Source organism: Rhinoraja longicauda, chromosome 3, assembly GCF_053455715.1.
Source record: "Rhinoraja longicauda isolate Sanriku21f chromosome 3, sRhiLon1.1, whole genome shotgun sequence".
In the NCBI taxonomy this organism is placed as follows: Eukaryota; Metazoa; Chordata; class Chondrichthyes; order Rajiformes; family Arhynchobatidae; genus Rhinoraja; species Rhinoraja longicauda.
This window is the reverse complement of record NC_135955.1, coordinates 38473516-38595411: the sequence shown is the minus strand read 5'-3', so window position 1 is coordinate 38595411 and position 121896 is coordinate 38473516. Positions and strand designations below refer to the sequence as shown.

The 121896-nt window shown below is 42.6% G+C and overlaps 2 protein-coding genes across 2 annotated transcripts; one reads left to right on the top strand and one right to left on the bottom strand.

Moving 5' to 3' along the window:
* The first annotated feature begins 2287 nt into the window (after window positions 1-2287).
* On the top strand, window positions 2288-40666 carry rest (RE1-silencing transcription factor). Its single transcript, XM_078395957.1, has 4 exons — window positions 2288-2399; window positions 6771-7633; window positions 24638-24721; window positions 33057-40666. The coding sequence occupies exons 2-4, from the start codon at window positions 6781-6783 to the stop codon at window positions 34880-34882; spliced, it is 2763 nt and encodes a 920-aa protein (XP_078252083.1). The 5' UTR covers window positions 2288-2399; window positions 6771-6780; the 3' UTR covers window positions 34883-40666.
* A 6595-nt stretch (window positions 40667-47261) lies between these two features.
* On the bottom strand, window positions 47262-66237 carry noa1 (nitric oxide associated 1). The gene is made up of 7 exons (XM_078395956.1): window positions 65052-66237; window positions 63242-63406; window positions 58441-58658; window positions 54965-55096; window positions 52089-52205; window positions 50778-50895; window positions 47262-50303 (listed from the first exon to the last, which is right to left on the bottom strand). Exons 1-7 carry the CDS (start codon window positions 66202-66204, stop codon window positions 50074-50076), a joined length of 2133 nt encoding a protein of 710 aa, XP_078252082.1. The 5' UTR covers window positions 66205-66237; the 3' UTR covers window positions 47262-50073.
* Between the last annotated feature and the right edge of the window lie 55659 nt (window positions 66238-121896).

The following is a 121896-nucleotide window of genomic DNA, read 5'->3' as shown; positions in this document are numbered from 1 at the left end:
AACTCCTACAGATGTACAGTAGACAGGATATTGACTGGTTATTGACTTACAGTAGACAGCATATTGACATATAAGGACAATCCTGCCACTGATGCCGCACAAAGCTTTTCACTGTACCTCAGTACACGTGACAATAAACTAAATTAAACATGTGCCAGTCAGATAGATATTGCTGCACCACCTGTTCTTTGTGGAAAAGGTCTTTCAGACCAACACCTTTGACCACGTCCAACGGGAAGTGCAACATCCGAAGATCCAAAGATACCGCAGGACAAGGACTCGAAGGATTCTGTGAGGTAGATCCCTGAGCAGACTGCACAGTTTGGTGAAATGCCTCATCACCATAACTCACTAATAAACACCAAAACCTTGCTTGGCTGGTGGTGAGAGAGCATTCCCCAGTCAGATCTTTCCTATATTGTCAGAATCTTACTACCAAAGTATGCTGCTCTCAAGATGCTGCAATGGAGAAGAGATAGTTGCCCATCTCTTTGCAGAGTGTGTTTGTGAAGATCTGGAGAAGGATGCAAGGGTATTTGTCATGGTTCATTCTGAACAGCTGCGAAACAGAATACTCTCTGATATTTGGGCTTATCCCAGGGATGCATCCAGAGGCAGACATCAAATGCCACTGGAAAATCATCAATTCAGTGAAAGACGCTCTTTGGTCTTCTCAAAATTTGTTGGTCTCCCAGCACAGCGAGATGTCATCAGGGTATATTGCTGACTGACCCAATCCAGGCTGCAGCAGTACATGCTGTGGGACGTACTGAGGCTTGGTGCAGCCAATGCCAAGGCTCCATGGGGGAAGACTACAATCGTGGGCTCTTCTGCTGCTGGATATTGAGGGCATACCCCTCAAACAAGGGAAGATGTATCACCCATGGGGGGCATGTGTGGCAAAGAAAGGTGCGAACACCACTGAGTACGACATTTTTGAATGTATAGACTGAGAATTTATGAAGTTTTTTGTGTTTATTCAGAATAAAGTTTATTTTTGAAATTTAAAAGAATATTCTGTCGCTGCAGATTGGGTGTGCTGCCTGTCCCTGGAATTCTGTAGATTGGGGTTTTCCACATCCCAGAAACCCCTGTTGATTGGGATGCCACCTCTCTCTGGACCCATAGCTGATTGGGGTGCTTCCTCTGTTAGTCCGGCTAATTGTGGTTTTCATCCCTGGAGCTCTTGTTGATTGTCCCTCTCCTCTTCCCGTCTGTGGGAGAAACCCTATTTATTAGAATACTTCTGTTCCTGGAGCGTTGTTGATTGGAGCGCTCCATGTCAGTAGCTCTACTTACTCAGTGGTTTCTCCCGTCTCTGGAGCTATGCTGTCTAGGGTGCTCCTGTCTCAGAATTGTTGAATGGGATGTTTCTGTAGGTTCTGTTGAATGGGACTCTTTCTTCCCTCTCACTGGAGCCTCTGTTGATTTGGATTCCTCATTGTTTCTCTATCAAGCCACCATTGATTGGGAAGCTCCCTTTCTCTCCATGAAACCACTTCAAATTTGGATGCTCTCTCTCCCTCTCCCTGCAGTCTCCGGTGATTGGGGTGCATCTGTGCCTGAACCCCCTGGTGATTGAGGAGCATCCCTGTGCTTGGAGCCCCGGTGATTGAAGTGCAACCTGTGCTGGAGTCCCTGGTGATTGGGAAGCAACCTGTGGCTGGCGTCCTGGTTGTTGGAGGGCACGCTGTGCTGCACCACAGTTGTTGGGCTGCACCCTGTGATGGAGTCCCTGGCAATTGGGGTACAATCTGCTGGGGCACCAGTTATTGGGTACAGCCTGTGCTGGGGCACTGGTTATTGGGGTGCACTCTGTGCTGGTGCACGTTATTGGGGTGCACGTTATTGGGATGCACCTTGTTCTGGAGTCCCTGGTTATTGGGGTGAACCTTGTGCTGGCGTCCCCAGTTGTTGGGGTGCACCCTGTGCTGGTGTACCGGTTACTGGGGTGTACCCTGTGCTGGAGCTCGTAGTGATTGTCGGGGAACCCTGCGCTGGAGCATTGGTTAATGGGGGTACACTTTGTACTGTTGCTGATTCACCCAAAGCTGGAGTCCCTGGTGATTGGGGTACAATCTGCGTTGGAACACCGGTTTTTGGGGTGCACCCTGCGCTTAAGCACCGATTATTGGGGTGCACCTGGTGCTGGGGTCCTGGTAATTGAGGTGCACCCTGTGACTGGGCTCCGGGTTATTGGGGTGCACCCCGTGCAACTCTTGTTTTCTGCGGGCACTGCGCTGACAGCTGTGCCGCGGCGCGCTGACGTCAGTGGCCTGCTCGGGCGGAAGACCTGTTGCTGGAGTTGGGCTGAAACTTTCGCTCGGCTTCTCGGTGTGAAGGAATGCGAGGCGCCCAGAGTCGCGCAGAGAGCACCGCCGAGCCGCAGCGGACCGCAGGTGAGCCGAACCCAATACTGATGCCCAGCCCGAAGAGAGGAAGCCCCTCTCGGTGGCTAGTTCGGAGCGGAGCGGAGCTCCGGAGATCGCGGCGCTGAGGCGCTGTCCAGGGCTGATCGCGGAGCAGGCCCGTCCTCGACCCCCCCCTCCCCCCCACCAGGAGGGGCAATGAAGGGAGTGGGCGAGTGGCTGGGCCCCACTCCCTGGGTGTCTCCGTCTCCTTCTCGAGTGGAGTTTGACGGGGATAGGGTGGAGAGAGCAGCCCCGTCCCGTCCCCTCAAAAAAAACTCGGGTTCCGCCTGGACAGCGAGCGGTTCTGGAATCAACATGTCGGCCCACGGAGCCTGAAGAATTCCAGCACCCAATATCCGAGATCCGTCAAGATCGCCTGCTCCCCGCCACGCTCCACGGTGCCGATGCACCCAACACCACGTTGCGCTGCAGTTCTGCTCCAGCTCCCCGTATCTCCTGCACTCTCAGACCCAGTACCTTCTTCAATCGCCTCTCACCCTCGATTCCCACCCCCCCCCCCCCCCCGCAGTGCCCTCCCCACATCCTGTGTTGCCCATTTACAGATCTCCAGCAACCCTTCCACACATTTTTAACAACAGTTCCAGAAACCCCTTTACATCCCCTCACTTACTTACATGCCTTGCACACCCACTCTACCTTGACCCAGATCTTCTGCAGCACTTCGCCACCATCCCCCAGATCTGAAGTCAGGTCCTAACCTGAAACATCATCTGGCACAAATGTTGGCTGACCCACTAAGTTCCTAATGAACTTTTTGTGTTTTGTCCCAGTTCACCTGCAGTCTATCCATCCATTCCCCAAGTCTCCAGCTTACCCCTGCTTGACAATCCCCAGCCTTCAAACCAATCCCATACATCTATGCTAAACAGCCACATCCTCCTCTCCACCCAGCACTGGATTCTACAGCACCACACTCCCACCTTACTCTGGATTTTCTCCCACCCCTCTCCATTTTAGCAGGACATTTGACACGATCCCACATCATAGGTTAGTCTGGAAGACTAGCTTACATAGAATCCATGAGCTAGCCAATTGAATTCAAAATTGGCTTGGAGAATGGAATCAAAGGGTAATTAGTTGTGCAGGGTATTTCTGATTGGAGCCTATGATAGTGATGAACTGCAGGGGATGGTGCTATGCCCACTGTTTATTAACTGCATTAACGATTTGGATGAAACTGTAATTGACATTGTTCGTAAATTTGCAGGTGACACCACGATTGGTGGTATAATGGACAGTGAAGAATGATATCTAAGTTTAAACAGGATCTCAATCAGTCATGCAGATGGACCAAGAATGGCAAATGGAATTTAACTCTGACAAGTGTGAGGTGTTACAAGCTGGTGCAAGACTTGGGCAGATGTATGTCAAAGAAGGGCAGGACTTGCATAGTAAATAGTAGAGCCCTGGAGAGTGTTACAAAACAGATGTAGGAGGACATATGTATGTTCTCTGAAAGTGGCGATTCAGGTGGGCAGGGTAGTGAAGAAGGTTTATGGCATGTTTGTCTTTGTTGTGACATCAATGGTGAGACCATCCTTGGAATAGTTATGCAGCTCTGGTAACCTAGCTCTGGGAAGAGCAGTATTAGGTTGGAAAGGATACAGAAGACATTATCCAGGATGTTACTGGGACTTGTGGGAGAGGGTGGATGGAATGTGACTTGTTTTCTTTGGTGTTTAGAACGCTGAGGTGTAATCTTATTTTAGTATAGAAAATCATGAGGATATAAAGGGAACACTCACAGTCTTTTCCCCAGGGCAGGGGATTCTAAAACTAGAGGACATAGGCCTAAGGTGAGAGGGAGCTCAGATCAATTCTTTCATTCAGAGGGTAATCTGTATCTAAAATGAGCTGTCGGAGGAAACAAGCAAAGTAGTTACAATTATGACTTTAAAATAATTTAGACAGATGTATTAATAGGAAGGGTTTAGAGGGATATGGCCAAATGCAGGTAAATGGAACTAGCCGAATATATCAGGTTGGTCAGTATGGATGTGTTGGGAGTTGATGTGTTGGGGATTCTGTCAGACTCCTGCTTTCTACCCAGGAACAAGCTCATCTTAGCCTCCTCCTCTCCCAGACCTGTGCGCACCCTTAACCTCTCTGTTTGGAAATCCTGATATAATCTGCCACATATTTGCTCCCTTCTCTGCGGGCCTTGGCAGACCTCCCTAGAATTGCTGCTCTGTCATCCAGTGCCATCTTCCCTCGATCTCTAGCAGATTTCCATGCTCCCCCAATATCCATCTTGCAGACCCCTGCCTTCACCTCACCCACCCACCCCTCTGATTACCATCATCATCTCCTTTGCCTACTTCCATCCAATCCCTTGCATCTGCCAACTATTGAACCCCTTTTTTCCCTTGCCCACAATTCCATCAGGCCCATCTCTCTCCTTTTGATTCTTTTCCAACATCCCAAACATTAAACCCCCCCCCCCCCACCACCAATTACCCCGATTCTGATGCCATTTTGTCTTTAAGGTCAATGTCCATTATCCAGCTCTGTTTCATTCCTTCTCCTCTCAATCTCTTTCAATCCCCCCCCCACCACATTCTATTTTCACTATCCTTCAGGAATCTGGTCCACAAGGCATCCATCTTGCCTTCTCCAGAGCCACTTCTTGCATTATCATGTTCAGTTCTCCATTCAGAACCCAATTTCTCATTCCTGGCAAACATATTCCTTCACTTTCTTTAATTTCACCTCCCACTTAAACTTCAGGCTCTCTGAACCCTTTCGTCACATTCAGGAAACTCTCCATCCATACCTCTGGTGCTTGTAGACTCAATGCCATTAGGAGCTGTCCTCTCATGCCCGATATAATCTGCACACTGTGTTCCCCGATCCATTGGAGTTGCATTCTGTGCTCTCAATCACTGCTTTTCTTTTACCTCTGCCCACACATTGTCTGCCCGACAATCTTCAACCGAGTCCTAATTTGGTTGATCACTCTTTTCCACAAACCTAGATCACTCCATTCTCCCAATCCCAGTTTGTAAGATTCCATGGACTCTGCCCAATCCTTCTTTGTCCATGTTCACTTTCCCCCGACATTGCCATCCCTGTATTTTCTCACTCCTTATGATGCCTTCCTAATCTAATAATACTTTCTCCCTATCATAATGTCAGGATGTTCCTTTCCTATCACCATGGCTGGATAACAGGTATAACAGTATAACAGGTATAACAGAGCTTTATTTGTCGTTCGGTACCGAAGTACCGAACGAAACTACATAGCAGTCATAGAAAAAACAAAGAACACAAGACACATAACCCCAACACAAACGTCCATCACAGTGACTCCAAACACCCCCTCACTGTGATGGAGGCAACAAAACTTCCACTCTCTTCCCCACGCCCACGGACAGACAGCTCGTCCCCGACCGACCCGCACAGTCCCCGCACCGGGCGCTGAAACGTCTCGCGGCCGAACCGGGCGATGAAAGGCCCGCAACCAAGCCTTGCGCAGCTAAGTCCCGTGGTCGAGCCGCACCGGGCGATGTCAGGTCCGCAGCCGAGCCGCACCAGCGATGAAAAGCCCCGCAGCCGAGCTGCACCGGGCGATGTCAAGCCCCGCGGCCGAGCCGCACCGGCGGTGAAAAGTCCAGCGGCCAAGCCGCACCGGGCACTGTTAAGCCCCGCAGCCGAGCTGCACCGGGCACTGTTAAGCCCCGCAGCCGAGCTGCACCGGGCACTGTTAAGTCCAGCGGCCAAGCCGCACCGGGATGTAAAGTCCAGCGGCCAAGCCGCACCGGGATGTAAAGTCCAGCGGCCGAGACGCAGCGGGCGATGTTAGGCCCCGCAGCCGAGCCGCACCCCGCGCCTATTCCAGTTGCCTCTTGGTACCTGGGGAGAAAAGGGGCACAGAAGGAATAACCTTCTGCCCACTTCCATCTTGGATCCAGTTCAATTTGGAGAGTAAATCTACAGTATTTTAGAAAGTGGTTCACACATGCTCAGAACTCCAGTGAATTCTGAGGAGTTTCCAGAGTTGAACCTTTTGAACTTCAGAATTTCAGTAATCACTGCTTGAGTAGTAAACTATCAAAATATCATTTTTTGGCAAGAATAGGTTTCTCAAGTAAAATTTAATCCATGAGATTTTATTAAATAGAATGTCATAATATATTACAAAATTGTGATATTGAGAAAATATTATAGATTTAATTGTGTGCCATGCTATATACATATACTCATAGTGTTCAATTGTTGAAATGGTCCTGAATAATGGTAATGCAACAAAATAATAATTCTCCTGCTTTATGGTAATAACTTTGCAGAAGAGAGTCATTTTGACTATATCTCATATTATGTTGATGTTTTTACACACAGAAAATTAAAGATGGCTGCACAAGTACTTGAGCAATCCAGTGGGACCAGCATGTTTTCTCACTTCAATATCGGGGCTTCTTCCAGTGAGGAAATATGTGACCTTTCTTACCTCTCCAAGAATGATTTGACAGCAGCACCTCAGCTGGTTATGTTAGCAAATGTTGCCTTAACTGGTGACATAAGCTGTTATGATCGCCAAGGAGAGGAGGTACTGATGGCAGAATTGAAAACAGTCGACGATAATTTATCAGACAACGAGGAAGAATTGAGACCTGATGTAAATGACACAGTGCAATCAGAAAATGTAAATGCAGAACATCAAAGTGTACCGAATGTTGCAACAACGGATAGTTCAGAAACTTTGTCTAAGGACCTGAGCGCAGATACAGCAGAAGTAGTGAATCAGGGAAGCTTGGCAGACAAAGGAAAAAAGTCAAAACCATTTCGTTGTCGACCCTGCGACTATGAAGCAGAATCTGAGAAGGACTTTGTGCATCATATCAAAGTACATAGTGCCAAAAAGTTCATTGTTGAAGAAAATGCAGAAAAACAAAGCAAATCCAAAGTTCCAGATCCTCTTCCAGAAGAGGCAGATATTTCAAAAGGTCCAATTCGCTGTGACAGATGTGGCTATAACACAAACCGTTATGATCATTACTTGGCACATCTAAAACATCATGACAAAGTTGGAGAAAATGAGAAAGTTTATAAATGCACCATCTGCACATACACTACTGTCAGTGAATATCATTGGAAGAAGCATTTGCGGAACCATTTTCCCCGAAAGGTTTATACCTGTTCACAGTGTTCATATTTCTCCGACAGAAAGAACAATTATGTGCAGCATATGCGAACGCACACAGGTATGGCCTTGTTTATTCTAGAAAAAAAATCTGAGTTGTGAGAGCTGTTTGCAGTTAATTCATGTAGAATTATTTTATATCCCCTTTAAATCAATGATTTATATTTCTAGTGCAGTCATAATTATTAAATTGAATCTTCCATGTCCACACAAAAAAAAACAGCAAATGATATGGGTATTCATTGAATCCATTTATGGTTGGATAGTTGATAGGAGTGTTCTACAGACACAAGGAATAGTCTGTAGTTTTGATTTGGTTATTAGCATAGGATCTTTTATGGGTCAAAGGGTGGATGAGATTGTGGGTTAACTTGTGCAGAAGGCTCCATGTGGCAGTGGAGCAGTCCCTCAGCATGCACTGAAGTACCACCCAATTGGCTTCTTTCTTCAGCAATTATGCAATTGAATGAGCCAAACCAAGAAACTATGGAATTGACTAAAAGCCTTCTCTGCTCTGTCATTTTCCTATGAATTACAAAAAAAATGGATTTGAACTACAGTGCACATATTTGTTGAAGCAAACAGTAAAAAAAGGAAAATAAATTGTTCATAGCATATTTGGAACTTTTAATTGGAACTTTCAATTGCTGAATTGGAATCAGTAACAATTTGATCTTTTGTGCCTCCTGTTGTAATGTAGTTGTTGCAGCCAGTTTGCATCAACTAAGATTCCATAAATAGCAATGGAACAATTTCCAGATAATCTCAATTAATTATGTTGATTTGCCATATTTATATTAACCAGGACATTGAGGGAATTCCTTTGCTTGTCAAAAAAACTACCAAGGAAAAATTTACCCTTGTGTGGAGCTTCAAAATTTCAAAAGTTTGAAATATTTTAGTTGTTTTTGAGGTAGCTTTTTAAGTTGTGTTCTTGACCACTTAGTTTGTCAAAATCTTGAAATTCCTCGATAAGTCGGGAGGACTGGATCTGATATAAGATTTAAACAGAAGGAAATTAAAATGTCAGATTTTGTCAGACTGATTGCCAAAGTAGTTCAGAGTGCAGCACTTCTCAAATTTCTTTAAACATTCCCCCTCTCACTTTAAACCCTTGCCCTCTAATATGTCACATTTCCACTCTAGGCAAAGGACTCTACACATCCTATGCATGCCTCTCATAATTTTATATACTTCTATCTGGTCGTCCTTCAGCGTCCAATACTTCATAGAAAACAATCCAAGTTTGACCAGTGGGAAGAAGGGTATTGACCCAAAACATCACCTATTCTTTTCCCCCAGAAATGCTGCCTGGCCCACTGAGTTACTCCAGCGTTTTGTGTCTAACTTCAGTTTAAACCAGCATCTGCAGTTCCTTCCTACACACCTAAGTTTGACCAACCTTTGTTTATAATTCATGCATTTCAATCCAGTTTCAGTTAAATTTTAAGAATCCTTCCAAACCTTCTCCTTAGTCCCAATACATCCTAATGGTGTGCCAACCAAAACTGCATACGGTACTTGAAAAGTGGACTAAATAATTGTGCAGCTGGATCATGACATCTCATTTTATTTAGTCAATGCCCCAATCCATGATCACATTATCTACTTAACGCCACTTTGGGGAGCTATGGACTTGCATCCAAAAAACCCTCTTTACACAATATTTCTAAGAACCCTACCATTTATTGTATATTTTCCTATTGCATTTGACCTCTCAAAATCCAATATCTCACCCTTGTCCAGAAAAAACACCACATCTCATTTTTCCGCACAACTTTCCAATTGTACCTTTGTACCTTTGTCCTGTTGTACCGTTGAAAACGTACTTCATATTGATAACTCCACCAATTTTCAAGTTTATTTTCTTTAGTTTAGTCTAACATCATATAGCCTGGCTGTTTTTTATCGTGTTGTTTCTTGACCTGCTGATTTGACTATGGAGACCAGTTAAGCCTTTATAGCTGGAATCCTTAGCTTAGCTGCCATGTTATGCTTGTGTGTTCCTTTCTCCTTGGCTGGCCAGAGCCATCCAGATTCCAGTCCAGCTATCCAGGTGATGTACAAGTGGCCATTGATCATTCTGCAGCTGTCATTCAGCACTACGATGATTTATTTTTGCTCGGTATGCATATGAGTCATTGGAATAATAAAGGGAAAATGCTTACTTTGTAGATAGTAAGATCAGTAATCAGGAACATTCTCAAGTTATGATGTAGAAACTAGCAAGGAATGTAATGATAGAGATCGTGTGAAAAATGAAGTTAGAAGAACACGTTCATGTTTAATCTTAACCTCTAAATTGGATTGAAGCATTTCAATCCCAGTTCCTCATGTAAATTAGGGCGATCACAGTGGTGCAGCGTTAGAGTTGCTGCCTTACAGCGAATGCTGCGCCAGAGACCTAGGTTCAATCCTGACTGTGGGTACTGTCTGTGCGGAGTTTGTATGTTCTCCCTGTGACTTGCGTGGGTTTTCTCCGAGATCTTCGGTTTCTTCCCACACTCCAAAGACGTACAGGTTTGTAGGTTAATTGGCTTGGTAAATGTAAAAATTGGCCCTAGTGGGTGTAGGTTACTGTTAATGTGCGGGGATCGCTGGTTGGTGCGGACCTGGTGGGCCGAAGGGCCTGTTTCCGCGCTGTATCTCCAAATTAAATCCTTAGAACTTCCACTCTCCCAACAGACGAATAGATCAAGAGTTACCCAATAGGCAAAATCTTCTTCTGCTCAGTTTGTTTGAAACCTCTTGGGTCTATAGTTCACCCTAGTATTTGTTAATGCCTTTATGGCACTTGGTGTATTAAGACATCTTTGGTAACTATGTTTAACCTCATCTCCAATGCATTTGCTCCAGGACTTTCTCACTTTATTATGCTCTTAACTTGTTCTGCCTTTTCTGCTGTTCACATGTGAATCCCTGTTCCCTTTGAGATTTAATCAACCAATTTATTTTCCTTATTTATTTGATGTTATTTGAGGCCATGTTTCTTTGGGATGAACTTCCTGGTTTTGATTACATCTTTTAAGGGTAGTCATTTATCTCCTATTAAAATTTATGCTATGTCAATTTTCACCATTTTATTGAATTACAAAATTGTAAAGATCAGTCCTGGTTTCAGGTCTCTCTGGTATCTCTGTCTTATCAAGTTAAATTTCAGCCTCTTATGTTGTAATCCTCATGGTGTATCGATGTAAATTTAATTTTGTCTGCATTTCTGGCAGTTATGAATATCATATCAAAATGTACACTTCCTTTCATAGATTCCTTAAAAAACCTGCTGAAGAATCAGACGTACTGTGTCTGCCAGCTTAATAATTGATTTAATGAATATACATTTATGTGGTTGAATTAGGTTTTCCATTTCCATAACTTTCCATATTTGTCTTTTTTTCACATTTCCTTAATATCAAATTGCCTCATTTTAACATGGTGTGAGTGATTCAGAACAGGCCCCCCTTGTTGATGTGGATTTTCATACCATTAGTAATGTATATTCAGTTTTGCCCATTTTATAGCTTTAAACTCAGAGCATTAACCTTTATCAGAGAGTCATAGACTCACACAGCGTGGAAACAGGCCCTTCGGCCAACTTGCCCACATCGGCCAACATGTCCCAGCTACACTAGTCCTACCTGCTTGCGTTTGGCCCATATCCTTCCAAACCTGTCCTACCCATGTACTCGTCTAACTGTTTCTTAAATGTTGGGATAGTCCCTGCCTTAACTACCTCCTCTGGCAGCTTGTTCCATACACCTACCACCCTTTGTGTGAAAATGTTACACCTCAGATTCCTATTAAATCTTTTCCCCTTCACCTTAAACCATGTCCACTGCTCCTCGATTCCCCTACTCTGGGCAAGAAACTGTTCATCTACCTGATCTATACTTCTCTTGATCTTGTATACATCTATAAGATCACCCCCCATCCTCCTGCCCTCCAAGGAATAAAGTTATCCCTATAGTTCAGACCCACGAGTCCTGGCAACACCCTTGTAAATCTTCCCTGTACCCTTTCCAGCTTGACAACATATTTCCTGAAACATGGTGCCCAGAACTGAGCACAATACTTTAATTGCGGCCTCACCAACGTCTGACATGACTGCAACATGACCTCCCAACTTCAATACTTTGACTGATGAAGGCAAATGTGCCAAAAGCCTTTTTGACAACCCTATCTACCTACGACTCCACCTTCAAGGAAGCATACACTTGCACTCTGCTTTACAACACTCCCCAGAGTCCTACCATTCACTGTATACGTCCTGTCCATTGTTATACTTCCCAAAATGCAGCATTTCACATTTTTCTGTATTAAATTACATAAACTATTCCTCAGCCCACCAGGCCAACTGATCAAGATGCTGCTGCAATTTTTCACAAACATCTTCACTATCTGCAAAACCACCCACTTTTGTAACACCTGCAAACTTGCTAATCTCGCCATGTACCTCATCCAAATCATTGATATAGATGACAAACAGTAACGGGCCCAGCATCGAACCTTGAGACACACTACTAGTCACAAGCCTCCAGTCTGAGAAGCAACCTTCCACCATCACCCTCTGCTTCCTTCCATGAAGCCAATTTTCTATCCATTCAGCTATCTCTCCTTGGATCCCATGCAATCTAACCTTCCAGAGCAGCCTACCATGTGGAAACTTGCCGAATGCTTTGCTGAAGTCCATATATATAAAACATCTACAGCTCTGCCCTCATCAACCTTCAAAAAACTCAATCAGATCTGTGGGACCCGACCTCCCACGTACAAAACCATGCTGACTCTCCCTAATCAGCCCTTGTTCATCTAAATGTATGTATACCCTAACCCTCAGAATACTCTCTAGTAACTTTCCAACTATGGATGTTAAGCTCACTGGCCTACAGTTCCCAACATTATCCCTGCAGCCCTTCTTGAATAGAGACACAATATTTGCCTCCCTCCAGTCTCTTCTGCACCTCTCCTGTTTTTAATGACGACTCGTAAATTTCAACCAGGGCTCCCGCAATTGCCCCTCTAGTTTCCTACAATGTCCTCGGATATATCTGATCAGGCTCCAGAGATTTGTCTGCTTTCATACAAGATAGTACCTTCAGCACCTTTTCGACCGTAACACTGACAGTTCTCAAGACACCTCCATTGAATGCCCCAAGTTACGTCCTCCTGTTTTTCTCCTCGGTAAAAACAGAGAGGAATTTATGTGACAATTGTTCTTGACATACAGAGCTTATATGTTTTTGTCCAATCCCAAACCTTGAGTATGTATTCTTTTCCATTACTTAGATTTCGTTACAATTCCAGAGGATAACTTTTTCTAGTTCTGAATTTTTTTCAATATATATACACTTTACTATGTAACATAACACAGCATAATACAACAGTATAGCATAAAAACAGTCTCTCCTGCTCACAAGGTCTGTGCCAACATGATGCCAAGACCATCTCTTATCAACCTGTGCATTATCCATATCCCTCCATTCCTTGTGTAGGAAAATAACTGCAGATGCTGGTACATATCAAAGGTATCACAAAAGTAACTCAGCAGGTCAGGCAGTATCTCTGGAGAGAAGGAATGGGTGACGTTTCGGGTGGAGACCCTTCTTCAGACTGATGTCAGGGGGGGCGGGACAAAGAAAGGATATAGGGGGGACAGGAAGACAGTGGGAGAACTGGGAATGGGGAGGGAAAGAGAGGGACAGAGGAGCTATCTAAAGTTAGAGAAGTCAATGTTCATACCGCTGGGCTGTAAGCTGCCCAAGCAAAATATGAGGTGCTGTTCCTCCAATTTGCGGTGGGCCTCACTATGACACTGGAGGAGGCCCATGACAGAAAGGTCAGAGTGGGAGGGGGAGTTGAAGTGCTCAGCCACCGGGAGATCAGGTTGGTTAAAGCGGACTGAGCGAAGGTGTTGAGCTAAACGATCGGCGAGCCGAGTTTGGTCTCGCCGATGTAGAGAAGTTGACATCTGGAACAGCGGATACAATAGATGAGGTTGGAGGAGGTGCAGGTGAACCTCTGCCTCACCTGGAAAGACTGTTTGGGTCCTTGGATGGAATCGAGGGGGGAGGTAAAGGGACAGGTGTTTCATCTCCTGCGGTTGCAGGGGAATGTGCCCGGGGAGGGGGTGGTATGGGTAGGAAGGGACGAGTGGGCCAGAGAGTTACGGAGGGAACGGTCTCTGCGGAAAGCAGAAAGGGGAGGAGATGGGAAGATATGGCCAGTAGTGGAGTCCCGTTGGAGGTGAGGGAAATGTTGGAGAATAATTTGTTGTATATGCTGGCTGATGGGGTGGAAGGTGAGGACAAGGGGGACTCAATCCTTGTTACGAATGAGAGGAGGGGGAGCAAGAGCGGAGCTGCGGGATATAGAGGAGGCCCTAGTGAGAGCCTCATCTACAATGGAAGAGGGGAAGCCCCTAAAGAATGAGGACATCTCTGACGCCCTAGTGTGAAACACCTCATCCTGGGCGCAGATGCGGCGTAGACGGAGGAATTGGGAGTAGGGGATAGACTTTTTGCAGGAGACAGGGTGGGAAGAAGTGTAGTCCAGATAGCTGTGGGAGTCAGTGGGTTTGTAGTAGATGTCGGTCACTAGTCTGTCTCCTGTTATGGAGATGGTGAGATCCAGAAACAGTAGGGAGATGTCGGAGATGGTCCAAGTATATTTAAGAGCAGGATGGAAATTAGTGGTGAAATGTATAGTCAGTGAGTTCTGCATAGGTACAAGAGGTAGCACCAATGCAGTCGTCAATGTAGCGGAGGTAGAGTTCGGGGATGGGGCCAGTGTACGTCTGGAACAGGGATTGTTTGACGTACCCGACAGAGGCAGGCATAGCTAGGGCCCATGCGAGTGACCATAGCTACGCCTCGGGTTTGGAGGAAGTGGGAGGAGTCAAAGGAGAAGTTGTTGAGGGTAAGAACCAGCTCTGCTAGGCTAGGTGTTAGTAGATGGAGATTGGCTGGTCCCTCCATTCCTTACTTATCCATGTGCCTATCAAAAAGCCTCTTAAATGGCAGTATTACATCTGCCTCAACCACCAACCTGGCAGCACATTCTAGGCACTCACCATCCTGTGTAAAAACAATTGCCTCACACATCTTTCCCAAACTTTGCCCCTCTCATCTCAAATATATTTGATTTTTCCATTCTGTGACAAAGGTTCTGACTGTCAACCATGTCTGTGTCTCTCACCTCTCAATTTTATACATCTCCGTCAGGTCTCCCTGCAACCTCCAGCGTTCCAGAGAATCCAAGACAAGTCTGTCCAACCTCTCCCTGTACCTAATACCCCTTAATCCAGTCAACTTTCTGGTAACCCCTTCTATACATTTTCCAAACCTTCATATCCTTCCATGTAGCTATTCTCCTTATCTCTGCCCTCATGATTTTATATACCTCTATAAGTTCTTCCCTTATATAACTAAGCTCCATAGAACATAAGGACAGTATAGCACAGGAACGGGCCCTTCATCCCATACTGTTTGTGCCGAACATGATGCCTAGTTAAATTGATCTCATCTACTTCGACATGATTCATATCCCTCTATTCCCTGCACTTCCACGTGCTTATGTTAAAACCTCTTAAATGCTATTATCATATCTGCCTCCACCACCATCCCAAGCAATGCGTTCTAGGCCCCACCACTCTTGGTGTTAAAAGAAAATCCCACATATATCAATTAAACTTTCCCCTTCTCACCTTATATCTATGCCCTCTAGTATAGTACATTACCACCCCAGGAAAAAAGTTCTGACTATATGCCCTATCTGTGCCTCATGAATTTATAGATTTCTATCATCTTTCCTCAATCTCTGACATTCCAGAGAAAACAATCCAAGTCAATCCAACCTCTCCCTGTAGCTGACACCGTCTAATCCAGGCAGAATTCTGATAAAACCTCCTCTGTACCTTCTCCAAATCCTCCACACATTTCCTGTAATGCCGTAACCAGAACTGCATGCAATACCACAAATGTAGCCTAACCAAAGTTCTATAGAGCTGCATCATGACTTCCTGACTCTTATATTCAATGCCCCTAACAATGAAGGGGCCATATGCCTTCTTTACCACCCTATCTACTTGTGCAACCACCTTTAGTGAGTTGTGAACTTTTACTCCCAGATCCCTCTGCATATCAATGCTGTTAAGGGTCTTGCAATTAACTGTATATACCCTCTTCTTACATTCAATCTCCCAAAGTGCAACACCTCACTCTTGCTCGAGTTAAACTCCATCTGTCATTTCCCTGCCCATTTCTACAGCTGATATCCCGCTGTAACTTCTGATAACATTCCTAACTGTTGGCAACTCCTCCAATTCTGATGTCCCTCCAGGTGAAAAGTCTCTGCCTATCTTAGCCTCTCCTTGTAACTCTCTCCATCGAGTCAGGGTTAAAAACCTCATAAATCATGTCTGCACTTTTTCCAGTTTAATGACCTCCTTCTGCAGCGGGGCAACCAGAATTTGCCTATCAAATTGCATCACTAGGTCTCTCTGTTCAGGTGAAGTCCCAGAAGACTGGAGGGTGGTTAATGTTGTATGTTATTTAAGAAGGGCAGCAAGGAAAAACTACTGCCCGGTGAGCCTAACCTGAGCGGTGGAAAAGTTGTTGGATGGGATTCTTAAGGATAGGATCTACCAACATTTGGATGGACATGATTGATTTGGGATAGCCAGCATGGTATTGTGCATGGGAATTTTGTTTCTCATAAATCTGATAAGAGTTTTTTGAAGAGGTTACCAATAAGATTGATGCGGGCAGGGCAATAGATGTTGTCTATCTTATTAGCAAGGCATTTGACAAGGTCCCTCATGGTAGGCTAGTCTGGAAGGTTAGATCACGTGGAATCCAAGATGAGCTAGCCAATTGGATTCAAAATTGGCTTTGCAGAAGGAATCAAAGGATAGTTGCAGAAGGTTGTTTTTCAGATTGGAGATCTGTGACCAGAGCTAAACTGCAGTGGTTGGTGCTGGGTCCACCATTGTTTGTTGTCTACATTAACAATTACAACGGAGTAAACATTGTTAGTAAATTTGCAGCTGAAAAAGCAAAATTGGTACTTTAGTGGACAGTAAGGAAGGATATATGTATAAATATACAACAAGATCTCAGATCAGTTAGGAAGATGGATCAAGGAATGGCAACTAGAATTTAACTCTGACTGTGAGTGGTGTTGCACTTTGGTAAGTCAAAGCAGGGCAGGACTTGCAGATGGGTAGATTAAGAGGTGAAAAGGAGACATAAGGATGTCGGGTAAAGAGAGAAGAAGCGTGAAATGTAAAGTCAGAGTGAGGATATAGGTTGATTGGGGACTGAGGTGAGGGCATGGGGGAAGAAGGGTGTGCATTGGGGTGCGGCACAAGAAAGATGGGGGGGGGTTACCTAAAATTTAAGATTTCAATGTTTATACTGTTGGGTTGTAAGATAAGTGGAATATGAGGTGTTATTCTTCCAGTTTGTGTGTGGCCTCACTCTGGCAATGGAGGAGGCCCACGAGAAAAAGGTCAGTATGGGAATGGGAAGGGATGTTTTAGGTAAACCTACTTTCGCATCCACTCCCTTCGCATCCACTCCCTACACATCAGAGACAATTTACAGAGGCCATTTAACCTAAACACTTGCACATCTCAGGGATGTGGATGGAAACTGAATTTGGTGCTATGCAGCTCTATGACACTCACCAGGACCTTACCATTTATGGTGCAAGTTCTGCCTTATTTGTCCTACCAAAATTAATTTAGTTCATTATTTTCACGTATATTAAGATACAGTGAAAATCTTTGTTTTGCCCAGTCAAATGAAATCATAATATACATGAGTACAATCATACACTCTTATGTGGATCGATGGTAGCAGATAATGGTAGATCCTCTTCTGAGACAGTGTTCAAAGCGTCGCCAGGCTCTGGCACCATCTTTGCAACTTTCATGTCTCTATAATTTCCCAGGAGATATGCAATTTCTGATTTTCTTACTTTAAGATCCAGTGTCTGGGTGGCATTGGTCAATGTAGTGGATGGCCTGGCCCAGCGTGATGTTAGAGTCACAGAGTGATACAACGTGGATACACCATGTCCCAGCTACACTAGTCCCACCTACCTGCATTTGGTCTATATCCCTCCGAACCTATCTGTGTACCTGTCTTAACTGCTTCTTTAAACGTTGGGATAGTCCCTGCCTCAACTACCTCCTCTGGCAGCTTGTTCCATACACCCAGCATCCTTTGTTTGAAAAAGTTACCCCTCAGATCTGTAGGAATTGTTAAGAGTCATCGTGGACATGCCAAATTTCCTTAGACTTCTGAGGAAGTAGAGGTTGGTGTGCTTTCTTGGCTGTAGTGTCAATGTGGTTGGATCAGACACATTATTGGTGATATTTAAGCCCAGGAACTTGAAGGTGTCAACCATCTCTACTTCTGCACCATTGATGCTAACTGGGGCATGTATATCACCCCATTTCCTGAAGATTAGCTTCTTCATCTTGCTGACATTGAGGGAGAGGTTGCTGTCTTTATACCATGATACTAAGCCATCCATCTCTTTCCTGTACTCTGTCTTGTCATTGCCTGGGAGACGAGTTAATGTACCCAGTGACTGGTCTTTTGAACCACAATGGTGTTACACATAGTGTTTGTGTTACTCATACTGCATTTCATGATGGTGTTATATTTAATGTTAAACCTACAGGGAATTTGCACAGAATAAAAAGTGCAAGAGCCACAACCTGATAGATTGGGAGATTGGGAAAATATCCTTGGGAGATTGGGAAAATATAACTGAGAGATTAGTTCAAGAGTCCATTAACAGTAAGGAAGAAGGTATTCTTGTATCTGGTTGCACATGTTTTCAAGTTTTGCACCTTCTGCCCAATGAGACAGAGGGGAAGAGAGAATAACTGGAGTGTGAGTGTTCTTTGATTATGATGGCTGCTTTCCTGAAGCAGGGTGATATTTAAATGGTGTTGATGGAGGGGATGTTGGTTTGCGTGATGGACTGGGCTTTGTCTACAATTCTCCACAATATCTTCTGGTCTTGGACAGAGCAGTTGCTGTGCTAAGCGGTGATGCGTCCCGATAAGACGCTTTCTATGGTGCATCTATAGAAATTGTTGAGTCCTTGGACCTATACCGAATTCCCTCAGAATTCGAAGTAACAGCGTTGTTATACTTTCTTGGCCGTGGCATGAATGTGATTGGACCAGGTCAAATTGTTGGTGATATTTACGGCTGGGAACTTGAATCTCTTGACCAAATCCACTTCAGTGTCTTTGTTGCTGACTGGGGTATATATGCCACCTGCTTCCTGAAATCGATGACTAGCTTCTTTATCTTGCTGACATTAAGGGAAACAGTGGTGTCATCTGCAAACTTGTAAACAGTCAAAACAGAAATTGTTTGCACAATGGCGTGTGTATAGGCAGTATAGTAGAGGGCAGAATGTATCCTAGTGGGGCACTGGTGTTATGAATTATTGTGGAGACTGAGCGAAGGTGTTCAGTGAAACAATCGCCCAGTCTACACCCATTGTTTATTTCACACTGTTTTATCATCATGAGCAAATTATTTTGTCATTGTTGTATTGCTGTTTGTAAAATCTCTCGTATTGCAAATTGGTTCTGCAAAAGGGTCTTGACCTGAAATGTCACCCATTCCTTCTCTTCAGAGATGCTGCCTGTCCCGCTGAGTTACTCCAGCATTTTGTGTCTACCTTTGGATCTGCAAATAGACAATAGGTGGAGGAGTAGGCCATTTGGCCCAGAGAATTCCACAGATTCACAACACTCTTGAGTGAAACAGTTTTTCCTCATCTCTGCTCTAAATGGCCTACCCCTTATTCTTAAACTGTGGCCCCTGGTTCTGGACTCCCCCAACATCGGGAACATGTTTCCTGCCTCTAGCGTGTCCAATCCCTTAATAATCTTGTATGTTTCACTAAGATCCCCCCTCATCCTTCTAAATTCCAGAGTACACAAGCCCAGTTGCTCCATTCTTTCAACATATGACAGTCCTGCCATCCCGGGAATTAACCTCGTGAACCTACGCTACACTCCCTCAATAGCAAGAATATCCTTCCTCAAATTTGGAGACCATGACTGCACACAATATTCCAGGTGTGGTCTCACTAGGGACTGCAGAACTGCAGAAGGACGCCTTTGCTCCTATACTCAACTCCTCAACTCCACTTGTTATGGCCAATATACCATTAACTTTCTTCACTGCCTGCTGTACCTGCATGCTTACTTTCAGTGACTGATGAACAAGGACATCCAGATCTTGTACTTCCCCTTTTCCTAACATGACACCATGTAGATAATAATCTGCCTTCCTGTTCTTGCCACCAAAATGGATAACCTCACATTTATCCACATTAAACTGCATCTTCCCACTCACACAACCTGTCCAAGTCGCCCTGCATCCTCATAGCATCCTCCTCATAGTTCACACTGCCACCCAGCTTTGTCATCTGCAAATTTGCTAATGTTACGTTTGATCCCTTCATCTAAGTCATTAATGTATATTGTAAATAGCTGCAGTCCCAGCACCAAGCCTTGCGGTACCCCACTAGTCACTGCCTGCCATTCTGAAAGGGACCCGTTAATCCCTACTCTTTGTTTCCTGTCTGCCAACCAATTTTCTATCCATGTCATTACCCTACCCCCAATTCCATGTGCTCTAATTTTGCCCACTAATTTCCTATGTAGGACCTTATCAAAGGCTTTCTTAAAGTCCAAGTACACTATATCCACTGGCTCTCCCTTGTCCATTTTCCTAATTACATCCACAAAAAAATCCAGAAGATTAGTCAAGCATGAGTTCCCCTTTGTAAATCCATGCTGACTCGGAACAATCCTGTTACTGCTATCCAAATGTTTCGCTATTTCATCTTTTATAATTGACTCCAGCATCTTCTCCACCACCGATGTCAGGCTAACTGGTCTATAATTCCATGTTTTCTCTCTCCCTCCTTTCTTAAAAAGTGAGATAACATTAGCTACCCTCCAATCCACAGGAACTGATCCTGAATCTATAGAACATTGGAAAATGATCACCAATGCATTCACAATTTCTAGAGCCACTTCCTTAAGTACCCTGGGATGCAGACCATCAGGCCCTGGGGATTTATCGGCCTTCAGTCCCATCAGTCTACCCAACACCATTTCCTGACTAATATGAATTTCTTTCAGTTCCTCCGTCACCCTAGGACCTCTGGCCACTAGAACTTCTGGGAGATTGTTTGTGTCTTCCTTAGTGAAGACAGATCCAAAGTACCTGTTCAACTCTTCTGCCATTTCCTTGTTCCCCATAATAAATTCACTTGCGTCTGTCTTCAAGGGACCACATTTGTCTTAACTATTTTTTTCCTCTTCACATACCTAAAGAAGCTATTACTATCCTACTTTATATTCTTGGCTAGCTTACCTTCATACCTCATCTTTTCTCCCTGTATTGCCTTTTTAGTTATCTTCTGTTGCTCTTTAAAAGTTTCCCAATCCTCTGACGTCCCACTCATCTTTGCAATGTTATACTTCTCTTTTATTTTTACACTGTCCTTGACTTCCCTTGTCAGTCACAGTCGCTTCTTACTCCCTTTAGAATCTTTCTTCCTCTTTGGAATAAACTGATCCTGCACCTTCTGTATTATTCCCCAAAATACCCGCCATTGTTCATGCACGGTTTTCCTTGCTAGGGTCTCTGTCCAGCCAACTTTGGCCAACTCCTCCCTCATGTCTCCTTAGTCCCCTTTGCTCAACTGTAATACTGACTACTGATTTTCCCTTCTCCCTCTCAAATTGTAGATTAATGCATCATATTATGGTCACTACCTCCTAATGGCTCTTTTACCTTGAATTCCCTTATCAAATCCGGTTCTTTACACAACACTAAGTCCAGAATTGCCTTCTCCCTGGTAGGCTCCAGTACAAGCTGCTCTAAGAATCCATCTCGGATGCACTCCACAAACTCTCTTGGGGTCCAGTACCAACCTGATTTTCCCAGTCTACCTACATGTTGAAATCTCCCATAACCACTGTATGATTACCTTTGCTACATGACAATTTTAACTCTTGATTCAACTTGCACCCCATATCCAGGATATTGTTTGGGGGCCTGTAGATAACTCCCATTATGGTCTTTTTAATAATAATAATAATAATAATAATAATGCATTACATTTATATAGCGCTTTTCATATACTCAAAGACGCTTTACAGGGATTTAGAGAACATAGGGAAGTGAATAAATAGATAAATAAGTAAACGAACAGAGAAAGGAGACAGAAGGTGAGGTGACCTTCAGTGGTTGAAGGCAGTACTGAACAGGTGAGACTTCAGTGATGTTTTGAATGTGGTGAGTGTGGAGGAGTCTCTGACGGTTTGGGGTAGTGAGTTCCATAGGGTGGGAGCAGCGATGGAGAAAGCCCTGTCCCCCCAGGATCTGAGTTTGGTCCGGATGTGGGGGGTTAGGAGATTGGCAGCAGCAGAGCGGAGGGTGCAGGTGGGAGTGTGCCTGTGGAGGAGGTCGGTCAGGTAGGATGGGGCCAGGTTATGGAGGGCTTTGTAGGTCATGAGGAGGATTTTGTACTGGATTCTCTGGGGGATGGGGAGCCAGTGGAGTTTGTAAAGGACGGGGGTGATATGGTCACGGATCGGGGTGTGGGTGAGTAGACGGGCAGCGGAGTTTTGAATGTATTGAAGTTTACTGATGATTTTTGAGGGTGCGCCATAGAGGAGGCTGTTGCAGTAGTCCAGACGGGAGGTGATGAAGGCGTGGATGAGGGTTTCTGCAGCTGTGGAGGAGAGGGATGGACGGAGACGGGCAATGTTTTTGAGGTGGAAGAAGGCTGTCTTTGTGATGTGTTTGATGTGTTTGTCGAAGGAGAGGGTTTGATCAAAGATGATTCCAAGATTCCGGATGTGAGGGGAGGTGGATACTGGGAGACCATCAATATTGAGGATGAAGTTTTGGGTGGATTTGGTGAGCGTTTTTGGACCAATGATGATGATTTCAGATTTGTTGCAGTTGAGTTTGAGGAAATTTGATTGAAGCCAAAATTTGATTTTACGCTTACAATTCCTCAGTTCTCTCTATACTAACTCTACATCTCCTGATTCTATGTATTCACAAAATGCTGGAGTAACTCAGCAGGTCAGGCAGCATCTTGGGAGAGAAGGAATGGGTGACGTTTTGGGTCGAGACCCTTCTTCAGACTGATGTCAGGGGCGCGGGACAAAGGAAGGATATAGGTGGAGACAGGAAGATAGAGGGAGATCTGGGAAGGAGGAGGGGAAGGGAGGGACAGAGGAACTATCTAAAGTTAGAGAAGTCGATGTTCATACCACTGGGCTGCACACTGCCCAGGCGAAATATGAGGTGCTGTTCCTCCAATTTCCGGTGGGCCTCACTATGTCACTGGAGGAGGCCCATGACAGAAAGGTCAGACTGGGAATGGGAGGGTGAGTTGAAGTGCTCGGCCACTGGGAGATCAGTTTGGTTAATGCGGACCGATTGGGGCCCGTTGCAGGTGTGGGTTAGTGAGGCCCGGAGCTGTGGGAGAGTCAGAGCGAGGGCCTGCTGGTACCGGCGCATCCCAGCCAGGGTACAATGCAGGGCACGGAAAGAAAACTGTTCAGAGAAGTGGCAGATGGTCTGTTGGAGCCGGTAGTCCGGGTTGGGTCCGAAATGGGAGGTCTGGAAACGGAGCTGGAAACCACGAGGCAGGAGATGGAGGCGCAGACAAGTACCAAGAAAGCAGATGTGGCTGTGGTAGCGAGTCCTGATTCTATGTCACCCCTTGCAAGGGACTGAATATCATTCCTTACCAACAGAGCTACCCCACCCCCTCTGCCCACCTGTCTATCTTTTTGATAGGACGTATACCCCTGAATATTCCGTTTCCAGCCCTGGTCCTATTGCAGCCATGCCCCTGTAATTCCCACAATATCATACTTGGCAATTTCTAAATGAGTCTCAAGCTCATCCACTTTATTTCTTGTACTTCGCACATTCATATACAGCACTTTAACTTCGGTATTCACCTCCCCTCTCACACTATTGGCCTTGACCTTACTCTCTTATTCCTTCTCAAACTTTCCTTCCCATTAATTTGGGAGTCTTTTGTGGCTTTTCCTGTACTCACTTCCCCTTTAACTCCATCTTTATACTCCCAATTTGTCAACCCCCCCCCCCCGTTATTTAGTTTAAACCCACACGTGTAGCACCAACAAACCTGCCTGCCAGAACGTTGGTCCCCCTCCAGTTAAGGTGTAACCCGTTCCTTTTGTACAGGTTACTCCTCTCCAGAAGAGATCCCAGTGGTCTATAAATCTAGATCCCTGCTCCCTGCACCAGCCACACATTCAGATCCCCTATCTCCCTGTTCCTGCCCTCACCAGCACGAAGTACAGGAAGCAATCCAGAGATAACCACCGAGAAGTCCTGCTTTTCAGTCTTCCTAACTCTCTAAACTCTCGTTGCAGAACCTCCTTCCTCTTGCATTACAACAGGTATATACTATTGTCGGAAATCCTGAGGTTTTATGCTCTGAGTTATATGTTATAGTTTGCAGATACATAGCAGTTTCCAAGGCATCCTTTATCTTATGAATTCTAAACACCCAAATTTTGCTCATTTTTTAACATATTGGAAATGATAAGCTGAGCACGTGACGTTGCAATGTGTTACACAAGTGTAATGATGTCACTGGGTTGATGAAACAATGCAGCATATGCTTGAGAAGATTCTGTGTAAACAGGCCTTACAGCGTTTCACTTTTATTGTAGAGGTACATTGGAGAGTGCACTGGATACATTGAATCTTTGTTCCTCTAAATTTGCATATATGCTGAGTTGCAGATAGATTTATTGATAAAAAATGACCGCAGCCAGTAACACCCTTTTCCAACTCCAAGTTACATACAATAAAGTGACAGCTATGGCAGATATCAAGTTGTCTCGAAAAGCTGAATTGGGTGATGCTCCTTGAGCGCAGTTTGGATAGCCCTGTGCAAAGTTTTCAACCTTGAAAGTAGAGTAGCATTCTTTTTTTAAATTTATATGTTTGTTTCACAGGTGAACGGCCTTACAAGTGTCCACAGTGTCCTTACTCAAGTTCTCAGAAAACCCACCTGACCAGGCACATGCGTACACATTCAGGTTAGTATAATGAGTGATGAATGAGCCTAGATGAATTAATTGAAGAATTATGTGTCTTTACAAAGAAATCAACGTTTCAAGGACGTGGGTTCAAATCCTACCATGCAATTTCACAAAAAAAAATTTTAATCACAAAAGATCTTAAAATTAGTTGGTATCAGAAAAGGTGACCATTGAGCAATTGGTTTGCTGTAAAAACCTAACCAATGCACTAATGGCCTTGCTGATTTTGGCCTCTTCTATCACCACAGTTTCACATGAGCATTGCAGAACCCTTGCACTCTTGTCCACAATGGCTATCTCCGCGGAGCCAGGGTGTGGCACCACACAAACTAGAAAATAAAAAAAATAACTTTGTATATTCCACCTGGATGGTCTAAACAATAATAGTAAAAACATAGAATTTTCCAACTTCAGGCGACCCCTCTTTCCTGTTATTCCCCTCTCTTTCTCTCATTCTAATCCACCACTAGTCCTTGAATATTGATGTAGGGTCTTGACCAGAAATGCCGATAATTCCTTTCCCCATACAGATGCCTCTCAACTCGCTACATTTCTCCAGGATTTTGTTTTTCACTTCACAATAGCATGGGTGACACAGGACTGCCATTTGAAGACATCTGTTTATATCATAATTTCTACCAGCAGTCAACATAAGGATGGGCCATCTTCTAGAAATGGTCAACAAATGTAGACTTCTTCAGCAAATCCCTGAGTCTTAAATTTGTTTTTAACCTGAGGTTCATCAACTCTCCGGAAATGATTTTCAATTAATATTTTACTTTGTGTTTCAAATACCCAACTTAAATTCTATCTCTGATGTCCAACCTTGGATCGCGAAAGCTAGTAAGCATTTCAACCTTAGAATAAGCCAGGTCAGGCCTCTTCTGCTATTTGATGGCCACAAATATATGAACGCCATTGGGAACAAAAGCTTAGACTGATTTTCACTAACCCCAAATGAGTGTAGGTCATTTATCAGAAGGTCTTTCAGTTGGAGTGACTCCAGGTCACTGAAGCAAGACGCAGGCCACTCTGCCTACACGTATCTCAGTTTCCAGTTTAAGTACCTGCATGATCACATCTGCCTATTCCTCGCCCTCTCCACTAGTCACTCTGCCTGTTTCTGCTAAAAGTTCTGTCCTTCATAAGTGGGATTGGCTAACTTGTCATTATGGCTTCAACTATGCATTGTCTTTAAACAAGAAATTTCTTGACAATCTTTGAAATTTAATTTGTTGTTCTTACAGTTATTTATGTTGTGTTTGATCATGTATAGCCTATATCAAGCTGTTTTCTTTCTGGAATTAATCTATTTGATTTATCACTGAAAAGGGCGAGTAGAGTAACTTAAGTACTCTGATAACCTCTTCTATATTATTCAATGTATTCTGACTTTCTTTTATCAGGGTTGCAAATGATTACAGATTATTACATTTTACAGATTATTTCTTCCTTTTGAATGTATTTCTGAACTGCTTATTGCTTTTAGCAATAGGCATATCAATTTTTCTCTATAAAAATTCCAACTATGGCAACCTACTGTACTTCCAGAAATGGTGTGTTCAGCTCTTATCCAACTTTAACACAGACGATTTTTCTTCTACATTTCAGGAAATATAAATTTGCATATTAATTATTAGCAAGCTTGTGGATTCAGTTTGATTAACCAATGAGCAGCTGAATCACAGGAAAACAGGTAGATTCAAATGTCAATCCCTATCTCTGCTGTTCGTTGATCTCAGCCAGGCTGACACTAGGGATGGCACAAATAATTTTGATCCTGCAGTGTTAGGAGTGCAAATATCAGCCAGTAACCAGCAGCCTCACAAAGTCGCGAGAAATATTGCTGGCAAGTGTGGAATTCCAAGAAACAAACATATTATTATAATATTAGGAAAACCTTAAATTCATGACTGATAAAACTAACATTCGGCTGTTGCTTGGAAATAGATTGAGGCTGCCATTAAGAGAACCGCTTTTTGGTTTCCTCCAAGCAACAGGCATTCTTTTGTCCTTGGAAGTTCTAGAAAGTTCCAGTACCTGCAATGAATATTGAATTGCTTTGCCTTAGGATTCCAGGGTGATTTTCTTTTATAACCAATAGTCAGAACTTTTATCCCTGAGTGGAAATGTCAAGGATGAGAGGGCACAGGTTTGCGATGAGAGGAGCAAAGTTTAAAAAAGATGTGCGGGGCAAGTATTTTACACGGTGTGTGGTGGGTGCCTTGAACGTGCTGTCAGGAATGGTGTCGGAAGCCGATATGATAATGGTGTATAGGTCATAAGTAATAGGAGCAGAATTAGGGCATTCGACCAATCAATTCCACTCCGCCATTCAAACATAGAAAATAGGTGCAGGAGGCCCTTCGAGCCAGCACTGGCTGATCCTCCACAATCAGTAACCTATGCCTGCCTTCTCCCTATATCCATTGATTCCACTAGCCCATAGAGCTCTATCTAATTATCTTTTAAATTCCTCGTGAATTGGCCTCCACTGCCTTCTGTGGCAGAAAATTCCACAAATTCACAACTCTCTGGGTGAAAAAGTTTCTTCTCACCTCAGTTTTAAATGGCCTCCCCTTTATTCTTAGACTGTGGCCCTAGGTTCTGGACTCCCCCAACATTGGGATTATTTTTCCTGCATCTAGCTTGTCCAGTCCTTTTATAATTTTATATGTTTCTATAAAATTCTCCCTCATCCTTCTAAATTCCAGTGAATATAAGCCCAGTCTTTCCAATCTTTCCTCGTACGACAGTCCCGCCATCCTGGGGATTAACCTCGTGAACCTACGCTGCACTGCCTCAATAGCAAGGGTGTCCTTCCTCAAATTAGGAGACCAAAACTGCATACAATACTCCAGATGTGGTCTCACTTGGGCCCTATACAACTGCAGAAGGACCTCTTTACTTCTATACTCAAATCCTCTCGTTATGGAGGCCAATATGCCATTGGCTTTCTTCACTGCCTGCTGTACCTGCACGCTTATTCGTGAAATAAATGCTAACATTGCGTTTGCAATGCCAAAAGAGGCTTTTAGAAAGGCAAATGGATATACAGGGAAGGAGAAATAAGGGCCGGAGGAGATTAATTATGCATTGTGGGTCGATGAGCCAGTTCCCGCACTGTTTTATGTTCTATATTTAAAATATAGGAAGTATTGTCCAGTTCTGGAAAAAACAAATATTCTAAAATGAGACCGAGTCCAATTGTATCAGTTCATCCTTTACCAGAAATACTCTTCCTATCAGTTATTTGGAGTTTCTGACTTGCTCAGATCACTGGTTACATGGAGGACCTGAAGATGTGAATCTTATTTTGAGAATGAAAGTTTATTTGCACTTATCAGTAATTTGCACTTGGGCTCTGGGGCAAGGGACGTTACAATAGTACCAATGGATCATTCAGAAATAGCTAGTTATATCAAGCTATCCATCTAGATCTTGTATGATGAGAATGTACTGTCTACTTAGGGACATAAAAAATAAAAAGAGGACATGTGGTCACTTTTGCCTGCTTCACCATTCAGTAAGATCATTGCTGATCTTAACCTCTGCTTCACTTTACAGCACCATTCTTGCATCTACTTTTACAAGCCCTGTCAGAATTATCTACTTTAGAATGAGATCACACCTCATTTTCTCTCTACTTGAAACCATTTTGTTGTCTTTTTAAACTCTCCTCATCGACCAACACCAATTTTAGTGTTAACATCAATTCAGATGTATGTATATTTTAAACATCAATTTTGTGAACCTTTGTCATATTCCCCATTGTAAATTTCCACAGTGTGGAACGAATAAAGGAATATATTATTGTGCATGTATATCCTTTCTTAGTCAGGGAAACCATATCTGTACACAATATTCCATATGTATCCTTACCAGGGCCCAGAAGGGTGTGGAAGCCAAGTCAATGGATATTTTATCATTTTTGCTCTTGTATTGTAATACATTTATAGTTAAAGATCAACGTGTTATTTGCATCCTAATTGCTTTCTCATTGAAAAGGACAAAATTCTGACAGGGCTGGATGAGATAGATTGATTGATTGAACATTGCAACATGGAAACAGGCCCTCCGATCCAATGAGTACATGCCACCATTGATCACCTGTTCACACTAGTTCTATGTTATTGCACTTTTACAACCACTCCGTAAACACAAAATCAATTTACAGAGGCCAATTAGCCTACAAACCCACAAACCTTTGTGGTGTGGGAGGTAACTGGAGCATCCAGAGGAAACCTCCAGTCATAGGGAGAACGTGCAAACTCCATGCAGACAGCACCCGTGGTCAAGATCGAACTTGGGACTCCACTGCTGTGAGGTAGCAGCTCTACCAGCTGATACAAGCATGATGCTGTAAGATCATCAATGATTTTATGAATGGTAGAAAAGGAACAAGGAACCAAATGACCTTAACCATTTACTTGTCCATGAAACTTTTCTGCATCTTTTCTGCATCTGCAAAAAAAAAAAAAAAAAAAAGTATTATTATCTTCTACAAAGCCCACACTAACACCAAGCTGTGTTGTGCTCCTGTACAATGACAATAAAGATATATTGTATTGTATTGTGTATCATAACTTTACTTGGATACATTAAAATTGGGGACTTTATCCACACCATCAATAAAGACTGAATAGGTTGTGCCTAGTTAACCATCCAGCAACATAATATTCGTTAACCTACATGTCAACATTGCACTTTATTTCATTTTTGTGATCTGGATGTTACTGGCAATGTCAGCATTTAATGTCCATCCTTAATTACCCTTAAGAAAATGATAGTGGACTGCTACAGTCTTGGTGAGATTACTCTCACAGTTATATTCAGTGATGGTGAAGAACTGGCTAAGTATACAGTGCTTAATTCCATCTGAAAACTGGCTATATGTAAAGTGTGGAGAGGAACCTCCAGGTGCTGGTGTGAACATACATCTGTTGCCCATGTCCCTCTTGGTGGAGAAGGTTGCACCCTGGGAGTTGCTCTCAGTGTAGTCTGAGTAAGTAACGGTGGTGCATTTTGTAGATGAAATGCACTGCAGCAACTGTGCACCAGTGTTGTAGGGAATGAATGTTTTGGGTGCTTGATGCCGTCAAACAGGCTGCTCTGTCCTGGAGAGTATCATTCGTACTTCTTGAGAGTCAATGGAGCCACATTCATCCAGGGAAGTAGAGAATATTCCATTGTGCTTCTGACTTGTGTCTTGCAGAAGATGGAAATACCTTGTAGCATCATGAAAACCAGTCTCCGACCTGCTATTTTAGGCACTATTTATGTGACTGGTCCAATTGAGTTTCTGATTAGTGGTGACCCTCAGTATATTGATGGCAGCGAGCTCAACAATGTTAATGTCAAGGGCAGGTGATTTGTTTGGGGGAGTTATTGCCCAATACTTGTGTGGTGCAACTTGACACTTATCAGCTACAATTTTTCCAGCTCTGTGTTCAGGCATGGGCAGCTTCATTCCTCATGGACAACTTTTAGATGGAATCAAACATTGCACAATCATCAACAAACATCCCCATTTCTGACTTAATGATGAAAGGAATTCATGAAGCAGCTGAAAATAGTTGGGTGTACAATGCTGCCCCGAGGAATTCTTGTGGAGATGCCTTGGGGTTTGGATGTTTAATGTCAACAATCAAGGCCATCTTTCGTTTTGCAAAGTATGATAGCAACTGTACACTTTGACTTCAGTTTTGCTGGTGTTACAGTGACAGTCTGGCTGCATCCCTGGGTCTTGGGAAATTGTGATATCCTGTCCTGTATTATAGAGAAAGTGTTTGAATTGCTGAGTTCTGGCTAAGCTTCTCCAACAGTTTGTGTTTTGCTCTGGATGTCAACATCTGCAATGTCTTGCATATCCATAATTATAACTGACCCAAAGTGTCAGCTATTCCTTTTCTCCAGAGATGGTGCCCGACTCACTGAGTTACTCCAGCATTTTGTGTCTAGTTTCGGTGTAAACCAGCATCTGCAGTTCCTTCCTACACATTATTTCTGTATAACCTGCTTCACAATACATGCCTAGAATTGCCAGCTTTTGCAAAGATTAATTGAGAATTTGGAGCTTTCAGATCTAATGTTTAAACTTGCAAACTTTTCCCTATTATGATAAATAAAAGTAACTATGTGGGCAGCATTCGTTTTGGTCATGGTTAATATTCATAGAGCTATGTGACTATATGGTTGTGAACCCAATTCAGGATAAGACCATACTTTAGTGTACTAATTTACTAGGTAATCAGGCTTTTGTTTATTCTATGTGTTGGTTTGATAGCAGTCTAGCAGTACAATCTTTTTTTTTAATGTTTATTTTTTTAATTTTTAATTTAATTAATTACAGTGCATATAACAACAACAGTAAACCCCATCCCTCCCCTTCCCTACATAATCATGAAAACAAACAAACAAAAACAAACAAATAAATAAATAAATAATTTTTAAAAAAAAACCATAACCACAATGTGACAAAAAAGACAAAAGCACAAAAACATGAGGCAAGGTAATTTTCACAAGTCAAATATTTCAGTATTTTCACTGCTAGATTCAAAGAAGGTACCAAAGCATGTGGCATTGAGGGGATAGTTTTACTTGTCCTTAATATGCTGCAGCACTGGGTTCCATATGTTGAAGAACTTTTGAGGGTTGCCAGACAATTCATATCTCAACCTCTCTACGTGTAAGATACCCATTAATTCTCTTAACCAAGTCTCAAACTGAGGAGCAGAGTCTGATTTCCAATCTTTAATGAAAAGCCTTCAATGACAATTATTATCCTGAATGCATGCACCAGCTTTTATTTTAAGTCAGTCTGTAACTGCATGCTGCTGGCATTTGAAATGGCCATGATGTAGCTGAAATTGATAAGTAGCAGCCTGAATAGTTAATGGATTAACATATTGTAAGGAACTGACTTTGGTTAAAGTATTAATATCACCGGAAATGTAACTTTTTAAGTAAATCAGTGATCTATGCCTCAGCTTGCTGTGGGATGATTATGGCTTAACTGCAGAATACATAATGCACCATTTGTTCCGGGTAACTATGGAGTAACTTTTGACCTAAGTAGAAAAACTAAAGAGATTATTTTCCCATTTAACAGATTTGAAGTCCACTTTTAAGGGGAATTTGAAAAGCGAACATATTAGCTGTGGAAACAAAAAACAAATAAAATGTATTACGTGGTCCATTACATGTCTGCTATAAGATGCAAATGCAGAGATTAAATAAAACATTTTTAATATAAAATATTGTTTGTGTAATGAGAGAATGGCAATACGAAACTACACCAGATACTTCAGTCAACCGGAAGTTCATAACTTTCTTGAACCCAAATATTTGAATCATTCATGTTAAATTACTGTTTATTGCTATATATGAGGTAGATTGTTTTTGCGTGAAAAAGATTCCAAATGGAGTATAAAATGACTGACCGGCTGCACTTGGTAATGTTTCCTGCAGTATTGGGCCAGGTGAAAGGTAATGATTGCTTTTGGTGAGTTTTATCTTTCTTCTGTTGTGATTGTTTCTGAAAAGTGCAGTTCTGCTACCATTTCACCACATGTTAATTTCCATTTTTTCTACAATGCCTTCACTGGACCAGATGGTTTTTGAGCCGTTCTAATCTGGCAAGTATTTTCTTATGGGTTAGTATTGGTAGGTATCAACATTTAGTTTTCAATAATAGTTTCCAGCATGCTATATTTTTGTTTTATAGTTGGATTTTTCGGACATTTTTATAAAATTGATCAAATTATGATACTGAATTAGTTACTTCAATCCATATTGCCTGCCCCTAACCTATATCTTCCTATTCCAATTCAGTTTTTCTGTCTATTTCTAGGGGATACCCATTCATTTAGGGCCAGGACTATGACCTGATTGTCACTATGGGCATTTTGGTGCTAGGATGACCAAGCTCAGTAAAGTACAAGCGGAAATAGTATGTGCATGTTATTATTACGTGTGGTAGTACACTATTTGTACATCTATGTGGATAGCATTTCATTTTTCCCTTCAATTACTTCTTAGTTTTTAGTATTCAAGTTTTTTACCATTGTCCTCAGAGTGTGCATTCTTGGTATTATGGTCTGGTGTTGGGGGAAAAAACATTAAAAAAATGTCCAAGGCACTTCAGGTGAATTGGAAGAAAGGTTTAAAGATAATTTTTACAAGTGTAAAGTTACTTAAAATATAGAGATACATAATACTATGCTTAAATACATAGAGTACTACCAGACCAATTCAGTGAGCATCAGTGAATACTTTTGTATGGTGCACTGTTCAGAACAAACTAAGGGTTTCATTTCATGTATTTCAACAGGTGAGAAGCCATTTAAATGTGATCAGTGCAACTATGTAGCATCAAATCAGCACGAGGTGACAAGACATGCAAGACAAGTTCATAATGGACCCAAGCCATTAACATGTCCTCACTGTGAGTACAGAACAGCTGATCGCAGCAACTTCAAAAAGCACGTTGAACTCCATGTGAATCCACGCCAGTTTCTGTGCCCTGTCTGTAAATATGCAGCTTCCAAGAAATGCAACTTGCAGTATCACATAAAGTCCAAGCATCTAAATTGCAGTGATATTACCATGGATGTGTCAAAGGTGAAGTTGCGTAAGAAACGACTTGAACTGGATATTCCTCCTGCTAAAACTGGCGAGAAAACGTCAGACAAGTTGCAACTGAAAAGAGCTGAGAATCTGGATAAGAAGGGCACTACCAAGGTGGAGAAAACTACAGCTGTATCAAAGGAACATAGTTTGGGCACCATCAACTCAAAAGTGAAGACCCGAGATCATAAGGTTTTCAGCCACAAGCACCTATCAAAAAGGGATACAGAGACAGAAAAAGCAAGAAAAACCAAGAGCACCAAACGGAAGAGATGCTTAACAGTAGAGGGATCTTTGCAACAGGAGCCTGCAGATGAAACCCCTGTAGAAGTAAAAAGAAAGAAAACAAGGGAAAATAAAGAGCTGATTGAACATGAAACCCAACAGAGAAGCAAAATCAAATTGGACAATACCTCGCATAGGAAAAGTCTTAAATGTAAACAAATTAAGAAGAAAAATAAAAAACATAGAAAAGCTTTTGAACACACTACTGATGACGGTGCAGTTAAATGTAAGAAATCTGATCAGTTGGAACAGCAACCAATTGTGCCTAAAAAGAAAAAAGATTGTTCCAAAAATTCTGCATGCAGTAATGTTGAAGATACACACAAGAGCGAATCCCAGAAATTGAAACCATACTGCGATAAAGCAATAAATAAAACTCTACTTGGTACTGTCATTGAACAAAATGAGAATTCTGTGAATGTGCATTCTGCAGAAAATACCAGCAAAATTGTTCAGAAGATTATAAAAGACCCTAAATCTCCTTCAGTCCCAGAGTCAGAGGATTCAGCGGAAACATTTACTGTCAAGGAAACACCCATTGCCTCAGCATGTTCCACGGAAACCTTCGCTGATAGTTCTGGACAAGTAGAAGGCACTGATCAAGAAAGATCTGTTCAGGTGATCAGTATTGAGCTTGCTTTTGAAATTACCAACTCAAACAATTCAACTAAAGACCAAGATGGCATTACATGCCAGGAGAAGGGCCAGGATGGCATGGGTAATCAGATGAATGTTGATGATGACATGAATAAGCAGATGGACGTCCAGGATGGTCAGAGCAAGCTGCAGAATAATGTCAACAAGGTTCCAGGTGCATTGGGTAACCAGAAGAAAGAGCACGATTGTACAATGGAGATACAAAATGGCCAGCTGAACCAGGACCAGCTTCAGGATGACGGTGACAAGGTTGAGAAAAACAAGCAAGAACAGAACAAAAAACAGAATAAGGAAGAAATGATGGAAATAGATGAAGACGAAGGCATTCATAGCCATGAAGGAAGTGAAATCAGTGAAGATTCAGAAGGGAGTGATGACTCTGGTCTGAATGGTGCAAAGCCTACTACGGATGACAAAATGAACAATAGGACACCAGGACATTCAGAAAGTATGAATGATGCTCCTGGGAGCTTTGTTTGCATATTCTGTGATCGTATATTCGGCATGAAAGGAGAATTTACCAAGCATCTTAATCGACACTTGGTAAATGTATACTATCTGGAGGAAGCAGCAAAAAGCCAGGAATAAATGCAGTCCCAAGATGTGGCGTTTACCCTAGAATATCAATCATAACTGTTACAAAATATTCAAATCACTCTAAAGTGACTTTGGATTTTTTTTTAACATTTCCTTTACTGAATTTTTGTTGCTAACTGCATGTATTTTCTGCTTTTTCAAATTTGTTGCTCATAATTCAGAGATAGTACAAAAGCATTCATCTACAATAGCAAAATGTTTTAATTGTGCTTTGTACCAGTTTAATCAACCACTGATTTTGATTTTTCGTTGCACTATTAGTACTGAAATTGTTTCATTTAATCTGATTCATACATTCTGTTTTGTCCCTTTGTAAATACGTGGTAACACTGGACATCAACATTTTGTTCTGTTTTTACATGATTTTGGGTTAAAACTGATCTACAATAATGACTATAGTTCATAATTTGAAAACTCAAGATAGTGGTCAAAGAAATGAGACTGTTAATTATTTGATTTGGATATTTCATCGTAAGTTAAAATAATGCCTTTCACCAGGCAGTCTTGCATTTCAAGGCCATTTGTGTGCAATTTGGATTTAAATCTTGATGCACAATGTGTGGAATTAGTCCATTTCATAATTTTGCATTTTAGGCACTGTTTCATTAAAATTAGCTATTACCTTTATAAATCCTAATTTGCATCTTAAATTGACAGCACAGTTATTTCGGATTATACGTTATTTTCTGCATTTTATTCAAATGACAGGAGAGAGCACTTTGCAAGATGATACCAGATCTCAAGTAACTAATGTCATGATACTTAGGAGGTTGTAGCAAACAGTTCTTGGTAGCCTCACAAAAAAAATCCAATATGGTGCTTATAAAATTGCACGAAATAAGTAATCAACTATGCAATATAATTAATTAGTGATGGTTTATATATAGAAATGTTTTTTTTCTGTATCATGTATTTATATTTGTGTGTTTAACCAACTGTTTGGGACTTGTCTATTAATCAACCCACTGCAGCAAACTGATTGGGAGTGTTGCCGGGTAAATGCTAAATTATTTTCCATTTATATTGGATATTATTACTGCAGTTTTCAAAAGGTAAATGTCAAGCATCCCAAATAAGTGGAGGTGTAAAAATCCCTGCCCGGTATCCTTCTCAGTTGGAACAGTTACTGAAATACCGTCTTGCCAGTATTCTGTGTCTAGCATGCATAATACTTGGCAATATGGAGTTTCCTGTGGGCATGTGTAAATGACTTATAAATGGATCTGATTTGATCCCAATTTGTTTCTGACTAGTGCACCCTGTGTAATGGTGAGAACATTGCAGTCTTGATTCTGCATTCAGATGCTGCACCCCTGAACACAGAGCATTGTTAGTTATTGGAATGCAACACTGAAAGATTTAATCACCTCAGATTAATTTAGATAGTGAGTTGGTATGGCCAAAGAATATAAATAACTGTGACTTCCATTTGTGTTTTTCTCCTGCATTAATATGTTATGTTCAGTATGATGTTTGGAGTAGCCACTTTGATTGAAGAATATGGGAAATAATTTAAGTACTGAATAGCATTTTCTTTGCTTTGACAATCATGTTGAATAAGTCGTGTATATCTGTGATTAAATTAAAACATGTTTATATAGATTTTTAACTGCAATTTGCTTATTTTATGGTTTGCATTATTCATACATAGGGTTTGCAGTCATCTAATTAAATTGTAAACAATTACAGTTAAAAATCTGTAACAATACAGCTTGAATAATGAATGCTGTAAGAGGTCTGGAGATTCGGCTCATGCAAATGTGAAAAATGCTTTGACTTTTTAGATCTAGAATATTTTAATGTATGGTTTCATGTAATCCTCTACTAAAATGCTCAATGACTATATCCATTTTCCTGCATTTCCTGTAATAAGTAGTTGCCACACAATTATGATAAAATACATTGTTTTACTTTAATTTAAAAACTCAGACTTTGCTGAGTGATAGAAGACGTGTCCTGCTTGTTAAGATCTGACCAATCTCCAAAAGGACACAGTTAGTTAGTTAGTTTGTGTTCTGATTTACTTTATATCTACTTTCAACTTTTTTTCTCTGCAAACTAGTATCACATAGCAGAAGGAATAAAGATAATTAAACAGCTGTTTCTATTGGGTTTGGCATGCACTGATAGTGTTTCTTAGTGAGACCAGCACCTGTACTGCAGCTACCAGAAAGGTGAAGAATGCTTGGACCTCTTAGATCTAGAATATTTTAATGCATGGTTTAATGTGTGCATTGGGTTGTCTGGGTGCAGCAAACATTGGAAAATCAAGTTGGGGTGAGGCGCAAGCGAAGTAATGCTTGTTTTTTTCTGATATCTTGCATCCAAATGTAGATTCCAAATAATCACTGAATGTAAATTTTACTTGTCAACTGAATACAAGATGGAGGTGCCAGTGAAAGTCTTCTTGTAACTGTGGATAGATCTTCTTCAGCAATAAAATCTCATCAATAACAGACATTAGTATACCATAACTAATTTTAGTTTTCTGATTGAAATATCAGTCTCCTAATTTATTAATCATATTGCACCTTAATGTTTCTTCATAGATTCCTTTTGAGTTTTAATTTGCAGTTACTTAACAGGCATAGGATTCAAGCAATTTTGCAATGTCATTTGAATTGAAGAACTTTAAAAAAAAACTGCATGTGTAAAATTGATTCTGCATTTTTGAATGGGAAGTTAAAATGTTAATCATAACATACCAATTCTTAATATCTTAAATAACACGATTTGCAAACAAATTATTCTGTTCCATCTACAGTAGGAGCTCCTGCGGGTTTAGCAGCTAGCGTGTAATTGCTTGAACCATTAGAAACATCAAATTTTACAGCACAAACGGTGTTGCATTCCATCATATCACTGCTGGCTCTTGAAAGTTATATAATTTATCACCATCCCACGTAACCTCTCTCCTAAGTCTGCAAATGTTTCCTTTCAAGTAAAGATTTCATTCCCTTTTGAAAGTTGCCATTGAATTTGTTTCCAGTACCCTTTCAGGCAGTGCATTCCCAATCACAACTTGCTGATTTAAAAAAAATTCCCCTGATTCTTTTACTAGTTATTTTATAGCTGTGTCCACTGATGACTAATTCTCCTTTTAATGGAAAGTATTTCTTCCTTTGGATTCCATCAATATTTTTCCACCAAAACACAAGTTTGAGTACACCACCTTTATTTGGGTGGGCTATGGCCATTGGAACCTGATCTAATTTCTAAACTTGTTAGTGACAAAATCTCTGCAAAAGCTTATAAAAATCTGTTATTTCATCCCCTCAAGGGATGACCTGCAGTATTGCAATGTGTTCACATCTTGTAATGATTTTTTTTATACAATGCAAATTCGTTGATGGGCTGGCTGTCACTAAAGTCCCTCGTGAGAGCCTGTAAATTGTATGAGGGAGATCAGCATTGCAGTCTAATTGTTGCGTTCATTTAAAACAATGTATGGTGGAACAAGTGACTACTCTATTTCTTTTGTGATAAATTAGCCAGTAACATAAGGAGAATAGGCTGAGTACTCAAATTAAATTTAATCTGATGGAATAACAATAGCTAATAGTCCTTGAACTCTAACTTCAGGAATAATATTAATGGAGCATGCTTTGCTGCGGTTTCCCTGATAGTTTCCCGATGACTGATTCTCCGTTTAATGGAAAGTATTTTTTCCAATCAGTTTTACTTAAATGAGTGATTCCTACATTTAATTCTCCACATTCGGAGCTTTGAATTCCTTGCTCGATGAAGGGTAATGCATGTTAATCCTCATTATTCTCTAAAGCCAAAAGAATTACATTTATAGAACTATACTGCACAGAAATTGACACTTTGGCCCATCATGTCAAGGCTGACCAGAATGCCCATTATCCGAATCCTATTTGCCTGTACTAGGCTGGTTACCTCTATTCTTTTCCTATCCAAGGACCTGTTCAAAAATAATTTTATATGCCTCTACAATGTTTTCTGGCAGCTTGTCAAGATAGTTGCCATCCTTTGTGTGGGGGAAAATAACTTGTCCCTCAGATCTCTTTTAAAATTTCTGCCATCTAGTTCCAGCCAATCCTGACCTGGAAAAAAAGACAGATGATCTATTCTACCTATCACCATTATTATTTTATAAACTTATACAATGTCACCCCTTAGCCTCATATGTTCCAGTGAGAACAAACCCAGTCTATCTGATCTTTCCTTATAACTAAGGCCTCCATTCCAGGCAACACCCAGATGAATCTGTTCAGCACTCTAAGCTACCACATCCTTCCTGGAGTGTGATGACCAGCACTCTGTGCAAAGTTCCAATTGTGTCCGAACCAACATTTTGTGCAGGTGAAACATGACCTCTCAAGTCTTATGCTCAATGCTTTAGCCTATGAAGGCAAGCATACCAATGCCTTTTTTGGCTATGCATTCTGTATCAGCCTGTTGACTCCCAGTAATTTATGAGAGGGGAAACTTTACTCCAATAAGCTAGTCTCATACCTTCAATACTTCAATACCTGCTGAGTTACTCCAGCATTTTGTGAAATAAATACCTTCAATACTTTTTCTCATTCTAAATTTTGGATTGAAAATGGACTACTTTTTTAGAACTTCTAACCTAAGAATTGTACTTTTTGGTTTCATCCCTTTATAAGTAAATTGTAGCAACATAGGACAAATAGAGATTTTGACTTTTATCAACATTGAATAAGACTTAAGAGTTTCTATTGTTTCGCAGACAGGAGGCATTATTATTCAGTGAAAGCAGAAGGAATGCAATTACATAAGATGTTAAAGGAATAATTAACAAAATGTGAGTCATTAATCTTTTGAAAATGTTATTTTTCATTCTTGGGATTTAGACATTGCTCGCATGGCCAATGTAAGTGCCCCTCCTTCCTTTGAGAAACTGAGTGAACCACCTTGAACCACTGCAATGTGGTGTCGAAGTTAGTCTAGTAAGACAGATTAATTAGGTGTCAGAATGTCTTAAACAGTTTTTCCTCATGATAAATCTGGTTTAGAATGTAGTGCAGCAAAGTTGTAAAGTAAGATAGACACAAAAAGTTGGATTAACTCAGCGGGACAGGCAGCATCTCTGGAGAGAGAATGAGTGACGTTTTGGGTCGAGACCCTTCTTCAGAGTTATAAAGTAGTTGGAAATGAGTTGTGAAGTATGCTGCAGAGCTATCGGAAAGGTTGGTAGACACAAAATGCTGGAGTAACTCAACGGGGCGAGCAGTATTTCTGGAGAGAAGTAATGGGTGACATTTCAGGTTGAGACCTTTCTTCAGACTCGGAAAGGTTGGTTAGCTAATGAAAGCAGACAGGAACACTACATTGGTGTAGTCGGTTAATATTTGGCATTAAACAACTTATTTAGATAATTTCCAAATGACAGGTGTACTAATGCTCTGGCATTTTTACAAATTTTCACTCTAAAGGACCTCTCTCAGCATGATTAACACTTTGCATCTTCCATACAAAAGCACTTCCATTAGTGCTGGCTTAAAATTAAAAATTTAAGTAATTCAGAGTTGTTTTACACCATTTATCTGTGCAATACTTCTGTTTTTTTTTCTGTTGATACCAAAGTTTGGAAAAGTAACCTACTGTACTTTGTTTTCAGATTATTAAATTGAATTTTGATTTCAAGGATAAACATTTATCAAAGAAAATGACTGACAGTTATGTTGGACACAAAACTTCCATTGTTTTAGTACGAGAACTATGTGTATAAAAGGATATTTTTCACATTTTTGCCTTTTTGTTAACTAAAATTTAAAAACTAATCTCTGTAACTTTCTAAAAAGCTTAGTATTTAGCAAAAGTTTTGCTGCATTAAAGATTTGTAAGCTGAACTGTGTGTGCTATTCATTTAGATTGCTGTGTTTTTCACTTTATCTTTTTTTTGGTAGACCAGTGCAGTATTTGACACAAACTTGTGTTCATCAAGATTCAAAAGGCCTTTGCAATACATTGCTTGCAGCCCAAAGAGAATATTGCAGAATCACTGAACATTAACCCAGAGGCAGCACAGTGATGCAGCTGCTGCCTCACAGCTCTAGCAACCGGGGTTCTGTCCTCACCTCCAGTGCTGTATGAATGTTCTGCCTGTAACAGCATGCGATTCCATCAGGTGCCCTGGTTTCCTTCCACATCCCAGAAAATGTGTAGACCACTGGTTGTCACTGAATCAGTGGGCCAAAAAGTTTGTTTCTATGCTGTATCGCTCTATAACTCAGTCCGCTCTTCATACTACACTGTTTTCTCAGTTGAGTAACAGAAGAGAGATAGATCATTCTTTGTAAGGGAATTGATACTTGAAGTGCTAAATATTTAAAAGTAATATTTACTAACATGGTGTTTGGAATCCCTTTGGAAGTAAACTAGCTTTCCCAAAACAATCTTGCCTAACAGGAAAAGCAGATTTATTACATCAAGTTACATCAATCTAAGGCTTGTGGAATTTAATCTATAAAATTCAGATTTTTTTGTGCAACTATTGATTCATTTAGGTTTTTGTTTCAAACAAGAATATTTCACAGCCTCTTGATAATTCATTGTTCTGAAGTGAAATGTAGTCACTGCTGTACTGTGGAAATACCGATGGCCAATTTGTCAACTGCCATGTCCCACAAATAAAATAGACACAATCACTACATAATGCCCTGAATCTTCTGCAAACATACTGGTAGTTTGATGTGAAAATGTACAGTATCTCCTTGTAAATTTGGGAGTCTCGAACTCCAAGAACGTGATCACTAATAATTTCCTCGTGAAGCCAATGACAATATGCATACTCCTGCAGATTTTCCAGCAGTTTTGCAGAGGAAAACTGGCCATTGAATTTTCACTAAATTAGAATTGGTATAAATCCAGCAAGCTCACCGTTGAACATAAACAGTGGTTGCGAGTGGAAAGGTAAGAAGAAAGTTTAAAAAAAAAGTTTGTGCAAATAATCATTGATTTTTTAATAGTATTTTTAATTGTGAAATAATATGCTTAATTCTTAATAGTTTATCTCCACTATGGTAAGACTGAATGCAGATTAGGTGACTGATTTGTGGAACACCACCTTTTCAATCTGTCGGTTTGACTTTGACCTTCTAATTACCCTTATAATTGTTCTCGTGAGCATTGTACCTATCATAATGGTAGTGTATCATGATTGTGTACCTTGAACATGATTTCAGTGCAATTCAAGGTACACTACCATGTCTTCTGATTAGTTGCATTGTTGCCAGTTGAAAATGATCATGTCTGCAATGTATCTGTAACTGTGGTACCAATTTTTTGATTCCATATTTGAAAAAACAAATCAACTTCTGAAACTGCCATGTTGGGATGTGAATTTATATTCGATAGTCAGAGAGCCATTATCTTATCGAACTCTTTAATTTGATGTGCCATTGCAATAATAGTTTTCTCGTGTTAATTAGATAATTGTATAAAATTGACTTTATGAAATTCTCCCACTTTAGATAGTTCCTCTGTCCCTCTCTTCCCCTCCCCTTCCCAGTTCTCCCTCTATCTTCCTGTCTCCACCTATATCCTTCCTTTGTCCCGCCCCCCCTGACATCAGTCTGAAGGGTCTCGACCCGAAATGTCCCATTCTCTCCTGAGATGCTGCCTGACCTGCTGAGTTACTCCAGCATTTTGTGAATAAATACCTTACGAAATTATATGTTCAACTTTAGAGATAAAGCACGGAAACAGGACCTTCGACCCACCGAAACGACCAGCAATCACCCCATACACTAGCATTATCCTGTACAACGTACAATTTTACCAAAGCCAATTAACCTAAATCTTTAGAGTATGAAAGGAAAGCGGAGCACCTGCAGAAAACCCACAGTCACAGGGAGAACATACAAATTCCGTAAAGGCAGTGCCCAAAGTCAGGGTTGAACCGGGGTCTCTGGTGCTGTAAGACAGCAACTCTACCATTGCGCCACTGTACTGCCCCAGTGAGGAACCTCTCTCTCCCCTGTCAGTATTACAGAGCTGCTTTAATGTAAATTTAGACAAGCTATCCTAGAGATGGTGTACAATTTAAATTTTCATTTATCTAGATATGGATTGATGGAAAGACCAAACTTGGTTACCGATCTGGATTTGTCCTTGAGAAGATGCTCTTGGGCCACTCTCCCAAACCACTACAGTCTGTTTAGTGAAGTTAATGCTGTTGGGTCAGAGGTTCCAGGATTTAGAATCAGTGATTATGAAGGAACGTTTGATTTGGAAGAAAATCTGTGCTTGGTGTTCACATCTGCCTGCAACCATCATGAAGGAAGAGGATATAGGTTTGTAAGGTGTGGTTGGAATAGTTCTGGCTAATAACTAGATTTGTGGATTGCCATGTTGCCACAGTAGAGAAGGGAATGAATGTTTAGAATTGTGGATGGGCTGTGAATCAGGCATGCTGCCGTCTTCTGCATGATGTCGGGTTGCTTCCATGTTATTGAACTTGTTCTTATCCAGTTAATTGAATAATTTCCGAGTCCGCGCCAACCAACAATCACCCATACACTAGTTCTATTCTACACGCTAGGGGCAATTTACAGAAGCCAATTAATCTACAAACCTGCATGTTTTGGAATGTGAGAGGAAACCGGAGCAGCAGGAGAAAACCCACGTGCTCACATGCAAGTCAAATGCAAAGACCAAATGCTGAAGTGAGTCCTTCTTTAGCCCTCATGGGCGAACACCAATGACTTGCTCCAACTCCAATTCTTGGGTTCTAAGGTGGCTGAAGAACTGTGGCAGAAGTGGTTGAGTGGTTTGCGAGACGGTGCATTTTCACAAGGGTGCTGTGCAGATGCTGTTGCTTGTATTTACTTGGAATCATCAGATCGTGAATTTTTGGGTGGTAACCATACTGTAATTTGTGAGTAGCTTTTCGGTCATAGGGAGAAGTAATTCAACGAGGCCCCTGTGATGACTCCCCTGCGGCCTACAGTAGGTTGACCCCTCTAGGTATCACAACTGGATTGGTTCCCTTCAAGACAGAGGATTGTTGTACCTAGACATATCATTCTGTTCCAAGTTGCGGAATAAAAGGTTGTGAATTTGAGCCAGAAGTTCCTCTCTGCTAAGCTTTTGAAACAGATTTAGTTTTTTCATTATTGGCGCTTATTGGTCTTGAGATTACAAAGATTGGACTGGGTAAAGTGTTGTGCAATGGAGTCAAGGACAGTTGCAGTTGATGCGTTCTTTGAAAATGCTCCTTCCAGTGAGTGCTAACTGCATCTCTCCTTCAATCTTCTTCGAAGGGCCGAATGGCCTACTCCTGCACCTATTTTCTATGTTTCCATTCTTGGATCTCAGTGGGGTGGGTGCTTGAATATTTAGGCCTTGGAAGACACAATATTTATTTTGGCAATTCTAATAGCTGACAGAAATTGGGACAGGACTATCATGCTGGTGCCAAAGAAAAACAAATTTGTGTTCTTTTAGGAATAGGTTCAGTGGCTCCACCATCATGAAGTGCTTTGAGAGTGTTCATGGCACACTTCAACTCCAGCCTCCAAGACAATCTTGATTCACTGTGATTTACTTACCACTGTAACAGATCTGTGGCAGACACCATCTCGCTGGCCCTACACTCATCACTGCTACATCTGAATAACAAGGACACCTCTATCAGATTCATTGACTACAGCGTGCTCTCAACAAAAATGATCACGACCAAACTAATTTCCAAACTTCTGGACCTTGAACTCAGCATGCCCCTCGACAACTGTATTTCAGCTTCCATACACAAATATCGCATTCAGTTAGGTCAATGATAAAACATCCTCCAAAATAATTCTCAACACCAGTGCCCCACAAAGCTGTGTTCTCAGCCCCTTATGATATTCTCCATACACTTACAACCTTGTGACCAAATTCTGCTTTAACTTTACTAGTTTGCAAATGACATCACCGTAGTAGGCCAGATCTCAAACATCAAACAAGGCGGAACACAGGAAGGAGATAAAGAGCTTGGTGATGTGGTGCCAAGACGACAACCCTTCACGCAATGTCATCAAAATGAAGGAGCTAGTTATCCACTTCAGACAGTAGGGTGGTGTACACTCCCCAGTCTAAAAAAACTACTATTAGTGAAGATGGTGCAGTTTTGGTCTCCTAACCTGAGGAAAGACGTTCTTGCCTTAGAGGGAGTACAGAGAAGGTTCACCAGATTGATCCCTGGGATGGCGGGACTTTCATATGAGGAAAGACTGGATAGACTGGGCTTGTACTCGCTGGAATTTAGAAGACTGAGGGGGGATCTTATCGAAACATATAAAATTCTTAAGGGGTTGGAGAGGCTAGATGCGGGAAGATTGTTCCCGATGTTGGGGGAGTCCAGAACCAGGGGTTACAGCTTAAGGATAAGGGGGAAGTCTTTTAGGACCGAGATGAGAAAACATTTCTTCACACAGAGAGTGGTGAGTCTGGAATTCTCTGCCACAGAAGGTAATTGAGGCCAGTTCATTGGCTATATTTAAGAGGGAGTTAGATGTGGCCCTTTTTGCTAAAGGGATCAGGGGGTATGGAGAGAAGGCTACTGAGCTGGATGATCAGCCATGATCATATTGAATGGCGGTGCAGGCTCGAAGGGCCGAATGGCCTACTCCTGCACCTATTTTCTATGTTTCTAGAACCTCAAGCTCCCAGGCATAAATATCATAAACAATTTGTCCCAGTCCAATTAGCCAAAAAATCAGAATCAGAATAGCCTTTATTGTCATCCAAAAAAACAAGTCTTTTGGACGAAATTCCATTACCCACAGTCCAACAATAAGAGCAATAAAAAAAAGCAATAACACACACACGATCACAAACCAACACAAAACAAAAAAAAGAAACGTCCATCACAGTGAGTCCTCCAGTCACCTCCTCACTGTGATGGAAGGCCAGAATGTCTTTTCTCTTCCCCTGCCCTCAACATCAAAGCATATCAACATCTCTAATTCCTCGGAAGACAAATGAAATTAGTCAATAATATTCAAATGACTATTGCCACATTCTTTTGCTGCACCATCGAAACATTAAACAACCTTGTTTGGCAGATAGACACAAGATGCTGGAGTAACTCAGTCAAGTTTCGGGTTGAGACCCTTCTTCAGACTGAATCGGGGAAAGGGAAACGAGAGATATAGACACTGATAAAGAGAGATATAGAACAAATGAATGAAAGATATGCAACAAAGTGACGATGACCAAGGAAACGGTCTATTGTTGGCTGTATACAGACAATGAAACTCAAGACGACAGTGAAACTAGTACACCAATTAAGGTGGGGGAGGGACAGAGAGGGGATGCAAGAGTTATTTGAAGTTAGGGAAATCAATATTAATACCACTGGGTTGCAAGCTGCCCAAGCGAAATATGAGGTGTTCCTCAAATTTGCATTTGGCCTCACTCTGACAATGGAGGAGGAACCGTACAGAAAGGTCAGTATGAGAATGGGAAGGAGAGTTAAAGTGTTTGGCAACTGGGAGATCACGTAGGCAAGGCGGACTACGCGAAGGAGTTCAGCGAAACGATCGCCCAGTCTACACTTGGTCTCGCTGATGTGCAAGAGTCCACACGTGGAACAATGGATACAGTAGATGAGGTTAGAGGAGGTGCAAGTGAACCTCTGCCTAACATGAAAGGACTGTCAAGGTCCCTGGATAGAGTCGAGGCTGAAGGTATAAGGACAGGTGTTGCATCACCTGTAGTTGTAGGGGAAGGTAGCTGGGGAGGTGGTGGTTTGGGTGGGAAGAGATGAGTTAACCAAGGAATTGCGGAGGGAATGGTCTGCGGAAAACAGAAAGGGATGAAGATGGGAAGATGTGGGATCCCATTGGATGTGGCGAAACTGTCAGAGGATTACGTGTTGTATGTGATTACTGATGAGATGAAAGGTGAAGACTGGGGGGAAGGGAATTAAGAGTGGAGCTGTGGGGTGCCGAGGAGACACTTGTGAGGGCCTCATCTACGATTGAAAAAGGAAACTGTTCCCGAATGAATGAGGTCATCACGGATGTCCTGGTATGTATCTTGGGCACTGATGCGGTGCAGACAGAGGAATTGGGTGTAGGGGATAGTCTTTGCAGGAGGAAGGGTGAGAAGAAGTGTAGTCTAGATAGTTGTGGGAGTCGGTAGGTTTATTATAAACTACACTTCTTCCCACCTTACCACAGAAGGTTGTGGTGGAAGGACAATATTCAGGCCGGAGGTCCAGTAGTTTCACAGGGATCCATGCTGTTTGCAGGACCTCTGCTGTTTGTGATCTATTTAAATGACTTGGACATAAACGTAGATGGGTTGATCAGCATGTTTACAGTTGACACCAAGATACAGGAATACAGAGCTTTATTTGTCATTCGGTACCGAGGTACCGAACGAAATTACGTTACCAGCAGTCACACAAAAAAAAAGAACCCAAGACACATAACCCCAACACAAACATCCATCACAGTGACTCCAAACACCCCCTCACTGTGATGGAGGCAACAAAACTTCCGCTCTCTTCCCCACGCCCACGGACAGACAGCTCGTCCCCGACCGATTGCTGGGAGTGCGGACTGTGAGGAAAGCGGTCAAAGTATACATTGGGATTATAGATCAGTTGCAGAAATGGGTGAGAAATGCAGATGGAATTTAATCTGAGCAAGTGTGTGATGTTGCACTTTGGGAGGTGAAAAGCAAGAGGGAAAATCTACAATTAATGGCATAACCCTCAAAGGCATTGATGAACAGAGGGATCTGGGGGTCCAAGTCCATAACTAAAAGTGGAAACACAAGCAGATGTTCGTCCTTCGGGTTCGAAGATGACCATGACTTCACTTTCAGTTGGAGGATTGGTGACTGTGGGTCCGGAAGTGACTGGTGAGGCCAATCCGGGCCCGGAAGGCACGCCCACACGTAGGACACAAGTGGATGGCTGCTGCAGTGGAAGTGTAGGTAGCCCGGGCCTTGCGCGCAGTGCGTTTCCTCTGGGCCTCTGCAGTGCGTCTGTTCTCTGCTGCACGGGCTCCTGTGGTGAGCTTGCTACGCCAGGTTGGACGGCCCAGAGCAAGAGAGTCCCAAGTGCTGAGGTTGATGTCCAAGTCTTTGAGGGACACTTTGAGGCAGTCCTTAAACCGTTTCTTCTGTCCTCCTACTGAGCGCTTGCCCTGACACAGTTCTCCGTACAGAAGCTGTTTTGGCAGTCGACTCTCGGGCATTCTGACGACATGGCCTGCCCATCTGGCTTGGGCTTTCCGTAGGAGGGTGTGGACGCTGGGGATTCCGGCCCGTTCCAAGACCTCTGTTTTGGGAATTTTGTCCTGCCACCTGATGTGAAGGAGTCTGCGTAGGCAGCTCAAGTGAAAGTGATTGAGCTGTTTGGCATGTCTGCTGCAGACAGTCCAGGTCTCACTGGCATAGAGAAGAGTGGTGAGTACCACTGCATGGTAGACCTTCAGCTTGGTGGTAAGGCTGAGTCCTCTACGCTCCCAAACATTCTCACGGAGTCGCCTAAAGGCAGCGCTGGCCTTGGCAATCCTGTTGATGACCTCAGCGTCAATGTTCACCACTCGCGAGAGTGTACTACCCAGATAGGTAAAGCTGTCGACTGCCTGTCACAAGCAGATAGAGTGGCAAAGCAGATAGAGTGGTAAAGAAGGCATTCATTGGTCAGGGCATTGAGCACAAGAATCGGAGTCATGATGCAGCTTTATAGGATTTTAGTTAGGCCGCATATGGAGTATTGCTTGCAGGTCTGGTCGCCCCTTTACAGAATACATGTGGAGCCTTTGGAAAGGGTGCAGAGGTTTACCAGAATGATACCTGGATTAGGCGATATTAGCTACAGGGAGAGTTTGGACTGACTTGGTTTGTTTTTTCTGGAACGCCAGAGGTTGTGGGGACACCTGATAGAAGTATATAAAATTGTGAGAAGTACTAGGATAGACAGCCAGAACTTTTTTCCAAGGAAGGGAAAATCAAATACCAGCAGACCCAGCTTTAAGGTGAGAGTTGCAGTTTAAAGATGTGTGTGGCAAATATTCTATCGTAGAGGGTGGTGAGTGCCTGGGACACTGCTGGAGTTGGTGGTTGAGGCAGATGCGATATGGCATTTAGGAAACTTGGATAGGCATATGAATATGCAGGGAATGGAAGGGTGTGAAAAATGTGCAGGCAGGTAAGAGTCAGTCTTGGCATCATGCTCAGTAGACATTGTTGGCCAAAAGACCTGTTTATATGCTATACTATATTATTGGAAAAGGGGATAAGGGAAGAATTTCTCAGCTGATTTAATTTTATACAGCTCAATTGAATAAATGTGGTAACTGAATTACCTTTTATGCCCTTGATTTTGGATCCCTCAGCTAGGTTTAAAATAACTGGCAGAATTAGCATTTTTTAAAAATTGTGCACTGGAAGTTCTAGAATCCACTATGTGAAGGATGTTGGAAGCAGAAATAGTTGTCATTTAAAGTGTTTTGATGCAGCCTGCAAATGTTGGAAACACTTAGCTGGGCAAACAGCTGTGGCAAGAGAAACAGTAAGTATTTTTGGTTAAAGGCCCTTGAGAAATTAATGAACTGAAACGACAACTCCATCTCTCAGCTTTACTAAAAGCTTAGTAAAACCTGTCACAAACCTGGCCCTTTAAAAATGGTGTTACATAGATCATTTTATGATCTCATTGATTGTTATGTACTGGAGATATCATATTCTAAGTTGTAATTTCATTCACCCATGTCTCCCATCACTGCATGGTAGTTGTCTTCTGTCTGCAACAGTGCAAATAGAACAAATGTACCATTGAAGTTGGCATGTTGTAGTTAGAACAAACAAATGTCAACGATTATATTCCTCCAGCCCAAGGGATCCAACGGACATCACTGGCATCAGCTTTAAGGTTGAGACCATGCTGGGAGATCAAACTTCCCCACATCTGATGATTGGGCCTTTATATTTAAATATCTGCACAGTTCTGCTCAGGTCCATTCAAATTTTGATTAGCAGGTCAACATGATTCAGTGCAATCATTTATTCTGAATTCTGTCAAAAGTATACAACTCAGTAATGAAATTTCTTACATAAATCAAGTATAGATAGCACAGGCATTGCTGATAAAGTAATCGGCTTTCTTGCAGAATCGCAGCAAAACAATGTAACTCGCACATTGAAAGTTTAGTCTCTGGGTGCAAATTTAATTTTAGATTCTATGATAGTCACTTTAATAAATCTGCTACATTTGCATTTTTCTTGTGGGTTGTAAAGTTCTGAACAAATGGCAATTGCTTTTTAAGTTTATAGGCTGCACTTTTTCTTTTTCGTTCTCCTTTAACACCGACAATGAATGGCAGGAGTGGTGGCTTCTCAACCATTAAGCCAATTCCAGCAGGAATATAAGCACGAAGGTGAATTCTATCGTTTGAATGAGCAGTCACTGCAATCCAGCCTGAGAAATGCAAACAAAAGATTAGACATTTATTCGAATTCTGCAATAAAGTTAGCAGAGTTCTCTGTATTGTAGTGTATAAGGAAATTCAAAATCACAACGTCGATCTAGAAGCATTTGAGCCTCATGTCCCTTGTAGTCTCAAAACATCCAGCCATTTCAGTTCATCTAGTCAGATTTAAAAATCATGGCAGGAGACATGATTACGGACAATTTACTTTTTTTTTAAGGTGATTGCTTTGTCTACATACATATTTATCTGGTTCAACAAAGAAGGTAACTATTCTAAAAGATTTTTATCAAGGGGAGTAGAACTTTATTTTTTTTATTTTGGCTACAGCACTGTGTGCTCCAATGTATAATATTTATTGTATATTAGTAAGTACTTTTTAAATATGCTACTCTGGTGACCTGAAAAGCATACCAATGCAAATTAGCATTATCTGAAATATGTCCAAATACAATTAAGAGTACCTGCTGAAGAAAATTTAATGTCAGCAACAGCCTCGAGAGTTCCAATTCCATCCAATTCAATGTCCTGAGAAACCAGAGGAGGGAATTTTTTCATTCTTTCCTCGTCACCAATAGGAACCTAGTAGAGATTTTGACACATCAGGCAGTTTAGAAACACTTCAACATTTAGACTTGAGAATTAGTAATGTGGAAGTGCGTTTTAGCATCCTTAGGAGTTCTGCAGCTCCATTGAAATCATCTCTTACTAAATGTGTACCATATTGTACAGATTTTATATTACAGCTATATCTACTGAATCTAACCTGATAAATTGACTTCCTTAAGTAGAGCTCGAGGTTCGGTTGCCAAACAATTCATCCCCTAAACTGGGTCTAATTTCTTAAGCAAATTTCTTATTTCCTTTATACCATTTCACACCACATCATACCAATCTTTCTTCAGCATCAACAACTACAATCATCTCAGGCCACTTCCACATCTAAATCATGGTCTTTGCACAAAACATCAATTTGTACCTTCATTTTGCAAAGATTACGTTTTCAAACTGGGATGATGGGTGGGAAAGGCCATACAAAAAAAAAACAATAGCTGGTCAGCTAGACACAAAACCATTGGATTTCTAAATGCTGTAACAGTGAATTATAGGATCTTTGTTATTTTAGTCCCTTATCCCTCAGGTCCCTTAATATTCCAAAAATTACTGATAATTGTCTAGAATACATTGACAACCGAGCATTTAGGTTTAAGTTTGTTGTCTCTACTGAGGTACAGTGAAAAGCTATTTTGCATGCTATCCAAACAGATCAGATAAACCATACACAAATACAATCAAGTCAAATTCAAATATAAAAGAGCAAAAGTGAAAATACTGAGTACAGAATATAGCTCTCAGCATTGTAACGCATCAGTTCCATAGACAAAGTCCTATGTCCTCAGTGGGGTGGAGGTGAATCAAAAAGTACCGTAGCTTATGGACAGTTCAGAAACCTGATAACAGAGGGGAAGAAGCTATTCCCGAGTGTGGTGGTTCATATTGGTTCACAAAATGTACATAACTGAATAGAATTCTGGTGAAACACAACTTAGTCAATATTTATTTCTGCCTGTGTATTTTCATTGGTTCAGTCATTGGTTCAGTACATGGTTACTGTATCTCATTTTCAAGACAACTAGCATTGTGTCCGATGTATGGGTAAATTACACGGGGCATCTTTGCCATATGTACTAGAAATTGGCCAAAAGTAAAATTACTAATTTAAATTTTGACAGCACACCATACAATATTTTCCTTGATAAATAAATATAACCCACCCCAAGTAGTGTCTTTCCAGCATGACTTTCGTAGATTGAATCTGCTTTTTCAAGGCGTGTTATGTGAACTGGAATTTTGTTGGAAGCCACAACTGAAAACCAGGCTGACTCTTCGCCCTGGAAAGAAATGAAAATGTCTTAAAAGAATGTGTTAAAAAAACACAAAATGCAAATCCAAAACAAAAGCAAAATGTTAGAAACATTCAGCAGATCTGACAGTATCTGTTGAGATACAGCCAAATCAAGGTTCAGTGATGAAAGGGACTCATTTTCCCATTTTAAACGCTGCGTTCCTAACTGTAACCAGAGATTAACATTTTTTTTTACTACAACCACTTCCATTTTCTCTCCAGCAGACTATATCTGTGACACATGATATATATTTTGGTGTGGGATTAACACTTGTCTGGGACACCTCCAGAGTATCTTGGTGTCAACTCAGTCCTTTAGCTCCTTCCACCTGTTTTCCATGGCATTCAAGATGATTTATTGTACTTACTACTTCTAATTATCCAAACATTGTGCCGAGTTGATGTCAACAGTGGCTCAGTTGATGATACGTTTGTCTCCATGTGAAAGACTGTGATCAAATTTTCAACTGAGATCTAAGCACATGGACCTGCACTGAAAACCTAGAGAAGTATTTGTTATGGTACTATTGGAGGAATAGTTACACAAGGATTTAATTAAAAATATTGTCTCATAGGAAGGATGCAATAGATACCATAGTATGGTTTTGAAGGCGACCAAATTTATTTCTGATGCTTTGGTCAAAATGTAGTCACCTAGACCAACCTTTTAAAAAGCAATCCATTTGTGGAAGCACAGTGTATACATATTGGCTACCATATTTCCAACTGACTACACTAATCTTTCACTGGCTGTGAATATAGACATGTAGGAAAATTGCAGGAGACTATTCCCTCAAGGCAATTCAGTCACGGAATCTGATTATGGATGATCATAATTCTACTAACTCCACATATCTTCATGCCTTTTGATTTTAGAAACCCATTTCCCCGAAATCTGTCTCCAACTTAAGTTGGAGTATTCACTAAAACTGCCACCATAGTGCAAATCTTTATAAAAACTAAAGAACTCTTAATAAAGGAGCTCACAGTTTACTTGTAACTTCAGACCAGGATGAAACATTTCTGATACTGAGCAGATATTTCACAAACTTTTCATATTGTAATTTTTCCACAGTTAGTGTAACGTGCACAAAACGCATTGTACATTTGTACAACCTTGTTTATGCATTGACCAATGTGCAGGATTAAATAATAACATGGACAGGAAATCAATCACACAAATGAAGTGAAGGTGGAAGAGTTGGCATTAACGTCACAGGAAACAAGTAAAGAGTAGATTGTCATAACAGGTTGAACACCAATTTTCCGGCACCCTCAGTCCCAGAGCCTTTCTGGATTATCCATTTTTCAGGATCAACAGAGGTCACGTGATAATGAAACGACAATACACCACTCCCACCTCTCTAAAGCACAACGGAGTGCCAGAAACTTAAATAAAACAAATATAGAATGTAAACTGAATGTGAATGGAATGACTTGCTGACTAATCCCCGGCTCCCATCATCTCCATGGCCGTTTAGATCCTTGGTTTCCGACTTCATTTGCGGACTCGCAAAGTGCACCAGCAAGACCTTCTTCACTCGCCACGTGTTCCAGTGACGCACCCATTGTTATGGGTCATGTTGCAGCCCCTTTGTATCGCCTCCCCCTCGGAATCGCTGACATACTCCACTTTGGAAACGGCAGCAGGTGAGAGGGGTGGGAGCTCCGCGGTGACCAACCGCGTCTGTTGTTGTCAGTAGCCTGAAGAAAGCACATCCCGTCAGGGTCTACAAGGTGAATCGCAACAATAGCCGCATGAACGGGTGATGAAGGGCTCACTAGTGCAGACTAGTGGCTTCGGCGCTGCGTTTTAAAGTGAAACGACACAAAGTGCTGGAGTAACTCCACCGACTGAACCAGTATGAGGAAGGGTCCCCATCTGTGTTCTTCAGAGATCATGACCCGCTGATTTAGTCCAGCACTTTGTGCCCTTTCAGTGGGTGAAGAAAGGCTCACTGGTGCACCTTGCGAGTCAGGAGTGGGGTCGGAAGCCAGGCTCTAAATGGCCAGAGACAGCGTGAGCTGGGGATGGGTCGACAGGTCCGTCCACTATATCCGACATGTTATAAGGGGATCATTAAAACAAGGGTTTACTGCATTGTCTTCGCGAAACAATTAGGAGAGATTGAGAGCACAGTTGACTCTTGTAAGGCAGAGGGACATGACCGGAAAGAGCGCTCGCCACTCGCAATGCCAGCTGCGGCTGCTCAGAGAATTTCAACTGAACTCTCTTAATTTTGTCTGGATTATCGTGGTGGGTGGACCATCAATTGCAAGAAAAATTGTTCAACCTGTATATTACCAATTCCAACATGGATCAAAGGACAAGATAGCTCAATTGTAAATTGATTATGCTCTTAAAAAAATCCAATTCTCAGGTTTGGAAATTGAATACTACGTTAATTAAAGTATTTCACTTCAATGTGATTTAAAAATAAATCCTTTTAAAAACACGAATTCATATTTGGGGTTGACTAAGAACTTTAGTATTTGGTATAACAGAAGAACAAACCCATACAGACCCTCACATTCATTTTTAATGGCTCCATTAAAGATGTCTGCAAAAGCTTGAAGTGTCTTGTGCAATTATTCCTCTAAAAGGCATTTATAAATGCCAGGTATTTATTCACAAAATGTTGGAGTAAATCAGGAGAGAAGGAATGGGTGACGTTTTGGGTCGAGACCCTTCTTCAGACTATAAATGCCAGCTATTGTTTAATTGAGATTTCCAATTGAGGTTACCTTTAGAAAGTCAATGCGGCCAAGGGCACCTAAAAACAGCACCATTCCTGGCTGCAGTACATACGTTCGAGGGATGATACCAGAACAAGGCATCACAACCTTCAATTCTTGACTTGTAAGTAGATTTAAAATCTGTAAATGAAATGGAGTTAAGTCAGAGCAGTTTAACTTTTGAGGCAGCTGTGCACTAGATGATCCAATTACTTATTTCTACATCTTTAAAGAATTGTATATTGCCTGCAAGATTCTACTGCAAAAACCCAAGCTAATATATATTTTTTCCACAAGTAATTCATTGACTTTAAAGCTCTTTGGGAAATGCTGAAAAGGTTGATAAGTACAATATTTACCCACCATGTAACCATTGTGTTATAACAAGAATTAAAACAGCCTTTACACTCAGTTGATCACAAAGAGCTTTCGTAAATGGACATTAACAAATTCTCTCTTTAACAAGTTAAACCTTTTATATGGGTGTGCTATAAAGTTTACCTTAAGTTGGAGAATTCAATTGTTCATACTGTTGGGTTGTCAGCTACCCAAGTGGAATATGAGCTGCTGTTCCCCCAGTTTGTGTGTGGACTCACTCTGGCAAATGGAGCTGGTCCAGGACAGAAAGGTCAGGATGCGAATGAGAAGGGAAGTTAAAATGGTTAGCAATTCGGAGTTGCCGCAGGCCTTGGAAAAACGGCCATCAAGTCTGTGCATGGTCTTGGCGAAGTATAGCAGGCCACATTTAGGTGCCCAATACATGAGATTGGAGGAGGTGCACATGAACCGCCGTCTCACTTGGAAGTACTGTCGGGATCCAGATGAAGGTGAGGGAGGAGGTATAGGGACAGGTGTTACATCTCCTGCGGTAGCAGGGGAAAGTACCCACGGAGGGTATGGTCTAGATGGGAAGAGATGAGTGATAAAGGAATTGTGAAGGGAGAATACCAGAAAATGCTGGAGATGGGAAGATGTGACGGGTGGTCAGGACACATTGGAAGTAATGGAAATGTTGGAGGGCAATGTGTGGGTTGTTAGTGGAATGAAAGGCGAGGACTAGGGGAACTTTGTTGCGTCTGAGGGGAGGGAGAGCAGAGCTACACGACACAGAGGAGCCGCATGTCTTGCAATCCATCTATGACCTTTATGAAAGAAAGAGGACATCTCATGTCCTTGAATGGAAAATATCTTGGGAGCAGATGCTAGGGAGACGGATGAATTGACAATAGGGGATAGCATCTTTGCAAGAGGCATGGTGGGCAGAAGTGTACATAGAACAGTGCAGCACAGGAACGGGCCCTTCGGTCCACAATGCTTGTGTTGAATATATTGCCAGCTGAACTGTAGTCCAGATAACTGTGGGAATTGGTAGGTTTGTAGTCGATGTCAGTCGATAGTCTGTCCCCTGTCTGGAACAAAGACTGCTCAGCATAACAGACAAAAAAAATAGGCATAGCCGAGGTAATGCAAGTGCTCATGGCTACACCTTCAAGTTCAAGGTGTAGCCATCAGCACTTGCATTGCCTCGGCTATGCCTATTCTTTTGTCTGTTACGCTGAGCAGTCTTTGTTCCAGAGAAAGTGAGAGGAGTTGAAAGAGAAGTTGTTGAGGGTGAGCACAAGTTCTGCCAAGCAGAGGAGTGTTAGTAGAGGAAAATTGATTGGGTCTCTATTTGAGAAAAAAAGAGGGACTTAAGATCTTCCTGGTGGGGGATGGGGGTCCAGAGGGAATGGACATTCATGGTAAATATGATGCAACGGAGTCCTAGAACTTGACAGTTGTTGAAGATTTTAAGGGCATGTGATATATCTCAAATGTAGGTTGGAAGGGACTGGACGGGGCAATAGGATGGTATCAAGGTATGTAGAGATGTATTCCGCCTTTGTTTTTGTTTCATTCATGACAAATCATTTCCGATTTAAAAGGATGATTAGCCAATTTATTTACAAACCATTACCGTGACTGTCTAAGATTTGTTGTTGATCTTCAGAAGTGCTATCTCTTTTGCCCTTTCCCTATTTGATTCATCTCAAAAGAGAGCACAGTTCACCCACACCAGTTTGCCTACAGAGCAAATAGGTCTACAGGGGATGCCATCGACACTGCTCTTCACACTGCACTGACCCACCTTGAACACCAGGGGAGCTATGTGAGGATGCTCTTCCTCGACTTCAGCTCTGCCTTTAACACGGTCATCCCGAGCAGACTGGTCACCAAACTTTCCGACCTTGGATTTTCCCAAACCATCTGCCAATGGATCAAGGACTTCCTGACCAACCGCCCCCAGACCGTCAAAATAGGCCCTCACCTCTCCTCCACCATTACACTGAGCACCGGCTCACCACAGGGCTGTGTGTTGAGCCCCATCCTTTACTCCCTCTACACTCACGACTGCGCCCCCACCCATCCCACCAACACCATCATCAAGTTCGCGGATGACACGACTGTGGTTGGACTCATCTCAGAAGGAGATGAGACAGCCTATAGGGATGAAATCCAAAGGCTGGCAGCATGGTGTTCAGTGAACAATCTGGTCCTGAACTCCTCCAAAACAAAGGAACTTATAATTGACTTTAGAAAAACCAGTGGAGATTACGACCCACTCTACATCAATGGGGTCTGTGTGGAAAGGGTACCAGCTTTCAGGTTCCTGGGTACGCACATCGCAGAGGATCTTACCTGGTCTACCAACACCATCACCACAGTAAAGAAGGCACAGCAGAGACTCCACTTCCTGAGGATCCTCAGGAAAACCAACCTGCAGGAGAAGCTCATGTTGTCCTTCTATCGCTGCTCCATCGAGAGTGTGCTGGCATACTGTATAACCACATGGTATGCCAGCTGCTCAGAAAAGGACAGGAAGGCCCTTCAGAGGGTCATCACGACGGCCCAGAAGATCATCGGCTGCTCACTGCCCTCCCTGGAGCACCTGTTCAGCCTACGCTGCCTCAGTAGAGCAGGCAAAATAATAAAAGATCCATCCCACCCCGGCCACCGTCTGTTTGTTCATCTGCCCTCTGGTCGACGTTTCAGGTCGATCAAATCCCGAACAAACAGACTTAAGAACAGTTTTTACCCCAGGGCCATACGAGAACTGAACACTACCTTTGCACTAGGCAACACCGTTAAAAAATCTTGTACTTAATATAATTGTATTTAATTGTATTTATGTATTTATTTGTTTTTGCATTTATTGCATATATGTTTGTACGCACCGTCAGGATTGGCTATTTTTTTAATTTCGTTGTACTCGTTGCAATGACAATAAATGAATATTATTATTATTATTATTATTATTAAGACTAAGCATCCAAAATATTATCTATAGATGATGTTTCCAATCATTATATTTTGCTTTTTTAAGTGCCTTTCAAGAAATAAAATAGGCTCAACACTTTTGCATAACAATGATGGTAATATGAATATAAAATTATATAATTATAAATTATAGAATTATAGAGTTCTCAATTTATAGTTCTACTTACACAATCTTGTTTCATAATGCCAGGTGTATCATAAAACCAACGAGCATCTTTTATTTCATTGTATGTGAATTCCACTAGGTCTTGGGTGTTCCAGACATTTTCTTGATTAACATCTTCGGGTTCTGGACTGAGGGCAAGTTCATCTGGATCCCATTCAATGATCCCATTGTTGCACTCTTTACCGACTGTAGTATTACGAAATGTTCTGCCAACTCTACCTTTAAAGACATTGAACCAAGGGAACAATTTGATGAAAAAAAAATAGCTACTGGTAGACAGCAAATGAGGCAGCATCTGCAGAGATAACAACAATCTTGTATGGCATGGAAGGCTAAATGAACTGACCACAACCTGCTTAAAAACAGTAGACTGATGTTAGATTGTGATCTTGGTCCCTCAATAGACAGATGGATTAAAAAATTAAAGAGAAAGAAATAAAAAGATGTGAGTGGCTGAGAGCACCAATGGGCAGCAACTCAGCAGATGTCATAGAACGATGAAGATTGCAGATGCATATCTATCGACAAAATAAATAAATCACTACACAAAATGTTAACTCCTCCCACTGAATGCAAACAAAGAGATTATAGGAAAAGGCAATTGAAAAACAGCAATGAAGAACAAATCCTAACATAGGTAAAACAGGCTGAATTATTTCATCTGAAAAATTAACAAATTAAATAATAAAGCTTTGCTTCAGAAATTGCAATTCTTTTCACACAAAAACATTTGAAAAAAAGAATGAAATTAACCGAGGTCTGTGTACCCCAAACCCTTATAGTACAAAGTCCAACAAATCAAGTAAAGAAATCGCCAGAAAAGCAAAACATCTCAAATCAGGGCTATTAATACTGGTAAATATATTGTTCTAATATTGAGATCCAGAAAAGATAGAAATTCATCCAAGTAATCTACGACTGCCAATCTACTCTGCTGTTTAAAATGCTCACTAATTTGAAGACTTTTTATTGTTCCCCTTAACTGTTTAACTTTATAATTAAGTTTGCAGAGTATTGCTAAAGTGAGACTGTTAGAAACTGCTGACTCCTTGAAAAGAACAGTCTGCGAACTGAAGTTATTTGAGCCCAGGGACCCAGACAGTCTATGAACTCAGATTATGCGAGACCAGCTGCCCTGAACTGAAAAAAATTAACCGAGGTCTGTGTACCCCAAACCCTTATTTGGATAAGGTAATGAGATAATACCAAATGCCCCCCTGGGATCAGGACCAATAAAGAAGGGATATAGACAATAGACAATAGGTGCAGGAGTAGGCCATTCAGCCCTTCGAGCCAGCACCGCCATTCAATGCGATCATGGCTGATCACTCTCAATCAGTACCCCGTTCCTGCCTTCTCCCCATACCCCCTCACTCCGCTATCCTTAAGAGCTCTATCCAGCTCTCTCTTGAAAGCATCCAACGAACTGGCTTCCACTGCCTTCTGAGGCAGAGAATTCCACACCTTCACCACTCTCTGACTGAAAAAGTTCTTCCTCATCTCCGTTCTAAATGGCCTACCCCTTATTCTTAAACTGTGGCCCCTTGTTATCATATCATATATCATATACATACAGCTGGAAACAGGCCTTTTCGGCCCTCCAAGTCCGTGCCGCCCAGTGATCCCCGTACATTAACACTATCCTACACCCACTAGGGACAATTTTTACATTTACCCAGCCAATTAACCTACATACCTGTACGTCTTTGGAGTGTGGGAGGAAACCGAAGACCTTGGAGTAAACCCACGCAGGTCATGGGGAGAACGTACAAACTCCTTACAGTGCAGCACCCGTAGTCAGGATCGAACCTGAGTCTCCGGCGCTGCATTCGCTGTAAAGCAGCAACTCTACCGCTGCGCTACCGTGCCGCCCATATGTTCTGGACTCCCCCAACATTGGGAACATGTTTCCTGCCTCTAATGTGTCCAATCCCCTAATTATCTTATATGTTTCAATAAGATCCCCCCTCCTCCTTCTAAATTCCAGTGTATACAAGTCTAATTGCTCCAGCCTTTCAACATACGACAGTCCCGCCATTCCGGGAATCAACCTAGTGAACCTACGCTGCACGCCCTCAATAGCAAGAATATCCTTCCTCAAATTTGGAGACCAAAACTGCACACAGTACTCCAGGTGCGGTCTCACCAGGGCCCGGTACAACTGTAGAAGGACCTCTTTGCTCCTATACTCAACTCCTCTTGTTACGAAGGCCAACATTCCATTGGCTTTCTTCACTGCCTGCTGTACCTGCATGCTTCCTTTCAGTGACTGATGCACTAGGACACCCAGATCTCGTTGAACATCCCCTCTTCCTAACATGACACCATTCAGATAATAATCTGCCTTTCTATTCTTACTTCCAAAATGAATAACCTCACACTTATCTACATTAAACTGCATCTGCCATGTATCCGCCCACTCACACAACCTATCCAAGTCACCCTGCAGCCTTATTGCATCTTCCTCACAATTCACACTACCCCCCAGCTTAGTATCATCTGCAAATTTGCTAATGGTACTTTTAATCCCTTCATCTAAGTCATTAATGTATATCGTAAATAGCTGGGGTCCCAGCACCGAACCTTGCGGTACCCAACTGGTCACTGCCTGCCATTCCGAAAGGGGCCCATTTATCCCCACTCTTTGCTTTCTGTCTGTCAACCAATTTTCTATCCATGTCAGTACCCTACCCCCAATACCATGTGCTCTAATTTTGCCCACTAATCTCCTATGTGGGACCTTGTCGAAGGCTTTCTGAAAGTCGAGGTACACCACATCCACTGACTCTCCCCTGTCAATTTTCCTAGTTACATCCTCAAAAAATTCCAGTAGATTTGTCAAGCATGATTTCCCCCGTAAATCCATGCTGACTCGGAATGATCCTGTTACTGCTATCCAAATGCTCAGCAATTTCGTCTTTTATAATCGACTCCAGCATCTTCCCCACCACTGATGTCAGACTAACTGGTCTATAATTACCCGTTTTCTCTCTCCCTCCTTTCTTAAAAAGTGGGATAACATTTGCTAGCCTCCAATCCACAGGAACTGATCCTGAATCTATAGAACATTGAAAAATGATCTCCAATGCTTCCACTATTTCTAGAGCCACCTCCTTAAGTACCCTGGGATGCAGACCATCAGGCCCTGGGGATTTATCAGCCTTCAGTCCCATCAGTCTACCCAAAACCATTTCCTGCCTAATGTGGATTTCCTTCAGTTCCTCCATCACCCTAGGTTCTCCGGCCCCTAGAACATTTGGGAGATTGTGTGTATCCTCCTCAGTAAACACAGATCCAAAGTAACGGTTTAACTCGTCTGCCATTTCTTTGTTCCCCATAATAAATTCCCCTGCTTCTGTCTTCAAGGGACCCACATTTGCCTTGACTATTTTTTTCCTCTTCACGTACCTAAAAAAACTTTTGCTATCCTCCTTTATATTATTGGCTAGTTTACCCTCGTACCTCATCTTTTCTCCCCGTATTGCCTTTTTAGTTAACTTTTGTTGCTCTTTAAAAGAGTCCCAATCCTCTGTCTTCCCACTCTTCTTTGCTATGTTATACTTCCTCTCCTTAATTTTTATGCTGTCCTTGACTTCCCTCGTCAGCCACAGGTGTCTCTTACTCCCCTTAGAGTCTTTCCGCCTCTTTGGGATAAATTGATCCTGCAACCTCTGCATTATTCCCAGGAATACCTGCCATTGCTGTTCTACCGTCTTCCCTGCTAGGGCCACCTTCCAGTCAATTTTGGCCAGCTCCTGCCTCATGCCTCTGTAATCCCCTTTGCTATACTGTAATACCGACACTTCCGATTTTCCCTTCTGCCTTTCCATTTGCAGAGTAAAACTTATCATGTTGTGATCACTGCCTCCTAATGGCTCTTTTACCTCTAGTCCCCTTATCAGATCAGGATCATTACACAACACTAAATCCAGAATTGCCTTCTCCCTGGTAGGCTCCAGTACAAGCTGTTCTAAGAATCCATCTCGAAGGCATTCTACAAACTGGATATGACCCAGGTGATTGTGTTTAAGCCAATGGGAAATAGACCAGAGTCAAATTATTTGTATAGATAAAGTAAGCTTGCACAGTGGTGCTTTTTGGATTTTTAGTTTGTCTTGGATTGCTCCTTTTGTCTGAAGGTGCAACAACTATGAGCCGTGAATAAAGAAGCTTTGAACCCTACTCTGAAAATCCTTGGAAAAAAAAGGTAAGTTCTAACAATCACTAATTTATTGGAGACCAATAGAATTTTCAACTTAAGTGGATCAATCCAACAATAGAAAAGTACAAGTGATAACTGGTTTTGTATGTTATTCCTCTACCTTTGGAGATTTATTCATGTGGTACTACAACAAACAAAATTTATCATATAAGGCCAGGAAGGTTTAAAATCAAATTTATCTCATGTGGTGCTTTGTAAAAACAAGTACAGGTGCTCCTCAACTTACGATGGGGTTACGTTCCGATAAACCCATTGTAAACCGAAAATATTGTACGTCGAAATGCATTTGATACACCTGATCACGTGGCCGGAAGCGAGCTGTGGCTCGCTGCCATTGCCCAGCGTTTGCACCATTGTAAAGTCAAAATATTGTAAGTCGAAGCATCGTAAGTCGGGGAGCATTTGTACCATATTGTCGGTGTGGGCTAGTTGGGTGTTGGTGTGGGCAAGTTGGGCCCAGAGCCAGTTTCCATACAGTATATATGACTATAATGTATCGGGAAGCAATACATTCTTGAACACCCAGCAGTCCAGAATTATCAAGTTGTCTCAGATATTTGAACAAACAAAAAATTGTTACCAATCAAGTAACCATGTTTCTTCAGTTGCTGAAGGTTTTTCAACTCTTCCTCAATAAGGTCATCTTCAGTCTGCGACTTATCCGCTTTTAGTCTCTCCAATCTTTGAAACATTCTATTTGGTGTGGGATTTATAATTGGAAACTTAAGGAGATTCAACGTAGTTCCTGTTAAACAAATAAAATTGAATAAATCAAAGTCCAATTAAAAAAAACTTTTACCAATTTCTCTGAAAAGTGGCAGATTTCACAAAATATTTCTGACAGATAGTTGAATTTGCAGGGCACTGTGAACACAATGCATTTGTACACTTTTGCTCACATATGAGCATTATATCGCACTAAATAATAAAATGGATAGGGAAAGCAGTAAAGCAAATGAAGTGAGGGTGGATATGTTACAGGGAAAATACTCTTTATAAAGCTTTTCAAAGCAATGTGAATTAGTAAATTAGACGAGCTTAAGGAATACATTATAACAGGGGTACAGCATTGATAGTAGCTGTTTCCAAAGAGCATAAGATGTGTACAATGACATATAGTTCATGAATGTATCCAAGTATGGTTGTGCAACTTGTCAAGTACAAGGAGCCTATGGAGGACAGCAAGGTCAAGAGTTGGGGACATAGGGATTTGTCTCATTCTAGACATAGTAATTTGTAGAGAATGGATCTGAGAAGCTAGTTAAGGAGAACAGGATATGCCAAATGCAATAGTCCCTACCTAGTGGACAAAAGTATTTAATGACTCATAAATCTCAGCCAAGGCACCTGCAATTTCCTCTCTAGCTTCCCAGTGTCCTTGGATATATCCGAGTCCCCATCTCCTCACCTCCCATCCTTCGGGTTCCCTTATCCTCACTGAATGTGAAAGATCAGCCACGATTTTCTTGACAAGCTAAGCAGATTCAAAGGGCCAAATGCTGCATCTAATTTCATGCAATTAGATTTAGTAAACAATATTATTGTTTAATACTAGGGGAACTGAATACAAAATTGGACACATTATGCTTCAAATACAGGCAATATTGTGAATTAGGAATACTATATCATGTGTAAGAAGGAACTGCAGATGCTGGTTTAAATCGAAGATAGACACAAAAAGCTGGAGTAATTCAGGAAGGCAGCATCTCTGGAGAGAAGGAATGGGTGGCGTTTCCGGTCGAAATCCTTCTTCAGACTATATCATGTCTTTTTATCTAAGGAAAAAAATAATATTTTGAAAGTAGTTCATTTTGGTTTAATAGGTTAATACTTGAAATGGGCTCATTTTCCAAGGGACATCATGGTTATCTGAAACGCTATCAGATCAGGTAGTAGAACCAGATACAATTATCAAGACAAGGCATAGAATCCAGTCCTAGTGCAGGAGAATGGGATTAGTGTACATGGGCAAAACGGTCAGCATGGTCATGGTGGGCTGTGTTATACAACTCAATGACTGAACTGTTTATGATTCCTTTGCTTTATTATCGGTTCCAATATTGCTTTCTATTGCCGGACCCTACCGACCCTCTTGATTGTTGTTGTCATACAGGGATTCTCCTTTTCGACCGCGCTTCTTTCATCACCTCTCCGGGCATCAAAAGTTGAATGAGTTCTAAATAAGTCTATTGTGCTTTTGTGTCATTGGCCTGAATCTTTCAGGGTTTCTCGCCATAGAAATGTTGCCAAACCCTCTAAATTACTTCCAGACCGTTCTTTTAATGAAGGGCCTCGTCACCTATTCGTTTTCTCCAGAGATGCTACCTGACCCGCTGAGTTACTCCAACATTTCGTACCGATCTTCTTTAAATTATGGCTGCTCAACTTACCCGGCCAGCGGGACACTGTTGCTCTCTGGATGACATCGGGGGCTTTGGATTTACAGTAATCCGATTGGAGAAGGGTGTTGAAGAGGGTTGACTTGCCCACATTGGTGCCGCCCACCAGGTAGACGTCGCCCTTGTAGCGCCAGGTGCTCTGTAAATGGGAGATGAGTTTCTCTATGCCAAAGCCGGTCTTGGCACTGATGAGGTGCACGTCTCCCCCACTGCAGGGCTCGGTCCACAGGCCTGCTTGGCTGCACAGCTCTAACACCCGGCGCCGGAGTCGCTGCAGGTAGCGGGGGTGGTCTGCAGGGATCAGGTCAATCTTGTTGGCCAACACCAGCACAGTATTGCGCTGTCCCAACAGAGGCACTAAGCTGGGGATCAGTTCACCGCCGCCGCTCAGGTCAATAAGGTCGAGCATGTAAAGCACCAAGGCCTTGTGCCGGGCGATGCTCCCCACAAGCCCCTGGTACTCGGCCAGCGGCACCTGCACCTCCAGAGCCTTCTGGTGGTGGATGAGGAGGAAGCAGCGCTGGCAGATGGCGCGCCGCAGCGCCCCGGGGCCGGCCTTGCTCAGCTGCTTGAACTTCTCGCTGGGCAGAAAGCCGGGCAGCGAGGGCTCGGCGCAGTGCAGCAGCGCGCCGCAGCCTGAACACGGGCAGTCGCTGGCCGGCTCCAGCGGGTCGGCAGTGCCGAACACCCGGTGCTCCCCACGCTCGCCATCTGCCGTCGTCTCCTCGCCTCCGGCCAGGCGCCGCCGCCGCTTCTTCCTGGACGGGAGTTCGGGCGCAGGGAAGCCGGGATCGGTCACCAGCGGCTCGGCTCCCCGCACCGCCCGTGTGGCCTCGGCTCCCCGTGCCGGCCTCAGCGCCTCCATGGCGTGCAGCTGGCGGCGCAGGGCGCCGAGTGCGGCGGAAGCCTGGTCGCAGGCCACCGGGGCCGCCTGGGCGCTGAGCGCCCGCTGCTGGGCCATGATCTCCGCCGCCGCCTCCGCTTCCTCGTCCTCCGGTGCGGCCGCGTACTCCACGAACGCCATCTCCTCGGGCTTGCCCGGCTCCACGGCCGTGTAACTGGTGCCGGCCGCCCCCCGGGCCGGAGGTCGGGTCGGCGCCGCCAGCGCGCGCCACAGCAACCAACGGACAACCGCGCGCGCCATCGCCGCCCGGGAGCCGTTGGCGCACGCGCAGACCCTCCCCAGCGCGCAGCCAAGGCCACTCGGCCCCTCCTCTCCTGCATTAAACCCCGATGCAGATCTAGGCAGCCGCCATCCCTGCTTCGAAAGAGCTGAAGTAACTGCAGCAGGCATCTCAAAGCGCCGGTACATTGATGAGAGATAAGAATTGAAGATGTTGGTGTACACAGAAAAGATACCGAGTGCTGGAGCAACTCAGCAGGTCAGGCAGCATCTTTGGAGAACATGGATAGCTGATGGTTCGGGTCGAGACCCTTTAGAAGGATTGTGTGAAGGGAAGAAGAGCTACTATATTGTTAATTTCTTTGAGATCCTCTTTCCTTTTAGATGTGTTCTTTATTATTTCCAATAATTTCTTCTGCGAAAAGAAAGTTAAAACATGCCTATTTACTTATGTTTGTGACATTAATGCTCAAGCTGGCTACATATCTTCTGCTTCTTGTGTCAATTCTATCTTCTTGATCACCATACTTGCCTCACTCATAGTCATGACAAATTAATAGTATAGGCTTATGGGATGTAATTGTCTCCTGGAATAAGTTACTCAGTAACTTTCATTCTTCCTGAAGTAAATCTCAGACAGCTCTGAAATTCTTCAAGCTGCAGACTCTTGCTGCAGATGTGGTGATAAGGGTCACAATGGTTTCAGTCAGTTTCCACTACAGTTTCAACACATCACCTGACCTGACACGATTGTCATCAAATACTCATGTAACAATTTTCATCTTTTGATTTATTTGATCATTTGTTTATTTATTCATCCAGTTGGCCTTCCAATGCACCATTTCATCTGTCCATCTAATCTATCTATCTGTCCGTATTAAACAAAGTTTAAAAATAAAATAAAATCATATCTTATGCACAAGTTCCACTCCATTGATATTGTACCAGCAGGACCCATGATGGCAACTTTATGTTCAGTGTTAGTATGTGAATCATAGCTTAATTCCTGGTTCAATCCATGCTAAAGAATTAATGCTATAGTTGGTTAATTTGGTGAGTGATAATTATCAAAACATCATTTGTAGTGAATTAAATGTTTAAACCCACAGTCAAATGGGAACATTTGTTCTGACGTTAATAATAAAAAAACATTGAATGCACCCAATCAGCACAAATATGGATGGACATTTGTCTTTAGGCAATAGTGCTTAACGGATAGAATAATATTAATTATCTGAATTTAATTTTTTCAAGAAGTGACCAAAAATGAGGGCAGAGCTCTCTCGATGAGGGCAGAGCTGTCGATGCTGTATACATGGATTTCAGTAAGGCATTCAACAAGGTTCCGCATGGTAGGCTGCTCTGGAAGGTTAGACCACATGGGATCTAAGGAGAGATAGAAAATTGGCTTCATGGAAGGAAGCAGAGAGGTGGTCTTATAAAGGTGTGTAAAATCATGAGAGGATTAGATTGGGTAGATGTATAGAGTCTCTTGCCCAGAGAAGGTGAATCGAGGACCGGAGGACATAGGTTTAAGAAGAAGGGGAAAAGATTTAATAAGGATCTGAGGGGTAAATTTTTCACATAAAGGGTGGTGGGTATATGGAACAAGCTGTCAGAGGAGGTAGTTGAGGCTGGGACTATCCCAGTGTTTAAGAAACAGTTAGGCAGGTTTGGAGGGATATGGGCCAAATGCAGGAAGGTGGGACTAGTGTAGCTAGGACATGTTGGCTGGTGTGGGCAAGTTGAGCCGAAGGGCCTGTTTCCACACTGTATCATTTTGTGATTCCATGACTCTATATCCTTTCCTAATATTGAGTTTCTACCAACTCACTTTAGACAATTGACAATGAACAATTTTTATCCAATCATTCTTTTGAAATTACTTTACACAAGCATACAACATGAGTATATACTTCGAGATTCCATCCCCTGTCCTACCTCCTCTCAAGTTAGCAATCTTTCTCACTGCCCCGAAAAGCTGGCATTGTAATATGAAGTAATTCTTTAAGTCAGCAACTGAATTGACTGGAGGCAGACTGCACTGTTCGTCTAATCTTGCTGAAGGAGACATCACTTAAAGGAATGAACGCTTTTCACTTCAACATTGTATACTTTGGCATTTTTTTCATTTATTGCTTTTAAGTGGCAACTTATCCTTGATAGGAATAGTGATATATTAGCTTTCATAATTTCTACGTTATTATTTGAGTTCAGGTTATGTTTTTTCATTAATTGAAAACAAAAAACTGATGACTGAAAAATCAAGGTGTCCTTTTAAATCAATGCAAACTGTATAAATATCACATCAATATTCTTCCTGTATATAACGTGAAATTTGCCCTTTGTTTTCATATTTTTAATGAAGAGATCTGTGATGAACAGGATTTAAAAAAATCTTCCCTCTTCAAAGTATTTTGTTTTTAACAGTAGCTACAGAGGAGAGAAAAACAACCATTGTTTTGGATTATTATCAAATGTGGGCAGAAAAGGAAGAAGGCATTGGGCAAGGGGTAATTGGACATATAGGATCTATACATATTGGACAGGAGTCAATTGACATATCTTTAGCTTAGTTTTAGTTTAACAGGGTGGAAACAGGCCCTTTGGTCCTCCAAGTCCGTGCCAACCAGCAATCCTCGCACATTAACACTATCCTACGCACATTAAGGACAATTTGCCAATTTTACCAAGCCAATTAGCCTACAAACATGTACATCTTTGGAGTGTGGGAGGAATTCGGAGCTCCGAGGAAAACTCACGCAGGTCACAGGGAGAACGTGCAAACTCCATACAGACGGCACCCATAGTCAGGATCAAATCTGGCTCTCTGGCGCTGTAAGGCAGCAACTCTACTGCTGCACCATCATGCCGCCCGTTTATAAGGAAAAAGATTTGGAAATCATTTTCATTCCATGAACGAAGATATTCAAGACGAGACAACAGAATAAAGGTCCAGTGGAATTCCTCTTGAACCTCTATCAATAAATATCAATTGTCATGGATGAGGCTATATTTTAAACTATCATTTTTTCTCTTCAAATGGATTTAATTTGAGTGAAAGTATTCAATGAAGAGGAATTTGATTCTCAATGTGAAAATTTGTTGACAAAATTAATCATACAATTAATCATACAATTTGACCCTCCAGGGAATTCTACATTATGTTCCCTCGTTGCAGCAAATTATGGTAGTAAATTTACCAATGGAGCGTCTGGATAGGGCCCCGCCTATGATCCTTTGTTTGATGCCATCTGATGAAGACATTTAAGTTCTGGTTGGAGTCAGTGGGCTGATTGAAAGGTCAGAGTAAGACATAAATCTTGTGAGTATCTACCAACTAACCCACACGATGAAGGCTAATGTTACAATATTACACTAATTGATAAATTGTAGTGATGCATTATTGTATTTTCTAAAATATTTTTGTATCAAAATTGTTATCTAAATCTAAGTTGATTTTTATATTTTATTAATCACATTAATTAAATGTACCAGACCTCCAGTTTGATTATCCATAGTGCGAAAAATCCAAAATTTCCAAGTTTGCATTTTCAAGATTCCCACTGAAATAGATCAAGCAATTGAACTTCTTGAAGTGAGTGAATCTTCAATAAATATTTAAGAAGGCTTCAAAGCTTTGCATTTGTCTTGGAATTGTAACTGTTTTAACTCCTTCACCCAGCCTGTGTATAGTATTTTTGTACCTCAATAACAGCTCCTATGAAGACTAGTCTTCCACTTCTTTTTCCTTCTCAACCTCAGCTATGCCTGATTCTGTGTACGAAAAAACTGCAGATGCTGGTTTACACTGAAGATAGACACAAAAAGCTGGAGTAACTCAGCAGGACAGGCAGCATCTCTGGACGTTTCAGGTCTGAAGAAGGGTCTCGACCCAAAACGTCGCCCATTCCTTCTCCCAAGAGATGCTGCCTATCCCGCTGAGTTACTCCAGCTTTTTGTGTCTATCTTCTGTGCCTGATTACATCCTTTGTATTTTGTGTATTCAAATGTTTTAGCCTCAAATATTCAATAGTCAATAGTCAATTTATTTGTCACATACACATACACATAAATGTGCAGTGAAATGAAAGATTACCCACAGTCAAACAATAAGACCAATAAAAATATGCAATAATACATACAATCATAAACCAACACTAAACAAAAGAAACATCCATCACAGTAAGTCTCCTCCATTCACCTCCTCACTGTGATGGAAGGCCAGAATGTCTTTTCTCTTCCCCTGCCGTCTTCTCCCGCGGTCAGGCTGTTGAAGTTGCCACGTCGGGGCGGTCGGGGCTCTCGACATTGAAGCCCCTGCCGGGCGGAGAAAATCCCGCAGCCTGATGGTGAAAGGTCCGCGGCGGGCCGACACAAGCCCCGCGATTCGGGGCGGGCGAAGACGCTGCCGCTGCCGCTGCCGGAGCTCCCGATGTCGGCCCCCACCCAGGGGCCTGTGAGCTTCCGACATCCACGCGGCCCGCGGCCGGATTAGCCTCTGGAGACGAGTCGCAGCTGCTCTCGCAGCCTCCGAAGGCAGCCAGCTCCGCAGATGGTAAGTCCGGTCGGCGGGCTCTGCGAACCAGAGCCCAGGTGGTCCCAGGTGGAGGCCACCAGCTCCAGGTGTTTGGCCGATGGTAGGCCGCAGCGGGAACGGAGACACCACCCAGAAACAAAGGTCGCGTCTACGTTCGGAAGAGACAATTTTACAGTTTTTCTTCAGAACAGGGAACTGTTCTACTGGATGGGTAACAGCTGATATGTTAACTGTTTTTCTCTACCGATGCCGCCTGATTTATTCATTTTGCGTTATATATGAGCTCAATTTCTTCTGAGTACCAACACCTCCCAGTATCTCACCTATTTAAAGAAAAACATAGTTCAGCATTTTTATTTTTACTATAAATATACACCATGTTAATAGTGAAGTGGACGCATCTGCATTTGCTAACAATTGAAGGATTGAAAAGAAAACATTGATCCAGTGGTATTATCTGATTTTAACGTCAGATACTATTCAACACAGAGTTAAGCTCAAGACTACCCTTGAATACCAAAGGGAATTCTAAATCGGGGAGAATCCCAATGCTGCTAGTGGTATGATTATTACCTAACGGATTATTATGTGTTGAAATAAATGAATCTGCTTGCCCATTGAATATCATTATAGACATGGTAATCAAATAACTGAAAATAAGTAAGTACAGTAAATAATCAACCACTTGATGGCACCACAGGATTACAAAGTCTTCTTTGCATTAACTCAGGTGACATTGCTAGAAAAAGTATTTTGATTGTAAGAAATAAAACCATTTGAAATGTTAATACCCCAATGAAAGATAGCAACAGAAAATACTTGACATATTCAGCAGTTCAGAAAGTATATACAGTATGGATTCTAATACTAATACTAATATTTTAGGGTGATGACATCTCATCATGTTGGGATGTGAGACCATCAAACTGAACGTTAAAAATAGGAACACCATTTGTTGGATTATCTCAGCAGGTCAGACAACATCGCTGGAGAACATGGATAGATGTTGTTTTGATTTCAGGTACATTAATTTAGTCCTCACAGATGCTTTCCAGCCTGCTGATGTTTTTTCAAGCATTCACTGTTTTTATTTCAATATTTTAACATCTGCAACATTTTACTTTTGGAATAGTGTAATGATTTCTAGTTTAATTTCTGAGCAACAAATTTTAGTTTAGTTACTAAAGTGCGGAAACATGCAGATTGGCCCACTGAGTCTGTGCCGACCAGCATGCACTAACACTATCCTACACACACTAGGGACAAATTACAATTATACCAAGCCAATTAGCCTACAAGCCTGTACAGCATTGCAGTGTGGGAGGAAACTGGATCTCCATGAGAAAAAACACGAAGGTTACGGGAAGAACGTACAGATAAGCACCTGTAGTCAGGATCGAACCCCCTGCGCCATTGTGCCACCCTTTAGTTATGTATAATTAAAAGACTTCTCTGCCAGACAAATGCATTTGGTTTTATCTGCAGATTTCATTTGGATTCAAGGTATTGAATGGCTCCACCCACACAGTCTTCAGCTCTCGGCCTGGTATCTCATAGAAGAAAGTACATAGAACTTTTTTCGTGGCAAGAGGCAGCATGTTAAGATCTGTGCCTTATCTCCCAGCAGTAGTCTTAATATATTCATCCTGCACCTGAGCTGGAATGGAACCAATGTCCTTGGGGGAGTGTTTGCTAGTGCTGTCGGGGAGGATTTAAACTAATGTGGCAGGGGGATGGGAGCATGAGCAGCGAGACAGAGGGGTGTAAAATGAGGGTAGAAGCAATAGGTAGCAAGGTGAAAAGTAAAAGTGGCAGGCAGACAAATCCAGGGTAAAAATCAAAAAGGGCCACTTTTCAACATAATTGTATAAGGGGTAAGAGTGTTGTAAAAACAAGCCTGAAGGCTATGTGTCTCAATGCAAGGAGCATTCGTAATAAGGTGGATGAGTTGAATGTGCAGATAGTTATTAATGAATATGATATAGTTGGGATTCCGGAGACATGGCTCCAGGGTGACCAAGGCTGGGAGCTGAACATCCAGGGATATTCAATATTCAGGAGGGATAGACAGAAAGGAAAAGGAGGTGGGGTAGCGTTGCTGGTTAGAGAGGAGATTAACGCAATAGAAAGGAAGGACATTAGCTTGGAGGATGTGGAATCGATATGGGTAGAGCTGCGAAACACTAAGGGGCAGAAAACGCTAGTGGGAGTTGTGTACAGGCCACCTAACAGTAGTAGTAGAGTTGGGGATGGCATCAAACGGGAAATTAGAAATGCGTGCAACAAAGGTAAAACAGTTATAATGGGTGACTTCAATCTACATATTGATTAGGTGAATCAAATTGGCAGAGGTGCTGAGGAAGAGGATTTCTTGGAATGTATGCGGGATAGTTTTCTAAACCAACATGTAGAGGAACCAACGAGAGAGCAGGCTATTCTAGACTGGGTATTGAGTAATGAGGAAGGGTTAGTTAGCAGTCTTGATGTGCGTGGCCCCTTGGGAAAGAGTGACCATAATATGGTTGAGTTCTTCATTAGGATGGAGAGTGACATAGTTAATTCAGAAACAACGGTTCTGAACTTAAAGAAAGGTAACTTTGAGGGTATGAGACGTGAATTGGCCAAGATAGACTGGCAATTGATTCTTAAAAGGTTGTCGGTGGATGTGCAATGGAAGGCATTTAAAGGTCGCATGGATGAACTACAACAATTGTTCATCCCAGTTTGGCAAAAGAATAAATCAGGGAAGGTAGTGCATCCGTGGCTAACAAGGGAGATTAGGGATAGTATCAAAACAAAAGATGAAGTGTACAAATTAGCAAGAAAAAGCAGCCTACCAGAGGACTGGGAGAAATTCAGAGTCACGCAGAGGAGGACAAAGGGCTTAATTAGGAAAGGGAAAATAGATTATGAAAGAAAACTGGCAGGGAACATAAACTGACTGCAAAAGCTTTTATAGATATGTGAAGAGAAAAAGATTAGTTAAAACAAATGTAGGTCCCTTGCAGTCAGAAACAGGTGAATTGATCATGGGAAACAAGGACATGGCAGACCAATTGAATAACTACTTTGGTTCTGTCTTCACTAAGGAAGACATAAATAATCTGCCGGAAATAGCAGGGGACCGGGGGTCAAATGAGATGGAGGAACTGAGTGACATCCAGGTTAGTCGGGAAGTGGTGTTAGGTAAATTGAATGGATTAAAGGCCGATAAATCCCCAGGGCCAGATAGGCTGCATCCCAGAGTGCTTAAGGAGGTAGCCCCAGAAATAGTGGATGCATTAGTGATAATTTTTCAAAACTCTTTAGATTCTGGAGTAGTTCCTGAGGATTGGAGGGTAGCTAATGTAACCCCACTTTCAAAAAGGGAGCGAGAGAGTTAACGGGGAATTACAGACCAGTTAGTCTAACATCGGTAGTGGGGAAAATGCTAGAGTCAGTTATTAAAGATGGGATAGCAGCACATTTGGAAAGTGGTGAAATCATTGGACAAAGTCAGCATGGATTTATGAAAGGTAAATCATGTCTGACGAATCTTATAGAATTTTTCGAGGATGTAACTAGTAGAGTGGATAAGGGAGAACCAGTGGATGTGTTATATCTGGACTTCCAGAAGGCTTTCGACAAGGTCCCACATAAGAGATTAGTATGCAAACTTAAAGCACACGGTATTGTGGGTTCAGTATTGATGTGGATAGAGAACTGGCTGGCAGACAGGAAGCAAAGAGTAGGAATAAACGGGTCCTTTTCAGAATGGCAGGCAGTGACTAGTGGGGTACCGCAAGGCTCAGTGCTGGGACCCCAGCTATTTACAATATATATTAATGATTTGGACGAGGGAATTGAATGCAACATCTCCAAGTTTGCGGATGACACGAAGCTGGGGGGCAGTGTTAGCTGTGAGGAGGATACTAGGAGGCTGCAACGTGACTTGGATAGGTTAGGTGAGTGGGCAAATGCTTGGCAGATGCAGTATAATGTGGATAAATGTGAGGTTATCCACTTTGTGGCAAGAACAGGAAAGCAGACTATTATCTGAATGGTGGCCGATTAGGAGAAGGGGAGATGCAACGAGACCTGGGTGTCGTGGTACACCAGTCATTGAAAGTAGGCATGCAGGTGCAGCAGGCAGTGAAGAAAGCGAATGGTATGTTGGCATTCATAGCGAGCGGATTTGAGTATAGGAGCAGGGAGGTTCTACTGCAGTTGTACAGGGCATTGGTGAGACCACACCTGGAGTATTGCGTACAATTTTGGTCTCCTAATCTGAGGAAAGACATTCTTGCCATAGAGGGAGTACAGAGAAGGTTTACCAGATTGATTCCTGGGATGGCAGGACTTTCATATGAAGAAAGACTGGATAGACTCGGCTTGTACTCGCTGGAATTTAAAAGATTGAGGGGGGATCTTATAGAAATTTACAAAATTCTTAAGAGGTTCGACAGGCTAGATGCAGGAAGATCGTTCCCAATGTTGGGGAACTCCAGAACAAGGGGTCACAGTTTAAGGATAAGGTGGAAGTCTTTTAGGACCGAGATGAGAACGTTTTTTTTCACACAGACAGTGGTGAATCTGTGGAATTCTCTGCCACAGAAGGTAGTTGCGGCCAGTTCATTGGCTATATTTAAAAGGGAGTTAGATGTGGCCCTTGTGGCTAAAGGGATCAGGGGGTATGGAGAGAAGGCAGGTACGGGATACTGAGTTGGATGATCAGCCATGATCATATTGAATGGCGGTGCAGGCTCGAAGGGCCGAATGGCCTACTCCTGCACCTATTTTCTATGTTTCTATGTTTCTATCTCCCAGCAGTAGTCTTAATATATTCATCTTGTTAACTACTGAAAAAAAATAGATGTGATTATCCTTGGGCCATGAGGAATAAAATAAGAGTTGTTGAACAAAATTTGCAGGACATGCATTAGAATCTGAATGTTACATTTATATTACTTAATTAACATTGTAAGTCAATACAAGGAACTTCATATAAGCATGATCTGATTGAATCATCAGCCGAAACCCATGCCAGGCATTAGGATCACCGCAATGGCTGCCTCGCCAACAGTCTGTCTCGTCCTTTTCTTTCTTTGTTGTTTTTTTAGTATGTGTTAAATGTTTCATTGTTCTTTAGCTTTATTTAATGTGGGGGGTGGGGTTGGGGGAAACTTTTTAATTTATCTCGACGGAGATGTGATTTTTTTCCGTACTGTATCTCTGTTCGCACTGCGGCCTCACATCGAGGAGCTGGCGGCGTCCTGCTGGGGATCGACTTCAGGAGCTCCAACGACGGGAGCCTGCTGGACATAACATCGTGGAGCTGGCAGTCGCTGACGGGGGTCGTCCTCGGAGCTCCAACCGCAGGAGCCTGCGGACTTTAACATCGTGGAGCTCGGGGTCCCTTGGCTAGGGATCAACTTCGGAAGCTCCAGGCCACAAGAGCTTCGACCGCCCCAACGTGGGGTCTTCGATCATTCGAGAGATAAAGAGTGAAGAAGATTAGACTTTATTGCCTTCCATCACAATGAGGAAAGTGGGGAATCCGCAGTGGTGGTTGTTTATGTTAACTTTTATGTAGTTGTGTGTCTTGTTGCTTTTTCTAGTATGACTATGGTAAATCGAGTTTCACTGTACCTTAATTGGTACATGTGACAATAAAGTAACCTTTGACCCTTTGAGGATGGAAAACCAAGTGCTTTGTGAGAGATCATTGTCTGAAAGAGGGAAGGATGAAGAGGTTTAGGAAGATAATTCCAATTTAACACCAGATGGCTGGATGATTTGGATTGGGGAAATAAATTAAGTGTGAACTATGTAATGAGCGAGAGTTGTTTTTGGTGAGCAGTAGAGTTGATGGAAATTTATAGTGGAAAGTGGAATTATTGTAGATCTACGCTTGATAGTTGGGAAGGACAATATGAGGTAATGGGCCTGTTGTGGCGCCACCTAGGGGTCAAGCCACTTACTGATCGAACCTTTGTCACCAGAACTGGAACGATCACATGACAGGGAGATGATAGTTGACAGTTGTAGTTGACAGTTGGAGATAAGAAGCTGCTCGAGCCCTCGAGTGATCAGACGTGCGGTGCTCCTCTCAATAGCAACTAGCATTTAACTGTTCTCCTAACTAAGCGCGCGTGTATTCAACTACCGTTTAGTTAATAAAACCCGTTTGATTCACAAAACTTGGTTTACTACATCGGTGACCCTCGACCATCCAGAACGGTTTATTTTGGATTTCGACAATGGACACAGACGACAATCCAGCCCAGCAGAATGCATTTGCTTTCAAACTGCCCGTTTTCTGGACCGCACAGCCACACGTGTGGTTCCATCAGACTGAGGCCCAGTTCAATGTTCGGCGTATTACCACCGATGCGACCAAGTATTTCGCATCGCCGGGTGCCTCATACATTACCTTCACCAACTGCCCGATGATGGCAAGTACGAGGACCTCAAAGCACTCCAGTTTTGGGCTCAGCTGTCGCGAACGGGCCGCCTGGCTCCTTCACATGGATGGGCTCAGTGATCGCAAGCTGTCAGTGCTGATGAGCGAGATGCTCTCCCTGATGGACGTACACCAGCCTTGCCTCCTATTCGAGCAAGCGTTTTCTGGAGCAGATGCCTGATGACATCCACCTGCTCCTTGGCGGTAGTGACTTCGCCGACCCCCAGCAGCTGGCTGAACGAGCGGACCAGCTGTGGCTGGCCAAACAGTAGATGGTGTTTCCATCGGTCGGCTGTTGGCAGCTCCGCAGCAGTCCCAGCGGCCATTTCTAGCCCCAGCTGCCAGCACAGCATCGAAGCTGGTCTCTGGCATGAGTTGCCTTGGGTTTTATTGGGGATCCATACTGCCCGGAAAGAGGATTTGGCTACTTCATCCGCTGAGTTGGTGTACGGTGCCCCGCTTACGGTCGTCATGGACTTACTACTTCACACGTCCCACCTTCCCTCAAGGACTGTCAGTACATTTTCCTTCGCAGGGACTCTCATTGGAGCCCGCTTCAACGGCCTTACAAAGGTCCTTTCCGGGTGCTGCAACATGGTACTGCGACTTTTGTGCTATACATGGGGGGCAGACAGGAGATTGTTTCGGTGTCCCGCCTTAAGCCTGCTCATGTAGACATTAATCAGTTGGTGCGGGTCGCACAGTCCCGTCGTAGGGGTCGTCCGCTTGGCCACCCGCACCCACCCTCGCCTCTGTTGTTGGTGCCTCCAAACATGGACCATGTGTACGCACGGTCTGGATGCTTATTCAGGCCCCTGCTCGTTTTCTTTCCACCGGTTCTCGGGGGGGGGGGGGGGGGTCATGTGGCGCCATCAGGGGTTCAAGAATGGTCACCTAGGATCGAACCTTTGTCACCAGAACTGGAATGATCACATGACAGGGAGATGACAGTTGGAGATGAGAAGCTCTGCTCGACCCCTCGAGTGAACAGATGTGTTGTGCTCCTCTCAACAGCAACAAGCACCTAACTGTTCTAACTAAGCGCACGTGTGTTCAACCACTGTTTTGTTAATAAAACCCATTTGATTCACAACACTTGGTTTATTACAGTTTTTCTATTGTATGAATCTGGAAGTCTAAAGAAACAGAGATTATGGAAGAATTTTAAATCAATGTAGTTCAAAAGCTCAATGATATTGGATCAATGAAACAATAAATTGAGATATAAGCAACAAAATATGTGAATAATAGAGGATGAATGTTGTGTTGATGTGGACACATCTGATGGCAACAAGAACATACTTGAGTGTTTCAACAGGAGATGCACTAGAGGACAAAGTAAACAGACTTTATTATGGCAGGGTTTTTGAATTCCTGTTCAGGTGAAATCCTTGGGATTTGAGATGAAATAGGTAGAACAAAGTACAAAATCTTTCTTTTCAATATCAGTGCAATAGACTGACACAATAGGGCGGTATGACACAATATTATAATGTTATAAAGGGCACATGTTGATGGAACCTTGGTATTGTTGAGAGCAGGTTATGACTTACAGATGAAGAAATAAATTAATTGGTTAATGAGCTGGGCAACAATAATATTGTTATAAATGGCACCTGGAAATTGATGAACCTTATAGGAAGATTGTGTTCTAATACACTGTGTGCTTTGTGTAAAAAGAAACTAGTTTGCTGATTTGGTAATGCCATGTTTCCAACTGGAAGTTACTCGTGTAAGGATTGGGGAACTAGTGCGAGCTTTCAGCACAGAACCGGGCTTTGACCAGGTTTGAAATGCAAGGCTGGTCTAGAGCCCATGGGATTCAAGGCATGTAGGAAATCTGGATCCAAAATTAACTTGATAATAGGAGTCAATGACGTTGGCTTCTTTTGTGATTGGAAGCCAGTGACCAGCGGTGAATCACAGGGTTGATGCTGGGAAGTTTACAATTATACATATTATTGACTTAGATATGAATAGAGGAGTAAATCGATTACTAAATTTGCAGATGGCATAAAGTTGATGGTGTTGATGAGAAGAAGCAGAGTAGGACTTATAGGTAAATAATTAAATTAATTGGTATATGAGCTGGGCAAACCAATGGCAGATGGAATTTAATGCTGATAAATGTGAAGTGGTACATTCTGCGAGGTTTAATAATGGGTAGGACCTATAAATTATTGCGAGGGCTTGGTGTAGAAGTGCAGAGAAGCCTATAGAAAACAGAAAGACTGAGGAAGGCATACAGGATGCTTGCATTCATTAGCCATGTCACAAAATATAAGAGCAGAGAGGACTTGGTACAACTTTGTAAAATATTGGTTAGGGCACAATTGGAATACTGTATGCAGTGCTGGTGGCTGCACTATAGGGGGTGCAGAGGAGAATCACCGGGATGTTGGCGGGAATGGAATGCTTCAGTTATGAGGAGAGACCAAAGATAATAAAGCAGAGCAAGATAGACCACTCGATCCTAAAAAATGTAGTATGTCATGGTGCCATTTTAGTAGGCAGAAACTTGCAGAAACATTTAAAAAGAAAAATAACAAAAATCTGTGAATTGATAGATGAGATATATTCTGCATTTTTATGGTATCATCACACATACTGTTCCCCCCAAAACACTGATAAACATTACGAGAGGCATAGCGAACGGCGGTGTTTTCTTACTAAAATGGTGGACGTTATGCTCCTTTGCGTACTACACTCGAGATGAGAAAACATTTCTTCACACAGAGTGGTGAGTCTGTGGAATTCTCTGCCACAGAAGGTAGTTGAGGCCAGTTCATTGGCTATATTTAAGAGGGAGTTAGATGTGGCCCTTTTTGCTAAAGGGATCAGGGGGTATGGAGAGAAGGCAGGTACAGGCTACTGAGCTGAATGATCAGCCATGATCATATTGAATGGCGGTGCAGGCTCGAAGGGCCGAATGGCCTACTCCTGCACCTATTTTCTATGTTTCTATGTACACTTCAGTATAGGCGATTTCAACAGAGTGGTTCATCTTGCTTCTTTAGTATCTTTGGGAGAGATTGGATAGGCTTGATTTGTTTACTTGGAGCAGAGGAGGCTGAGGTATGTGCAATTAGTAGTTCTGTTTACATAATTATGAGAGGCAGTGATAGAGTAACATTTAGCCATGGTTGAGGCATCTGAGCATAAGTTTAAGGTAAGGAGTAGGAGTTTTATGGGGGATCTAGGCAAGAATATTTTCACCCAAAATGCAGTGCCTGAGAAGGTGGTGGAGACAGGTACTCACACAATATTTAAGAAGTATTTGGACAAACACTTGAATCACCAGTACGGGGTGGGGGCGTATAGACTAACTGTGTCAACTAGTCTTACCGAATGGAAACAGGTCGTTAAGCCCATCACATCCATTCTAACCAGTGGGCGACTTTCCATTTTAAATCCATCACATTGGCTTCTATGCCCAGGTATTCAAGTGCTCATCTGGACATTTATTTAGTGTTGTCACTGATTCTACTATTTCCACCATTCTCTCAGGTATGTATTGATAGTACTCACCACTCTCTAGGTGAAGGTCCCCCTCTTCCCCCTTAAGGGATTTAGGGGGATCTGAGGAGGATCTTCACCTAGAGAGTAGGTAGTGCCTGAAATACACTGTCCGAAAGAGTGGTGGAGATAGAGTCAATTACACCATTAAATAAATAAATAATGAGCACCTGAATCACCTAGGCATAGTTTTATCTACCTCTAATATGGGGGATAGTTTCCGCAGTCTACCATATCCAAAGCCCTCATAATTTTATATACTCAAATTATGTCCCCTTTTAACTTCGTGCACTCCAGAAACCTGGTCTCTCCTCGTAATGCTCCGTCCCAGGTGGATCTTGGTGAATCTCCTCTGCACGCTTTCTGGTGCGATTACATCTTTTGCGTAGTCTGGTTATGAGAACTGTTTGCAGTACTCCAGGTGTGACCAATGTTATACAAAGCTGGGCATCATCTTCCTATTCTGCTGAATGCCCTGAGTAGTGAAGACCAGTATACCACATTGTTTCTTCATTATTGTCCAGCGATGCCAGCTTCAACGAGCTTTGAACCTATCCACCAAGGGGCATCATAACTACTTACAACCCACATCACCTCACATTTATCTGGATTAAACTCTGCCATTTCTCAGCCTGTTTCACCAACATATCAATAGCACCCTATTTCTAGGACTAATCTCTGCAAAATACCTCCACCAATCTCTTTATCTTCTGTAAATTTACTGGTCATGCCTCCTACATCCACATCCAAACCATTCATGTATATTACCAGAAGCAAAGATCGCATCATCAATCTCCGTGGGACACTACTTTGGATAGGCATCTAATCACAAAAACAGGCTTCAACCATCACTTGTCTACTTTTGCCAAGCCAATTGTGGATTCAATAAACCAACTTGCCCTGGATTCGATGGTCCTAACTTTTTGGATCATTCTCTCTTATGGCACCTAGTCAAAGGCCTTCCTGCAGTCTATATAAACCATAAAAATCAATTACATTTCTGCTATAGTTAGTGGATGTGCAAGCAAACAGGATTAGTATAGACACAAAATCAGCATCTGCAGTTGCTTCCTGCACAGGTCTAGTATAGATAGGTTTTAGTGGTTGGCACTATGGAACACACCTGATGGGAGGTCTTAATGCAAAGGTCCGTTAAAGCGAGTACTGGGCCAAAGGTATTGTCTAAATTCATCTTCCAACAGGACAACGACCCTAAGCACACAGCCAAGACCACGCAGGAGTGGTTTTGTGACAAGTCTGTGAATGTCCTTGAGTGGCCCAGCCAGAGCCCCGACTTGAACCCGATCGAACATCTCTGGAGGGACCTGAAAATAGCTGTGCATCAACGCTCCCCATCTAACCTGACAGAGCTTGAGAGGATCTGCAGAGAAGAATGGGAGAAATTACCCAAATACAGGTGTGCCAAGCTTGTAGCGTCTTACCCAAGAAGACTTGAGGTTGTAATCGATGGCAAAGGTGCCTCGACAAAGTACTGAGTAAAGGGTCTGAATACTTATGTAAATATGATATTTCAGTTATTTCTTTTTAATTACGCTGCAATAATTTCTAAACACCTATTTTCACTTCTTTGTTCTGGGGTATTGTGTGTAGATTGATGATAAAAAAAAAGAATTTAATCCATTTTAAAATAAGGCTGTAACGTAACAAAATGTGGAAAAAGTGAAGGAGTCTGAATACTTTCTGAATGCACTGTAGATAAGCATGGAAATCAATTTGCATGAAACAGGATCCTTAAAATAGAAATGTGACAATGGCCAACAGTACGTTAGTTGAGGGATAAATGTTACCCCAGGGTGAACTTCCTTATTCTCCTTTTTAGAGAGCATGATAAGAATTTTTACATCTATCTGAGAGAACAGCTGGAGCAATTTGGTTAAACATCTTTTCTGGAAGAAGATGCTTCTGACAGCAAAGTAGTGTCTCAAATCAGTATTAAAATGGCATTTTGGATTTTTGTGCTCAAATCTTCAGAACTTGATAGGTTTCGATGTGAATCCACAACTAGCTGACTTGCAGGCATGACTTGCAGCTATTCCTTCTCCAATAAACATGATGTTTTTCCACCTTACTCTGGTGAACCTTTATCTTAGTGTGAGAAGCTGTATCAGTACATTGACTAAAACTGCCCATGCTGCCAGCAATGGTCTCATCTCCACAGGAAACCATGTATGCTCACATCTCCAATTCAATTCTTGATTGCTCAACCAGGTGGAACATAATTCTTTTAATACCAACTCTGAAAAATAATAATTGAAATAGAAGCACAGAAACATATAAAATCAGAAACAAGTGAGTCGACCAAAACAATGCTGAATTCTTAATAATTAAATGGGAATAATCATTACCACATTTATTTATGAGCTGATAGGAATTTGTATAAACACCATTTGGGGCAGCGCAGTGGTAGAGTTGCTGCCTTACAGTGCCAGAGGCCTGGGTTTGATCCTAGCTATGGGTGCTCTCTGTACAGAATTTATATGTTCTTCCAGTGACCTTGTGGGTTTTGTCCAGGTGTTCTGTTTTCCTCCCACATTACAAAGACATGCGGATTTGTAGGTTAATTGGCTTCTGTAAATTGTCCCAAGTGTTTAGAATAGAACTGGAGTTCGTTAGTCAGCTTAGACTCGATGGGCCAAGGGATCTGTTTCCAATCTATATCCCTAAACTAAAGTAAACTCAGCTAAACCACATGTTGTCTGCAAAGAAAGAAATCAATCACCAAAGGTTAATCTATCTCAAGCATTACAATGGGCTGGACATGGTGGGAAGCAAGGGAGATGGAGGAAGGATTTAACAGAATTGTTGGGATCTAATAACTTCTCTAAATTGATAGATACTAAGGCTCAATAGAATAGGAACATAAGAATGTAAAATTTAAAGGGAATCTTGGGGCATGTTTTTTTCACACAGTTGGAGGATATATGAATGAGCTGCCAGAGAAGTGGTAGATATATGTACAATTCCAATCTTTAAAAGATATTTGGACATCGATAGGAAAGGTTGAAAGGAATATGTGTCAAATGCAGGAAAATAGGATTGACTTAGCTAAGATCTTGGTTGACCTGGGCAAGTTGGGCCAGAGGACCTGCTTCCAGGCTGTGTAACTCTATGAATATATAAATGCACAAGAAGCAGATGCAGGAGTATAATACTTCAGGTGCTGTAAAGTTGCATCAGAATTTCCTTACTTTCATGTTCCATACCCTTCTAATTATTTGTGTAATTATATTTCATTCATTAGATCCTGATGAAACACAATTATTTTTTCGTACATCGTTTAAATAATAATTTGCTTTATCATTCTTCCTTACAAGTGAAGATCCTCACATTTTCCCGCATTGTTCTTCATCTGCAAAACTTGTGGTTCATTCACTTAATCCTTTGCAGAGTCTTTGAGTCCAGGACAAAACCAACTAGTTCACCAATCTGAAGAAAGGTTCCGACCAAAAAAAATTGCCTGTCCGTGTTCTTCAGGGAAACTGCCTGACCTGCTGTTACTTCAGCATATTATGTCCATCTTTACAAATTTACCTATCTTTGTATCAACAGCAAATTTGGTTTCAGTACACCTGGACCCTTCAACCAAATCATTAATATTGATTATAAATCCTTGATTATAATTCCTGTGGCAACCCACTAATTACTGATTGCCTAAGTGAAAATGATCCTTTTATCATGACTTACAGTTCCCTGTTTTAACTCTCACATTCATGCCAACATATCACTAACACCATGTGCTTTTGTGTGATCATATTTTATGTTATAACTCTTATGTTATATTGTCTATTGTCTAACTCATTAAGTGCCTTCTGGAAATCCAAATACCTTCCTGTTTGTGACATCGTCAAAGAATTCCAGCTGTATTGACAAGTATGATTTCCCTTTAATAGAGTCATAGAGTCCTACAGCACAGAAAGAGGCCCTTCGGCCCATCGTGTCCGCGCCGCCCGTTACCAAACACAGTCTAATTTTAATCCCATTTTCCCGCATTTGGACCGTAGCCCTGAATGTTGTAGCATTTCAAGTGCCCATCCAAATGCCTCTTAAACGTTGTGAGTGTTCCCGCCTCCACCACCACCCCAGGCAGTGAGTTCCAGACTCCAACCACCCTCTGGGTGAAAAAGTTATTTCTCACATCCCCCCGAAACCTCCCTCCCCTTACCCTGTATCTATGTCCCCTCGTTGTTGAACCTTCCACCAGTGGAAGAAGTTCCCCGCCATCTACCTTATCTATGCCCCTCATGATCTTGTACACCTCGATCATGTCCCCTCTCAGCCTTCTCTGCTCCAGGGAAAACAACCCCAGTCTGCCCAGTCTCTTCTCATAGCCAAAACCGTGTGCACTCTACTTAATTGTCTAATGTTTTACAAATATCCCGTTTCATGGATTGTTTAATGGGCATTCCAATAAGCAAATTGATTGACACCTTTTTAGTTTGTTCTTGGGCTGTGATTTTCATCCACCCTTGTTTGCCTTGTGGTGATTAGGAGTCACAAATTATTACAAAACATCTGTGTGGCTGGCAATCTATTTTGGAAGGCCATGATGATAGAACCATGTAATGTTTTGACTGGAAAACAAATAAAACTGCAGGTTCTGTCAGGGAAAACAAAAACAGAAATGCTGGTCCAGCAGTATTTGTCGAGAGAAACCAGTTAACAATTCAGATCATTGACCCTCTCTTAGTACACAATCCAAACTGCATTAAAATCAAAAGATGAAAACCTTTCATTTACAATTAAGTATTTTCAGACAAACTTACCTTAGTGGGAAGGATTGTTGACTGGAACATGAATGATCATCTCAGCCCAAGAAAAAGGAAGTCTTGTATTTTTACGGTGTTACTCGTGACCTGAGGATGCTGCAGAGTACTTTACATCCAGTGAAATGCTTCTTTGAAAGGTAATCACTGTTGTCGTCAATTTTAGTACAACTATTTGGCCTAAAGCAGATAAATGAACTCCCTGATTAATCCGCTTCTTCTGTTCTAGAGTTTTGACCATGTTATCCAGGCAGCCTCTTCAGTGTTGTATTGAGAGAATGCTTTGCTGTTGAGGGCAAAGATATTAAACTCCCTTGAATCTCTTATATGAGGAACAGAATATTTATCTCAACATCATGGCCTATATTTGATCCTCAAGCATCATTACCAATATAGATTACTTGGTCAATGTCACATATTACTTATGGTATTTTATTGCTACATTTACTATCTTACATTTCACTTGAAAAGGTACTTCAATGGCTATGATCTCTCTTGAGGTGAAAGGGATTTCATTAATGCAAATTTTCTTTTATCTTTTTACTTAACCTTGATATGTCCTATACTGAAAGACCTTCATATGGCGAGTCTGGAGGCTTGTTCTTTGTTAAATAAGTTTATTGCGGCAGCAATATTCGATTACAAAGTATAACAAACGAAATTACAGACAACCATTAAATCAAACTGTTCGCTTCGAAGTTCTCTTCCCACTCCTGGTTTTGGGCGCCAAAACCACCACCTGACCTAGCTGGGCAATCTGAGGGTTCGACTCTCAGGACCAATCCCTATGGTCGCTACATGCCCCCCCCCAGAACCCGAGGTACGGAATCTAGCAGGGAGCTGGATTTCGCGACCAGAACGAGTAAGGAGAGGGGCTGCAGGCACCACAGGAACGGGGTTGTCCCGGGTCAGGTGGAATTGCAGGAGGGCGGCCCCGCCGAGGCGGCTGCCCGACCAGGACAGGGCGGTCCTGATCTAAGTGTGCAGGTTTGAGCCTGGACACGGAGACGAGCTCACTCCTGCCCCCAACATCCAAGGTGAAGGTGACCGTCCCTTTACGCCACAAGCGGAACGGTCCTTCATAGACCCTCTGCAACGGGGAACGATGGGCATCTCTATGCAGAATCACAAATTCACAGTCCTTCAAGGCAGGCGGTTCATGCACCATGGAACACCCATGACGTGAAGTAGGGACCGGATCCAGGGAACCCACTCGCGCCCGGAGGGATGCTAAAACCGACGTAACCGAGGGCTGCTGACCAGAGGACTCCGGAAGGAAGTCCCCGGGCACTCTGAGCGGCGAGCCATATACCAGTTCCGCGGACGAAGTTCCGAGGTCTTGCTTAGGAGCAGTACGGATGCCCAAAAGGACCCAGGGGAGCTGGTCTACCCAGTCAGGGCCGTCCAGCCGCGCACTGAGGGCCGCCTTAAGTTGCCGGTGAAACCTCTCCACGAGCCCATTAGTCCGTGGGTGGTACGCCCTGGTCTGCTGCAACTGGGAACCGTACAGCTCCGCTAGCGTAGCCCAAAGGGTAGAGGTGAACTGGGGACCCCGGTCGGTGGTAATAATGGACGGAACACCGAAGCGGGCCACCCAATGGAGGGCCAGGACCCGGGCACAAGAGGCGGCGGAGGTGTCGGACAATGGGAAAGCCTCCGGCCAACGGGTAAATCGGTCAACCACCGTGAGTAGGTGAGTGTAGCCCCTGGAGGAAGGCAAGGGTCCAACTAAATCAACGTGAATATGGAAAAAATGGACCGCAGGGACCGCAAACTCCTGCACCGGAGGTTGGACATGCCTGTGAACTTTAGCGGTCTGGCAGGGAACACAGGAACGGGCCCAAGCGGCTACCTGCTTCCGCAGGCCATGCCACACAAACCTAGCGGCTACTAAGGCAGAGGTGGAACGAATGGACGGGTGCGCCAGCCCATGAATGGCATCAAACACCCGGCGCTGAAGGGCGGCCGGCACCACTGGCCTAGGACGGGGAAGGGAAACATCACACCAGACTTTTGTACCCGCAGGCCCGCAAGCCACTTGGGCCAACTGCAACCCCGAAGTGATGGACTGGTAGGCTGAGGCAGTGTCTGCCAGGCGCTGTGCCTCCGCAAGCTCCTGGAAATCCACCTCGCATTCCACCGCTGAAATTGGGGAAATGGCTGGCCGGGACAGGGCATCAGCAACGGCATTCAGCTTACCCGCGACATGGCGAACATCGGTAGTAAACTCTGAGATGGCAGTCAGGTGCCGCTGCTGGCGGGCCGACCATGGGTCGGACACTTTCGAAAAAGCAAAAGTCAACGGTTTGTGGTCCATAAAAGCCACAAATGGGCGGCCTTCCAAAAAATACCTAAAGTGGCGGACAGCTAAATAGAGAGCCAGAAGCTCTCGGTCAAAGGCGCTATACTTCAGCTCAGCCGTATTAAGCTGTCGGCTAAAAAACGGCAAGGGCTGCCAACTACCATCTACATGCTGTTCCAAAACCCCTCCCACCGCCACGTCCGACGCATCGACCGTCAGGGCCGTGGGGGCTGAGGCGCTTGGGTGGACAAGCATGGTGGCGTCTGCCAGAGCCACTTTAGCTACCTCAAAGGCCGTCTCAGCGGCCGCGGACCACTCCAACACTACAGGTTTGCCTGCGAGACACTGGAAGAGCGGACGCATGACCCGTGCCGCTGCCGGTACGAACCTATGGTAGAAATTCACCATGCCCACGAACTCCTGCAACCCCTTTACCGTGGTGGGCCGCGGGTAGGCACGAACAGCCTCCACTTTGTCAGGCAAAGGAGTGGCGCCGGCTGAGATGATCCGGTGTCCTAAGAAATCAATAGAGGGGAGGCCAAATTGACACTTGGAGGGGTGTATGATGAGCCCGTCCGCAAATGGACCACGTGTTCTCGCACCAAGCGACTGGCGACCAGGATATCATCCAAATAAATGACAACAAAAGACAAATCCAAACCCGCACGGTCCATAAGCCGCTGGAAAGCCTGTGCCGCGTTTTTCAAAACGAAAGGCATACGCAACCATTCGAACAACCCGAACGGAGTGATCGTGGCAGTCTTTGGTATGTCTCCCGGATGCACAGGAATCTGGTGGTAGCCCCGCACCAAATCAATTTTGGAGAATACTACGGCACCTTCCAGCCCGGACGAGAAATCCTGGATGTGCGGTATAGGGTAGCGGTCCGCCGTGGTGACGGCGTTAAGGCGCCGGTAATCTCCACATGGCCTCCACCCCCCAGATGCTTTGGAGACCATATGCAACGGAGAGGCCCACGGGCTGTCGGACCGACGGACAATGCCCATTTGTTCCATCTTCCGAAATTCTTCACGTTTCTTGAGTTTGTCCGGCGGCAACCTCCGGGCCCGCGCGAAAATGGGGGGCACCTCATGGGAATTTGATGGACAATGCCGTGCCTTGCAGAAGGGTCATCGAAACGCTGAACGAGCAGCTCCGGAAACTCCGCCAGGACCGCAGCATACGGGTCGGAGGCCGCAACGACGGCCTGGACAGTCGGGCTGGGCGGGGTGGCCGGCAGTGGAGCGGCGGGCTCATCACTGCTAGCGGAGGGTCGGACATCAGGAACTAGCGAAAAGGCCCAGAGGAAATCTGCGCCCAGGATCGCTTGACCGACTTCCGCGACGATAAACGACCATTCGTACGTGCGGGTGCCTAAAGACAGAGACATTGCCCGTGTACCATACATGTGGATGGGGCTACCGTTAACCGTGATGAGGGTAGGCCCTTTCTTACCCGATCGGGCTTCGAGGTCGGTCGACGGTACGATGCTGACTATGGCTCCCGTGTCGACCAAGAATTCTGTGTCCGTGAATCGATCTCGGACGTAGAGGCGTTGGTTCTGGCCAATCGCACCCGCCTCTATGCACGATCGGCCGAGGCATTTCCCGAGAAGGTGCAAGGCGAGCGGCAGTTGCGGGCTGCTCCAACCCATCTCAGATGATAATAGCACCAGCCGCGCTTGTGCGGATCTTTTTGGCGGGGTTTTGGAGAAATGGCGGGAGTCGCGGCGCCATCTTGGTGCCGCTGTGGGCTGCCCGATGGAGCCGAGACCCTGTTGATCGAGCTATGTTTTTTCGATTTGGACGCCATGAGCACATCGGCTTTCTCCGCGTATGCCACGGGGTCCTTAAAAGAACAATCCGTGAGCATAAGCCTAACGTCTTCTGGAAGTTGCTCTCGAAATGCCTGCTCGAACATGAGGCGATCCTTGTGCTCACCTGCCAGCGCCAACATTTCAGCCATGAGGGCGGACGGCAGCCGATCTCCGAGATCCGGTAGGTGCATAAGCCTCTCAGCTCGCTCATGCCTACTGAAACCGAAGATTCGAAGCATGAGTACCTTCAGCGCCTCGTACTTGCCGTCTGCAGGAGGGGAGGTGATGAACTGCATCACCCGTGCGGACGTCTCGGGCGGTAGGGCGCTGACCAGGTAATAATACTTCGTCTCATCCACCGAGATGTTTCTTAGGTGGAACTGGGCTTCCGCATGGGCAAACCAAAGGTGGGGTTGATGTGCCCAAATCGGAGGAAGATGAACGCTGATCGCGTTTAGCTGCGGTACGCCGGGCGTTGGAGCCGTAGGAGGGGCGTCTTGTCCCTCCATGGTAGATGATCGGCTAGATCACGTCGGGGTAACCAATATGGCGAGTCTGGAGGCTTGTTCTTTGTTAAAGAAGTTTATTGCGGCAGCAATATTCGATTACAAAGTATAACAAACGAAATTACAGACAACCATTAAATCAAACTGTTCGCTTCGAAGTTCTCTTCCCACTCCTGGTTTTGGGCGCCAAAACCACCACCTGACCTAGCTGGCCAATCCGAGGGTTCGACTCTCAGGACCAACCCCTATGGTCGCTACATTCATCTCTTAGTTAAGTTTCAAGTGTTAGAATTGCATAAAATTGGATTAATTTTCATCATCTTGGCAGTAATGTGTCCCAAACTATCACAGCACCTAATATATCAGGGGATAAAAGAAATGTAAAACTATCAGGTCAAAAATCTATTTTTTGACATCGCAATGTTTTAATGTATGAATGAAAAATATCTGAAACTGCTGCGGTTCAAAGTCGAGTCTGACTTTATTCTCTCGCTGCTCAATCAGGTATTTTTGGTTCCTGCGACTATTATTTCATGATGTAGAAACAAGGAACTGCAGATGCTGGTTTACAAAGAAAATACACAAAATCCTGGAGTAATTCAGTGGGTCAGGCAACATCCCTGGAGAACATGATAGGTGACGTTTTGGGTCGGGACTCTTCTTCTCGGGGCCTGACCTGAAAAGTCTATTCTGCCTGATCTGCTGAGTTACTCCACCATTTTGTGTCCTTCCTATTACTTCACAGTGTTCCATGCAATCTTTCAGTCTCCTTCAATTACCAGCTGCATTATCATGTTGATTTTAGGACTTTGGTGTGTCCTGAGATGAAGGGGCTGACCTTTCCTTGTCTCTCCATTAATATCCCTCAAACATATAAGAGGTTTTAGTTAACTATCCAGGCTTTCTATGTATCAAGGCGCAGGCAACTGAAAGTTCCTGATCTTAATGTGCTCAATGAACAGACAACAAGCTATGGATGACAGTCCATTTATACCCACACATGTTGATCCAGCTGCCATTTTAACCTCATTGCACAGAGAAAACATCAGCCAGACTATGAGAATACTCAATAATTTATTTTTTTAAAGTATTTTTTATACTGATGCTATTTGGTCCAAATATAGCTGTTTTGGGTATTTTTGGTGCACTATTGAAGGACTGATTCTTGCTGGGTTACAGTTCAATGATTACAGTCCTCCAGCAACTCACTCCGATGAACACCTTTTATACCAGTTTAGAGTGTGAATATTGGCAACTAAACTCACTACACTCTGATGAGGTTCACAAAACTCTGTTGATTTTGAGTAAAGCTCTAAATTACTTTGTAATGTTTAAAATTACATTATTTCCACATGATTCAACATTTCTGTATTACACCATGCCAAATAATAATTTTGATTATCTGATACATTATTTTTTTCAGGGTGCAATTAGCCAAAGGTTCCAAGAAATACAGTTTCTCAATGATGGGAGATGCTTCAGGGGTGCTTTAAAGGATTGGACTGCTTATTTAAATTGTGCATTTACCCGATCTATTCCCCTCATGATTTTGGGCACCTCAATAAGATCATCCCTCATCCTCCTGCGCTCCAAGGAATAAAGTCCCAGCCTGGTCAACCTCTCCCTATAGCTCTGTCCCTCAAGTTGTGGCAACAGCATGTAAATCTTCTCTAAACCCTTTCAAGCTTGACAACATCTTTCCTGTAACATGGTGCCTAGAACACAACATTCTAAATGCGGCCTCACCAACAACTTATATAACTGCAACATGACTTCCCAGCACCCAATCCTAATGCACACCACTAGTCACAGGCCTCCAGTCTGAAAAACATCCTTCCACCATCACCTCAGCTTCCTTCCATGAAGCCAATTTTCTATCTATTCAGCGTTCTCTCCTTGGACCCCATGCGATCTAACCTTCCAGAGCAGCTTACCATGTGGAACCTTGTCAAATGGTTTACTGAAATCTATGCTGTATATACAACATCTACAGTCTGCCCTCACCAACCTTTTGGTCACGTCTTCAAAAAACTCAATCAGGTTCCTGAGAGCTGACCTCCCATGTACAAAACCAACCCTTGTCCATTTAAATGTACACACATCTTATCCCTTAGAATACTCTCTAGTAACAAAGGGCCTAAGGTCCCGTATCCATGCCGTATCTCTAAACTAAACTAAAGTAAAGTGGCCGAAAAGGATCAAATTGTATTTTTAAGTTTTGCATTCTATATGGTGGCTGAGGAAAAGAAATGCTCCTTCAGGGTGACGATCCCTTCCTTCCCCTCCCCCACCAAACCTATTCTCACCGGTAATGCAACAAGCAGCGCTTATTCTAGTTATTTTGACTGCGACTATTTGGTTTTGGAATGAGAGACCACACAGAATAGGTATTAATCAATGCCAGCTTTATTATGGACAAAGCATCTATACTTAACAACTTATACTTAACAATGCCTGTGGACCCCCGTCAGTGGCAGGTGGCACTGTCCGCAGTACAGCTTGCAGTTTTCCCTTGGCACTGGTCGCAACCCAGTCCGATGATAAAGTCCCAACCACTGAGTGCCCCCCAAATTGAATTATACCCTTGCGTACAAGTAAACCTAGCATATCAGATGTTGCACTTTAATCTGTCTTCATTGAATCCATATCAGCAATTAGTGATTTAGAGGAGAACACATCTGCACTTTACTCAAAGGTCACTACAGAACGTTATTACGGAACATTAACGTTGTTGATCCTTAGCCAGTCATTAGTCACCTTCTGTTTCCCATGCCGTTCCTTTAATCTTTTCCATTCAAGGAATCATTATTATCTCAATGGTGTCAGGTTAGGTAAGGGGGAAGTGCAGCAAGACCTGGGTGTCCTTGTACACCAGTCACTGAAAGTCGGCGTGCAGGTACAGCAGGCAGTGAAGAAAGCTAATGGCATGTTGGTCTTCATAACGAGAGGATTTCAATAAAGGAGTAAAGAGGTTCTTCTTCAGTTGTATAGGGCCCTGGTAAGACCACATCTGGAGTATTGTGTACAGTTTTGGTCTCCTAATTTGAGGAAGGGCATCCTTGTAATTGAGGCAGCGCAGCGTAGGTTCACGAGATTGATGCCTGGGATGGCGGGACTGTCATATGAAGCAAGATTGAAAAGACTAGGCTTGTATTCACTGAAGTTTAGGATGAGAGGGGATCTTATAGAGACATATAAAATTATAAAAGGACTGGACAAGCGAGATGCAGGAAAAATGTTCCCAATGTTGGACGAGTCCAGAACCAGGGGCTACAGTTTTAGAATAAAGGGGAGGCCATTTAAAACTGTGAGAATGATTTTTTTCACCCAGAGAGTTGTGAATTTGTGGAATTCTCTGCCACAAGGGCAGTGGAGGCCAAATCATTGGATGTATTTAAGAGAGAGTTAGATAGAGCTCCAGGGGCTAGTGGAATCAAGGGATATGGGGAGAAGGCAGGCACGGGTTACTGATTGTGGATGATCAGCCATAATCACAATGAATGGCGGTGCTGGCTCGAAGGGCCGAATGGCCTCCTCCTGCACCTATTTTCTATGTTTCTATGTTTCTAATCACAACTCAATGTATTACAATCTAAATCTCTCTTTATACCATCTAAGATTCTGTAGGTGTAAGACAAATCCTGAAGCCAATCTTACCTGCCCCAGGCCAATGAACTCAAAATCCATTGCTTCCTGAAAAAACCCAGGCCTTGTTGGTAGGAAAGCAGCTGTGTTTCCACTGGTTTAAAGTTAAAATCAGGCTGTGGTTTCTATTCTTCTATCTCTCACTTTCTTTCATTGTGCTTTGGTATACTTTTCACACTTCTTTTTTGTCAGTGTGTCATTTTGTTTACTTCACCTATTCTTGCTCTCAGCCTCTGTATTCATCTTCTATTTAGTTCTATTTATCTCTATTTCAATTTCTTCCTTTCTCTCCTTCTGCCTTTCACTCACCCCCTGTTAATCTTTCTCTTATTGCTCTCTAATAATTCAATGCTAGGAATTTGAATTGAATTATTTTTTAATATAATCAGTGCGCTAAACAATCACAATATTTTCTTTCAAATGAACGTCAGATTACCTAAAAAATATTAGTTTTAATTTATTTTAATCTTTTTAACTGCTGGGGTGCATTGCTCAGTTATCAGTTTAAGATAAACACATCCTGCATTGTATTTCCTATGAAGAAAGACAGGTTTACGAAAACATTTGGCAACATTAAATGACAGTTTGTGATTTTGTGATTTTGTTTCCCAAAATATAATCAGCGTGGTTTGAGTGGAAAATAGCCGTAGCTGGCAGGATTGCATCTCTTCAAATAGCTCCACTACCTGGGCTTCTGTACCTCGGTTTGCAAATTAATCCTTATCGGCAGACCTCAATCAGTGAGGATTGGTATCAACATCTCCTTCTCACTGACCATCAACACAGGTGCACCTCAATGTTGTACTCGTGCTGAAGAAAGTGGAATAACAGGGCAGTTTCAGAATATTTTTCTGCCAGTGGTTTGGATTTCCATCTGGGCTCTCTGTTTCATTGTAATACATGATTCATCTAAATGCAAATTTCTATCAGGCAAACACCTGAAAGATAATCCGCAAAGAAGTTTTGAACGAGTCATCAGTGGTGGCAGCTTTGTGACAGGACTTTCGTTTCGGTCAAAATCTTGTGCCTGTGACTTGAGGGCAAAGTACAATCTGATATGCAATTTCAATAGGAATGGAACGCTGCCCTGATGGGGGCGAGTAAGGCTTTAAACCAAAGTCCCCTCAGGTGAGTGTAAAGAATCATATTGTACTTTTTTTGTTCAATATTTATTATTTCACCAAGTCATCAAATTTGGCTATTTAATGTTTCTGATGTTTAAGGGATATTGGAATGAGAAATTTTATTTTGTTTGTTCTTGGGTTGTGATTTTCATCCACCCTTGTTTGCATCTGTGGAAAAGAGAAACCAGCTAACGATTCAGATCAATGACTCTCCTTCAGTACACAGTCCAAACTGCATTAAAATCAAAAGATGAAAACCTTTCATTTACATGTATTCTTAAACAAACGTACCTCAATGGGGAGGAATGTTGACTGGAACACTCAAAACAAAAAGGACATATTGTATTTTTATTGTGTAATTCAGAACCTCAGGACATTGTGGAGCACTTTATATCCTATGAAATGTTTTTCTTAAAATTATAACCACAGCCAATTTTTGTATAACCGGCTTCCCTAAAGCACATTGATTAGCACCCTGAATAATCTGCTTCCTCTTTTCTGGAGTTTTGACCATGTAATGCAGGCTGTCTTCATTATGGTATTGAGACATTCTTCACTGTTGTTTAAATGAGATATTAAATTATCTCTTCCATCTCATATGGCACCAGAAGACCCCTTGGCTCAATTCTATAAGAAACAGAGTATTTATCTCAGTATCATTGGCAATATTTCCTCTTCAAGCATCATCACTTATATAGATTAACTGGTCAATATCTCACTGCTATTTGTGGTATAATTTTGTTATATGTGCAGTTTTATATTTACACTTTAAAAAGTACGTCAGTGGCTGTGAATATATCTTGAGGTGAAAGGCATTTCATTAATGCAAAATTTCCTTTGATCTTTTTGTTTAACCTTGATAGCGTCCTATATTGAAGGACTTTCATCTCTCGGCTAAGCTTCAGAGTGAAAAAATGCATCGGATTGGATTCATTTTCATCTTCTTACAAGTAATGTGTCCCGTTCAACCATAACACCTAATTTATCAGGAGATAAAAGAGATGTAAAACTATCCGGGCAAAAAAAAATTTTTAAATCTCCATTTTTAATGTATGTTTCAAAGCAAAGAATCTATAAATGGCACCATTCCAAAACAAAAAATCGTTTGACTTTATTCTCTCACTGCTCAATCAGCTATTTTGGGTTCCTGCAATTTTAGTTTCATGGGGTGTTGCATGCATTCTTTCTGTCCCCTTAAAATACCAGTTACATTTTAGATGAGATTATCACATTGATTTTGTTTCCACGAAATTATGGATTCAATCTTAAATGTTGACTGCTGCATTTCCGACTGTTCTACCATTCTTCATTGAGGGATTTTGATGGTGGTAGGGGGGTGAGGTTTAATGAAATTTGGCAATATTCTGAGTGTGCTTGTGGAGAGAAGACCTGCGCCTGCCAAAAAAATCTGAATTGTTCTGCATGCGATTTACAGTCATAGAGTCATACAGCACGGAAACAGGCCCTTTGGCCCAACACATCCATGCCAACCAAGATGCCTAAGCTAGTCAAATTTGTTCACATTCGATCCATTCCCTTCTAAACCTTTCCTATCCATGCAGACACAAGGAACTGAAGATACTGATTTACAAAAACAGACATGAATGCTGGAGTAACTTAGTGGGTCAGGCAACATCTCTGGAGAACATTTAGTCAATGAGAATTCTCAAGAGAATTCAGGCGGCCTAATACCTAATTATTTCTCTTATTCCTAATTTTTGCTTTCTTTGTGGGACAGAAGGAAGAGAGATTGATGAAGGAAGTTTAGCCCTTCCCTGGTGCATATCCCTGCATTCCCCTCCTTCTCTAAACCCATTCCCATCTAAGATAGATGCAGGACAAGTCCCAAAGCCAGTCTCACCTGGCTGAGGAACTCAGCCACACAAAATTCCATTGCTCCCTGAAGTAAACATAGAAAAAAAGGTGCTGGAGTAGGCCATTCAGCCCTTCGAGCCCGCATTGCCATTCAATATGATCGTGGATGATCTTCCAAACATTCAGTACCCCATTCCTGCTTTCTCCCCATATCACTTGATTCCATTTGTCCTAAGAGCTATATCTAACTCTCCCTTTAAAATATCCAGTGAATTGGCCTCCATTGCCTTCTGTAGCAGATAATTCCATAGATTCACAGCTCTCTGGCTGAAAAAGTTTTTCCTCATCTCAGTCCGTATTCTTAAACTGTGACTCCTGGTTCTGGACTCTCCCAACATCGGGAACATTTTACCTGCATCTAGCCTGTCCAATCCCTTAAGAAATTTATATGTTTATATAAGATCCCCTCTCATCCTTCTAAATTTCAGTGAATATAAGCCCAGTCTGTCCATTCTTATACATTCATTTGAATGGGGTTCCATTCAAGTAACCCCAACCTTGTTGGCAGGGAAGCAGCTATGGACTGGACTGAAGTTAAAATTAGATCTTTGATCTCTATTGTTTTCTCTCTGTCTTTCTTTTTTGTGCTTTAGTGTACCTTTTCCCAGTTTTCCTTTTTTTGTCAGTCTTCATTTAATGTTTACTCCTTTTTCTCACTGTCAGCTGCTGTATCTATCTCTGCATCTGTCTGCTTTTCTTTATTTGTTTTTCAATTTATTTCTCTCATTCACTCTCTGATGATCTTTCTCTTACAGCTCTCTAATAATTTAATGCTAAGAATTTGAATCAAATTATTTTTATACAATCTGTGCTCTAAACAATCACAATATTTTCTTTCAAATGAATGTCAAATTACCTAAAAATTATTAGTTTTAATTTCTTTTAACCTTTTTAACTGCTGGAGTGCATTGCTCAGTTATTAGTTCAAGCCATCCTGCATTACATTTCCGGTGAAGAAAGATAAGTTTACTAAAAGATTTTGCACCGTGAAACGGCAGTGTGTCCTCTGTGTAATTTTATTTCTCAAAACATAATGGGGCATAACCAGCATGGTTTGAGTGGGAAATATTACTACCTGGCAGGTTTGATATTGCTGTCCTACTAAAGGAATTAGGAAAGGAATAAAATGAGAAAAAAAGCCAATTTTGTCCCTAAGATCTTATTAAAAAAAACTGATGTAGACTTATACAAAGTGATAAATGATTATGTATTCCTGGCAGTGAAGGAATTAAACATGGACAGAGATGTCACAATAGTTGTCACAATGTAAAGCAGAATGGGAATTTTCTGCCCCAGATCTATTGCAAAACATGAAGGAAAGAAGGTCTGTGGGCAGAAGTGCATGAGAACTGGATGACCTTCCCCAACCAGGGACATTTGTCAAGAGGGGATGGGGAGTGCATTTGCAGCCATTTTTTGATACTTTTTATATAGGATGGCATTAATTACAAATCCATGGTTATTTTGTAACTTTATGATGACCATAATTGAACTGGGGTTTCATGAATGTCAGACCAACTCAGACTGACACATTCATGAAACAGTTCAGCATTGCGGTTACTTTTGCTGATTATGTGGTTTTACGTTCAGAGCTGAATGGAGCAAAATTCACATTTACAACTTGTATTCCTGTGTATACAAGGAACTATGGATGTTGGTTTACAAAAAAAAGACACAAAATTCTGGAGTGACCTTACGGGTCAGGGAGCTTCTCTGGAAGACATGGATAGATGATATTTCAGGTCGGGACCCTTCTTCAGACTAATTTGTCTGAAGAAGGCTTCCGATCTAAAACTTCACCAATTCATGTCTTTCAGAGATGCTGCCAGACTTCTTGATTTACCCCAACATTGGGGCCCTTTTTGCCACAATGTGATTGGATTCAAAATCGCTGGATTATGAGTCAGGGAAATAATTACTGTAATTATATGGAGTTAAGGTCAGCAGGTTATAACATCTTGTAATTGTTGTGGCTGAGTAAATTCTCCTGCATTGACTTAATCCTCAGCTCAGGTCAAGATCTTCATTCCAACATTTGTTGGATGTAAATTACTCTAAACCGATGCTTTTCTTTCCATGTTATTCATAATAAATGTCAGAATCTCAAGATAACCAGCTGATAACAGCTAACCTCAGTTTACTCAGCTCCTGTATATTGAGATACTCATTCAGTAACTGAAATTCTCTAGCTAGTGTTCAGTGTTTGATGCAAGCTGGTCCATCTAATGCATTCAACTTCATGTATAAGTCATTTTGCAGAGTTGCCCTTTGAGCTTAAACATTTGGGAACTATAAAACAAGCCTTCAACGGTTGCCTGATCTCATTGGTGGGAAGCCTTTTGGAGTGTGCTGTTTCTTCAAATGACCAGCTATCTGTTTTTATTTAAAAAATAAAGATTATTCATAAAATACAATCAGTGTATGTGCTTTGCTACATTCATCATGCTATTAATTTAATATACTCTGTGTACAAAGCATCAATTCCACTCATGCAACTTCTTTGGACAATACACCTGTCAAGTGTCTGAGAGGCTGTTACACAGGACCCGGCCCCTCAATGTCCCGTGGCAACAGTCCTTTACACAAAGCCTTTGCATTGGCAGCATTGAACTTCAGTGTATTCCTCAGCATGTACTACGGCAGCCTGGAACAGGGCATTTGGCAGCACTCCCATTCAGACATTTCATTACACTGGTACGCCAACAGATATTAGGTTGAGCAAAATACATTTTACATTGAGGAAATTATCTTTCAGCAGCATTTGATGTTTCTCTACACATGTCCTTGGGAATAACCTGTAGATTAGAGAGCATTCTGCTTGGCAACTTCTTTACTCATGCACTCAGAGGTAACTGATTGTCTCATCCACATCAAGACCTCCTTGAGGACAGTGTGCACTTGGACTGAGACTCTGACCTTGGAGGAAAGATCTGACAGAGAGGACCCTTCTCACGTCCAATCAACCAGTGCTCCCAGGTACCATCTCCTCAACCTGTGGATGGCCCTTGCTGGTCACTGAACCCTCTGCAGTGCAGGACCTTTCTGTCCATATGGGGCAGCGTGAGAGCAGATTGAATATTGAGTGGTGTGGAGTGGTTTAGATATTGGATGATGTGTAAGCGGATTGGATATCGACTGGCATGGGAATGGTTTAGATATTAGGTGATATGGGAGAGGATTGGATATTGAGCTGTGTAAACGGTTCAGTAATCGGATGATGTGGGAGTGGATTAGATATTGAGTGGTGTGGGAATGGTCTAGATATTGGGTGGTGTGGAAATGGATTATATGAGGGGAGGTGTGGGAGTGGTTTAGATGTCAGGAGATATGGGAGTGGGTTGGACGTCGGAAGGCACCGGAGTGAATTGGATGTCCAGCAGCATGGGAATGTATTAGATGAGGGGAGGTGTGGGAATAGATTGGATGTTGGGAGGTGTGGAAGGGGATTGGATGTCGGAAGCTGTCAGAGACTCATGTTGGCATTTTCTGGATCACTGCTTCATGGCATCCTTGCAGAGGTCACCCTGCTTCATGGCACCCAGAATACACCTGATTAGAAAGGCCATTAGTCCAGGTCGGCAAAAGAAAACTCAGCAGCTGCATTTTGAATGTCAATAACTACAAAGTTTACCTTGAAGCATATTCCAAAAAGATGAAAGGTGATAGGAGATAGTTAGAAGGTTTAGATCAATTTATCTTGTCGCAGAAATAGCACGATCAGTCAAACACAGAACAAAAGAAAGAAAGAGAAAACATTCCTTTATAGTTGCATTTCACATTAAAAGAAGCTTTCTAAATGCAGTTCAGCCAATTAAATGATCTTTTAAAAAATGCATTCAGTTTATCGGCAAATACAGCAGCCAGTGTAAAAAAAGCAAAGTTCCATAAAAATTAAAACTATTTATAGTTTTGGTTGATGGAGGAATGATATCTTGGACAAAAATAGTTTACTGCTCTTCATCAAAATGTTGTTGACTAATTGTGGCAATCAGTCTCTATAAATTGGTAAGTGTTTGCCAAGTAAATCACCACTGAAATCAATGCAGTAACTGGAATTTAGTGTCCTTTCCCAAACCTTCCCCATTAACCTCTTCCTCATTGCACCAGAAAATTATGGATGGGGCATTTGTTCCGGTGAGATTGAACCTTTGTGGGCAAGATCAGTAAGAGTTACTGACAAGCAACCCCGTCATGTTTGTTTTACAATTTAAAAAAATGTAAATCAATGTTGTACATTATGAATAATATTTTACATTTCCTGTTTTATATCTTTCTCAACTTAGTTTAGTCATACAGCGTGGAAACAGACCCTTCGGCCCATCAAGCCAATTGTCAGCTATAACCCAGTAAGGTATTATCATTGTATAAATAGTAGAAACAAAGAACTGCAGATGATGGTTAATACACAAAGGACACAAATTGCCGAAGTAATTCAGCAGGCCAGGCAGCATCTCTGGCAAACATGGATAGGTGATGTTTCGGGTCAAGACCCTTCTTCGGACTCGCATTCTGGGACTTGATCTCGAGTCCAGGTGAGTTGACGGCTCCGGCCTGCTGGCGTTGGGTGGAGAGGCGAGGATCAGCGGAGTCAATGATCATGGCCCATGGGCGGCCGGAGGGCAGGTAAGGGTGGCAGTGGTGGTGGCAGGTGTGGCCTGGAAGTGGCTTAGGAAGCCATGTGGGCTGGTTGTGATGGCAGAAGGTTCGGCCTGGAAGGGGCGCAAGCCAAGGGCAGCGTGGGGCATCCGGGCCTGCATGGAGGCGGCACAAGCCTAGGCTGATGCAGAGACAGCCAGGTTTGAGGTTTGTTCATAAAAAGAGCTTGCCATGCGGAACCTCTACTTCAGCCCTCGACATTACACTGAACAATCTTGAATCCAGTGATAAACCTGTGAACATATGAAAGTGTACAATCTGTATTAGAAAAAGTAATGAATAGGAAGCATGGAGATCACAATGATGTGTAAATTTCCTCGGCATAAATGGATTGCAACCCCATGGAAGACAGGAACTGTAAACTTTAATTGCAGCATCCTTAAATAATATTTCCCACATCACTGCAGGCTGTAACAAAGTAATTCGAGGCGCAACACTGAAACAGAAGACCCAGTCCCACCTGCAGTCTCCTTGCAATGCCTAATTGAAAATACATTTTCATTTTGCTTTACACACAGTTAAATCAGGTCCCCCACCATGTGATTGCAGATTCACGGGTTGAAGAGATTATGATGAAGGTTCCTTGTTATGAACTGATACCTCTACACAGATTCTGCCTAATTTGCTGAGAGTTTCCAGCATTTTCTGTTTTTATTTCAAACGTCCGCAATTGCAGTTTTTAAATATTTTCTGATTTACAAAAATCGTTTAGTCTGTTGTTACATGCATAGAAATACTATATTTTCATTTGTACTTTTATCATTTTCATCTTCGGTCTTTCGAACTTCAATCAGTAAACAATTACTAAACAAACAAGACATGAATTAGCCAGAGCTTCATGCTTGAATTGTTTCCATCAGTTAATTGTTCAGTGCCAGGTTTGTTCCAAATAGTAAGCATTATAATGTTCTTATGGATGCACTTATTACAGTGTTAGCTCAAGGAAATCAACACAATTAACGTTGTTTTTATAAGTTATCTTTATTTGATTTGGTTACAGTAATTTATTTGACAAGACCTGCACTGAACTGTTAGATTCCACCCTTAGACTGGAACTTATCCAGTGGATAATCCCATTGGAGGGTTGGAGTTAGAACATAAAACATAGAACAGCAACAGGCTCTTCAGGCGACCATATCTTCACTGACCATGATGTCAATGCAGCTAATGTCATCTCCCTGCACATGGTCTGTATTCTCCTGTTCCTTACCCGTTCATGTGCCAGTCTAAATGTTTCATAAATGTTGCTATCAAATCTGGTGCTGTCTCCTTTTCAGGCAGCACATTCTCAAAGTAAAAGATTTTCCTCGCAAATCATCTTTAAATTTTCTTCCTCTCATGTGGAACAGTGGTGTACCGGTAGAGTTGCTGCCTTTTTATTGCCAGAGACCTGGGTTCGACTCAGGTTCTTTGGCATGAACTGAAAATTTTCCACAGATCCTGCCTAATCTGCTGAGCGTTTCCAGCATTTTCTGTTTCAAATTTCCCGCCATTGCACTATTTTTCTTTTCTGATTTACAAAAATCATTTAGTCTGTTGTTACATGCATAGAAATACTATATTTTCATTTGTACTTTATTCATTTTCATCTTCAGTCTTTCGAACTTCAATCGGTAAACACATACTAAACAAACAAGACGTGAATTAGCCAGAGTTTCATGTTTGAATAGTTTCCATCAGTTAATTGTTCAGTGCCAGGTTTGTTCCAAATAGAAATCATTATAATGTTCTTATGGATGCATTTATTACAGTGTTAGCACAAGGAAATCAACTCAATTAACATTGTTTTCATAGGTTATCTTTATTTGATTTGGTTCCAGTAATTGATTTGATAAGAACTACACTGAACTGTTAGATTCCACCCTTAGACTGGAACTTATCCAGTGGATAAACCCAATGGAGGGTTGGAGATAGAAGATAAAACAGAACAGGAACAGGCCCTTCAGCCCACCATATCTGCACTAATCATGATATCAATGCTGTTAATTCCATCTCCCTACACATGGTCTGTATACCTCTGTTCTGTACCTGTTCATGTGCCTGGCTAAATGTTTCATAAATGTAGCTATCAAATCTGGTACTGTCTCCTTTTCAGGCAGCACATTCCAGGGACCTATCATTGTCAATGTAAAATATTTTTCTTACAGATCTTTTTAAAATTTTCTTCCTCTCTCCTTAAAGCTTTTCCCCTCATAATTGAACATTCCAACCTTGGAAGAAGACCCTGACCTTATCTTTGCCTCTCATAATTTTATATATTTATCTCAGGTCTTCCCTCAGTCTCCGATGCTTCTGAGAAAACACTCTAAATCTGTCCAACCTCTCCTTATAGTTAATACCCACTAGCCTGTATCAGAACAGAAAATGAAAGAGAAAGATATAAGGTCTTTAATTTATCTAATCCCTAAATTAATTAATCTGTGATGAGGCGGGTGTATAGTTGGGTTGATGCAGAAGGATTTAAAATTTTGCACTCTGGAATTTTGCGTTTGCCTCAGGTTACAGAATTTTGACTCTTTCGCATGGGTTCAATTTATCCCCAAGTTCTCTGAGAGTACTCAGCCTGTTTGACAAGGGTGATATGCAGGCAGGGAATACTCTGGAACAGGTCACAGCTCTGGGCAGTGAGCCTGCGGCTGGGAAAACGGAGCAAGATCAAAACCATGACGTGTGAGACTCGGTCTTTACATGGGGAGAAGCCAGGGGTGTCTATTGGGAGCAGTTATTTTGGTCCAAGGCAAGAAGGGGCATCCAGAGTTCTGAAGCAGAGCCATAAAGTTTCTCATCTTCCTAATGTGCCATTGTTATTTTTCCCCATCAGATAATGTGTCAGCTGCTGCTCTTGTCCATCACTGTTAAAGCTGAAGGCAGGAGAATTTGCGTTGCAAATGTGAGTTTATCTCAGTCCATGTCTTCTTAAATTCTATTCAATTCTCAGTTTAGTTAATTTTATTTCTGAGTTTTATCCATCTGCATACTTTGAAATTAGACCTATGGCTTTTTGACTTCAGATCAGCTGGACAGAAAAAAAAGCAATTTGAAACATGAAAGTGCAGGCACGTTTGCTGAGAAAGAGACAGTGTGTGAGAGCAAAAGTGCAGGAAATAGAGGAGACACGGTTGAGTGCCCTGTCAGTTGTGGTCACTTAAAAATCAGTGATTGCACTTCAAAAATAAATTCATCAGATTTAACTGCTTTACAAAGTCCAGAGTGTGTGAAATACACCAAATAAATGTATCTTACTTCTCCCGCAACCTTGGTGCTCAGTTGTGACATTTTAGACGATTTGCCTGTTGTGAAATGGAACACGAGTGTCAAGCAAAGCCAATGAAGCGGGACACGTGTCAGGCGAAGATTTCTTTATTCCTCAAGCACCATACAGCTCCCCAAACCCCCAATCAGTTCAACTCCACAACCAACTGCCACTCCTCCTCATTCCAAGTTCCGTGACCCCACCCCCCGAGCTGAGCGTTGGCACCACGCGTGGCTCACCACCAGGGACCACCTCAGGAACCCCCCCCCCCCAGAACCAGAGGCACAGAACCAAACGGGAAGACGAACAAGGTGGCCGGACCTCGTACATACGTCCCCATGCACAGGGGACACGTCCGGTACGGACGAATTCGGGAGCAACCGGGACGGTGGACGCCCCCGGTGATGAGGCTGGGCCACCCGCACTGGCTCGCTAAGGTCCAAATAGGCCGGCATCAACCGAGCCACAGCCCCAGTCTCCCGCCGACCACCCATGTCCAAAACACCCAAAAGTGACCCTCATATGGGCGTTGCAAAGCGACCTGTGGGCGTCACGGCTCAGAAATACATACGAACAGTCCGTGAGAGCCGGTGGCACATAGGCAGGAGCCACCCCATTGTGGGACGTCGGGAGAGGAGACAGGGCGCCGACCTCCTGAAAACGGACCAACACAGATGATGGCTGCTCCCCGGACGCACCAGCGGCTGGAATAACTTCCCCGAAAACAGTGAGCGGGGACGCCATAGACTAATTCGGTTGAGGATGAAGCCAAATCCTCCTTCGAGGCATTCCGAATACCCAGCAAAACCCACGGCAACTCATCCATCCATTCGGGGCCCGTGAGGTGTGCCTTCAAAGCTGCCTTGAGATGGCAGTGGAACCGCTCCACCAACCCATTAGACTGGGGATGATACGCTGTCGTGTGGTGAAGCTGTGTCCCCAACAGGCGAGCCGTTGCGGACTACAACTCAGACGTGAACTGGGCACCCCAGTCCGAGGAAATGTCCACTGGCACCCCGAAACGGGCAATCCAGTGGGCCACGAGGGCATGAGCACACGACAGGGCAGAAGTGTCTACGAGCGGAATGGCCTCCGGCCACTGCGTAAGACGGTCCACCACCGTCAGAAGATGCGAGGCACCCCGGGATGGAGGCAACGGCCCCACGATATCCACGTGAACATGGTCAAAACGCCGGTGAGGCACTGCAAACCCCTGCACTGGCGCCCGGACATGCCGCTGCACCTTCAGTGTTTGGCACGGAATGCACGCCCGGGCCCAACGACTTCCGCAACCCATACCACATGAAACGTGCCACCATCGCGACCCACGCAAGGATAGACGGGTGGGCCTACCCACGAATGACATCCAAAATCCGGCGATGCCAGGCAGCTGGGACAATGGGCCAAGGCTGGTCCATGGAAACGTCGCGCAGGACAGTAATGCCTGAGGGACCCAACGGCATGTCGTTCAGCACCAAACCAGAAACTGCAGTTCAGTCGGCTCGTATCTCCTCATCCGCCAGCTGCGCCGCAGCCAAGGCGGAATAATTTATGCCCAGGGCCACTTCGAGGACGGCCTCATTAGCTGGGTGGGACAGGGCGTCAACAACCAGGTTACATTGCCTGCATTGTGGCGGATGTTGGTCGTGAATTCGGAGATTGCCGTGAGCTGGAGCTGCTGCTGTGCGGACCTGGGATCCAAAACCTTAGCAAATGCAAAGGTGAGGGGCTTATGGTCAATGAAGGCAGTAAAGTCCCGGCCCTCCAGGAAATAGCGGAAATGTGGTACTGTCAAGTGCAAGGCGAGGAGCTCCGGTCGAACGTGCTATACTTCCGTTCCGCCGGGTTAATCTGGTGACTGAAAAAGGTGAGAGGCCGCTAGTGACCATCAAAGGGCAGCCACAGCTCGTCTGCGCGTTCCTCTAGCTGCAGGGTGTCACCGAAACTCGCCCCTGAGAGGAGCTGGTGGATGTCGTCGGGCAACTGCTCTAGGAAGGGCTGAAAAAGCAGGTGGCTGTCCATGAGCATGAGCATTTCGCTCATGAGGGCCGATGGCATACGGTTGCCGAGCCCACCCATGTGGAGGATCCGCGCCCCTCGCTCCAGGTGGCTGAGCCCGAAAGTGCGGTTGCCTTGAGGCCTTCGTATTTGTTGGCTGCTAGCGGCTCGCGCAGGTAAGGCACCAATCGACCGATCATCTCCTGGTCGAGTGCGCCGGCGACATAGAAGTAGCGGGTGTCGTCGGCTGTAATCCTGCGGATGTGGTATTGCGCTTCCGCCTGCTGGTACTACACCTGGGGCTGAGAGGTCCAGAAGACCGGCAGCTTAAGTGTAACCACGTTTTGTTGGGCCTGGTCGGTGGCAACAGCGGGCCGAGCGCTGGCGGCGTCCATTATTGTGATCCAAAATACCTATTTCGGAACGTCGGGGTCACCAATGAAGCGGGACACGAGTGTCAAGCAAAGCCAATGAAGCGGGACAAGTGTCAGGCAAAGGTTTCTTTATTCCTCAAGCACCATACAACTCTCCAAACCCCCAACCAGTTCAACTCCTCCTGGAACTCCACTACCAACTGCCACACCTCCCCATTCCAAGTCCGGTCACCACACCCCCCCAAGCCGAAGGTTCGCACCACGCGTGGCTCACCACCAGGGACCACCACAGTTGATTCCTTGTCAACATATTTGGTATATTTTGAGACATTTCTATACAGTTGCACTCCTATTTCGGTTGTGTTTCAGAATGTATCTGCACAAGTCTTGTTTAGCCAACTTTTATTTTCTGCAGATAGAGCAGCTGCTGACTCACTTTATTCAAAGCAAGAGGGCGAATGTGATGTTTCAACACAGAGTTGTCCTGTTGAACATAACAACTGTTTATCATGGGACTGACATTTTGTGACATCTACGGTATTGCTAATTATAGTTTTTGTACATATGGTGCGATCTATCATCCATGCCATTACTCGCATGTGTATACCGTTTACAAATCTGTTGTTGAATGTTCACCAGCCAAACCTGTCTAGGCAAAGGTTTATGGATGAATAATAAATTTTAAAATACAATGCAATATTCATGTTGACTGAGTTTATATCCAAGAGTTGCAAAGATATACATAGTTCTACTTTGTGCAAAGGCTGAAGAAGGTCCTCATGATATAATGCTTGTAGAATATTGTCAGCCTTGGCTCAGTGGTAGCCTATTTACCTTTTAATCAGAATTGTGATTAGACACTTATTGTCTGTATAAAACGTAGTTATGTGCAGAACATGGTGTTACTATTCCCTATATTACAATTACAACTGCACGACACAATTAGTTCTGCACCTAGGATGTGCTGACATTGATAAGGGCATTGGGTATAAGAGTTTGGATGTTATGTTGCAACTGTACAAGTTGTTGGTGTGACACACGGAGTATTGGAAGAAATATAGGAAGCTATAGAGGCAGGTATAATTACAACATTTAAAAGACATTTGGACAGGAAGATGGATAGAAAAGGTTTAGAGTGAGATGGGCCAATCACAGGCAAGTGAGACTAGCTTAGAAAGACATCTTGGTCAGCATGGGTGAGTTCGGTCAAAGGACATGTTTCCGGGCTGCCTGGTTCTTTGACTCAATGACAAGATGGACATAGTTACAAGGGGCTAGAAATCGTACAGCATAGTACACACTTTGCATGCCACATAATGGAATTGCATATTCTGAACATGAAAGGAGGGAAAGTGATGAGCGTGCAAGGTTAGGGAAAATGAAGAATTAAGTAATTAAATTGGCTTCGTGAGGGGGATGGTGATATGTATAATTGCAACTTTCCTGACCAGGTTAGATTAATGTGCTGCCTGCTCTGAACCCTGTGACTTCCTGAATTATCTCCAGCCATAATTTATTTGTTTGTTGGGGAGGAATAACTCATTCAAACTCCAATGCCAGGAAGCAAATCAACCATCCAACATCTATGATATAACCTCTATCTGTCCCCGTGCAAACCCCCTAATTCCTTCAAATTATTTAGATTAAGCCTTTAAATTCTCCATTTGGGATTTGTGCCTTCCCATTTGTGCCACTACAAACATGGCCATACATTCAATGCCAAACCCAGAAAGAATGTTGCAACAAGATAGTGATGTGAAAATGTCATTGATAAGTGAACTGATACTTCTGGTTATTCAACTGATATCTTAACCCTTGGGTAATTAAAAAGCTATCTGTCTACTCATGAAAAGGCTGTCTGTCCACAGCTATCTGTGCTCTTATAAAAGCTTGTCTGAAATATGATTTCAGCAGGAAAATGGGATCACGGCTTTCCCTTATCATATTTATCAAGTCAGACACAAAGTTCAAAGTCGCCATCCTCCATTGGGGTATAGGTCCAAAAGATGGCAAATAAGTTTACATATTTTTAAATTCTTTATGCACTTGTCAGGAACGAGTTCCAAATTCAACAGAAACTTAAGTAGAAGTCTCATAATCACCTATTTCATTTTATACTCATACTTGTGTTTCCAATTTAAATGTTAATCAGATTTAGTTATAAAGTAGGAAAATAGAAGACGTTTCAGTATTGGAAAAGTATGAAATGCTGTGAGAACAATCTGAATTAAAATAATTCAGTAATTTGTAATTTTCTGGAATTAGAACCTCAGTACTATGTCTACTACACAAATATAAAATCTATTCATTGAAGTTGAATAAAATATTATAGTTTTTGAGGCAATTGACAAGTGATGAATATTTTGTTTTCATAATGAAAGTGCCTAGAGCATTGATTTATGTGCAAATGTTAACGTCCAATAACTCAGTTCCATCCTCTCTTTACCTCTGCAATAATGGGCTGGAACCTTAAGGCACGCAGTACATAAGATCAATTAAACAGCATTCTAGGTTAACAAATTAAAATAAATAGAAGACTTAGTATAAGCATACATATAGCAAACGCAGCCAAACTCAGTCCAACATCTAAAAGCTTCTTCTGCAGTCATTTCATGTGATGGAGCAGATTCCTTTTCTACTTTTAGAATTTAGAAGATGAAAGCATATAAAGCTTCCTTTGTAATATTATATTCAGAGTGAAATGGGTAAGTTGGAATGTTTTACTTTTGTCTAGTTCGCCAATATTTAAATGTAGTTCAGAGAAATGGAAAAAAAATCCCTTTAGCATCATGGTGAAAAATTGTACCTGGCCATATTTTGTTTCACACAAAAGATGAAGATAGACTTTAAGCACAAATGATGACTAGAGCAGGAAAGTGCCACTGTTGTAAAGGACCAGCCATGTTCTCACTGAGTGGTGCAGTAGATAACAGAAATCAAATGGCCTCCTCCTGTTTGCCACGTATTCTTATTCATAATTTCCAGCATGTGGCCCACTCACAGTTTGTGTTGCAACTAATGGCTTATTGGGTCACTTCCGAGGAAAAACAAGAATCAACTGTGGTGGTTGGGATTCCAGTCAAACATGGTAGGAGGCTCTAGTTCCTACACAGCGAAAGATGCCTGTAGCCCTGCAGCAGCCGACAGATTCACACTGCTGGTTTCTCAAACGCTCGCTCGTATGTACAGGCAGTACATAAATCAGGTATCCATAAGGTGGGGAGGACCTATTATAAAATTATAATAGGTATAAATAGGATAGATAGCAAGAATCTGTTCCCAGGGTAGGCACATCTCAAACTCAACAATATGGGTTTAAGGTGAGAGGGGGGTGGTTTAAAGGAGATCTGAGGGGTAAATCTTTCAAAGAAAGAATGCATGGTATCTGGAATGATCTGCCAGCTGTTACTGCAGTCCATCATGGGCACATTCCTCCCCACTATCGAAAGCATCAGCATGAATAATTTGTGGGTATAATTTATGTTTTTGTGTGTTGTTCGAGTCTAATGGTGCTGCAAGGAAGATTTTCATTGCATCTGCATCTCACTGTACTTGTGTATATGATAATAGATGCCTGACTCAACAATGCATCTGTACTCTCAGATTTCTTGAGGAATTGTGTCCTCCGACATTCTCATTTTTTATAACAAAATCCAACATTTCACATTTCTCAGCATTAAATGTAATTAGTCACACTGTTTGGCACCAGTGTCTGTCCATCCCCTTGTAGTCTATGAATGCGGGTTATAAAGGCTTTTGGCACATTGGCCTTCATCAGTCAGACTTGGGAGGTCATGTTGCAGTTGTATAAGACATTGGTGAGGTTGCATTTAGAGTATTGTGTTCAGTTCTGGGAACTATGTTATAGGAAAGATATCAAGCTGCAAAGGGAGCTGATATGCTTTACAATGATGTTGCAAGGACTCGAGGGCCTGAGCTATAGGAAAAGGTTGAGTAGGCTTCTGCACCCTTTCCAAGTTAATTATATAATTCCATATAATGATTTCACCACCCTGTCCACCTAATTTGCCACTTTCAGGGAAAAATGGGCAAATACTCCCAGATCTCTCTAATCTGCAATACTCTCCAAGGCTCTACCATTTACTGTGCAAGTCTTGCTCTGGTTTGACATATCAAAGCGCAATACTTCATACTTGTCAGAGTTAACTTCCATCTGCCATCCCTCGGCTCAGCTTCCCAACTGATCTGGATCCTATTGTAAACCGAGATATCCTTCTTCACTGTCCACAATAAACTATCAATTTTATTATCATCTGCAAATTTACTAACTGTGTTCACTGCATTGTCATTCAAGTCATTAACGTAATGTAAATAACTAACAACAGTAGACCCAACACTGAACCCCATGGCTCATAGGCATCCAATAAAAAAACAACTCCCCACAACTTTATTTGCCTCCTTCCTCAAAGCTAATTTTTAATCCAATTGGCTAGCTCACCTTGGATTCCATGTGATCTAACCTTTCAGATCTACCATGCTTGTCAAAAATATTGTGAAGGTACATACTGTCCTCCTCCATTACTACTTTGAAACAAATGGAATTATAGTCACTGGTCCTAAAGTACTTCCCCACTGACATGTCAGTCACTTAACCTAACTCACTCCCGAAGAGGAGGTCCAGTGCTGTCCCCTCTCTCATAGGTCCCTCTATATATTAATTATGGAAGCTTCCTTGGACATATTTAACAAATTCCACTTCACCCAAGCCCTTTACACAGTGGGAGACTCACTCAATAGTAGCAAAGTTGAAATTTCCCACCAATGCTACTCTGTTATTCTTACTGCTATCTGGAATGTCTCTCCAAATCTGTTCCTCTAACCTTCAATCTTAATGTCAAGCCTATTATGTAGCCCTTCACCAAATGCCTTTTGGAAGTCTATGAAAACCACAACTACATTTTTTCTCACCAATATCCTCCGTTAACTCACCATAAAACTTTATTAGTTTTATTATCATTATTAACTTGCCTTTAACATTCATGGTGGCTTTGCATAATTGATCTGCACTAGTCCAAATCACTGCCAATTCAGTCACTGATTATTGTTTTGAGGACTTTCCTCACAGCGTAGGTTAAAGTCTGCAGTTACTGTGCTTATCCCTACACCCTTTGTAAAGTACGGTTGTAACATCTGCAGTTTCCCAGTCATCAGGTACCATTCCTGAATCTATTGATGTTTGGAAGATTATGGCCAGGACTTCGTCAATTTCCCTCCTTACTCCCCTCAGCAATCTAGGATACATCTCATCAGGCAAAGGTGATTTATCAACTTGAAGTGCTGCTAATATTTTTCATAACATTTGAAATCCCAATTACGAACTCTCCTGAGAGTCCTACAGTATCTTCTTCCTTCCTTGGCAATAACTGATATAAAGTACTCCCAGCCATGTCCTCTGCCTCTGTGAGTACACTTCCTTTCAGCTCTCAGATCAGTACCTTCCGCCTACAACTATTTTTCCTGTTCACAGGTCTGGAATTTTTTTCTGGATTCCCTTTGATATTTGCTGTTCATCTATCCTCAAGTTCTTTCTTTGAGTCTCTTTGTTCCTTTTTTTTAACCTCTTGTCTGAATTTCCTGTAACCAATTTGGTTCTCACTTGTGTAAGTTAACTGGTCTCTGCATTATGCTCTTTTTCTCTGTTCTATTTCACTCGCTATGATTTTGGCTATTTGTGGGGCGCTGGCCTTAATTTCCCTACCTTTCTCTTTCATTGGAACATTAAGACAATTTAACTTTACAGGCTTTCCAAAGTTCATTGAAATGTTTCGCTGCCAAGCTTTGATTCTGATCCACTAAGGCCAGATACTGTATGTTCTCATACTATTGATTTTGTCCATTCCCTCAATGACAAGCTCTTATCTTTTAACATGACTATTTTTTACCTTATAATTCAATGATCACTATTTCCTATATGTTCCTCTATAGTTTCTTGCTCCATTCCAAGAATGGAGTTTGATCAAACTTATTTAAATAGTACATAAACATAACATCAACCAGATCAGCTTCCCAACCCCTTCATTGTTATTTCAAGAAAAAATCATTTTAAATAAGCATGAAGGGTTGGAGCTCAATGACGGTTAGCCTAGGGCGACACTGGTCTCAGTGCTCTCAGTGCACTTGCCGAGAACTATGGAACATATGGGAAGTAAGATTGATGTTTCTCTGACTTCTGATCCATTCCTATGTTTGCCGCTGAGTCCAGGTTTCTTCAGTAACTTACAGAGCTGAGGGGCTGGATACATCTTGTATTTTGCCCCTGAGAATTAAAGGCAGGGATTGTTGCTGCACTATTTGAAAGGGGTTGCTGACTTTAATTTAAAATAATCCTGATGCAGAGTCCGGATCCTAAACAACAATCTTCTCTTTTCTTCTACAGAAGTTACTCAACCCACTGATTTCCTCCAGTGGTTAATTATTTATTAATTAAAAAAAAAAATCATTTAACTAATATTAGTTTTGAACATATATCATCCATTTGATTTTTCAACCAAACTCACTGGCTTGAGAAGAGGCTCAACTGCCTTCAGTTATTGTAATGTTATAAAAATGAACTGAAGATGCAGCTTTATACCAAACATAGATACATAATCCTGGAGTAACTCAATATAAGAAAATAACTGCAGATGCTGGTACAAATCGAAGGTATTTATTCACAAAATGCTGGAGTAACTCAGCAGGTCAGGCAGCATCTCAGGAGTTACTCCAGCATTTTGGGAGTAACTCAGTGGTCAGGCGGCATCTATGGAGAACATGGATAGGTGACATCCATGCTCTCCAGAGATGTTGCCTGGCCCGCTGAGTTACTCCAGCTTTTTGTGTCTATCTTTGCTTTTAGTTATCTCTCCTTGGTCATACCCAAACCTTGATGGCCATTTTTATTGCTTAGAAACACAAATACTTAGAAAACTAAGAGAAATCGGCTCGTTGGTCTTCCGAGCATGCTCTGCATTAAGTGCGATCGTGTGTGATACTCCATCTCCACACCAGTTCCTGATCTTTTCCCAGACCAAGTGATGCCCGTTGAACCATTATTTGTTGTGAACCATCTTCTGCTGTTTAATTTTAATTTCTAAATCCTGGCAAATCTACTTTCTTCCCCCTTCATGGGAATATGCCTAGTATGTAGCAGAATCATCCACTGAATGCCTTCTCTTGCTCCATTCCTGTATTACCTGCCAAAATTTTATTTTATTCCCATCTCACAGAGCCAGATTTTTTTTATCCCACATGTTTAGCCAAAATACAATGTATTTTTACACTTAATTGTTCCCAGCCTTCTTTCATAACTATTCTAACTCTCTTGATGTTAACACTTTTATTGCCAAATGGTCTTGCACTGAAAATGTCCCTTTTGTCCCATTTAATTTCCTTAAAACTAGATCGAGCTGATTTTTCCTTGTTAAGTTAGAAGCACACGCATAGGGGTTTGTTCATGTGCATCTCTGGAAGTCTCTTTGCCCTTTACACAAAACTGTCCCAATTTGAGATAATTGAACTCTCCCAGTTCTTGTACCTTTCTGTCATATTGCAGATGTGGCAAATCATAGAGTATTAGAAGTCACAGATGATTAACATCTGTTTTCTAGTACACATTGTCTGTGCATTGAAGATACCTGCAATTGATAGTTTTAAAGTAAAATATGTAGAGGAACAGTAGAGATGGAGCCGAAAGTGCATCTTGCATTCTGTGAACCATCAATCACATTGTTCCTCTAGGGTATACTAGCTAGCTGACGTACATAGATACGTAGATCTATCTAGGTGCAGGAGTAGGCCATTTGGCCCTTCGAGCCAGCACCGCCATTCAATGTGATCATGGCTGATCATCCACAATCAGTACCCAGTTCCTGCCTTCTCCCCATACCCCTTGATTCCACTAGCCCTCAGAGTTCTATCTAACTCTCTTTTGAATGCATCCAGTGAATCGGCCTCTACTGCCTTCTGAGGCAGAGAACCCTACAACTCTCTGTATTGGACATTGCTGATTCCATCAAGTGAAAATGAAGCCATTGCTTGCAATTCCTAAATAATATCTGATGTTCTCTTTCTTTCTGAATGAAACCTTAAAGGATTTAATACAATCTACACATCAAAATGTTGTGCACAGAAACATTTGAAGAATTGATTTCATGGGTCAATATTGATTGCCCTGGTTTGGTTTGTTCTGTATTAGATTTATCTTTCGTGCAGGTTAACCGTCAGAGATATTACTGATGTTTTAGAGTCATAGAGTCCCACAGCACAGAAAGAGACCCTTCGGCCCATCGTGTCCGCGCCGCCCGTTACCAAACATAGTCTAATTTTAATCCCATTTTCCCGCATTTGGACCGTAGCCCTGAATGTTGTAGCATTTCAAGTGCCCATCCAAATGCCTCTTAAACGTTGTGAGTGTTCCCGCCTCCACCACCACCCCAGGCAGTGAGTTCCAGACTCCAACCACCCTCTGGGTGAAAAAGTTCTTTCTCACATCCCCCCAAAACCTCCCTCCCCTTACCCTGTATCTATGTCCCCTCGTTGTTGAACCTTCCACCAGTGGAAGAAGTTCCCCGCCATCTACCTTATCTATGCCCCTCATGATCTTGTACACCTCGATCATGTCCCCTCTCAGCCTTCTCTGCTCCAGGGAAAACAACCCCAGTCTGCTCAGTCTCTCCTCATAGCCGAGGCCCTTCATCCCTGGCAGCATCCTGGTGAATCTCCTCTGCACCCTCTCCAAAGCTATCACATCCTTTCTATAATGTGGTGACCAGAACTGTACACAATACTCCAGCTGTGGCCTCACCAATGTTCTGTACAATTCCATCATTACCCCCCTACTTTTATATTCGATTCCCCGGCTAATGAAGGCCAGTAACCCATATGCCTTTTTGACCACCCTGTCCACCTGTCCTGCTGCCTTCAAGGACTTGTATACCTGTACTCCAAGGTCCCTCTGTACCCCTGTCTTCCCTAGGGTCCTTCCATTCATGGTGTACTCCCTCTCCAAGTTATTTCTGCCAAAGTGCATCACCTCGCACTTTTCAGGATTAAATTCCATCTGCCACTGCTCCGCCCATCTGACCATCTCATCTATATCTTCCTGCAGCTTGCAGATCCCTTCCTCGCTATTCACCACCCCCCCTACCTTTGTGTCATCTGCAAACTTGCTGATCATGCCCTGTACGTTGACATCCAGATCATTTATGTAGGTTACAAACAGTAAGGGACCCAACACCGATCCCTGCGGCATCCCACTGGACACCGGCCTCCAGTCACAGAAGCACCCTTCTACCATCACCCTCTGCCTTCTGTCACTAAGCCAGTTTTTTATCCATTTTGCCAAGGTGCCCTGGATCCCATGGGCTCCTACCTTCTTGACTAATCTCCTGTGTGGGACCTTGTCAAAAGCCTTACTGAAATCCATGTATACCACATCCACTGCACTACCCCCATCTACCTCCTTGGTCACCACCCCTTCAAAAAATTCAATCAAGTTAGTCAGACACGACCTTCCCTTAACAAAGCCATGTTGACTATCCTTAATTAACCCTCGATCCTCCAAGTGAAGACTGATTCTGTCCCTCAGAATCTTTTCTAGCAGCTTCCCCACCACCGATGTCAGACTCACCGGCCTGTAGTTCCCAGGTTTATCCCTACTGCCCTTTTTAAATAATGGCACCACATTAGCTATCCTCCAGTCCTCCGGTACATCCCCTGTTGCAAGAGAGGCTCTGAAAATTTGTGCCAGAGCCCCCGCAATCTCCTCCCTTGCCTCACTCAGCATCCTGGGATACATCTCGTCAGGGCCCGGAGACTTATCCACTTTTAAGCCTGCCAGAACCTCCAGCACCGCCTCCCTGTCAATAGCAATATGCTCAAGAACATCACAACCCTCCTGCTCCATTTCTAAGTCCGCATCGCCCTCCTCCCTCGTAAAAACAGATGCAAAAAAATCATTTAAAACATCTCCTACATCCTCTGGCTCCACACACAGCTTTCCACTATGGTCCCTGATGGGCCCCACTCTTTCCCTCGTTATCCTCTTACCCTTGATATACTTGGGTAACAGTTACTCACTGGGATATTTCCAGGTAGAATATGTATAACTTATTCTCTCTTACATGTCCATAAACTCACTCCAAATTTCCTACCATCCACTTACAATACTGGTAATTTATTTGTTAATTAACCTACCAATCAGCATGTCTTTGGGTGGAAACCAGAGCACTCGGGGTAATTCTATGAGATTGCTGGAAGAACATGCAAACTCCACACAGACAGCAGTGGAAATAAAGAGCAACTCCAGGTCATTAGAGAGAGGAACATTACTAGCCTCTCCATTATTCTCCCGATGTCACTTTTCCAGCCTGAAAAGCAATTCTTGCAGTTCAATTCCTTTCCCAATGAAGGTACAGCCCTTTTTCTCCCATCAGTTCAATTTTGCTGAAAGGCCTTTCATGTGACAGCATATCAAACACCTTTTGTTAGCCTTTACCTGTGTCAGCATTGTCTTCATCAAGACATTTCCGCTGCCTTGCTGGTAAACAAAGATTGTCTAAAGATTCAACCTGGGGCATTAGCACAGAAACGTGTTGTTGCGGCACACAGTGTGACTTTATTGGAGCTGAATTTTAGAAGTGGGCACCTATTTCTTTCTGGGAATGAGTTTCTTGGCAGTTGTGTCTTTAACAAATCCATACTTGTTTCCCTTTATTAACTGATTCCTTAGAATGGAAAGCATGGCTGGGTCAAATGGCCCAGAAGCCTGATCTGCCATTCACCAAGAGTACAGTTGAACATGTCTGAAATCCACTTCCCTTCTGATCTCCTTATTCTGATTCTTTTGGAGTCCAAATGTCTACTGACCTTAGCCTTGAATGGAATCAATGACTGTGTACCCAAAGCCCTCTCTGATGGGATGTTCTACAGATTTACAACCATCTGTGCAAAGAAGCTTCTCCTTTGCTGACTACTTATTCTGAAATTAAACTCTCTAATCAAAGTATCTCTCACATCGTTCTGTGTACTTTTCAGAATGGTAAATGTGCCAATGAGGTCTCCTCTTATTCTTCAGTGAGTAGGGGGTGTGTAATATCCAGCTCCATCAGAGCAATAGTTCTCAGTGACATCAATCGACCAAAGGTAAATGATTACAATGCAATCTCAATATCTCTTAAATGGATGTTGTTTCTTAAATATTCATTATAATTCCATTCATTCTCATACCAGATTATTCTACTCCAATCCTGCATCCTACATGGACTCCATTTTATTCCCCCAGCTTCTCCATCTTCTACTGGCAAAGATTTCCACACTGGTGGCTCTGAGCTATCTGCCTCTTTCCTTGACAATGGTTCATCCTGTGCCTTAGTTACAGGCCTTTCAACTGCACCTTCCCTCACTTCACACTTCTGTTCTCAAACCCTCTACTCACAACTGGAGCATGGATCAGTTTCCTCTTGTCCTCATCTTACATTTCCCAGCCTCCAAATTCAATGGAGTATCCTCCATACTTTTAGCCACTTTCAACAAGATTCCACCACTGCATGATTCTTCCCCTACCCTTCCCCTTTAGTGTTCCAAAAAGACTGTTTCCTTTGGGGTTCCTTGATTTTCTCTTCCATCTTCACCAACCACTCCTCTTCTCCAGCACACAGCAAAAGATGCAACACCGCTCTCATACCTTTCCCACTATCCTGTGATACAAAAGCTCCTTCTAGCTGATGGAGCAATTTACTGCATTGCAATTTGGTGCATTGCATTTGCTACCCATGAAATGCTCTCCCCTTGAATGGAGAAACCGAATGCAGATTTGGACCCTAGTTTAAAGAAGGTCACTGATAGACAATAGACAATAGGTGCAGGAGGAGGCCATTCGGCCCTTCGAGCCAGCACCGCCATTCAATGTGATCATGGCTGATCATTCTCAACTGTTTAGTTTAGTTTACAACCACAGTGCGGAAACAGGCCCTTTGGCCCACCGAGTCAAAGCCAACCAGCGATCCCTGCACACCAACAATGTCCTACGCACACTAGGGACAATTTACATTTAGACCAAGCCAATTAACCTACAAACCTGTATGTCTTTGGAGTGTGGGAAAAAAACGGAGATACCGGAGAAAACCCACGCAGGTCACGGGGAGAACATACAAACTCTGAACCGACACTGCTGATGATTCCAACATATTTTGAATTTATTCATGTTTCTTATAAATGTATCACTGTGAGGTTAAGGGGCAGGAGAAAGGGAATTGGATACAAGGTCATAGTTACATCACTTCTTTCTCTTTTCTCTCTGTACCCAGGAGCACTTGTGGAAGATAAAACATAAGAAGATTGCCTCCACTTTGCACTATTATGCTTTGATATTTCCACTGAAACATTTTGTCTTTTACCCTCATTGTCCTTTATTTCTATTCAGTTCCTGTTATCTGCTGTTGGTTGTGATTGATTGCCACCAGCACTTACATTTTCCAGTCGATGTGTGACTTTGCCGCTTAGACACTGCTTTAGTCTCCTTCCTCTTGTTCCTGCCTCCTATTTTTATCTGTAAATCATTAATCCATTATAAAATATTTCTTATCCTTATCTCTTCCCTTTTGTAACTTCTGTACTATTCTTTTTGATTAGCATATCATGTGGCTTAGAGTTCATTTAATTGAAGAAATTTCTCTTGTCGCACTTTTACTTTACTTTTTTCCCCCCTTTTAATCACATTTCACACATTGACACGGGTCATTTTGACTGTGACTTTGTTCTGGAAATAGTTCTTTGGGACTTTGAGCTCCAGTCTGATGCTTTGGCCCTTGACTCTCAGTAAGAAAAATAAAATCATTAAATACCCGTCTGAAACAGTAAGGGGAACAGCAAGCAAACAATCATGGTGCGTCTCCTCACGCATCATGATGACATTTGAGGCAGCTGTCTCGTTCCGAAGTTTGATGTGGTTTTCATTCAGAAGCAGACAGTCAGCTTGCCTTAGAGGTTTAAGAGCAGCACAAGTGCTAATTGGGAGGAATTGGAAGCTGTGGGTCATTAGCAGGGGCTGGGGCTGCTCCAGCAGTAACAGGTCTGTCAGTACAGGTTATGTATTTCAGCAAAACCTCGACAGAAGCAAGATCAAAGTCAGACCTTCCTTCATCCCATACCTCAGTATTTTTCAGTGGGATGTGGGATATTTTGCTCACCATTGGATGAGAGAGACTTTCAACCTACTTTGGTCTCCTCCTTCCGCAAAACAACTGAACAGTTTGATTAAATCAAACTGAAAAGTTTATGGTTGTTGCCATCATCATTGCCCGATTCCTTAGACTCATAGAAAAACTATGGCACAGAAAGAGTCCGTTTAACCTTTCATTCTCATGCCAGTTGAAGATAAACTCTTAAACAATTCTCACTCTCCAGGACCTAATCTATTGCCTTGTTGGACATGGGTATAGAGTACACACACAAATAAATATGGTGACAGCTTCTGCCTTCACCGCCCTCTCGGGTAGTGAGCTCCAGACCCTACCACCCACAGGGTGTTAAAAAATGGTTCTACTGTTACTGTCTACATCCCTTGATATTTTTATGCCTTTGCTTTCTTCCTATTTACTCTATATGGATCCTTCACAATTTCACATAACTCAGTTAAATCTCCTGTCAGCCTCCTCTAAGTCACATGAGGCAATCTCAGTTTGTTTAATGTGTAGGAAGGAACTGCAGATGCGGGTTTAAACTGGTTTCAAGTCTGAAGAAGGGTCTCGACCCAAAACATCACCCATTCCTTCTCTCCAGAGATGCTGCCTGTCCCGCTGAGTTACTCCAGCTTTTTGTGTCTATCTCAGTTTGTTTCATTTTTCTTCATGGCTCCCAGCTATATACTCATAGATCTTCTCTGCATCTTCCCCAGTGCAACCACATCTCTCCAGTAATATGGTAAATAAAACTGTACTTCATCAGAGATCTAACTAGTCTTGTGTATGGTTCTTCAATAACCTTCCTGCTCCTATATTTCAGGCTTTGGATAAGAACAGAATGCATCCCTTACATCTTTATAATCAACTTGTTAACTTGTCTTGCTAATTTTAATGATTGGTGGACCTACACTCCAAAGTCCATGTTTCTAAATATCCTGCATTAAATCATGTACAATAAAACTGCAATAATAAACTGGCTGATTGTTCAGCAATCTGGATGGTTCAGTATTTGGCTCATTGGCTGATGTTCTCTTTACACTCTTTAGAGCCCCATTCCCCATATTTCCTTTAAACTCAAAGGGGTCTGTTCCCACACATCCTTTAAATTTACCAGGGCTCAGTTTCCAGAGCTCACTTGAACATCATCATGGCTGTGTTTCCTGTGCTCTCTTTAAATTCATTAGGGTTCATTTTCTCACACTATTTAAACTTAATGGGTTCACGAAGCAATTTATTATTCTTCCATGTCACTCAAAAAATAAACAAAGTGAATTAAAAGCGTTTAGGTGCTTTAATGTCATCCAATTGTCCAGAAAATCTGCCAGACTGGCGCTACCAGTCCTATGGGTGCCAGGTGATGGAGCTTGCCTGCCCCTGTTACATATCCCCAGATCCCTTCCTTCACTCCTCTCTGCATTCAGTTGCATTTTCTGCTCGACTGACAGATCATTGATAGCTACAACAGTTGAAAGCCGTTTTCCTACCTTTCATCTCTCTGCCAATTTTTATATTTTTGGAAAAATATCATGCTCCTGATATTTAAGTCAAGATTATATAGATGATAAAAATCATGGACTAAGTACGGAGCTTGTAGAATCCCATTGAAAACTGTCTTTCCATCACTAAAACATCCTCCAGTCAGTCATTAGCCTCTGCTTCTTGCCACTGAGGCAGTTTTGGATCCAATTTCTCACTCTCCCT

What these genes read in the sequence shown, in the direction of transcription:
- rest (XM_078395957.1), top strand. Translation starts at nt 6,781, where the DNA reads ATGGCTGCACAAGTACTTGAGCAATCCAGTGGGACCAGCATGTTTTCT. An exon ending in GCATATGCGAACGCACACAG is followed by an intron (nt 7,634 to 24,637) that starts GTATGGCCTTGT and finishes TTTGTTTCACAG; the next exon opens with GTGAACGGCCTTACAAGTGT. An exon ending in GCACATGCGTACACATTCAG is followed by an intron (nt 24,722 to 33,056) that starts GTTAGTATAATG and finishes GTATTTCAACAG; the next exon opens with GTGAGAAGCCATTTAAATGT.
- noa1 (XM_078395956.1), bottom strand. Translation starts at nt 66,204, where the DNA reads ATGGCGCGCGCGGTTGTCCGTTGGTTGCTGTGGCGCGCGCTGGCGGCG. An exon ending in GCATTATGAAACAAGATTGT is followed by an intron (nt 55,097 to 58,440) that starts GTAAGTAGAACT and finishes TTTCATTTACAG; the next exon opens with ATTTTAAATCTACTTACAAG. An exon ending in GCCGCATTGACTTTCTAAAG is followed by an intron (nt 52,206 to 54,964) that starts GTAACCTCAATT and finishes ATTTCTTTCCAG; the next exon opens with GGCGAAGAGTCAGCCTGGTT.